Source organism: Haemorhous mexicanus, chromosome Z (assembly GCF_027477595.1).
Source record: "Haemorhous mexicanus isolate bHaeMex1 chromosome Z, bHaeMex1.pri, whole genome shotgun sequence".
In the NCBI taxonomy this organism is placed as follows: Eukaryota; Metazoa; Chordata; class Aves; order Passeriformes; family Fringillidae; genus Haemorhous; species Haemorhous mexicanus.
In genome coordinates this window covers 39,316,575-39,445,406 of record NC_082381.1, presented here as the reverse complement: position 1 = coordinate 39,445,406, position 128,832 = coordinate 39,316,575, and the positions used below count along the sequence as shown (strand labels likewise).

Genomic DNA, 128,832 nt, shown 5'->3' with positions numbered 1-128,832 from the left:
TAGCTGACCCCAAGTGCTTGGAGCTGAAGATGGGCCTAGAGGCTTCCTTGAGTCCCTGCCACCCTAATTCATCTTGGGATCCTTTCATTATTGGATTGGAAAGTTGTACATAGCTCCTCTGCAGGCTATAACTCGCAGGCCATTTCCTTGTTGCACTAGTGAAAGCAAGAGTAATTGTGGGAGTGCTCATCTGGCTGCATTTGAGAGCAGGCGCCACTCCTCACAAGAGAGGGCATTGGAAGTGGCAGCAGAGAGAGCAGAGGAACCGCAGATTCCGAGGGATCCGCTGAAGGAAGAGGTTCCTCTGGCAGTGCCAAAGGTATGCTCACCTTATTCCTAGCACTTGTGGGACAGGGAGCTGCCCCTAGCAAGACCGCCGACAATGCTACTTCTGGCAGCAAGCCAAGACCGAGAGTGTCTTCTTGTTGTTCCTCTTGAAAAATGGTGCCCCCTCTGCTTCCAGGTTTGCCGCCGGCAGCGGACAGCCCACAGGGGTCTGGAGAAGCTGCTCCAGGAGTTCTCTCGCCAAGGGCACACACTGTCCCAGGTGTGCAGAGAGAAGGCGGCGCAGGCACAAGAGAAGGCTGCCCTGGAAGCCCGACTGACAGCCATGGAGCGGGACCTACAAGGCCTTTCAGAGCAGCTGGCAGAGGCCAGGTAAAGGCAGGGAGGAGCACCTGGGTGGGACATTATTGAAGGTCTGGAATGACAAAGGGGGTGAGTGTTAAGTCAGGACTTTCTGCCTCCTGTGTGCGCTGCAGATGTTTCTCAGACAGAGAAGCGAAGAGACATGACAAAAAAGGACACTGTGACCTGAATGTCACTTTTCTCTCAGCTCAAGCTATCAAAGCTCTTTTGGGCGCCCGCATGGGACCCCTTGCACATTCCCGTGCCAAGTGCAAAGCCAGCCATCTTGGCACTGACATGAGTGCTAAGGAAACCGTGCAGATGTTTGCTGAAACTGGGAATTTCCCTCTGGTTTTGGTTTCTCTTTCAGTGCATGTGAACACCAGTCTTTCTTTGCCAGGTAGTTAGACATGGCATTTTCAGAATTGAAGGCTCTTACATGTGAATGGTTTCAGTAGAGTGCTGATGCTTCAGGAGAAAGCTGGAGGGTTCTGCTGAAAATCTTGAGACCCTTCTGAGCTAACTCTTGTGAATTATAGTGCAGGACTTAGAGTTGCTTACAAGCAGCAGCAGAAGAAGAGAAAGGTCTTGTGGCTTCTCAACAGTGTCCGGGAATTCTTGCTGAGCACTGATTCTAGCTCACTTGTCCACCAAACTCTGTAACCTGTCAACGTCCTTTGGCTTGTCCCTTTATAGTGTCAAGATGTTTGGGCACTGCTGGCTTGCTTTGCCAAAAATCAAGGAAGCAAGCATTCTTGTTCATGAAAATCCAGTAATTTAAATGGCAGGATACCTGCCATCCCTCCTCCAAGACAGTTCTTGATCAGCTAAAAACCTAGTTCTGGTTTCTCACTCATGCTGCTAGAAGCCGGAACTTTCATGTATCATTCCCTGCATTCCTATAGTCCAGTTTACTCTGGTAAACAAAGTATCTCTACATAAGCTAGGAAAAGCAGTAAACATTGAAGAGTCAGCCAAGAGAACACTGGGTTCTGTCCCCCTGCAGAGTGACTTGGAAGTGCTGATCAGCTCAGGGCTGTGAGCAGAGGCTGGGCTTTTGCTTGCTGGCAGAGATTTGTGGGCACAGCCACCCATGAGGAATACATCAGGCAACAGCCATTTGAGCTTTGCTGAGATCCAACTCAGCTGGCCTTTCTGTGCTTGGCTAGGTCATGAGGAAAAGCTGGCCAACCACCTGGAGGGGCCTGCTTTGCTATTTTAAGTGGCAGAAACCATCTTGCTGTAGCTGAGTTTCCATGCATGCTGTTTTTCATGCTGAGGTGTAGGGAACTGAAGGCACGTCTAACTGGAAAAACAGCCCCTTGTGGGCCAGGAACAATTTCTCTTCATCTTCACCACTTGTAGGTCAGAGAAGGAGAGCCTGCAAAGTAGCCTGCTGGAGGCTCAGCGGCACGTATCGGAGCTGGAGATCACCAGGAGCCGTCTGGAAGCCCAAGTGCACACAGCCACACGGGCCCAGGAGGTGATACTCGGTGAGAGCCTCGTGCGCCTTGTTTCTGGTGATGGCCCAGCCTAGTGCAGTTGCACCACAGTCAACTCTGTCCTCAGGGCTTCTGAGGATGGAAGGAGATGAGGGCAGGTCCCTTCTTGCCTGGAACTGAAAGTCATTAGAGGCCTCTGCTTGTGTCGTCTCTGACTGTTGCCGTTTGTCGTGTTTCCAGAGGATGTGAAGGGCCTTCATCAGGAACTGCTAGCTATAAGATCTCTCAGCAAGCAGCAATGTGAAGAAATGACTCAACAGCTCCGCTGGGCAGAAGAGCAGTGCAGCATGGCTCTCAGACGCTGGCAATCTGCACAGGAAGAGGAAAAAAGGAAGCTCCAGCAAAAAATGGTAAGCCACAATACGCACCTGAACTTTTCAGGTGCGTACCGTGGGCTGGCTTAGCAGAAGAGCAGCCTGAGCGACATGGCTGCAAGCATGTGCTGTACACAGTGCTGGGCCAGGCAGCAGAGGCCTTCAAGGGTTCCTACTAGAGAGCCTGGGTAGACCATGACAATGGTGTCGGGACAGTACATGCAGCCACGGTTTCAGGTCGGGCCTAAACCAATGTCCCCAGAGAGATGGGTGGTCACCACCCAAAGCATGGCAGCGAATGATCTTCCCTGCAGCTTCGTGCCCTGCAGCAGACGGCTGCTGACCTTGCTGCACTCTGCAGTTCCAACAACTGGGTTCCCTGCTTTCTGTCCTTCCTCGGTGGACAGAGAGTCTCCCCTTTGGGCTTGAAGCATACGCAAGAGGTCCCGTGTTGCTGCATTTCAGCTGGTGGCCTGTCTTGTGACTAGGGCATCAGGGTGCTGGCCTCCTCCTCGTCCTGCCATCCACCCGCAGTTTTTCCTTGATCAAAGGGCCCCTCTGTTCTTAAGTCCCCCCACTTTGAGAACAGAGTCTCTGAGAGAAGGCAGAAGAGGGGCTAGGAACCAGGCAGCCGTCAGAGTGAGGAAGGAAGGCGGAATCTCCTTTTCTTCCACCTGCTGACCCTCCTCCGAAGCTTCTGAAGTTGGAAGTGCGGGAGGGCACAAAGTCACTACTGGGCACTCTCCAGGTGGGGGGCTTGTGGGAGGGATGAAGGTGTCCTTTTTGTCTTTGGGGAGCACGGCTGGGACTTCATCTGGAAGTGCCTCTTTCTCTCTTCAGAAGAGACGTCTGGAACGGCAGCGCTTGGAGGCACAGGCGATGCTGGAGGAACGCGAAAGCTTCCTGGCAGAGGTACAGAGGGGGCAGGAGAAAAGGCTGCTTGAGATGACGCAGGATGTTGCCATCAGGCAATCTGAATAAGAAAAGATACGAACCAGAGCCAATCAAGAGGCAGCACAGAGTGAGAAAAGAGAGTTTGTGTGTTGCTTTGGACTCCTCTGGGCTCCTTATGGGCACTGCTTCTCTGGACACTGTCTGTCTGGGTGCGACTGTCTTTTAGGTGGCTCTTGGTAAACATGAGAATGAGAACAAAATGCTTTTGGAAAACATGCGCACATCAGCCTTGGTTGTCGCACAAGTGGCGTGCGGGACATTAAAAGCCCTCTTCTCTTTGTTTCGGTGCAGCTCCAGGCTCAGAAGGCTGCTGTCTCAGCCAAGGTGCACCAGCTGCAATGGGAGCTAAACCAAAGCCGGCAGCAGCTGGAGCAGCTGAGGCAGCAGCTGAATGAGGAGCAGGTGAATGGGCAGGTGAGCCTGACTAGGCAGGGTGCAGAGGGAAGGGCAGTGATGGGGGCATGAACTGGACATCTCAAGAAAGGGGAGGCGAGGACTCCCCTTTCCTTACTGCAGGCACTGGGAGCACAGAGCTTGGCAGGTTCCAGCGCTGAGCACCAGGAAGAAGAGTTGGGATGGAAGGGTGAAGGCTGGGTGGAGAAGCAGAATGGAAGTGCCTATGAGACTTGGAGAGGAGAAGCCTGAGTGTGATGGCAGGAGCTAGTAAGACTTTTCTTGACAGAATATCAAAGACAAGATGCAGGCAGAGCTGCAGGAAGCTTGGAGGATGATGAAGGCAGTGGAGGAGAGGCACAAAGAAGAAATGGAAAGGATGTGCAAGATCCAGCTGCAGTACAGGCTGGCAGAACAAAGGCAGGTGAGTAAAAGGGCAGTAGGCACTGCAGTCATGCAAACAAGTGGTCTCTGCTCTTCTCACCTTTCCCCTGCAGAGCAGCAGGTGGATGGGGGCAAGGCCTCTGACTGCCATGCTCTGTGGTCTGCACTGCAGCTAGCCAGCACGACCCTTACTGGGCCACTGAATCTCAGCTTTGCTGCCCTGGCCAGCAGGGCTAGTGCTCTGGCCAGTGGGCCAGCAATCCTGTGAATGTATTTCTACTGGCTTCTTAGTGCCCACTTTGTTTTTTGAGGGGTTTGTTCAGGTGAACACGGTGACCCGTGCACATTCTGAACAAGTTGTTCCTTTGCAAGGTGAATGCAGGCCTCAGAACGGGGTGAAATTTTAAGTTGTTCTTTCCCTTTCACCATCTCTACTACGGCTGGCTGTGACAAGCTGTAGTCTCTGACTGCTTGTTTGGGTTTGACTTGAGGTGGAAGAGTTGACAGCTCAGCTTGCAGCCTAACACCAGTGTTGTTCCTGATGGCATGCCTTTGAAATGTGCTCTCTGGGGCACCTCTGCCAGTCACATTTCTGACACAAACAAATTTCTTGTCCCAGATGAACAAGGGCTCTGCCATTGCAGCCGCGGCTGCAGCAGCATCCTATGAAGAAGCCTCCTCTCTGCAGCCTGAGAAGCCGAGCAGGAGCAGCTCGCCCCCCTCCAGCCAGCAGAGCGAGAAGCCGTACATGAAACTGCTGAGTACGTCCTGTGGATTTCTTGTGTGATTGAGCAGTGCAGGATAGTGTGTGTGCCTCAGCATGAGCTGTAGCACACGTTCCTCCTGACTTTGGTGTCGGGGAGACATGTTGGACTCCCAACAGAAGCCATTGTTGTGCTTGGAGGCAGCCAGGGAGCACCTTGGGGCATTGCCCTTGAGGGCAGCTGGCTGTGGGTGGGCTTTGCCTGAGCTTCTCTGGGCAGTAAGGCAAAAGCAGGGCAAAAGGCTGCAACCTAGCCAGTGACTGAGTCAACATGTATGTCCTAGTCTGGCCATATTGGTCAGAATAGTTGACTTCCTAGATTGCCTTTAGACTGCATTTGGAGACAAAATAATTCAGAGAAATTGCTTGGCTCTGGGGCTGTTTTCATATTGGTGGTGTTTTCATGACTGGCATCACTTCTACTCTTCCTTCTACAGTTTGCTTGGATAAAAATTCTACATTTTTTTAGCGTGACCTCCTTGGAAGGAGCACCAGGTGATAGCAAAAATAAGGGAGGAAGGGGGAACATCCCAAATGTTAAAAAATTGTATTCTTAGAAGAATCCCTAGGAATCAGAGAGGAAGGCGTGTTTTCAAAGTGCACCAAAAAAAAAAACCATTATTTTTTTCTTTTTTCCAATCCTACTTGGATATTTTAGTTGTATGCTTCGGGAGATGCATCAAAGAGACACATCTATGTGGCAGGGCCAGATAAAACTGCCCTGCAGGCAATTCCCAGGAGGAAGCCTGCAGCCCCTCTGCTGCATCTTCCTCCGGGACCAGGCTCTTTGTCAGAGCTCAAGCCCAGCCCGTAAATACTCTTGGAATACTAAGCACTGGCCTCAGTCCCTGCACTCTAGGAAGGCACAGCAAGGCCTTAGTGACTCTGCAGTGCAACTGATTTGCTCCTTGCAACTGGTAATAGCTGCCAGTGCAGTGCTGTCAGAGAATAAGTGGTCAGGAATAGAACAGAGCCCAGTTTAGTCAGTGTCTGCCATCAGCTGTTGGGACAAAAGGAGAAGAGATCTACTCCTCCTTGGTTCTGAACTCAATGACACCCATCTTCTGTCTTGAGTGGGGTCAACAGCTTGTAACGGTGCTCAGTCTGGCTCTGGCTTCTTCACAGTGCCTGTCAGTGGCCATTCGTGGGCTTTGCCAAGCTTTTTGTCATACTTGCCCTGCCACTGACAGCTGCTGTGACTGCAGGGGCTGGGGCCTTCCTTAGCTGGGAGGTTCCAGCAGCCGCCCCGTTGCTGCAGCTTTGCCTGGACTCGTGACAGGATCAGCATCTCATTTGTGCAGCCGTCTGTGCCACGGCAGCGCCTGAGGAGTGGCGCTGTCCTTGTTCGCCATCTCGGCTGAGCCCTTTGGGAAGATGGGGCACGTGGGTGGTGTTCAAGGGGCCGAGTGCAGTACTAGTGTCTGCTGCAGCCCAGGCTGAAGACAAGGAGTTGTAGTTCTTCCCTAAAAGGAGAATGGACAAAGCGATCTTCAGAACTTTGCCTGCTCATAAATGAAGAGGGTCCTAATTCTTACAGCCATTGGTCTTGGTCATAGCATGAGCTGCTGTGCTCTGAAAATGTCAAGGCATTCTTTAGACAAACTGCAGGGACGTCGAGAAGGTTCCCTCCTCTCCTGGGTTTCACTTTGCAATCAGTATTCTTTCTGTTCTGCAAAAAGCAGCTGTTGATAAAAATTCATCCCAGCTCCCAGGGTGCATTGAAACTTTGGAAGTAGGAAACCTTTTGTTGAATCTCACAAGAGAGTGTTAACTGCCAAGAAAATGAAGGGTGCTGATTTTTCAGCCCTCCTTCCCCTATGCAGATGACAACCACTTGCCATGGTGCCAGTTCTTTTCTGGTCTCAGTCTCCTCTGATGGTTTCTCCGTGGCCTTAGTCTCCTGTTCAAAGCAATGTGCAGAGTAAGACTCTTTGCAGGCCATGTGTGTTACAGAGCTGCCTGTCTTACTTGGGCTGCTCTTGTTGTTTGTTCTTGTCCCATTCTTGTTAGCCAACCTGACCATAAATTGCTCCGAGCCCCAGAAAGCAGAGCTTAGATTCAGACCTCCTGGAAGTCAGGATCTCTCTTTTGTTTTGAAGTTTGCTTCTTGCATTTTGTTTCTTTCAGGGAGTGTGGTGAGCGTGGCAGATCCAGAAAAGAAATACACTGGATGGAAACTTATTGCCAGAGGGTGAGTTCAGCCACACTTACTCCTCCAGAGCCATGGGTCATGGATGTGGCTGGTGTAATATCAAGAGGGAAGCCAGGCAAAGGCTGGTGGTTTAGGGACACTCCAGGCAGCAGAGAGCTCCTGCCTGGGCTGCCTTTTGCTTCTCAGCACTGAACAGCTTCTCTGTTCTTGCTGCTGTTCTGTTCCTAGGGGTTTTGGAACTGTTTATAAGGCCTTGGACGCTGCCACAGGACGAGCGGTAAGTGCCAACAGCCCTTGCCAAATGTGCAGCTCTTGAGCGCTTTCTCTTGTGATGTGATCTGTGGGCAGAGCTTTGTGTTACCTGTCTTTGCTGCAAAGGCTGCCTAGAGGCAGGCTGCAAAATGCGTTTTGGACGGCCTTTGTCTTGCATTGTGAATGAATGTGAGGAAGGCGCTGGTGTCTTTCCAAGAAGGCCATGCTAGCTTGGTCTTACTGGATAAGTGTGCAGAGATTAGCTGATGGCAACAGCCATCATTCTGGCCCAATTCCTCTTAAGCCCAGGTTCAGACACAGATAGCATTTCCCATTGTTTCACGAGGTACAGTTTGAAAAGACCTAGAAAGGGAAAGATCTTGTCTGGAGTGCAGTTTTGTGTTTCAGTCCTGTGGAACCTGGGTCCCACACACCCACACAAGCGTGCACAGATCAGTGAGAAGAAGCTGATGAAGAGCCTTAAATAATACCACCTTGTTTCGGTCCTTTCTCGCTGACATTCCATTACAGAGATGTTATTTGTACTGAACTGACATGCTGGTGTCTTGCAGAGTCCCACTGCTCATTGGGGCTAAACGTTCAGAGTCCTTAATTCTCATTTCTGGCTCTCAGAAAAAACAACTCCATCTTCCTGGTAGCTCCTTATCCACCTGCAGTGCTGTGCTCAGCAACTGCACTTGGGGAGGGACGTCTACAAGGAATCTGAAAGCCCCAAGACCTGCAGTGCATCCATAGTGGTCCACAGAAAGGATTATTCATTTTTTAACCCACTCAATAACTACATGTCTAAAGCGTCTTCAAGAATGTTCTTCAGAGATGCAAAATCCAAACTGAAGAAGTTAGGATGTGCTAGGACGGTAACTTTCCTTCGAGTTGCCTTGGAGTTCTTTTTCAGACAGCCTTTTCTCTGTAATGTATTTGTGTATTTACGTTGGAGCACAATCAAGAATGGCAGCAGTTTCTGATCAAACACTGATCAAAACCCCTAGAAATGCTAACATATTTTCAGCAGGTTGAGTTTCTTTTCACAGAAGCAAAATCACTTTGGCTTGCAAAACACGTGTAAATGATAACAGTAGTGATAAACAAGGTCTAGTTGAGGAGTCTGCAAGGGCCCAGAGTGCAATTAGCACATGGCAGTTGATGGTTTAGAGTCCCTTTTTACCAAGGTGACAAGGCTTCCTGGCCCCTGAGTGCACGGAGATAGAGGCCCTTGTAATGTCTGTTCCTAACGGCATTCAACGTCATCACAGGTGGCCATAAAGGAAATTGATCTCCAGCACCAGGGCTGTGAGGAAGTATTGAAAGAAATCCTGGTCATGAGGGAAAAGAAGAGCCCCAATATTGTCACCTACCTAGAAAGGTAAGTAGTTCTGGTATTTTTATGGCAATGTCAGTTTCCATCCACGCAAGGCAAAGGTTTAAGAGCTCTTTGCTCAGTGGCAGAAAATTGATCTTGCTATTAACATCAATCCACTCCCGTAGGAGGCATGGAAGGAGATTGTACTTTGTCCTCAAGAATGGTTCCTGGCATCCAAAAGCTTAAAGATTGTTCTCAAGAAACCTGGCTCTCTTACTAAGCCAGTAGCTTGTACGTTCACTTGCTGGATGTTCTTTTGCTCTTTTGGGGCATGATTTCTTTTTCGGAGTGTCCGAGGAGAAGTGCTGAGACAGCATCACGGAAATTAGTTCCCTTGTGCTGTTCCCACTATTTTCCATTGCCTTGCAGGCCAAAAGACTAGGCTAGGAGACACATTATTTGTGGGTTTGAAATGGTTTTTCCTGTTTGCCACTGTCAGTTCTGCAAGGTTTTCCAAAGGGTGTCGGCAGTGCTGCACCTCTGCCTGCCCTGTGCAAGAGCTGCGAAAACTGTGTCTCCTTGCTACTGGAGTTAATGGTGCAATTTGTGGATGAAGATGATGAAGCAGCTGCTGGGATGTGTCCGCTTCCAGATTTGCCTTTGCTATCACAAAACTGCCGTTTTCCCCTGCCTGCCACCTAAGCCATCTCCTTTCCCACCGGTGTGCATTGAGATGGCACAGATTGCAGGCACTGAATAGCCTAGGTGGAGCGTGTCTTCATTTCATTCCTTCTTCATTTACCAGTGACCTGGAAGCAAAACTCAGCTGTAGTCTTTTCTTCCATATGGCAATTTAGCTGTGCACATTCAGCTCCACACTGTTGTTTTCATCTTCCAGCTACCTTGTCAGAGAGGCTGTCTGGCTGGTGTTGGAGTACATGGATGGAGGCTCTTTAGCAAAAGTGGTCAGCAACAAAAGGATGGCTGTAGGACAAATGGCAACGGTCTTTCAGGAGGTAAGGGATCCTGCTTGTGCTTGGGGTGGCTTGGACAGCCTCATCCTTTGAAAGTGCTGCTAAATGAGTGATTCCATGTTCAGAGCTTTCTTGCTGTGCTGCTCTTATGCTTCAGAGAAGAAAGAGCATCTGGACTGAACTGCCTGCCAGTGTCCCTGCCCTTACTATAGTCTGCTCTTTGCCCTTATCTACTTTTGGTAAACTCTCTTTCTCTTTTTCATTTTTTTTTTTTTTCTTTTCTGTGCTTTGCCTCACCTGGGCAAACCATTTCCCTGAACATTTCTGCATTGCCTTCTTTGCCTGTAATCTCAAAGATGCTGGTGTCCGAATTTTAAACCAACAGCAAAGCCAAAGAGAGACTCATCTCTCATGGGTTTCAGCTTCAAAAGAGGGCATGGCACCCACCACGGTGCTTGCTGCTGAAAACTGACAAACGACTTGAAATGACTTTCAAATCTGCTGTTGAGGCAGCCTTACAGCCCTTTTCCTCCAGTCTCCCGCCCGACAGTGATCCCCTTGGTACCCAAGGCAGGGACTTTTCCTCCTTTGGCAAACCACTGCTTGTCCCCTGAATGGGGAGAGCACATCTGCTCTGCAGCAGCGGTCATTCTGACTGGCCTTGTAGGGGACAGTCTCGAGCAACAACTGCTGTTTCCCCCTCAAAGCTAATATGCCTTCCCTTTGAGAGATCCTGTTCTCCCAGGGTTGCAGGAGCAAGCTCTTCCTCTCGCCAACACTCACTGCGTCTTTGAGATCTGTGAATCTTCAGGAGCACTTTCCTTCTGCACGTGATGAAATCAGATCAGGCTAACTTTTGGCCTCCTGTTTCTTTTTTTCTCTCTCAGTGCCTGAAAGGCCTGGCTTTCCTTCATGCCAACCAGGTGATCCACAGAGACATCAAAAGCGACAACATCCTTCTGGGCCAGGATGGCTCTGTCAAGTTGGGTGGGTATTCTTGCTCAAGGCACAGCGGTAGGCTGCTGGGAGTCTAAAGAGCAACAAGTATCAAGAGTAACTTTGGTTTGTGTCTGTCCATTCCAGAGGGAGGGAGGTTACAGTTGAAAACTTTAGTGCAAATGAGGAAAAGCCACCACCCTGAGAATGGTGGTGCCTTTGTTCGATGGAGAGTTCCAAGTTTCCTTGGCTGCAGCCCAGAGGAAAGAGAGCACAGCTGCTTTTCCAGCTAGATTCAGCACTACATTCTGAAACTTTGAGTGAGGATCCCTTTTCCTTGGTTTCCTACTTGAAACTGTGTTTGTTTTTCTCCTCAGCTGATTTTGGCCTCTGTGCTCTGCTCACACCTGAGCAGAGTAAGCGGAGGTCAGTGGTGGGGACAACTTGCTGGATGGCACCCGAGGTGGTGAGAAGAGAGCCATACGGCCCCAAAGTGGACACCTGGTCCCTTGGCATCGTGGGAATAGAAATGGCCAAAGGAGAGCCTCCTTATGTTTGGGAGAGCAGTGACAGGGTAAGGGGCAAATATGCTCTCATACCGGTGCCCTTCTGGTCTGTCTCCATTAGACTAAATCCCATTCCCACAGCTTGGAGGAGTTCCAAGAAGGCCCACTTCTAAAAATGTCCCTGGGACTCACATCAGCTGTCAAGGCAAGATCTGTTGCCCCTTGGAAAAGCTGGGCTTGCACTGGGGCCTTTTTCCTTTTGGGAGAGAAGGCTCATCTCTGGCTGTCTGCTAGGCAAGAAACTGCTTCTGCAGCCTGGAGCTTAAAAGCTGGGGTCTAGGTGAGCCCTGAAGGATATGGAAGAATCACGTAGAGTCTCGTGTTTCCTTTCACTTCAGGCTAAAGAGCTGATAGCCAAGCAAGGTGTACCAGATCTGCACAAGCTCAGGCTACCCCCCTGCTTGTATGACTTTCTGGGCTGCTGCCTGCAGATGGATGCGGACAGGCGAGGCTCTGCCAAGGAACTTCTGCAGGTACGAGGCAAAGCGGCTGCAGGCCAAACAGCTGTTCCTGTCAGGGTTTGCTCCTCGGCCCATCTCCACGCCATCAGATGGGCCCCCCACATAGTAATCTCCCCTCTGGCCGCTTTTCAAATGAGAACCAAGTAGGATCCAAGACTAGTTGAGGTTAGAATGGACTGGTGAAGGTCATTTAGTCCAAAGCCCCTGCCACTGGCAAGGACATCTTCAAGTAGATCAGGCTGCTCAGAGCCCCAGCGCACCTGACCTTGAATGTTGCCAGTGGTGAGCACCTCGCAGCTCTCTGGGCAGCCTGTGCCAGGGTTTCAACACTCTCCTCATAATGAGTTTCTTCCTTGGAGCCTATCTGAATTGACTCTCTTTTAGTTTGAAACCATTCTCCCTTGTTCTCTTGCAATTGGCCCCGCTAAGAGATGTGTCCCCATCTTTCTTCTAAGCCGCTTCAAATATTGTAAAGGTCTCTTCAGGAGACCTTGCCATTTTGCAGGCTAAACAAGCCCAGTTCTCACAGTGGTTCCTCAGAGGAGAGCTCCCACCTTCTGGTCATTGCTGAGGCCCTCATTTGCTCTCAGCTGGTGTATTCAGGTTTCCTTGGTAGCAAAGGAACTGAAGTATTGCAGTGCTGGGGAAGGAGGCCTGCAGTGGGGCTTGAAGAACACAACAAAAGCAGTCCCTGCCAAGCAGTTCTAGATTGATCTGTGAGAAGGTGGGAGCTTTGTGGGAGCTGACTGTGACCATCCGAGGGCACCTGGCTTGGCCCTCCTGCCCCTCTCTTAGAGGTTTCTGCCAGCCCAACGGGGACAGCTGAGCAGGATTTGTGCCAGCCCCATGAGGTGCCTGGCCCGCTCAAGTAGATGAGAACCGCTGCAGCTTTGCTGCCACGTTTTGATGCAGACAAGCAGCTGGGGACCGCGCCACTTCCTCGGCTCTCCCTGCTGTGAAGGCAGATGCCAGCCAGCCCAGGAGGAGGGGGGCATGCCAAGGCAGACACTGCTCTCCTTGCAAGCCAGAGCTGAGTCCATCTGCGCTCTGCTGATGGTGTCTGCGTGCTTGTGGGTGCTAGAAGAGCCCAGCTTGACCCTGTTAGAAGCTCAGTTTGGAAAATAATGGCTCATTTTTCCTTTGTCTCTTAATTTGGTTGCTTTTGTTTCTTTTTCCCTTTGGGCAGCATCCATTTCTCAAGCTAGCGGAGCCTCTCTTCAGCCTCTTCTGAGTGCCTGATTGCTGTCATCCCTGCAGCAAAGCAATGCAGGAAGCAGAGGACATGACAGGGACCACTTCAGCACGTAGAGAATGGAGCCTCTGAGAACAGGCAGAAATCCTGAGGAGAGAGGGCCCAGGAAACAGGCAGACTGAGACACGAGTAGGAAAAGAAGGTGCCATCTCCTTTTCTCCCTTCTGCTGATCCTTCTTCTAAATTTCTGCTTAGGACAGCATTGCTGGAGGGTACAAAGTCACTCCTGATGTGCAGATTTGAGGAAGGCAGGAGTGGCATTGCAAGCCTGAAGAGAATGAGAAGGCCAGAGCTGTGTCTCAGGAGGAGGGAGCTCCCACAGGAAGGCACCTGCAGAGCCAGGCTAGAGCTGTGGGAGAGGGCTGGATGTCAGGCTGCTGAGGAGGTACCTGTGGGTACCTCCTGGGAACATCCTGTGCATTCCTTGTCCCATGGAGCAGTGGACTGCGTGTGTGCTAGTCTGGCCAAATTGATCAGAATGGCTGGCTTCCTGGATTCCCTTTAGACTCCTGCCTTGTCAGCAGTCATTGGAGACAAAATACTTCACAGAAATGGATTGCCTTTGGGGCTGGTTTCATACTGCTCTTGTTTCATGACTGTTTCATGACTACTGCTATTCCTTCTACAGATCACGTGGGCCCACACCAAGCACTCAAGGTGCTTTTCCAAGGAAAAGGAAGGAAACTTGCAGTGATTCAATTGCAGAAGTGGAGGAGATGACCAGGAGCACTTCAGGATTACTTTCTCCATTGCCAGCTCGGAGCCAGACTCAGAAGAAAAATCAAAGAAACCCTCAAGCCACTTGGAAGATTCCCTTCCTGGACCATTACAGGCAGATCTCTGTGGCTCACTGGTGTACCCATGACTGGCAGCAAAAAGGAGGAATGTCCAGTGCCACACCCAGGTTGGGCCATGAGTGGTTGATCCACGAGATGCCTGGACCGGGAGAAAAGCCCTGGGTGGGCTCACCTACAAATTGTGTGCAGACTTGGAGGTAGGTGCCACAGGCAAAGTCCATCAGTTTTGCCCGTCCGTAGCCAGGTGGAGGAGGATGTTGTCTGCTTTGATGTCCCTGTGCAGGACCTCACAGCTGCTGCAGAGCCTCACGGCCTCCAGCACGTGGTGGAACAGCCCCTGCACCTGTCTTCTGACAGCAATGCCCACACAAGAATGAAATCAAAGAGGTCCTGGAATCGCTCTGGGCACTTCATCACCAACAAGGAGTTTTGGCAGAGCTCAAACCAATCCAGGAGCTAGACAACACCATGCAACCCAGTGGCCTCCTTATTCAGCAGTTCGATCTCCAGGAGTATGCAGATGCTGTTGGAACGCGGGACGACCACAATGCCATCAGTGTGGCCGATGCTGTGCCACACGTCTGGAAGCCCTCAGCCAGCCTGGGATGCTCTGTGCCCTCTACTAATCTCACTGTGCTCTCCCTCAAGGCGTCCTGGAGGCTTCCACCCTGCCAGGCCTCGGCTTAGCCCACCCAGCACTGTTGTCATCATATTGCAAAGCTCTCATACTTTCTCAGTGATTTCACATAGGCAGCACTTCACAGCACTGACTCTTTCTTCCTCACAGCCAACAGCTCTAACTCTCTTCACAGCACACCCAACAAATTCTATCTCTCTTCTCAGCACAGCCAACCCACTCTTTTGTAGCACTCTTCTTATTGGATACAGCTGTGGCTTGCTAAGGGCAGGCTTGTTCCTAATCTTTGGTGATGAGTACAGCTGCCATTCCTCAGGTGGGAGACTACCTTCTACACTATCTTTATTTTCTTACATTTTGTCCCTCCACACAGCATGTCCCAGTTTCTGCTGCTGACCCCACTCCCTCACTAGCCCATATCAATGATGAGTGCAATCTCATGACACAATTTTATGGCCACCTGATAGCCAAGGGGAGCAGCGGGCTGAGCTTTCTGCCCACTCTGCCAAGCCCCATCCTCTTCTCCCCTCACCCTCGTCTGCCGCCTGCCAGACCCCCTCTCACTGGGGCGCGCTGTGCCAGGCACGTCCCCTTGTAGACGCTGCCAAAGCCACTGCGCCCCAGCAGAGAACCCGGCCTGTTTCACCCCCGCAGGGCCTCCTCTGCCTTCCCTGCGGGCCGAACGTGGCTGGCGGCGCTCGGCCCGGCTCCTGGAAAGGCCCCGACCGCCCCTCAAATGCCCCGGGCCCGGCACACCTGTCTGAATGGGGCCCCTTATTTCTCCTGAGCACTATCACCAGCTCTCCTAAGGAGAGATAGCGATTTTTGAAAGAAATTGAAATCTATGTCTTTAAAACAAACTTCAAAGAGGCTCAGGAGACCCATTAGACAGTTCTAGGATTGCTTCAGAATGAGATGTTTCACCCTGGCTACAATAAGCAAGCAGTCTTCTGTCTGAAGAGCTCAACGTTTATCTGATTAAAACCTCTGATATGGAAAATTTGAAAACTGACCGTGATCCCTTTATTCCTACGGATGTGGACACTGAAGTTCTACAGAGCCTTCCCAGGTGAAGCCAAGGCAAGCGCCGCTGCTGCTTCTGCTGTGCCAGAGAGCCCGGGCCAGGCAGGGATGGCACCACTCTGCCTGGGCTGTTTCTGCTTCCAGAGCTGGGCAGTGATTTTGAGCAGCTGGTGGGAGAACGAAGGGGACTTTTCCTGTGCCAGCACTTATGGACGTCCTAGGGCCACCTTCAGGGCAGAGTTCCTGCTCCAAAAAGTAAAGCAGAGGGACACAGTTAAAAAATGCCTCCTTTGAAGCCTTCCTCTCTCTTGGAAAGGAGGGAGCCAAGGCCCAGGCCGAGCAGCAGAGCCCGACGCCCCCTCCGTGCCTGCAGTGAGGGGCGGCTGCTGCTCGGCGGCACCAGAGGAGGGGAGCGCCCCTGCGCGGGAAGGGCGGGGCGGGGCAGCCGCCAGGGGGCGCCCGGGGCGGGGCGGGGCCCCTCTGTGAGGGGGGAGAGCCTCGGGCAGCTGCGGAGCCACGGACGGGACTGTCCGGCCGCAAGGCACAGCGCCAGCGCGATGGACAGCGCCAGGGCTGGGCACAGCTTAAGCGCAGGCTGACCGGCAAGGGAATGTTCCCAGCGAGTGCAGCATTTAGGCCTCCTGATGGCCAGTCCTGCACTGAGCTGGCAGGGCACAAAGCCTCCTCAGGCAGCGCTGCCTCCTCTCCAGACTTCCTGCAATGCCTTTGCTGACAGGATGAAGTCAGCCAGGCTTGGGGCAGGCTCAGCTGATGTTGCAAAGAGCTGCTGTCCAAAAAGAAAAGCGAGCAGTTGCGCCCATGAGAGCACCCACAGAGTGAGGGCTGCTCCAAGGGTGCTCCCTTCCTTGCCGAGGACACGGGCACTGCCCCATACAGAGGATGTGTCCCTGTCATATTGACAACACAAACGCTGTTCCAGTGTCATGCAAACACCTATGGGTAGTTTGTTACTCAGATTTTTTTCCCCACTAAGGTGGAGTTCTTCCTTGAGCGAGCCCTAGAGCTTTCTGGTAGATGTTAGCCATGCAGGAAATGGGCAGGAAGGACAGGCATTCCAATTTAGGGAACTCACGGGAATATTACCAAAGCATGATTTCATCCTTAGAGTTTAAGCAAGGGTTGCTTGTTTTAGTCAGAAGCGTTGTTGGCCAAAGTACCCAGCGTGTGCGCTTGATGCCTGCTTTGCGTTACTTTTGGATCCTTTGAGCTGTGGGTTATGGACTGAAAGAGAGGATTGTGCTGCTTTGGGACAGACGAGAACTTTCCGGGCTCTCTTTTGATTTAGCTGGAGAGAAGGTCCGGTTGCCATGCACGAATTCACAGAGCAACCCAGAGCAGCTGCTATTGTGATGCCATCAGAGGGCTGCTACGTCACAGCATTGTCACGAGGAGGTTGCCCTGGTGCAGGCAAGGCCTCAGCGTCCAGAACAGCTCTTGGCGTTCTTGTTGCAGGAGGATCCTGTACAGAGGAGTTCTCTGGCAACAGTCTGTGCCCCGAAAAGGGAGTCTTTTTCTTTTGCCTGCCATTGTACGAGTCGGCAGACTCGTGTAGGCATCCTTTTGTTTCCCCTGCGGTTGTAGGGTCTGCAGACACGTACAGGTGTACTTTTAGTTTTCTTTTTATTTTTTTTGTACGGTCTGCAGACTTGTGCAGGTGTCTTTTGTTTTTTCCCTTCTCTTTGTACAGTCCGCAGATTGCTGCGGGTGTCCTTTTTTCCTCTTTTCCTTGCACAGTCTGGGGACTTGTGCAAGTGGGTTTTTCTTCCATTTTTGTTTTACGTCCCGACGACTGAAGCAGCCCTGCTGGAAGGATGGAGCAAATCCGTAGGGCAGTCAGCAGGGCTTTTTCGGCCGTGTCAGCCCGCAGAATTGTTAACGGTCTGAGACGTAAGTAGAGGTTTGTTCCTTGGGGGCAGCACATTGAAAGAAAAATGCCATAAAGATGCCATAACTTTGGTAAAGCTCCTGCCAACAGTTTCAGCCAAAAAGAGGGTGTCCCTTGCCCAGCAGGGTGTGGACAACTTCCAAAATGCAGACTGGGAGAGTTTTGCAGGCATCCTTCTAAAAACTGTGCAGTTCTCTAAGGGACTTAGGGAAGGCATTGTTTTTCTGCATTCCCTCCTTAAAGAATGTGCCTCTCCAACTGGAACCCGTCCGTGTACCACAAGAGGGATTGGCTTTGCACTGGAGGGCAAACTGCTGAGCAGATTGTGTGGGCTCCTGAACCCCAGAGCTGGGCCTGTGCTGTGTCCAAACAAAGCTGCAAGCACCAAGAGGGGTTTGGCAGAAGCTTTTGTGGGGAATTGTTTACAGCAACCACGGGGGACATGCTGCATGCAATTTCCAAAAAGAAAAAGGAAGTCCAGGCAAGAGCGGAGAAGAAAGCTGCTTTAGTTGTAGGGTGGACAATGAGCTGCAGTGTAGGCACTGACTGCTAAGGAACAATTTGCATCTTCCCAACCCCAAGTTTCTAGTTCCTTAGTAGCAGAGCTGAGCAAAAGGTAGACACAGCCTGGGGTATTGGCCTGCAGTCTTGCTTGCTGTGCTACAGAACTGGTCCTCCTGGTAGAGAGGCTGTGAAAGGAAAAGGCTCTCTCCTTGGGTGGCCTGGTTCTGTGGGATTCCTCAGCACCAGCAATTTTCTAACCTCACCTGGTTTGTTTTCCCTTGGCCCCGGCAGGTCGCCTCAGAGGTGGAAGGAGTCAAGTCCACAGTTCGGTGAGTGGGACCGGCACCCTTGACATTCCTGGTCCCTGAGGATGGTGGAGCAAGCTGTGGCCTTGGCCTGTTGCAGTTGAGTGCCAGGCTGGCAGGCCAAAAGGAAGTCCTCGTCAGTCCATGTCTGCATGAGCACTACCAAAAGGATTCCATCAGTTTCCTCCTTCTCCATTAAGGAGGTTTCAACTAATGAAAGTCAACTTCTGCAGACAGAAGGCTGCATGCTGATAGTAGCCTTCATGAAATATCTCCTTTAGAAGCATATGCAGTCCTGTTGAAACATTAGTCTCATCGGCCCACTTGAAATGAGTTTTAGTGACTGAGGATCCCACTTGTATTGAAATTCACAGCTTCTCACTAGGACCACTGGTGATAGAGCTCAGGAGAAATTAGGGCCTCTATGACAGCTTACTCCCTGTCCCTCACGCTGCTGTCTGCCTGCAGAGCACCACAGCAGCAGCAGCAGCAGCAGAACCTGCTCTGGCTCGCTCTCTTCCTCCAGAGGCTAAAGGGGAAGCCAAGGTCAGCAAATCTCCACATGTTGTCAGTCCAGGGCCTGAGCATCCTGCACCAATCAGTGGCAGCTTTGGTTGCTTCAGTGCAAAGCTTTGGTGCAGTGCAGAGCTGCAAGTTTCTGAGCAGGCAGAACTTGCCCTTTGTGGCTAAAGGTGCTGAGGGCTGGAGTCCTGCCATGACTTAGTGCTTCAGCCCAGCCACTGACACGTGGGAAATGGGGTCTGCACTCTCACAGGCAGGCATCATTTTCCGGCCATTCTGACAGGGACTGTGAACTTGCCTTGGTGTCAAAAAAGCAGTAGCATGATGTGCTTTAGTGCTACTGGTGAGAAAGCGAGCCCTGTTGTGCCCAGTGTCTGTGCAGGCTCCCTGCTGCCAGCAGAGAGAGCGGTCCCAAGGCACAGTTCACAGCCTTGTGGGGAACAGAGGAGCCACCGTTGCTGCAGGGACTTGCCAACACAGAGTTAGTTGGTTACCCACATAAAATCCCCCACACAACAGCTTTGGCCTTCCGAATCTGTTGTGTGTCCGCTTGCTGCTTCTTGCAGCTTTCAGGAGCCAACTGCCCTGCTCCTTATTGCTTCTTTTGCTTTTTTCCTGCCCATTCTTGCAGGCCCCGCTGGGAGAGCCTCTTGCCTCTCAGGACTTCTCGGCCCAGGCGGGAAAGGCAGAGCGGGAGCAGAGCACAGATAGAGTGTGCAGTGCCCAGGAGTTCAGGTGTGTGTTAAGCTATCTTGCTTTCTCTGAGCAGGGGTGGGAATTGCTGGGTTTAGGAGGCCCAGAGTCAAAGAAGAAATTTGGCTCTCTCATCGTTTGACTTACTCAGCATAGATGGGGGAAAACACCTCATGGGTAGGTCTGGCTGCCAACCCAACTTCAGCACAGCTGCCTCCTGAGACTCGCTTCTCAAACCTTGACAAAAAGTATGCTGAAGTGGACCAGAGTAAAAGCAAGGGAGGCTCAGGCTGGCCTTATGGACAGAAAAGCTTTGAACTGCAGAGGCAGCAGAACAAGCACCTCAAAGAGCTTGTGCAGATTCCACCCTTGGAAATTTGGAAGCCCCAGCTGGGTAGAACCTTGAGCAGCCTGTCCAAGCGGCCATAGCTGACCCCAAGTGCTTGGAGCTGAAGATGGGCCTAGAGGCTTCCTTGAGTCCCTGCCACCCTAATTCATCTTGGGATCCTTTGATTATTGGATTGGAAAGTTGTACATAGCTCCTCCGCAGGCTATAACTCGCAGGCTCTTTCCTTGTTGCACTAGTGAAAGCAAGAGTAATTGTGGGAGTGCTCATCTGGCTGCATTTGAGAGCAGGCGCCACTCCTCACAAGAGAGGGCGTTGGAAGTGGCAGCAGAGAGAGCAGAGGAACCGCAGATTCCGAGGGATCCACTGAAGGAAGAGGTTCCTCTGGTAGTGCCAAAGGTATGCACACCTTATTCCCAGGCAGCACTTGTGGGACAGGGAGCCGCCCCTAGCAAGACCACCGCAAATGCTACTTCTGGCAGCAAGCCAAGACCGAGAGTGTCTTCTTGTTGTTCCTCTTGAAAAATGGTGCCCCCTCTGCTTCCAGGTTTGCCGCCGGCAGCGGACAGCCCACAGGGGTCTGGAGAAGCTGCTCCAGGAATTCTCTCACCAAGGGCACACCCTGTCCCAGGTGTGCAGAGAGAAGGCGGCGCAGGCACAAGAGAAGGCTGCCCTGGAAGCCCGACTGACAGCCATGGAGCGGGACCTACAAGGCCTTTCAGAGCAGCTGGCAGAGGCCAGGTAAAGGCAGGGAGGAGCACCTGGGTGGGACATTATTGAAGGTCTGGAATGACAAAGGGGGTGAGTGTTAAGTCAGGGCTTTCTGCCTCCTCTGTGCGCTGCAGATGTTTCTCAGACAGAGAAGCGAAGAGACATGACAAAAAAGGATAATGTGACCTGAATGTCACTTTTCTCTCAGCTCAAGCTATCAAAGCTCTTTTAGGCACCCGCCTGGGACCCCTTGCACATTCCCGTGCCATGTGCAAAGCCAGCCATCTTGGCACTGACATGAGTGCTAAGGAAACCGTGCAGATGTTTGCTGAAACCGGGAACTTCCCTCTGGTTTTGGTTTCTTTTTCGGTGCATGTGAACACCAGTCTTTCTTTGCCAGGTAGTTAGACATGGCATTTTCAGAATTGAAGGCTCTTACATGTGAATGTTGTCAGTAGAGTGCTGATGCTTCAGGAGAAAGCTGGAGGGTTCTGCTGAAAATCTTGAGACCCTTCTGAGCTAACTCTTGTGAATTATAGTGCAGGACTTAGAGTTGCTTACAAGCAGCAGCAGAAGAAGAGAAAGGTCTTGTGGCTTCTCAACAGTGTCCGGGGATTCTTGCTGAGCACTGATTCTAGCTCACTTGTCCACCAAACTCTGTAACCTGTCAACGTCCTTTGGCTTGTCCCTTTATAGTGTCAAGATGTTTGGGCACTGCTGGCTTGCTTTGCCAAAAATCAAGGAAGCAAGCATTCTTGTTCATGAAAATCCAGTAATTTAAATGGCAGGATACCTGCCATCCCTCCTCCAAGACAGTTCTTGATCAGCTAAAAACCTAGTTCTGGTTTCTCACTCATGCTGCTAGAAGCCGGAACTTTCATGTATCATTCCCTGCATTCCTATAGTCCAGTTTTCTCTGGTAAACAAAGTATCTCTACATAAGCTAGGAAAAGCAGTAAACATTGAAGAGTCAGCCAAGAGAACACTGGGTTCTGTCCCCCTGCAGAGTGACTTGGAAGTGCTGATCAGCTCAGGGCTGTGAGCAGAGGCTGGGCTTTTGCTTGCTGGCAGAGATTTGTGGGCACAGCCACCCATGAGGAATACATCAGGCAACAGCCATTTGAGCTTTGCTGAGATCCAACTCAGCTGGCCTTTCTGTGCTTGGCTAGGTCATGAGGAAAAGCTGGCCAACCACCTGGAGGGGCCTGCTTTGCTATTTTAAGTGGCAGAAACCATCTTGCTGTAGCTGAGTTTCCATGCATGCTGTTTTTCATGCTGAGGTGTAGGGAACTGAAGGCACGTCTAACTGGAAAAACAGCCCCTTGTGGGCCAGGAACAATTTCTCTTCATCTTCACCACTTGTAGGTCAGAGAAGGAGAGCCTGCAAAGTAGCCTGCTGGAGGCTCAGCGGCACGTATCGGAGCTGGAGATCACCAGGAGCCGTCTGGAAGCCCAAGTGCGCACAGCCACACGGGCCCAGGAGGTGATACTCGGTGAGAGCCTCGTGCGCTTTGTTTCTGGTGATGGCCCAGCCTAGTGCAGTTGCACCACAGGCAGCTCTGTCCTCAGGGCTTCTGAGGATGGAAGGAGAGATGAGGGCAGGTCCCTTCTTGCCTGGAACTGAAAGTCATTAGAGGCCTCTGCTTGTGTCGTCTCTGACTGTTGCCGTTTGTCGTGTTTGCAGAGGATGTGAAGGGCCTTCATCAGGAACTGCTAGCTATAAGATCTCTCAGCAAGCAGCAATGTGAAGAAATGACTCAACAGCTCCGCTGGGCAGACGAGCAGTGCAGCATGGCTCTCAGACGCTGGCAATCTGCACAGGAAGAGGAAAAAAGGAAGCTCCAGCAAAAAATGGTAAGCCACAATACGCACCTGAACTTTTCAGGTGCGTACCGTGGGCTGGCTTAGCAGAAGAGCAGCCTGAGCGACATGGCTGCAAGCATGTGCTCTACACAGTGCTGGGCCAGGCAGCAGAGGCCTTCAAGGGTTCCTACTAGAGAGCCTGGGTAGACCAAGACGATGGTGTCGGGACAGTACATGCAGCCACGGTTTCAGGTCAGGCCTAAACCAATGTCCCCAGAGAGATGGGTGGTCACCACCCAAAGCATGGCAGCGAATGATCTTCCCCACAGCTTCGTGCCCTGCAGCAGACGGCTGCTGACCTTGCTGCACTCTGCAGTTCACACAACTGGGTTCCCTGCTTTCTGTCCTTCCTCGGTGGACAGAGAGTCTCCCCTTTGGGCTTGAAGCATACGCAAGAGGTCCCGTGTTGCTGCATTTCAGCTGGTGGCCTGTCTTGTGACTAGGGCATCAGGGTGCTGGCCTCCTCCTCGTCCTGCAGTCCACCTGCAGTTTTTCCTTGATCAAAGGGCCCCTCTGTTCTTAAGTCCCCCCACTTTGAGAACAGAGCCTCTGAGAGAAGGCAGAAGAGGGGCTAGGAACCAGGCAGCCGTCAGAGCGGGGAAGGAAGGCGGAATCTCCTTTTCTTCCACCTGCTGACCCTCCTCCAAAGCTTCTGAAGTTGGAAGTGCGGGAGGGCACAAAGTCACTACTGGGCACTCTTCAGGTGGGGGGCTTGTGGGAGGGATGCAGGTGTCCTTTTTGTCTTTGGGGAGCACGGCTGGGACTTCATCTGGAAGTGCCTCTTTCTCTCTTCAGAAGAGACGTCTGGAACGGCAGCGCTTGGAGGCACAGGCGATGCTGGAGGAACGCGAAAGCTTCCTGGCAGAGGTACAGAGGGGGCAGGAGAAAAGGCTGCTTGAGATGACGCAGGATGTTGCCATCAGGCAACCTGAATAAGAAAAGATACGAACCAGAGCCAATCAAGAGGCAGCACAGAGTGAGAAAAGAGAGTTTGTGTGTTGCTTTGGACTCCTCTGGGCTCCTTATGGGCACTGCTTCTCTGGACACTGTCTGTCTGGGTGCGACTGTCTCTTAGGTGGCTCTTGGTAAACATGAGAATGAGAACAAAATGCTTTTGGAAAACATGCGCACATCAGCCTTGGTTGTCGCACAAGTGGCATGCGGGACATTAAAAGCCCTCTTCTCTTTGTTTCGGTGCAGCTCCAGGCTCAGAAGGCTGCTGTCTCAGCCAAGGTGCACCAGCTGCAATGGGAGCTAAACCAAAGCCGGCAGCAGCTGGAGCAGCTGAGGCAGCAGCTGAATGAGGAGCAGGTGAATGGGCAGGTGAGCCTGACTAGGCAGGGTGCAGAGGGAAGGGCAGTGATGGGGGCATGAACTGGACATCTCAAGAAAGGGGAGGCGAGGACTCCCCTTTCCTTACTGCAGGCACTGGGAGCACAGAGCTTGGCAGGTTCCAGCGCTGAGCACCAGGAAGAAGAGTTGGGATGGAAGGGTGAGGGCTGGGTGGAGAAGCAGAATGGAAGTGCCTATGAGACTTGGAGAGGAGAAGCCTGAGTGTGATGGCAGGAGCTAGTAAGACTTTTCTTGACAGAATATCAAAGACAAGATGCAGGCAGAGCTGCAGGAAGCTTGGAGGATGATGAAGGCAGTGGAGGAGAGGCACAAAGAAGAAATGGAAAGGATGTGCAAGATCCAGCTGCAGTACAGGCTGGCAGAACAAAGGCAGGTGAGTAAAAGGGCAGTAGGCACTGCAGTCATGCAAACAAGTGGTCTCTGCTCTTCTCACCTTTCCCCTGCAGAGCAGCAGGTGGATGGGGGCAAGGCCTCTGACTGCCATGCTCTGTGGTCTGCACTGCAGCTAGCCAGCACGACCCTTACTGGGCCACTGAATCTCAGCTTTGCTGCCCTGGCCAGCAGGGCTAGTGCTCTGGCCAGTGGGCCAGCAATCCTGTGAATGTATTTCTCCTGGCTTCTTAGTGCCCACTTTGTTTTTTGAGGGGTTTGTTCAGGTGAACACGGTGACCCGTGCACATTCTGAACAAGTTGTTCCTTTGCAAGGTGAATGCAGGCCTCAGAACGGGGTGAAATTTTAAGTTGTTCTTTCCCTTTCACCATCTCTACTACGGCTGGCTGTGACAAGCTGTAGTCTCTGACTGCTTGTTTGGGTTTGACTTGAGGTGGAAGAGTTGACAGCTCAGCTTGCAGCCTAACACCAGTGTTGTTCCTGATGGCATGCCTTTGAAATGTGCTCTCTGGGGCACCTCTGCCAGTCACATTTCTGACACAAACAAATTTCTTGTCCCAGATGAACAAGGGCTCTGCCATTGCAGCCGCGGCTGCAGCAGCATCCTACGAAGAAGCCTCCTCTCTGCAGCCTGAGAAGCCGAGCAGGAGCAGCTCGCCCCCCTCCAGCCAGCAGAGCGAGAAGCCGTACATGAAACTGCTGAGTACGTCCTGTGGATTTCTTGTGTGATTGAGCAGTGCATGATAGTGTGTGTGCCTCAGCATGAGCTGTAGCACACGTTCCTCCTGACTTGGGTGTCGGGGAGACATGTTGGACTCCCAACAGAAGCCATTGTTGTGCTTGGAGGCAGCCAGGGAGCACCTTGGGGCATTGCCCTTGAGGGCAGCTGGCTGTGGGTGGGCTTTGCCTGAGCTTCTCTGTGCAGTAAAGGCAAAAGCAGGGCAGAAGGCTGCAGCCTAGCCAGTGACTGAGTCAACATGTGTGTGCTAGTCTGGCCATATTGGTCAGAATAGTTGACTTCCTAGATTGCCTTTAGACCGCATTTGGAGACAAAATAATTCAGAGAAATTGCTTGGCTCTGGGGCTGCTTTCATATTGGTGGTGTTTTCATGACTGCCATCACTTCTATTCTTCCTTCTACAGTTTGCTTGGATAAAAATTCTACATTTTTGTTAGCGTGACCTCCTTGGAAGGAGCATCAGGTGATAGCAAAAATAAGGGAGGAAGGGGGAACATCCCAAATGTTAAAAAATTGTATTCTTAGAAGAATCCCTAGGAATCAGAGAGGAAGACATGTTTTCAAAGTGCACCAAACAAAAAAAACCACTATTTTTTTCTTTTTTCCAATCCTACTTGGATATTTTAGTTGTATGCTTCGGGAGATGCATCAAAGAGACACATCTATGTGGCAGGGCCAGATAAAACTGCCCTGCAGGCAATTCCCAGGAGGAAGCCTGCAGCCCCTCTCCTGCATGTTCCTCTGGGACCAGGCTCTTTGTCACAGCTCAAGCCCAGCCCGTAAATACTCTTGGAATACTAAGCACTGGCCTCAGTCCCTGCACTCTAGGAAGGCACAGCAAGGCCTTAGTGACTCTGCAGTGCAACTGATTTGCTCCTTGCAACTGGTAATAGCTGCCAGTGCAGTGCTGTCAGAGAATAAGTGGTCAGGCATAGAACAGAGCCCAGTTTACTCAGTGTCTGCCATCAGCTGTTGGGACAAAAGGAGAAGAGATCCACTCCTCCTTGGCTCTGAACTCAATGACACCCATCTTCTGTCTTGAGTGGGGTCAACAGCTTGTAACGGTGCTCAGTCTGGCTCTGGCTTCTTCACAGTGCCTGTCAGTGGCCCTTCGTGGGCTTTGCCAAGCTTTTTGTCATACTTGCCCTGCCACTGACAGCTGCTGTGACTGCAGGGGCTGGGGCCTTCCTTAGCTGGGAGGTTCCAGCAGCCGCCCCGTTGCTGCAGCTTTGCCTGGACTCGTGACAGGATCAGCATCTCATTTGTGCAGCCGTCTGTGCCACGGCAGCGCCTGAGGAGTGGCGCTGTCCTTGTTCGCCATCTCGGCTGAGCCCTTTGGGAAGATGGGGCACGTGGATGGTGTTCAAGGGGCCGAGTGCAGTACTAGTGTCTGCTGCAGCCCAGGCTGAAGACAAGGACTTGTAGTTCTTCCCTAAAAGGAGAATGGACAAAGCGATCTTCAGAACTTTGCCTGCTCATAAATGAAGAGGGTCCTAATTCTTACAGCCATTGGTCTTGGTCATAGCATGAGCTGCTGTGCTCTGAAAATGTCAAGGCATTCTTTAGGCAAACTGCAGGGACGTCGAGAAGGTTCCCTCCTCTCCTGGGTTTCACTTTGCAGTATTCTTTCTGCTCTGCAAAAAACAGCTGTTGATAAAAATTCATCCCAGCTCCCAGGGTGCATTGAAACTTTGGAAGTAGGAAACCTTTTGTTGAATCTCACAAGAGAGTGTTAACTGCCAAGAAAATGAAGGGTGCTGATTTTTCAGCCCTCCTTCCCCTATGTAGATGACAACCACTTCCCATGGTGCCAGTTCTTTTCTGGTCTCAGTCTCCTCTGATGGTTTCTCCGTGGCCTTAGTCTCCTGTTCAAAGCAATGTGCAGAGTAAGACTCTTTGCAGGCCATGTGTGTTACAGAGCTGCCTGTCTTACTTGGGCTGCTCTTGTTGTTTGTTCTTGTCCCATTCTTGTTAGCCAACCTGACCATAAATTACTCCGAGCCCCAGAAAGCAGAGCTGAGATTCAGACCTCCTGGAAGTCAGGATCTCTGTTTTGTTTTGAAGTTTGCTTCTTGCATTTTGTTTCTTTCAGGGAGTGTGGTGAGCGTGGCAGATCCAGAAAAGAAATACACTGGATGGAAACTTATTGCCAGAGGGTGAGTTCAGCCACACTTACTCCTCCAGAGCCATGGGTCATGGATGTGGCTGGTGTAATATCAAGAGGGAAGCCAGGCAAAGGCTGGTGGTTTAGGGACACTCCAGGCAGCAGAGAGCTCCTGCCTGGGCTGCCTTTTGCTTCTCAGCACTGAACAGCTTCTCTGTTCTTGCCGCTGTTCTGTTCCTAGGGGTTTTGGAACTGTTTATAAGGCCCTGGACGCTGCCACAGGACGAGCGGTAAGTGCCAACAGCCCTTGCCAAATGTGCAGCTCTTGAGCGCTTTCTCTTGTGATGTGATCTGTGGGCAGAGCTTTGTGTTACCTGTCTTTGCTGCAAAGGCTGCCTAGAGGCAGGCTGCAAAATGCGTTTTGGACGGCCTTTGTCTTGCATTGTGAATGAATGTGAGGAAGGCGCTGGTGTCTTTCCAAGAAGGCCATGCTAGCTTGGTCTTACTGGATAAGTGTGCAGAGATTAGCTGATGGCAACAGCCATCACTCTGGCCCAATTCCTCTTTAAGCCCAGGTTCAGACACAGATAGCATTTCCCATTGTTTCACGAGGTACAGTTTGAAAAGACCTAGAAAGGGAGAGATCTTGTCTGGAGTGCAGTTTTGTGTTTCAGTCCTGTGGAACCTGGGTCCCACACACACACACAAGCGTGCACAGATCAGTGAGAAGAAGCTGATGAAGAGCCTTAAATAATACCACCTTGTGTTGGTCCTTTCTCGCTGACATTCCATTACAGAGATGTTATTTGTACTGAACTGACATGCTGGTGTCTTGCAGAGTCCCACTGCTCATTGGGGCTAAACGTTCAGAGTCCTGAATTCTCATTTCTGGCTCTCAGAAAAAACAACTCCATCTTCCTGGTAGCTCCTTATCCACCTGCAGTGCTGTGCTCAGCAACTGCACTTGGGGAGGGACGTCTACAAGGAATCTGAAAGCCCCAAGACCTGCAGTGCATCCATAGTGGTCCACAGAAAGGATTATTCATTTTTTAAACCACTCAATAACTACATGTCTAAAGCGTCTTCAAGAATGTTCTTCAGAGATGCAAAATCCAAACTGAAGAAGTTAGGATGTGCTAGGACGGTAACTTTCCTTCGAGTTGCCTTGGAGTTCTTTTTCAGACAGCCTTTTCTCTGTAATGTATTTGTGTATTTACTTTGGAGCACAATCAAGAATGGCAGCAGTTTCTGATCAAACACTGATCAAAACCCCTAGAAATGCTAACATATTTTCAGCAGGTTGAGTTTCTTTTCACAGAAGCAAAATCACTTTGGCTTGCAAAACACGTGTAAATGATAACAGTAGTGATAAACAAGGTCTAGTTGAGGAGTCTGCAAGGGCCCAGAGTGCAATTAGCACATGGCAGTTGATGGTTTAGAGTCCCTTTTTACCAAGGTGACAAGGCTTCCTGGCCCCTGAGTGCACGGAGATAGAGGCCCTTGTAATGTCTGTTCCTAACGGCATTCAACGTCATCATAGGTGGCCATAAAGGAAATTGATCTCCAGCACCAGGGCTGTGAGGAAGTATTGAAAGAAATCCTGGTCATGAGGGAAAAGAAGAGCCCCAATATTGTCACCTACCTAGAAAGGTAAGTAGTTCTGGTATTTTTATGGCAATGTCAGTTTCCATCCACGCAAGGCAAAGGTTTAAGAGCTCTTTGCTCAGTGGCAGAAAATTGATCTTGCTATTAACATCAATCCACTCCCGTAGGAGGCATGGAAGGAGATTGTACTTTGTCCCCAAGAATGGTTCCTGGCATCCAAAAGCTTAAAGATTGTTCTCAAGAAACCTGGCTCTCTTACTAAGCCAGTAGCTTGTATGTTCACTTGCTGGATGTTCTTTTGCTGTTTTGGGGCATGATTTCTTTTTTGGAGTGTCCGAGGAGAAGTGCTGAGAGAGCATCATGGAAATTAGTTCCCTTGTGCTGTTCCCACTATTTTCCATTGCCTTGCAGGCCAAAAGACTAGGCTAGGAGACACATTATTTGCTGGGTTTGAAATTGTTTTTCCCGTTTGCCACTGTTAGTTCTGCAAGGTTTTCCAAAGGGTGTCGGCAGTGCTGCACCTCTGCCTGCCCTGTGCAAGAGCTGCGAAAACTGTGTCTCCTTGCTACTGGAGTTAATGGTGCAATTTGTGGATGAAGATGATGAAGCAGCTGCTGGAATGTGTCCGCTTCCAGATTTGCCTTTGCTATCACAAAACTGCCGTTTTCCCCTGCCTGCCACCTAAGCCATCTCCTTTCCCACCGGTGTGCATTGAGATGGCACAGATTGCAGGCACTGAATAGCCTAGGTGGAGTGTGTCTTCATTTCATTCCTTCTTCATTTACCAGTGACCTGGAAGCAAAACTCAGCTGTAGTCTTTTCTTCCATATGGCAATTTAGCTGTGCACATTCAGCTCCACACTGTTGTTTTCATCTTCCAGCTACCTTGTCAGAGAGGCTGTCTGGCTGGTGTTGGAGTACATGGATGGAGGCTCTTTAGCAAAAGTGGTCAGCAACAAAAGGATGGCTGTAGGACAAATGGCAACGGTCTTTCAGGAGGTAAGGGATCCTGCTTGTGCTTGGGGTGGCTTGGACAGCCTCATCCTTTGAAAGTGCTGCTAAATGAGTGATTCCATGTTCAGAGCTTTCTTGCTGTGCTGCTCTTATGCTTCAGAGAAGAAAGAGCATCTGGACTGAACTGCCTGCCAGTGTCCCTGCCCTTACTATAGTCTGCTCTTTGCCCTTATCTACTTTTGGTAAACTCTCTTTCTCTTTTTCATTTTTTTTTTTTTTTCTTTTCTGTTCTTTGCCTCACCTGGGCAAACCATTTCCCTGAACATTTCTGCATTGCCTTCTTTGCCTGTAATCTCAAAGATGCTGGTGTCCGAATTTTAAACCAACAGCAAAGCCAAAGAGAGACTCATCTCTCATGGGTTTCAGCTTCAAAAGAGGGCATGGCACCCACCACGGTGCTTGCTGCTGAAAACTGACAAACGACTTGAAATGACTTTCAAATTAGCTGTTGAGGCAGCCTTACAGCCCTTTTCCTCCAGTCTCCCGCCCGACAGTGATCCCCTTGGTACCCAAGGCAGGGACTTTTCCTCCTTTGGCAAACCACTGCTTGTCCCCTGAATGGGGAGAGCGCATCTGCTCTGCAGCAGCGGTCATTCTGACTGGCCTTGTAGGGGACAGTCTCGAGCAACAACTGCTGTTTCCCCCTCAAAGCTAATATGCCTTCCCTTTGAGAGATCCTGTTCTCCCAGGGTTGCAGGAGCAAGCTCTTCCTCTCGCCAACACTCACTGCGTCTTTGAGATCTGTGAATCTTCAGGAGCACTTTCCTTCTGCACGTGATGAAATCAGATCAGGCTAACTTTTGGCCTCCTGTTTCTTTTTTTCTCTCTCAGTGCCTGAAAGGCCTGGCTTTCCTTCATGCCAACCAGGTGATCCACAGAGACATCAAAAGCGACAACATCCTTCTGGGCCAGGATGGCTCTGTCAAGTTGGGTGGGTATTCTTGCTCAGGGCACAGCGGTAGGCTGCTGGGAGTCTAAAGAGCAACAAGTATCAAGAGTAACTTTGGTTTGTGTCTGTCCATTCCAGAGGGAGGGAGGTTACAGTGGAAAAAACTGTAATGTAAATGAGGAAAAAAAATTTAACAACGCCAACACCATTCTCAGGGTGGTGGCTTTGTTAAATGGACCACTTCAAGTTTCCTTGGCTGCAGCCCAGAGGAAAGAGAGCACAGCTGCTTTTCCAGCTAGATTTAGCACTACATTCTGAAACTTTGAGTGAGGATCCCTTTTCCTTGGTTTTCTACTTGAAGCTGTGTTTGTTTTTCTCCTCAGCTGATTTTGGCCTCTGTGCTCTGCTCACACCTGAGCAGAGTAAGCGGAGGTCGGTGGTGGGGACAACTTGCTGGATGGCACCCGAGGTGGTGAGAAGAGAGCCATACGGCCCCAAAGTGGACACCTGGTCCCTTGGCATTGTGGGAGTAGAAATGGCCAAAGGAGAGCCTCCTTATGTTTGGGAGAGCAGTGACAGGGTAAGGGGCAAATATGCTCTCATACCGGTGCCCTTCTGGTCTGTCTCCATTACACTAAATCCCACTCCCACAGCTTGGAGGAGTTCCAAGAAGGCCCACTTCTAAAAATGTCCCTGGGGCTCACATCAGCTGTCAAGGCAAGATCTGTTGCCCCTTGGAAAAGCTGGGCTTGCACTGGGGCCTTTTTCCTTTTGGGAGAGAAGGCTCATCTCTGGCTGTCTGCTAGGCAAGAAACTGCTTCTGCAGCCTGGAGCTTAAAAGCTGGGGTCTAGGTGAGCCCTGAAGGATATGGAAGAATCACGTAGAGTCTCGTGTTTCCTTTCACTTCAGGCTAAAGAGCTGATAGCCAAGCAAGGCGTACCAGATCTGCACAAGCTCAGGCTACCCCCCTGCTTGTATGAATTTCTGGGCTGCTGCCTGCAGATGGATGCGGACAGGCGAGGCTCTGCCAAGGAACTTCTGCAGGTACGAGGCAAAGCGGCTGCAGGCCAAACAGCTGTTCCTGTCAGGGTTTGCTCCTCGGCCCATCTCCACGCCATCAGATGGGCCCCCCACATAGTAATCTCCCCTCTGGCCGCTTTTCAAATGAGAACCAAGTCGGATCCAAGACTAGTTGAGGTTAGAATGGACTGGTGAAGGTCATTTAGTCCAAAGCCCCTGCCACTGGCAAGGACATCTTCAAGTAGATCAGGCTGCTCAGAGCCCCAGTGCACCTGACCTTGAATGTTGCCAGTGGTGGGGCACCTCGCAGCTCTCTGGGCAGCCTGTGCCAGGGTTTCAACACTCTCCTCATAATGAGTTTCTTCCTTGGAGCCTATCTGAATTGACTCTCTTTTAGTTTGAAACCATCCTCCCTTGTTCTCTTGCAATTGGCCCCGCTAAGAGATGTGTCCCCATCTTTCTTCTAAGCCGCTTCAAATATTGTAAAGGTCTCTTCAGGAGACCTTGCCATTTTGCAGGCTAAACAAGCCCAGTTCTCACAGTGGTTCCTCAGAGGAGAGCTCCCACCTTCTGGTCATTGCTGAGGCCCTCATTTGCTCTCAGCTGGTGTATTCAGGTTTCCTTGGTAGCAAAGGAACTGAAGTATTGCAGTGCTGGGGAAGGAGGCCTGCAGTGGGGCTTGAAGAACACAACAAAAGCAGTCCCTGCCAAGCAGTTCTAGATTGATCTATGAGAAGGTGGGAGCTTTGTGGGAGCTGACTGTGACCATCCGAGGGCACCCGGCTTGTCCCTCCTGCCCCTCTCTTAGAGGTTTCTGCCAGCCCAATGGGGACAGCTGAGCAGGATTTGTGCCAGCCCCATGAGGTGCCTGGCCCGCTCAAGTAGATGAGAACCGCTGCAGCTTTGCTGCCACGTTTTGAGACAGACAAGCAGCTGGGGACCGCGCCACTTCCTCGGCTCTCCCTGCTGTGAAGGCAGATGCCAGCCAGCCCAGGAGGAGGAGGGCATGCCAAGGCAGACACTGCTCTCCTTGCAAGCCAGAGCTGAGTCCATCTGCGCTCTGCTGATGGTGTCTGCGTGCTTGTGGGTGCTAGAGGAGCCCAGCTTGACCCTGTTAGAAGCTCAGTTTGGAAAATAATGGCTCATTTTTCCTTTGTCTCTTAATTTGGTTGCTTTTGTTTCTTTTTCCCTTTGGGCAGCATCCATTTCTCAAGCTAGTGGAGCCTCTCTTAAGCCTCTTCTGAGTGCCTGATTGCTGTCATCCCTGCAGCAAAGCAATGCAGGAAGCAGAGGACATGACAGGGACCACTTCAGCACGTAGAGAATGGAGCCTCTGAGAACAGGCAGAAATCCTGAGGAGAGAGGGCCCAGGAAACAGGCAGACTGAGACACGAGTAGGAAAAGAAGGTGCCATCTCCTTTTCTCCCTTCTGCTGATCCTTCTTCTAAATTTCTGCTTAGGACAGCATTGCTGGAGGGCACAAAGTCACTCCTGATGTGCAGGTTTGAGGAAGGCAGGAGTGGCATTGCAAGCCTGAAGAGAATGAGAAGGCCAGAGCTGTGTCTCAGGAGGAGGGAGCTCCCACAGGAAGGCACCTGCAGAGCCAGGCTAGAGCTGTGGGAGAGGGCTGGATGTCAGGCTGCTGAGGAGGTGCCTGAAGCTGCTGGGAACATCCTGTGCATTCCTTGTCCCATCGAGCAGTGGACTGCGTGTGTGCTAGTCTGGCCAAATTTATCAGAATAGTTGGCGTCCTGGATTCCCTTTAGACTCCTGCCTTGTCAGCAGTCATTGGAGACAAAATACTTCACAGAAATGGATTGCCTTTGGGGCTGGTTTCATACTGCTCTTGTTTCATGACTGTTTCATGACTACTGCTATTCCTTCTACAGATCACCTGGGCGCACACCAAGCACTCAAGGTGCTTTTCCAAGGAAAAGGAAGGAAACTTGCAGTGATTCAATTGCAGAAGTGGAGGAGATGACCAGGAGCACTTCAGGATTACTTTCTCCATTGCCAGCTCGGAGCCAGACTCAGAAGAAAAATCAAAGAAACCCTCAAGCCACTTGGAAGATTCCCTTCCTGGACCATTACAGGCAGATCTCTGTGGCTCACTGGTGTACCCTTGACTGGCAGCAAAAAGGAGGAATGTCCAGTGCCACACCCAGGTTGGGCCATGAGTGGTTGATCCACGAGATGCCTGGACCGGGAGCAAAGCCCTGGGTGGGCTCACCTACAAATTGTGTGCAGACTTGGAGGTAGGTGCCACAGGCAAAGTCCATCAGTTTTGCCTGTCCGTAGCCAGGTGGAGGAGGATGTTGTCTGCTTTGATGTCCCTGTGCAGGACCTCACAGCTGCTGCAGAGCCTCACGGCCTCCAGCACGTGGTGGAACAGCCCCTGCACCTGTCTTCTGACAGCAATGCCCGCACAAGAATGAAATCAAAGAGGTCCTGGAATCGCTCTGGGCGCTTCATCACCAACAAGGAGTTTTGGCAGAGCTCAAAACAATCCAGGAGCTGGACAACACCATGCAACCCAGTGGCCACGTTATTCAGCAGTCCAGTCTCCAGGAGTACGCAGATGCTGTTGGAACGCGGGACGACCACAATGCCATCAGTGTGGCCGATGCTGTGCCACACGTCCGGAAGCCCTCAGCCAGCCTGGGATGCTCTGTGCCCTCCAGTAATCTCACTTTGCTCTCCCTCGAGGCGTCCTGGAGGCTTCCACCCTGCCAGGCCTCGGCTTAGCCCACCCAGCACTGTTGTCATCATATTGCAAAGCTCTCATACTTTCTCAGTGATTTCACATAGGCAGCACTTCACAGCACTGACTCTTTCTTCCTCACAGCCAACAGCTCTAACTCTCTTCACAGCACACCCAACAAATTCTATCTCTCTTCTCAGCACAGCCAACCCACTCTTTTGTAGCACTCTTCTTATTGGATACAGCTGTGGCTTGCTAAGGGCAGGCTTGTTCCTAATCTTTGGTGATGAGTACAGCTGCAATTCCTCAGGTGGGAGACTACCTTCTACACTATCTTTATTTTCTTACATTTTCTCCCTCCACACAGCATGTCCCAGTTTCTGCTGCTGACCCCACTCCCTCACCAGCCCACATCAATGATGAGTGCAATCTCATGACACAATTTTATGGCCACCTGATAGCCAAGGGGAGCAGCGGGCTGAGCTTTCTGCCCACTCTGCCGAGCCCCATCCTCTTCTCCCCTCACCCAGGTCTGCAGCCTGCCAGACCCCCTCTCACTGAGGCGCGCTGTGCCAGGCACGTCCCCTTGTAGACGCTGCCAAAGCCACTGCGCCCCAGCAGAGAACCCGGCCTGTTTCACCCCCCCAGGGCCTCCTCTGCCTTCCCTGCGGGCCGAACGTGGCTGGCGGCGCTCGGCCCGGCTCCTGGAAAGGCCCCGACCGCCCCTCAAATGCCCCGGGCCCGGCACACCTGTCTGAATGGGGCACCTTATTTCTCCTGAGCACTATCACCAGCTCTCCTAAGGAGAAATAGCGATTTTTGAAAGAAATTGAAATCTATGTCTTCAAAATAAACTTCAAAGAGGCTCAGGAGACCCATTAGACAGTTCTAGGACTGCTTCAGAATGTTTCACCCTGGCTCCAATAAGCAAGCAGTCTTCTGTCTGAAGATCTCAACTTTTATCTGATTAAAGCCTCTGATATGGAAAATTTGAAAACTGACCATGATCCCTTTATTCCTATGCATGTGGACACTGAAGTTCTACAGAGCCTTCCCAGGTGAAGCCAAGGCAAGCGCCGCTGCTGCTTCTGCTGTGCCAGAGAGCCGGGGCTGGGCAGGGATGGCACCACTCTGCCCAGGCTGTTTCTGCTTCCAGAGCTGGGCAGTGATTTTGAGCAGCTGGTGGGAGAACGAAGGGGACTTTTCCTGTGCCAGCACTTATGGACGTCCTAGGGCCACCTTCAGGGCAGAGTTCCTGCCCCAAAAAGTAAAGCAGAGGGACACAGTTAGAAAATGCCTCCTTTGAAGCCTTCCTCTCTCTTGGAAAGGAGGGAGCCAAGGCCCAGGCCGAGCAGCAGAGCCCGACGCCGCCTCCGTGCCTGCAGTGAGGGGCGGCTGCTGCTCGGCGGCACCAGAGGAGGGGAGCGCCCCTGCGCGGGAAGGGCGGGGCGGGGCAGCCGCCAGGGGGCGCCCGGGGCGGGGCGGGGCCCCTCTGTGAGGGGGGAGAGCCTCGGGCAGCTGCGGAGCCACGGACGGGACTGTCCGGCCGCAAGGCACAGCGCCAGAGCGATGGACAGCGCCAGGGCTGGGCACAGCTTAAGCGCAGGCTGACCGGCAAGGGAATGTTCCCAGCGAGTGCAGCATTTAGGCTTCCTGATGGCCAGTCCTGCACTGAGCTGGCAGGGCACAAAGCCTCCTCAGGCAGCGCTGCCTCCTCTCCAGACTTCCTGCAATGCCTTTGCTGACAGGATGAAGTCAGCCAGGCTTGGGGCAGGCTCAGCTGATGTTGCAAAGAGCTGCTGTCCAAAAGAAAAAACTACAAAAGTCAAACCAGAAAGGAAGTATTAGTTCCCAGGACTAGCTCCTCACAGGCAGAGGCAGCATTCCTCTGGTTCCTAAAAAGATGCAGGAATAGGAGATGAGGGTGCTTTGTGCCCCTTACCTTCATGTCGAGCACCTTGCCATTGCAGGCCAACTTAGCTCAAAATCAGTCACCCCTTTATCCAGAGTCTTCTGCTTGTTGGAATTCTCCCCATGAGAGCAGCCTGGGAATGCCGCTTACTGTCACTGGGCTTTGTTCCTTCTAGGAACCTCCAGAGACTCACTTAGGTTCCTCCTTTCTACAACATGGCCTGGGTTAACTGCCAAGAGGATAAGCAGTGTAAATCGTTCCTCAGCCAATGCCAATGCCTCTAAGAAATGCTGATTGCAGTGGGATTTAGGCCCAAGTGTTGTTCTCAAGAGCACTGCAGTTCAGGGTTTCAGCAGCAAGACCAGAGCAGGCAGCTTGGCAGGCCTCCAGCATCTCAAGCACTCACCTGCCTTGCAAATTCCTCTGCAGCCTGTAGCCATGGGCTGAACTCCTGTTCTTGACCTGTGGCCTTTGCCAGTTACCTCTGGCATTGGCACCTGTTTGCTCCTTCCTGTGGCATGTTGTGGGGAAGTCCAGAAGGAAATGACAGAGGAGAATTGCACAGAACCTGCGCTTTGTGTCCTTTGCCCCGTTTGGTGCTTGCAGCAATCGCCAGCGAACATGGAGTTTTCAGTTCTGTGAGCTGTGCCATCCAGCAAGGAAACACTAAGTTTGCCCAGGAAAAGCAGGATCAATCTACTGAGCTCCTAGAAGCCAGAAATGAGAGTGCAGGAAATGACTGAAAAATTGATTACTTGGCAGTATCCACTGTGGGCAGGATAGAGATTTAAAAGCCACTTCCATGGAGGGATCTGACCTTGCAGGTTTCCCACCAGCTGAAGGGAGTGGGGTTCTGCAAAAACGCCAGGAGTGTCGGCTTCAGTGTCGGACAAAGAACTTTTTCAGGAGAAGGGCTGCCTTGAGAGCTGGAGAGAACGAGCAGTTGCACCCATGCGAGCACCCACAGAGTGAGGGCTGCTCCAAGGGCACTCCTTTCCTTGCCGAGGACACGGTCACTGCCCCATACAGCAGATGTGTCCCTGTCATATTGACAACACAAACGCTGTTCCAGTGACATGAAAACACCTATGGGTAGTTTGTTACTCAGATTTTTTTTCCCCACTAAGGTGGAGTTCTTCCTTGAGCGAGCCCTAGAGCTTTCTGGTAGATGTTAGCCATGCAGGAAATGGGCAGGAAGGACAGGCATTCCAATTTAGGGAACTCACGGGAATATTACCAAAGCATGATTTCATCCTTAGAGTTTAAGCAAGGGTTGCTTGTTTTAGTCAGAAGCGTTGTTGGCCAAAGTACCCAGCGTGTGCGCTTGATGCCTGCTTTGCGTTACTTTTGGATCCTTTGAGCTGTGGGTTATGGACTGAAAGAGAGGACTGTGCTGCTTTGGGACAGAGGAGAACTTTCCGGCCTCTCCTTTGATTTAGCTGGAGAGAAGGTCCGGTTGCCATGCACGAATTTACAGAGCAACCCAGAGCAGCTGCTATTGTGATGCCATCAGAGGGCTGCCACGTCACAGCATTGTCACGAGGAGGTTGCCCTGGTGCAGGCAAGGCCTCAGCGTCCAGAACAGCTCTTGGCGTTCTTGTTGCAGGAGGATCCTGTACAGAGGAGTTCTCTGGCAACAGTCTGTGCCCCGAAAAGGGAGTCTTTTTCTTTTGCCTGCCATTGTACGAGTTGGCAGACTCGTGTAGGCATCCTTTTGTTTCCCCTGCGGTTGTAGGGTCTGCAGACACGTACAGGTGTACTTTTAGTTTTCTTTTTATTTTTTTTGTACGGTCTGCAGACTTGTGCAGGTGTCTTTTGTTTTTTCCCTTCTCTTTGTACAGTCCGCAGATTGCTGCGGGTGTCCTTTTTTCCTCTTTTCCTTGCACAGTCTGGGGACTTGTGCAAGTGGGTTTTTCTTCCATTTTTGTTTTACGTCCCGACGACTGAAGCAGCCCTGCTGGAAGGATGGAGCAAATCCGTAGGGCAGTCAGCAGGGCTTTTTCGGCCGTGTCAGCCCGCAGAATTGTTAACGGTCTGAGACGTAAGTAGAGGTTTGTTCCTTGGGGGCAGCACATTGAAAGAAAAATGCCATAAAGATGCCATAACTTTGGTAAAGCTCCTGCCAACAGTTTCAGCCAAAAAGAGGGTGTCCCTTGCCCAGCAGGGTGTGGACAACTTCCAAAATGCAGACTGGGAGAGTTTTGCAGGCATCCTTCTAAAAACTGTGCAGTTCTCTAAGGGACTTAGGGAAGGCATTGTTTTTCTGCATTCCCTCCTTAAAGAATGTGCCTCTCCAACTGGAACCCGTCCGTGTACCACAAGAGGGATTGGCTTTGCACTGGAGGGCAAACTGCTGAGCAGATTGTGTGGGCTCCTGAACCCCAGAGCTGGGCCTGTGCTGTGTCCAAACAAAGCTGCAAGCACCAAGAGGGGTTTGGCAGAAGCTTTTGTGGGGAATTGTTTACAGCAACCACGGGGGACATGCTGCATGCAATTTCCAAAAAGAAAAAGGAAGTCCAGGCAAGAGCGGAGAAGAAAGCTGCTTTAGTTGTAGGGTGGACAATGAGCTGCAGTGTAGGCACTGACTGCTAAGGAACAATTTGCATCTTCCCGACCCCAAGTTTCTAGTTCCTTAGTAGCAGAGCTGAGCAAAAGGTAGACACAGCCTGGGGTATTGGCCTGCAGTCTTGCTTGCTGTGCTACAGAACTGGTCCTCCTGGTAGAGAGGCTGTGAAAGGAAAAGGCTCTCTCCTTGGGTGGCCTGGTTCTGTGGGATTCCTCAGCACCAGCAATTTTCTAACCTCACCTGGTTTGTTTTCTCTTGGCCCCGGCAGGTCGTCTCAGAGGTGGAAGGAGTCAAGTCCACGGTTCGGTGAGTGGGACCGGCACCCTTGACATTCCTGGTCCCTGAGGATGGTGGAGCAAGCTGTGGCCTTGGCCTGTTGCAGTTGAGAGCCAGGCTGGCAGGCCAAAAGGAAGTCCTCGTCAGTCCATGTCTGCATGAGCACTACCAAAAGGATTCCATCAGTTTCCTCCTTCTCCATTAAGGAGGTTTCAACTAATGAAAGTCAACTTCTGCAGACAGAAGGCTGCATGCTGATAGTAGCCTGCCTGAAATATCTCCTTTAGAAGCATATGCAGTCCTGTTGAAACATTAGTCTCATCGGCCCACTTGAAATGAATTTTAGTGACTGAGGATCCCACTTGTATCGAAATTCACAGCTTCTCTCTAGGACCACTGGTGATAGAGCTCAGGAGAAATTAGGGCCTCTATGACAGCTTACTCCCTGTCCCTCACGCTGCTGTCTGCCTGCAGAGCACCACAGCAGCAGCAGCAGCAGAACCTGCTCTGGCTCGCTCTCTTCCTCCAGAGGCTAAAGGGGAAGCCAAGCTCAGCAAATCTCCACATGTTGTCAGTCCAGGGCCTGAGCATCCTGCACCAATCAGTGGCAGCTTTGGTTGCTTCAGTGCAAAGCTTTGGTGCAGTGCAGAGCTGCAAGTTTCTGAGCAGGCAGAACTTGCCCTTTGTGGCTAAAGGTGCTGAGGGCTGGAGTCCTGCCATGACTTAGTGCTTCAGCCCAGCCACTGACACGTGGGAAATGGGGTCTGCACTCTCACAGGCAGGCATCATTTTCCTGCCATTCTGACAGGGACTGTGAACTTGCCTTGGTGTCAAAAAAGCGGTAGCATGATGTGCTTTAGTGCTACTGGTGAGAAAGTGAGCCCTGTTGTGCCCAGTGTCTGTGCAGGCTCCCTGCTGCCAGCAGAGAGAGCGGTCCCAAGGCACAGTTCACAGCCTTGTGGGGAACAGAGGAGCCACCGTTGCTGCAGGGACTTGCCAACACAGAGTTAGTTGGTTACCCACATAAAATCCCCCACACAACAGCTTCGGCCTTTGAAGCTGTTGTGTGTCTGCTTGCTGCTTCTTGCAGCTTTCAGGAGCCAACTGCCCTGCTCCTTATTGCTTCTTTTGCTTTTTTCCTGCCCATTCTTGCAGGCCCCGCTGGGAGAGCCTCTTGCCTCTCAGGACTTCTCGGCCCAGGCGGGAAAGGCAGAGCGGGAGCAGAGCACAGATAGAGTGTGCAGTGCCCAGGAGTTCAGGTGTGTGTTAAGCTATCTTGCTTTCTCTGAGCAGGGGTGGGCATTGCTGGGTTTAGGAGGCCCAGAGTCAAAGAAGAAATTTGGCTCTCTCATCGTTTGACTTACTCAGCATAGATGGGGGAAAACACCTCATGGGTAGGTCTGGCTGCCAACCCAACTTCAGCACAGCTGCCTCCTGAGACTCGCTTCTCAAACCTTGACAAAAAGTATGCTGAAGTGGACCAGAGTAAAAGCAAGGGAGGCTCAGGCTGGCCTTATGGACAGAAAAGCTTTGAACTGCAGAGGCAGCAGAACAAGCACCTCAAAGAGCTTGTGCAGATTCCACCCTTGGAAATTTGGAAGCCCCAGCTGGGTAGAACCTTGAGCAGCCTGTCCAAGCGGCCATAGCTGACCCCAAGTTCTTGGAGCTGAAGATGGGCCTAGAGGCTTCCTTGAGTCCCTGCCACCCTAATTCATCTTGGGATCCTTTGATTATTGGATTGGAAAGTTGTACATAGCTCCTCCGCAGGCTATAACTCGCAGGCTCTTTCCTTGTTGCACTAGTGAAAGCAAGAGTAATTGTGGGAGTGCTCATCTGGCTGCATTTGAGAGCAGGCGCCACTCCTCACAAGAGAGGGCGTTGGAAGTGGCAGCAGAGAGAGCAGAGGAACCGCAGATTCCGAGGGATCCACTGAAGGAAGAGGTTCCTCTGGTAGTGCCAAAGGTATGCACACCTTATTCCCAGGCAGCACTTGTGGGACAGGGAGCCGCCCCTAGCAAGACCACCGCAAATGCTACTTCTGGCAGCAAGCCAAGACCGAGAGTGTCTTCTTGTTGTTCCTCTTGAAAAATGGTGCCCCCTCTGCTTCCAGGTTTGCCGCCGGCAGCGGACAGCCCACAGGGGTCTGGAGAAGCTGCTCCAGGAATTCTCTCGCCAAGGGCACACCCTGTCCCAGGTGTGCAGAGAGAAGGCGGCGCAGGCACAAGAGAAGGCTGCCCTGGAAGCCCGACTGACAGCCATGGAGCGGGACCTACAAGGCCTTTCAGAGCAGCTGGCAGAGGCCAGGTAAAGGCAGGGAGGAGCACCTGGGTGGGACATTATTGAAGGTCTGGAATGACAAAGGGGGTGAGTGTTAAGTCAGGGCTTTCTGCCTCCTCTGTGCGCTGCAGATGTTTCTCAAACAGAGAAGCGAAGAGACATGACAAAAAAGGATAATGTGACCTGAATGTCACTTTTCTCTCAGCTCAAGCTATCAAAGCTCTTTTAGGCACCCGCCTGGGACCCCTTGCACATTCCCGTGCCATGTGCAAAGCCAGCCATCTTGGCACTGACATGAGTGCTAAGGAAACCGTGCAGATGTTTGCTGAAACCGGGAACTTCCCTCTGGTTTTGGTTTCTTTTTCGGTGCATGTGAACACCAGTCTTTCTTTGCCAGGTAGTTAGACATGGCATTTTCAGAATTGAAGGCTCTTACATGTGAATGTTGTCAGTAGAGTGCTGATGCTTCAGGAGAAAGCTGGAGGGTTCTGCTGAAAATCTTGAGACCCTTCTGAGCTAACTCTTGTGAATTATAGTGCAGGACTTAGAGTTGCTTACAAGCAGCAGCAGAAGAAGAGAAAGGTCTTGTGGCTTCTCAACAGTGTCCGGGGATTCTTGCTGAGCACTGATTCTAGCTCACTTGTCCACCAAACTCTGTAACCTGTCAACGTCCTTTGGCTTGTCCCTTTATAGTGTCAAGATGTTTGGGCACTGCTGGCTTGCTTTGCCAAAAATCAAGGAAGCAAGCATTCTTGTTCATGAAAATCCAGTAATTTAAATGGCAGGATACCTGCCATCCCTCCTCCAAGACAGTTCTTGATCAGCTAAAAACCTAGTTCTGGTTTCTCACTCATGCTGCTAGAAGCCGGAACTTTCATGTATCATTCCCTGCATTCCTATAGTCCAGTTTTCTCTGGTAAACAAAGTATCTCTACATAAGCTAGGAAAAGCAGTAAACATTGAAGAGTCAGCCAAGAGAACACTGGGTTCTGTCCCCCTGCAGAGTGACTTGGAAGTGCTGATCAGCTCAGGGCTGTGAGCAGAGGCTGGGCTTTTGCTTGCTGGCAGAGATTTGTGGGCACAGCCACCCATGAGGAATACATCAGGCAACAGCCATTTGAGCTTTGCTGAGATCCAACTCAGCTGGCCTTTCTGTGCTTGGCTAGGTCATGAGGAAAAGCTGGCCAACCACCTGGAGGGGCCTGCTTTGCTATTTTAAGTGGCAGAAACCATCTTGCTGTAGCTGAGTTTCCATGCATGCTGTTTTTCATGCTGAGGTGTAGGGAACTGAAGGCACGTCTAACTGGAAAAACAGCCCCTTGTGGGCCAGGAACAATTTCTCTTCATCTTCACCACTTGTAGGTCAGAGAAGGAGAGCCTGCAAAGTAGCCTGCTGGAGGCTCAGCGGCACGTATCGGAGCTGGAGATCACCAGGAGCCGTCTGGAAGCCCAAGTGCGCACAGCCACACGGGCCCAGGAGGTGATACTCGGTGAGAGCCTCGTGCGCTTTGTTTCTGGTGATGGCCCAGCCTAGTGCAGTTGCACCACAGGCAACTCTGTCCTCAGGGCTTCTGAGGATGGAAGGAGAGATGAGGGCAGGTCCCTTCTTGCCTGGAACTGAAAGTCATTAGAGGCCTCTGCTTGTGTCGTCTCTGACTGTTGCCGTTTGTCGTGTTTGCAGAGGATGTGAAGGGCCTTCATCAGGAACTGCTAGCTATAAGATCTCTCAGCAAGCAGCAATGTGAAGAAATGACTCAACAGCTCCGCTGGGCAGACGAGCAGTGCAGCATGGCTCTCAGACGCTGGCAATCTGCACAGGAAGAGGAAAAAAGGAAGCTCCAGCAAAAAATGGTAAGCCACAATACGCACCTGAACTTTTCAGGTGCGTACCGTGGGCTGGCTTAGCAGAAGAGCAGCCTGAGCGACATGGCTGCAAGCATGTGCTGTACACAGTGCTGGGCCAGGCAGCAGAGGCCTTCAAGGGTTCCTACTAGAGAGCCTGGGTAGACCAAGACGATGGTGTCGGGACAGTACATGCAGCCACGGTTTCAGGTCGGGCCTAAACCAATGTCCCCAGAGAGATGGGTGGTCACCACCCAAAGCATGGCAGCGAATGATCTTCCCCGCAGCTTCGTGCCCTGCAGCAGACGGCTGCTGACCTTGCTGCACTCTGCAGTTCCAACAACTGGGTTCCCTGCTTTCTGTCCTTCCTCGGTGGACAGAGAGTCTCCCCTTTGGGCTTGAAGCATACGCAAGAGGTCCCTTGTTGCTGCATTTCAGCTGGTGGCCTGTCTTGTGACTAGGGCATCAGGGTGCTGGCCTCCTCCTCGTCCTGCAGTCCACCCGCAGTTTTTCCTTGATCAAAGGGCCCCTCTGTTCTTAAGTCCCCCCACTTTGAGAACAGAGTCTCTGAGAGAAGGCAGAAGAGGGGCTAGGAACCAGGCAGCCGTCAGAGTGAGGAAAGAAGGCGGAATCTCCTTTTCTTCCACCTGCTGACCCTCCTCCGAAGCTTCTGAAGTTGGAAGTGCGGGAGGGCACAAAGTCACTACTGGGCACTCTTCAGGTGGGGGGCTTGTGGAAGGGATGAAGGTGTCCTTTTTGTCTTTGGGGAGCACGGCTGGGACTTCATCTGGAAGTGCCTCTTTCTCTCTTCAGAAGAGACGTCTGAAACGGCAGCGCTTGGAGGCACAGGCGATGCTGGAGAAACGCGAAAGCTTCCTGGCAGAGGTACAGAGGGGGCAGGAGAAAAGGCTGCTTGAGATGACGCAGGATGTTGCCATCAGGCAACCTGAATAAGAAAAGATACGAACCAGAGCCAATCAAGAGGCAGCACAGAGTGAGAAAAGAGAGTTTGTGTGTTGCTTTGGACTCCTCTGGGCTCCTTATGGGCACTGCTTCTCTGGACACTGTCTGTCTGGGTGCGACTGTCTTTTAGGTGGCTCTTGGTAAACATGAGAATGAGAACAAAATGCTTTTGGAAAACATGCGCACATCAGCCTTGGTTATCGCACAAGTGGCGTGCGGGACATTAAAAGCCCTCTTCTCTTTGTTTCGGTGCAGCTCCAGGCTCAGAAGGCTGCTGTCTCAGCCAAGGTGCACCAGCTGCAATGGGAGCTAAACCAAAGCCGGCAGCAGCTGGAGCAGCTGAGGCAGCAGCTGAATGAGGAGCAGGTGAATGGGCAGGTGAGCCTGACTAGGCAGGGTGCAGAGGGAAGGGCAGTGATGGGGGCATGAACTGGACATCTCAAGAAAGGGGAGGCGAGGACTCCCCTTTCCTTACTGCAGGCACTGGGAGCACAGAGCTTGGCAGGTTCCAGCGCTGAGCACCAGGAAGAGGAGTTGGGATGGAAGGGTGAGGGCTGGGTGGAGAAGCAGAATGGAAGTGCCTATGAGACTTGGAGAGGAGAAGCCTGAGTGTGATGGCAGGAGCTAGTAAGACTTTTCTTGACAGAATATCAAGGACAAGATGCAGGCAGAGCTGCAGGAAGCTTGGAGGATGATGAAGGCAGTGGAGGAGAGGCACAAAGAAGAAATGGAAAGGATGTGCAAGATCCAGCTGCAGTACAGGCTGGCAGAACAAAGGCAGGTGAGTAAAAGGGCAGTAGGCACTGCAGTCATGCAAACAAGTGGTCTCTGCTCTTCTCACCTTTCCCCTGCAGAGCAGCAGGTGGATGGGGGCAAGGCCTCTGACTGCCATGCTCTGTGGTCTGCACTGCAGCTAGCCAGCACGACCCTTACTGGGCCACTGAATCTCAGCTTTGCTGCCCTGGCCAGCAGGGCTAGTGCTCTGGCCAGTGGGCCAGCAATCCTGTGAATGTATTTCTCCTGGCTTCTTAGTGCCCACTTTGTTTTTTGAGGGGTTTGTTCAGGTGAACACGGTGACCCATGCACATTCTGAACAAGTTGTTCCTTTGCAAGGTGAATGCAGGCCTCAGAACGGGGTGAAATTTTAAGTTGTTCTTTCCCTTTCACCATCTCTACTACGGCTGGCTGTGACAAGCTGTAGTCTCTGACTGCTTGTTTGGGTTTGACTTGAGGTGGAAGAGTTGACAGCTCAGCTTGCAGCCTAACACCAGTGTTGTTCCTGATGGCATGCCTTTGAAATGTGCTCTCTGGGGCACCTCTGCCAGTCACATTTCTGACACAAACAAATTTCTTGTCCCAGATGAACAAGGGCTCTGCCATTGCAGCCGCGGCTGCAGCAGCATCCTACGAAGAAGCCTCCTCTCTGCAGCCTGAGAAGCCGAGCAGGAGCAGCTCGCCCCCCTCCAGCCAGCAGAGCGAGAAGCCGTACATGAAACTGCTGAGTACGTCCTGTGGATTTCTTGTGTGATTGAGCAGTGCAGGATAGTGTGTGTGCCTCAGCATGAGCTGTAGCACACGTTCCTCCTGACTTTGGTGTCGGGGAGACATGTTGGACTCCCAACAGAAGCCATTGTTGTGCTTGGAGGCAGCCAGGGAGCACCTTGGGGCATTGCCCTTGAGGGCAGCTGGCTGTGGGTGGGCTTTGCCTGAGCTTCTCTGTGCAGTAAAGGCAAAAGCAGGGCAGAAGGCTGCAGCCTAGCCAGTGACTGAGTCAACATGTGTGTGCTAGTCTGGCCATATTGGTCAGAATAGTTGACTTCCTAGATTGCCTTTAGACCGCATTTGGAGACAAAATAATTCAGAGAAATTGCTTGGCTCTGGGGCTGCTTTCATATTGGTGGTGTTTTCATGACTGCCATCACTTCTATTCTTCCTTCTACAGTTTGCTTGGATAAAAATTCTACATTTTTGTTAGCGTGACCTCCTTGGAAGGAGCATCAGGTGATAGCAAAAATAAGGGAGGAAGGGGGAACATCCCAAATGTTAAAAAATTGTATTCTTAGAAGAATCCCTAGGAATCAGAGAGGAAGACATGTTTTCAAAGTGCACCAAACAAAAAAAACCACTATTTTTTTCTTTTTTCCAATCCTACTTGGATATTTTAGTTGTATGCTTCGGGAGATGCATCAAAGAGACACATCTATGTGGCAGGGCCAGATAAAACTGCCCTGCAGGCAATTCCCAGGAGGAAGCCTGCAGCCCCTCTCCTGCATGTTCCTCCGGGACCAGGCTCTTTGTCACAGCTCAAGCCCAGCCCGTAAATACTCTTGGAATACTAAGCACTGGCCTCAGTCCCTGCACTCTAGGAAGGCACAGCAAGGCCTTAGTGACTCTGCAGTGCAACTGATTTGCTCCTTGCAACTGGTAATAGCTGCCAGTGCAGTGCTGTCAGAGAATAAGTGGTCAGGCATAGAACAGAGCCCAGCTTACTCAGTGTCTGCCATCAGCTGTTGGGACAAAAGGAGAAGAGATCCACTCCTCCTTGGCTCTGAACTCAATGACACCCATCTTCTGTCTTGAGTGGGGTCAACAGCTTGTAACGGTGCTCAGTCTGGCTCTGGCTTCTTCACAGTGCCTGTCAGTGGCCCTTCGTGGGCTTTGCCAAGCTTTTTGTCATACTTGCCCTGCCACTGACAGCTGCTGTGACTGCAGGGGCTGGGGCCTTCCTTAGCTGGGAGGTTCCAGCAGCCGCCCCGTTGCTGCAGCTTTGCCTGGACTCGTGACAGGATCAGCATCTCATTTGTGCAGCCGTCTGTGCCACGGCAGCGCCTGAGGAGTGGTGCTGTCCTTGTTCGCCATCTCGGCTGAGCCCTTTGGGAAGATGGGGCACGTGGATGGTGTTCAAGGGGCCGAGTGCAGTACTAGTGTCTGCTGCAGCCCAGGCTGAAGACAAGGAGTTGTAGTTCTTCCCTAAAAGGAGAATGGACAAAGCGATCTTCAGAACTTTGCCTGCTCATAAATGAAGAGGGTCCTAATTCTTACAGCCATTGGTCTTGGTCATAGCATGAGCTGCTGTGCTCTGAAAATGTCAAGGCATTCTTTAGGCAAACTGCAGGGACGTCGAGAAGGTTCCCTCCTCTCCTGGGTTTCACTTTGCAATCAGTATTCTTTCTGCTCTGCAAAAAGCAGCTGTTGATAAAAATTCATCCCAGCTCCCAGGGTGCATTGAAACTTTGGAAGTAGGAAACCTTTTGTTGAATCTCACAAGAGAGTGTTAACTGCCAAGAAAATGAAGGGTGCTGATTTTTCAGCCCTCCTTCCCCTATGTAGATGACAACCACTTCCCATGGTGCCAGTTCTTTTCTGGTCTCAGTCTCCTCTGATGGTTTCTCCGTGGCCTTAGTCTCCTGTTCAAAGCAATGTGCAGAGTAAGACTCTTTGCAGGCCATGTGTGTTACAGAGCTGCCTGTCTTACTTGGGCTGCTCTTGTTGTTTGTTCTTGTTGTTCTTGTTGTTTGTTCTTAGTCTCCTGTTCAAAGCAATGTGCAGAGTAAGACTCTTTGCAGGCCATGTGTGTTACAGAGCTGCCTGTCTTACTTGGGCTGCTCATGTTGTTTGTTCTTGTCCCATTCTTGTTAGCCAACCTGACCATAAATTGCTCCGAGCCCCAGAAAGCAGAGCTGAGATTCAGACCTCCTGGAAGTCAGGATCTCTGTTTTGTTTTGAAGTTTGCTTCTTGCATTTTGTTTCTTTCAGGGAGTGTGGTGAGCGTGGCAGATCCAGAAAAGAAATACACTGGATGGAAACTTATTGCCAGAGGGTGAGTTCAGCCACACTTACTCCTCCAGAGCCATGGGTCATGGATGTGGCTGGTGTAATATCAAGAGGGAAGCCAGGCAAAGGCTGGTGGTTTAGGGACACTCCAGGCAGCAGAGAGCTCCTGCCTGGGCTGCCTTTTGCTTCTCAGCACTGAACAGCTTCTCTGTTCTTGCTGCTGTTCTGTTCCTAGGGGTTTTGGAACTGTTTATAAGGCCCTGGACGCTGCCACAGGACGAGCGGTAAGTGCCAACAGCCCTTGCCAAATGTGCAGCTCTTGAGCGCTTTCTCTTGTGATGTGATCTGTGGGCAGAGCTTTGTGTTACCTGTCTTTGCTGCAAAGGCTGCCTAGAGGCAGGCTGCAAAGTTTTGGATGGCCTTTGTCTTGCATTGTGAATGAATGTGAGGAAGGCGCTGGTGTCTTTCCAAGAAGGCCATGCTAGCTTGGTCTTACTGGATAAGTGTGCAGAGATTAGCTGATGGCAACAGCCATCATTCTGGCCCAATTCCTCTTTAAGCCCAGGTTCAGACACAGATAGCATTTCCCATTGTTTCACGAGGTACAGTTTGAAAAGACCTAGAAAGGGAGAGATCTTGTCTGGAGTGCAGTTTTGTGTTTCAGTCCTGTGGAACCTGGGTCCCACACACACACACAAGCGTGCACAGATCAGTGAGAAGAAGCTGATGAAGAGCCTTAAATAATACCACCTTGTGTTGGTCCTTTCTCGCTGACATTCCATTACAGAGATGTTATTTGTACTGAACTGACATGCTGGTGTCTTGCAGAGTCCCACTGCTCATTGGGGCTAAACGTTCAGAGTCCTTAATTCTCATTTCTGGCTCTCAGAAAAAACAACTCCATCTTCCTGGTAGCTCCTTATCCACCTGCAGTGCTGTGCTCAGCAACTGCACTTGGGGAGGGACGTCTACAAGGAATCTGAAAGCCCCAAGACCTGCAGTGCATCCATAGTGGTCCACAGAAAGGATTATTCATTTTTTAACCCACTCAATAACTACATGTCTAAAGCGTCTTCAAGAATGTTCTTCAGAGATGCAAAATCCAAACTGAAGAAGTTAGGATGTGCTAGGACGGTAACTTTCCTTCGAGTTGCCTTGGAGTTCTTTTTCAGACAGCCTTTTCTCTGTAATGTATTTGTGTATTTACTTTGGAGCACAATCAAGAATGGCAGCAGTTTCTGATCAAACACTGATCAAAACCCCTAGAAATGCTAACATATTTTCAGCAGGTTGAGTTTCTTTTCACAGAAGCAAAATCACTTTGGCTTGCAAAACACGTGTAAATGATAACAGTAGTGATAAACAAGGTCTAGTTGAGGAGTCTGCAAGGGCCCAGAGTGCAATTAGCACATGGCAGTTGATGGTTTAGAGTCCCTTTTTACCAAGGTGACAAGGCTTCCTGGCCCCTGAGTGCACGGAGATAGAGGCCCTTGTAATGTCTGTTCCTAACGGCATTCAACGTCATCATAGGTGGCCATAAAGGAAATTGATCTCCAGCACCAGGGCTGTGAGGAAGTATTGAAAGAAATCCTGGTCATGAGGGAAAAGAAGAGCCCCAATATTGTCACCTACCTAGAAAGGTAAGTAGTTCTGGTATTTTTATGGCAATGTCAGTTTCCATCCACGCAAGGCAAAGGTTTAAGAGCTCTTTGCTCAGTGGCAGAAAATTGATCTTGCTATTAACATCAATCCACTCCCGTAGGAGGCATGGAAGGAGATTGTACTTTGTCCCCAAGAATGGTTCCTGGCATCCAAAAGCTTAAAGATTGTTCTCAAGAAACCTGGCTCTCTTACTAAGCCAGTAGCTTGTATGTTCACTTGCTGGATGTTCTTTTGCTGTTTTGGGGCATGATTTCTTTTTCGGAGTGTCCGAGGAGAAGTGCTGAGAGAGCATCATGGAAATTAGTTCCCTTGTGCTGTTCCCACTATTTTCCATTGCCTTGCAGGCCAAAAGACTAGGCTAGGAGACACATTATTTGCTGGGTTTGAAATTGTTTTTCCTGTTTGCCATTGTCCGTTCTGCAAGGTTTTCCAAAGGGTGTCGGCAGTGCTGCACCTCTGCCTGCCCTGTGCAAGAGCTGCGAAAACTGTGTCTCCTTGCTACTGGAGTTAATGGTGCAATTTGTGGATGAAGATGATGAAGCAGCTGCTGGAATGTGTCCGCTTCCAGATTTGCCTTTGCTATCACAAAACTGCCGTTTTCCCCTGCCTGCCACCTAAGCCATCTCCTTTCCCACCGGTGTGCATTGAGATGGCACAGATTGCAGGCACTGAATAGCCTAGGTGGAGTGTGTCTTCATTTCATTCCTTCTTCATTTACCAGTGACCTGGAAGCAAAACTCAGCTGTAGTCTTTTCTTCCATATGGCAATTTAGCTGTGCACATTCAGCTCCACACTGTTGTTTTCATCTTCCAGCTACCTTGTCAGAGAGGCTGTCTGGCTGGTGTTGGAGTACATGGATGTAGGCTCTTTAGCAAAAGTGGTCAGCAACAAAAGGATGGCTGTAGGACAAATGGCAACGGTCTTTCAGGAGGTAAGGGATCCTGCTTGTGCTTGGGGTGGCTTGGACAGCCTCATCCTTTGAAAGTGCTGCTAAATGAGTGATTCCATGTTCAGAGCTTTCTTGCTGTGCTGCTCTTATGCTTCAGAGAAGAAAGAGCATCTGGACTGAACTGCCTGCCAGTGTCCCTGCCCTTACTATAGTCTGCTCTTTGCCCTTATCTACTTTTGGTAAACTCTCTTTCTCTTTTTCATTTTTTTTTTTTTTCTTTTCTGTTCTTTGCCTCACCTGGGCAAACCATTTCCCTGAACATTTCTGCATTGCCTTCTTTGCCTGTAATCTCAAAGATGCTGGTGTCCGAATTTTAAACCAACAGCAAAGCCAAAGAGAGACTCATCTCTCACGGGTTTCAGCTTCAAAAGAGGGCATGGCACCCACCACGGTGCTTGCTGCTGAAAACTGACAAACGACTTGAAATGACTTTCAAATCTGCTGTCGAGGCAGCCTTACAGCCCTTTTCCTCCAGTCTCCCGCCCGACAGTGATCCCCTTGGTACCCAAGGCAGGGACTTTTCCTCCTTTGGCAAACCACTGCTTGTCCCCTGAATGGGGAGAGCGCATCTGCTCTGCAGCAGCGGTCATTCTGACTGGCCTTGTAGGGGACAGTCTCGAGCAACAACTGCTGTTTCCCCCTCAAAGCTAATATGCCTTCCCTTTGAGAGATCCTGTTCTCCCAGGGTTGCAGGAGCAAGCTCTTCCTCTCGCCAACACTCACTGCATCTTTGAGATCTGTGAATCTTCAGGAGCACTTTCCTTCTGCACGTGATGAAATCAGATCAGGCTAACTTTTGGCCTCCTGTTTCTTTTTTTCTCTCTCAGTGCCTGAAAGGCCTGGCTTTCCTTCATGCCAACCAGGTGATCCACAGAGACATCAAAAGCGACAACATCCTTCTGGGCCAGGATGGCTCTGTCAAGTTGGGTGGGTATTCTTGCTCAGGGCACAGCGGTAGGCTGCTGGGAGTCTAAAGAGCAACAAGTATCAAGAGTAACTTTGGTTTGTGTCTGTCCATTCCAGAGGGAGGGAGGTTACAGTGGAAAAAACTGTAATGTAAATGAGGAAAAAAAATTTAACAACGCCAACACCATTCTCAGGGTGGTGGCTTTGTTAAATGGACCACTTCAAGTTTCCTTGGCTGCAGCCCAGAGGAAAGAGAGCACAGCTGCTTTTCCAGCTAGATTTAGCACTACATTCTGAAACTTTGAGTGAGGATCCCTTTTCCTTGGTTTTCTACTTGAAGCTGTGTTTGTTTTTCTCCTCAGCTGATTTTGGCCTCTGTGCTCTGCTCACACCTGAGCAGAGTAAGCGGAGGTCGGTGGTGGGGACAACTTGCTGGATGGCACCCGAGGTGGTGAGAAGAGAGCCATACGGCCCCAAAGTGGACACCTGGTCCCTTGGCATTGTGGGAGTAGAAATGGCCAAAGGAGAGCCTCCTTATGTTTGGGAGAGCAGTGACAGGGTAAGGGGCAAATATGCTCTCATACCGGTGCCCTTCTGGTCTGTCTCCATTAGACTAAATCCCACTCCCACAGCTTGGAGGAGTTCCAAGAAGGCCCACTTCTAAAAATGTCCCTGGGGCTCACATCAGCTGTCAAGGCAAGATCTGTTGCCCCTTGGAAAAGCTGGGCTTGCACTGGGGCCTTTTTCCTTTTGGGAGAGAAGGCTCATCTCTGGCTGTCTGCTAGGCAAGAAACTGCTGCTGCAGACTGGAGCTTAAAAGCTGGGGTCTAGGTGAGCCCTGAAGGATATGGAAGAATCACGTAGAGTCTCATGTTTCCTTTCACTTCAGGCTAAAGAGCTGATAGCCAAACAAGGCGTACCAGATCTGCACAAGCTCAGGCTACCCCCCTGCTTGTATGAATTTCTGGGCTGCTGCCTGCAGATGGATGCGGACAGGCGAGGCTCTGCCAAGGAACTTCTGCAGGTACGAGGCAAAGCGGCTGCAGGCCAAACAGCTGTTCCTGTCAGGGTTTGCTCCTCGGCCCATCTCCACGCCATCAGATGGGCCCCCCACATAGTAATCTCCCCTCTGGCCGCTTTTCAAATGAGAACCAAGTCGGATCCAAGACTAGTTGAGGTTAGAATGGACTGGTGAAGGTCATTTAGTCCAAAGCCCCTGCCACTGGCAAGGACATCTTCAAGTAGATCAGGCTGCTCAGAGCCCCACTGCACCTGACCTTGAATGTTGCCAGTGGTGGGGCACCTCGCAGCTCTCTGGGCAGCCTGTGCCAGGGTTTCAACACTCTCCTCATAATGAGTTTCTTCCTTGGAGCCTATCTGAATTGACTCTCTTTTAGTTTAAAACCATTCTCCCTTGTTCTCTTGCAATTGGCCCTGCTAAGAGATGTGTCCCCATCTTTCTTCTAAGCCGCTTCAAATAGTGAAAGATCTCCTCGAGAGACCTTGCCATTTTGCAGGCTAAACAAGCCCAGTTCTCACAGTGGTTCCTCAGAGGAGAGCTCCCACCTTCTGGTCATTGCTGAGGCCCTCATTTGCTCTCAGCTGGTGTATTCAGGTTTCCTTGGTAGCAAAGGAACTGAAGTATTGCAGTGCTGGGGAAGGAGGCCTGCAGTGGGGCTTGAAGAACACAACAAAAGCAGTCCCTGCCAAGCAGTTCTAGATTGATCTATGAGAAGGTGGGAGCTTTGTGGGAGCTGACTGTGACCATCCGAGGGCACCCGGCTTGTCCCTCCTGCCCCTCTCTTAGAGGTTTCTGCCAGCCCAACGGGGACAGCTGAGCAGGATTTGTGCCAGCCCCATGAGGTGCCTGGCCCGCTCAAGTAGATGAGAACCGCTGCAGCTTTGCTGCCACGTTTTGAGGCAGACAGGCAGCTGGGGACCGCGCCACTTCCTCGGCTCTCCCTGCTGTGAAGGCAGATGCCAGCCAGCCCAGGAGGAGGGGGGCATGCCAAGACAGACACTGCTCTCCTTGCAAGCCAGAGCTGAGTCCATCTGCGCTCTGCTGCTTGTTTCTGTGTGCTTGTGGGTGCTAGAGGAGCCCAGCTTGACCCTGTTAGAAGCTCAGTTTGGAAAATAATGGCTCATTTTTCCTTTGTCTCTTAATTTGGTTGCTTTTGTTTCTTTTTCCCTTTGGGCAGCATCCATTTCTCAAGCTAGTGGAGCCTCTCTTCAGCCTCTTCTGAGTGCCTGATTGCTGTCATCCCTGCAGCAAAGCAATGCAGGAAGCAGAGGACATGACAGGGACCACTTCAGCACGTAGAGAATGGAGCCTCTGAGAACAGGCAGAAATCCTGAGGAGAGAGGGCCCAGGAAACAGGCAGACTGAGACATGAGTAGGAAAAGAAGGTGCCATCTCCTTTTCTCCCTTCTGCTGATCCTTCTTCTAAATTTCTGCTTAGGACAGCATTGCTGGAGGGCACAAAGTCACTCCTGATGTGCAGATTTGAGGAAGGCAGGAGTGGCATTGCAAGCCTGAAGAGAATGAGAAGGCCAGAGCTGTGTCTCAGGAGGAGGGAGCTCCCACAGGAAGGCACCTGTAGAGCCAGGCTAGAGCTGTGGGAGAGGGCTGGATGTCAGGCTGCTGAGGAGGTACCTGTGGGTACCTCCTGGGAACATCCTGTGCATTCCTTGTCCCATGGAGCAGTGGACTGCGTGTGTGCTAGTCTGGCCAAATTGATCAGAATGGTTGGCTTCCTGGATTCCCTTTAGACTCCTGCCTTGTCAGCAGTCATTGGAGACAAAATACTTCACAGAAATGGATTGCCTTTGGGGCTGGTTTCATACTGCTCTTGTTTCATGACTGTTTTATGACTACTGCTATTCCTTCTACAGATCACCTGGGCGCACACCAAGCACTCAAGGTGCTTTTCCAAGGAAAAGGAAGGAAACTTGCAGTGATTCAATTGCAGAAGTGGAGGAGATGACCAGGAGCACTTCAGGATTACTTTCTCCATTGCCAGCTCGGAGCCAGACTCAGAAGAAAAATCAAAGAAACCCTCAAGCCACTTGGAAGATTCCCTTCCTGGACCATTACAGGCAGATCTCTGTGGCTCACTGGTGTACCCATGACTGGCAGCAAAAAGGAGGAATGTCCAGTGCCACACCCAGGTTGGGCCATGAGTGGTTGATCCACGAGATGCCTGGACCGGGAGCAAAGCCGTGGGTGGGCTCACCTACAAATTGTGTGCAGACTTGGAGGTAGGTGCCACAGGCAAAGTCCATCAGTTTTGCCTGTCCGTAGCCAGATGGAGGAGGATGTTGCCTGCTTTGATGTCCCTGTGCAGGACCTCACAGCTGCTGCAGAGCCTCACGGCCTCCAGCACGTGGTGGAACAGCCCCTGCACCTGTCTTCTGACAGCAATGCCCACACAAGAATGAAATCAAAGAGGTCCTGGAATCGCTCTGGGCGCTTCATCACCAACAAGAAGTTTTGGCAGAGCTCAAACCAATCCAGGAGCTAGACAACACCATGCAACCCAGTGGCCACCTTATTCAGCAGTTCGATCTCCAGGAGTATGCAGATGCTGTTGGAACGTGGGACGACCACAATGCCATCAGTGTGGCCGATGCTGTGCCACACGTCTGGAAGCCCTCAGCCAGCCTGGGATGCTCTGTGCCCTCTACTAATCTCACTTTGCTCTCCCTCAAGGCGTCCTGGAGGCTTCCACCCTGCCAGGCCTCGGCTTAGCCCACCCAGCACTGTTGTCATCATATTGCAAAGCTCTCATACTTTCTCAGTGATTTCACATAGGCAGCACTTCACAGCACTGACTCTTTCTTCCTCACAGCCAACAGCTCTAACTCTCTTCACAGCACACCCAACAAATTCTATCTCTCTTCTCAGCACAGCCAACCCACTCTTTTGTAGCACTCTTCTTATTGGATACAGCTGTGGCTTGCTAAGGGCAGGCTTGTTCCTAATCTTTGGTGATGAGTACAGCTGCAATTCCTCAGGTGGGAGACTACCTTCTACACTATCTTTATTTTCTTACATTTTCTCCCTCCACACAGCATGTCCCAGTTTCTGCTGCTGACCCCACTCCCTCACTAGCCCATATCAATGATGAGTGCAATCTCATGACACAATTTTATGGCCACCTGATAGCCAAGGGGAGCAGCGGGCTGAGCTTTCTGCCCACTCTGCCAAGCCCCATCCTCTTCTCCCCTCACCCTCGTCTGCCGCCTGCCAGACCCCCTCTCACTGGGGCGCGCTGTGCCAGGCACGTCCCCTTGTAGACGCTGCCAAAGCCACTGCGCCCCAGCAGAGAACCCGGCCTGTTTCACCCCCGCAGGGCCTCCTCTGCCTTCCCTGCGGGCCGAACGTGGCTGGCGGCGCTCGGCCCGGCTCCTGGAAAGGCCCCGACCGCCCCTCAAATGCCCCGGGCCCGGCACACCTGTCTGAATGGGGCCCCTTATTTCTCCTGAGCACTATCACCAGCTCTCCTAAGGAGAATAGCGATTTTTGAAAGAAATTGAAATCTATGTCTTTAAAACAAACTTCAAAGAGGCTCAGGAGACCCATTAGACAGTTCTAGGATTGCTTCAGAATGAGATGTTTCACCCTGGCTACAATAAGCAAGCAGTCTTCTGTCTGAAGAGCTCAACTTTTATCTGATTAAAACCTCTGATATGGAAAATTTGAAAACTGACCGTGATCCCTTTATTCCTACGGATGTGGACACTGAAGTTCTACAGAGCCTTCCCAGGTGAAGCCAAGGCAAGCGCCGCTGCTGCTTCTGCTGTGCCAGAGAGCCCGGGCCAGGCAGGGATGGCACTACTCTGCCTGGGCTGTTTCTGCTTCCAGAGCTGGGCAGTGATTTTGAGCAGCTGGTGGGAGAACGAAGGGGACTTTTCCTGTGCCAGCACTTATGGACGTCCTAGGGCCACCTTCAGGGCAGAGTTCCTGCCCCAAAAAGTAAAGCAGAAGGACACAGTTGGAAAATGCCTCCTTTGAAGCCTTCCTCTCTCTTGGAAAGGAGGGAGCCAAGGCCCAGGCCGAGCAGCAGAGCCCGACGCCCCCTCCGTGCCTGCAGTGAGGGGCGGCTGCTGCTCGGCGGCACCAGAGGAGGGGAGCGCCCCTGCGCGGGAAGGGCGGGGCGGGGAAGCCGCCAGGGGGCGCCCGGGGCGGGGCGGGGCCCCTCTGTGAGGGGGGAGAGCCTCGGGCAGCTGCGGAGCCACGGACGGGACTGTCCGGCCGCAAGGCACAGGCCAGCGCGATGGACAGCGCCAGGGCTGGGCACAGCTTAAGCGCAGGCTGACCGGCAAGGGAATGTTCCCAGCGAGTGCAGCATTTAGGCCTCCTGATGGCCAGTCCTGCACTGAGCTGGCAGGGCACAAAGCCTCCTCAGGCAGCGCTGCCTCCTCTCCAGACTTCCTGCAATGCCTTTGCTGACAGGATGAAGTCAGCCAGGCTTGGGGCAGGCTCAGCTGATGTTGCAAAGAGCTGCTGTCCAAAAAGAAAAGCGAGCAGTTGCGCCCATGAGAGCACCCACAGAGTGAGGGCTGCTCCAAGGGCACTCCCTTCCATGCCGAGGACACTGGCACTGCCCCATACAGAGGATGTGTCCCTGTCATATTGACAACACAAACGCTGTTCCAGTGTCATGCAAACACCTATGGGTAGTTTGTTACTCAGATTTTTTTCCCCACTAAGGTGGAGTTCTTCCTTGAGCGAGCCCTAGAGCTTTCTGGTAGATGTTAGCCATGCAGGAAATGGGCAGGAAGGACGGCATTCCAATTTAGGGAACTCACAGGAATATTACCAAAGCATGATTTCATCCTTAGAGTTTAAGCAAGGGTTGCTTGTTTTAGTCAGAAGCGTTGTTGGCCAAAGTACCCAGCGTGTGCGCTTGATGCCTGCTTTGCGTTACTTTTGGATCCTTTGAGCTGTGGGTTATGGACTGAAAGAGAGGATTGTGCTGCTTTGGGACAGACGAGAACTTTCCGGGCTCTCTTTTGATTTAGCTGGAGAGAAGGTCCGGTTGCCATGCACGAATTCACAGAGCAACCCAGAGCAGCTGCTATTGTGATGCATCAGAGGGCTGCCACGTCACAGCATTGTCACGAGGAGGTTGCCCTGGTGCAGGCAAGGCCTCAGCGTCCAGAACAGCTCTTGGCGTTCTTGTTGCAGGAGGATCCTGTACAGAGGAGTTCTCTGGCAACAGTCTGTGCCCCGAAAAGGGAGTCTTTTTCTTTTGCCTGCCATTGTACGAGTTGGTAGACTCGTGTAGGCATCCTTTTGTTTCCCCTGCGGTTGTAGGGTCTGCAGACACGTACAGGTGTACTTTTAGTTTTCTTTTTTTTTTTTTTTGTACGGTCTGCAGACTTGTGCAGGTGTCTTTTGTTTTTTCCCTTCTCTTTGTACAGTCCGCAGATTGCTGCGGGTGTCCTTCTTTCCTCTTTTCCTTGCACAGTCTGGGGACTTGTGCAAGTGGGTTTTCCTTCCATTTTTGTTTTACGTCCCGACGACTGAAGCAGCCCTGTTGGAACGATGGAGCAAATCCGTAGGGCAGTCAGCAGGGCTTTTTCGGCCGTGTCAGCCCGCAGAATTGTTAACGGTCTGAGACGTAAGTAGAGGTTTGTTCCTTGGGGGCAGCACATTGAAAGAAAAATGCCATAAAGATGCCATAACTTTGGTAAAGCTCCTGCCAACAGTTTCAGCCAAAAAGAGGGTGTCCCTTGCCCAGCAGGGTGTGGACAACTTCCAAAATGCAGACTGGGAGAGTTTTGCAGGCATCCTTCTAAAAACTGTGCAGTTCTCTAAGGGACTTAGGGAAGGCATTGTTTTTCTGCATTCCCTCCTTAAAGAATGTGCCTCTCCAACTGGAACCCGTCCGTGTACCACAAGAGGGATTGGCTTTGCACTGGAGGGCAAACTGCTGAGCAGATTGTGTGGGCTCCTGAACCCCAGAGCTGGGCCTGTGCTGTGTCCAAACAAAGCTGCAAGCACCAAGAGGGGTTTGGCAGAAGCTTTTGTGGGGAATTGTTTACAGCAACCACGGGGGACATGCTGCATGCAATTTCCAAAAAGAAAAAGGAAGTCCAGGCAAGAGCGGAGAAGAAAGCTGCTTTAGTTGTAGGGTGGACAATGAGCTGCAGTGTAGGCACTGACTGCTAAGGAACAATTTGCATCTTCCCGACCCCAAGTTTCTAGTTCCTTAGTAGCAGAGCTGAGCAAAAGGTAGACACAGCCTGGGGTATTGGCCTGCAGTCTTGCTTGCTGTGCTACAGAACTGGTCCTCCTGGTAGAGAGGCTGTGAAAGGAAAAGGCTCTCTCCTTGGGTGGCCTGGTTCTGTGGGATTCCTCAGCACCAGCAATTTTCTAACCTCACCTGGTTTGTTTTCCCTTGGCCCCGGCAGGTCGCCTCAGACGTGGAAGGAGTCAAGTCCACAGTTCGGTGAGTGGGACCGGCACCCTTGACATTCCTGGTCCCTGAGGATGGTGGAGCAAGCTGTGGCCTTGGCCTGTTGCAGTTGAGTGCCAGGCTGGCAGGCCAAAAGGAAGTCCTCGTCAGTCCATGTCTGCATGAGCACTACCAAAAGGATTCCATCAGTTTCCTCCTTCTCCATTAAGGAGGTTTCAACTAATGAAAGTCAACTTCTGCAGACAGAAGGCTGCATGCTGATAGTAGCCTGCCTGAAATATCTCCTTTAGAAGCATATGCAGTCCTGTTGAAACATTAGTCTCATCGGCCCACTTGAAATGAGTTTTAGTGACTGAGGATCCCACTTGTATTGAAATTCACAGCTTCTCACTAGGACCACTGGTGATAGAGCTCAGGAGAAATTAGGGCCTCTATGACAGCTTACTCCCTGTCCCTCACGCTGCTGTCTGCCTGCAGAGCACCACAGCAGCAGCAGCAGCAGCAGAACCTGCTCTGGCTCGCTCTCTTCCTCCTGAGGCTAAAGGGGAAGCCAAGCTCAGCAAATCTCCACATGTTGTCAGTCCAGGGCCTGAGCATCCTGCACCAATCAGTGGCAGCTTTGGTTGCTTCAGTGCAAAGCTTTGGTGCAGTGCAGAGCTGCAAGTTTCTGAGCAGGCAGAACTTGCCCTTTGTGGCTAAAGGTGCTGAGGGCTGGAGTCCTGCCATGACTTAGTGCTTCAGCCCAGCCACTGACACGTGGGAAATGGGGTCTGCACTCTCACAGGCAGGCATCATTTTCCTGCCATTCTGACAGGGACTGTGAACTTGCCTTGGTGTCAAAAAAGCAGTAGCATGATGTGCTTTAGTGCTACTGGTGAGAAAGTGAGCCCTGTTGTGCCCAGTGTCTGTGCAGGCTCCCTGCTGCCAGCAGAGAGAGCGGTCCCAAGGCACAGTTCACAGCCTTGTGGGGAACAGAGGAGCCACCGTTGCTGCAGGGACTTGCCAACACAGAGTTAGTTGGTTACCCACATAAAATCCCCCACACAACAGCTTCGGCCTTTGAAGCTGTTGTGTGTCCGCTTGCTGCTTCTTGCAGCTTTCAGGAGCCAACTGCCCTGCTCCTTATTGCTTCTTTTGCTTTTTTCCTGCCCATTCTTGCAGGCCCCGCTGGGAGAGCCTCTTGCCTCTCAGGACTTCTCGGCCCAGGCGGGAAAGGCAGAGCGGGAGCAGAGCACAGATAGAGTGTGCAGTGCCCAGGAGTTCAGGTGTGTGTTAAGCTATCTTGCTTTCTCTGAGCAGGGGTGGGAATTGCTGGGTTTAGGAGGCCCAGAGTCAAAGAAGAAATTTGGCTCTCTCATCGTTTGACTTACTCAGCATAGATGGGGGAAAACACCTCGTGGGTAGGTCTGGCTGCCAACCCAACTTCAGCACAGCTGCCTCCTGAGACTCGCTTCTCAAACCTTGACAAAAAGTATGCTGAAGTGGACCAGAGTAAAAGCAAGGGAGGCTCAGGCTGGCCTTATGGACAGAAAAGCTTTGAACTGCAGAGGCAGCAGAACAAGCACCTCAAAGAGCTTGTGCAGATTCCACCCTTGGAAATTTGGAAGCCCCAGCTGGGTAGAACCTTGAGCAGCCTGTCCAAGCGGCCATAGCTGACCCCAAGTTCTTGGAGCTGAAGATGGGCCTAGAGGCTTCCTTGAGTCCCTGCCACCCTAATTCATCTTGGGATCCTTTGATTATTGGATTGGAAAGTTGTACATAGCTCCTCCGCAGGCTATAACTCGCAGGCTCTTTCCTTGTTGCATTAGTGAAAGCAAGAGTAATTGTGGGAGTGCTCATCTGGCTGCATTTGAGAGCAGGCGCCACTCCTCACAAGAGAGGGCGTTGGAAGTGGCAGCAGAGAGAGCAGAGGAACCGCAGATTCCGAGGGATCCACTGAAGGAAGAGGTTCCTCTGGCAGTGCCAAAGGTATGCACACCTTATTCCCAGGCAGCACTTGTGGGACAGGGAGCCACCCCTAGCAAGACCACCGCAAATGCTACTTCTGGCAGCAAGCCAAGACCGAGAGTGTCTTCTTGTTGTTCCTCTTGAAAAATGGTGCCCCCTCTGCTTCCAGGTTTGCCGCCGGCAGCGGACAGCCCACAGGGGTCTGGAGAAGCTGCTCCAGGAATTCTCTCGCCAAGGGCACACCCTGTCCCAGGTGTGCAGAGAGAAGGCGGCGCAGGCACAAGAGAAGGCTGCCCTGGAAGCCCGACTGACAGCCATGGAGCGGGACCTACAAGGCCTTTCAGAGCAGCTGGCAGAGGCCAGGTAAAGGCAGGGAGGAGCACCTGGGTGGGACATTATTGAAGGTCTGGAATGACAAAGGGGGTGAGTGTTAAGTCAGGACTTTCTGCCTCCTCTGTGCGCTGCAGATGTTTCTCAGACAGAGAAGCGAAGAGACATGACAAAAAAGGATAATGTGACCTGAATGTCACTTTTCTCTCAGCTCAAGCTATCAAAGCTCTTTTAGGCACCCGCCTGGGACCCCTTGCACATTCCCGTGCCATGTGCAAAGCCAGCCATCTTGGCACTGACATGAGTGCTAAGGAAACTGTGCAGATGTTTGCTGAAACCGGGAACTTCCCTCTGGTTTTGGTTTCTTTTTCGGTGCATGTGAACACCAGTCTTTCTTTGCCAGGTAGTTAGACATGGCATTTTCAGAATTGAAGGCTCTTACATGTGAATGTTGTCAGTAGAGTGCTGATGCTTCAGGAGAAAGCTGGAGGGTTCTGCTGAAAATCTTGAGACCCTTCTGAGCTAACTCTTGTGAATTATAGTGCAGGACTTAGAGTTGCTTACAAGCAGCAGCAGAAGAAGAGAAAGGTCTTGTGGCTTCTCAACAGTGTCCGGGGATTCTTGCTGAGCACTGATTCTAGCTCACTTGTCCACCAAACTCTGTAACCTGTCAACGTCCTTTGGCTTGTCCCTTTATAGTGTCAAGATGTTTGGGCACTGCTGGCTTGCTTTGCCAAAAATCAAGGAAGCAAGCATTCTTGTTCATGAAAATCCAGTAATTTAAATGGCAGGATACCTGCCATCCCTCCCCCAAGACAGTTCTTGATCAGCTAAAAACCTAGTTCTGGTTTCTCACTCATGCTGCTAGAAGCCGGAACTTTCATGTATCATTCCCTGCATTCCTATAGTCCAGTTTTCTCTGGTAAACAAAGTATCTCTACATAAGCTAGGAAAAGCAGTAAACATTGAAGAGTCAGCCAAGAGAACACTGGGTTCTGTCCCCCTGCAGAGTGACTTGGAAGTGCTGATCAGCTCAGGGCTGTGAGCAGAGGCTGGGCTTTTGCTTGCTGGCAGAGATTTGTGGGCACAGCCACCCATGAGGAATACATCAGGCAACAGCCATTTGAGCTTTGCTGAGATCCAACTCAGCTGGCCTTTCTGTGCTTGGCTAGGTCATGAGGAAAAGCTGGCCAACCACCTGGAGGGGCCTGCTTTGCTATTTTAAGTGGCAGAAACCATCTTGCTGTAGCTGAGTTTCCATGCATGCTGTTTTTCATGCTGAGGTGTAGGGAACTGAAGGCACGTCTAACTGGAAAAACAGCCCCTTGTGGGCCAGGAACAATTTCTCTTCATCTTCACCACTTGTAGGTCAGAGAAGGAGAGCCTGCAAAGTAGCCTGCTGGAGGCTCAGCGGCACGTATCGGAGCTGGAGATCACCAGGAGCCGTCTGGAAGCCCAAGTGCGCACAGCCACACGGGCCCAGGAGGTGATACTCGGTGAGAGCCTCGTGCGCTTTGTTTCTGGTGATGGCCCAGCCTAGTGCAGTTGCACCACAGGCAGCTCTGTCCTCAGGGCTTCTGAGGATGGAAGGAGATGAGGGCAGGTCCCTTCTTGCCTGGAACTGAAAGTCATTAGAGGCCTCTGCTTGTGTCGTCTCTGACTGTTGCCGTTTGTCGTGTTTGCAGAGGATGTGAAGGGCCTTCATCAGGAACTGCTAGCTATAAGATCTCTCAGCAAGCAGCAATGTGAAGAAATGACTCAACAGCTCCGCTGGGCAGACGAGCAGTGCAGCATGGCTCTCAGACGCTGGCAATCTGCACAGGAAGAGGAAAAAAGGAAGCTCCAGCAAAAAATGGTAAGCCACAATACGCACCTGAACTTTTCAGGTGCGTACCGTGGGCTGGCTTAGCAGAAGAGCAGCCTGAGCGACATGGCTGCAAGCATGTGCTCTACACAGTGCTGGGCCAGGCAGCAGAGGCCTTCAAGGGTTCCTACTAGAGAGCCTGGGTAGACCAAGACGATGGTGTCGGGACAGTACATGCAGCCACGGTTTCAGGTCGGGCCTAAACCAATGTCCCCAGAGAGATGGGTGGTCACCACCCAAAGCATGGCAGCGAATGATCTTCCCCGCAGCTTCGTGCCCTGCAGCAGACGGCTGCTGACCTTGCTGCACTCTGCAGTTCCAACAACTGGGTTCCCTGCTTTCTGTCCTTCCTCGGTGGACAGAGAGTCTCCCCTTTGGGCTTGAAGCATACGCAAGAGGTCCCTTGTTGCTGCATTTCAGCTGGTGGCCTGTCTTGTGACTAGGGCATCAGGGTGCTGGCCTCCTCCTCGTCCTGCAGTCCACCCGCAGTTTTTCCTTGATCAAAGGGCCCCTCTGTTCTTAAGTCCCCCCACTTTGAGAACAGAGTCTCTGAGAGAAGGCAGAAGAGGGGCTAGGAACCAGGCAGCCGTCAGAGTGAGGAAAGAAGGCGGAATCTCCTTTTCTTCCACCTGCTGACCCTCCTCCGAAGCTTCTGAAGTTGGAAGTGCGGGAGGGCACAAAGTCACTACTGGGCACTCTTCAGGTGGGGGGCTTGTGGGAGGGATGAAGGTGTCCTTTTTGTCTTTGGGGAGCACGGCTGGGACTTCATCTGGAAGTGCCTCTTTCTCTCTTCAGAAGAGACGTCTGGAACGGCAGCGCTTGGAGGCACAGGCGATGCTGGAGGAACGCGAAAGCTTCCTGGCAGAGGTACAGAGGGGGCAGGAGAAAAGGCTGCTTGAGATGACGCAGGATGTTGCCATCAGGCAACCTGAATAAGAAAAGATACGAACCAGAGCCAATCAAGAGGCAGCACAGAGTGAGAAAAGAGAGTTTGTGTGTTGCTTTGGACTCCTCTGGGCTCCTTATGGGCACTGCTTCTCTGGACACTGTCTGTCTGGGTGCGACTGTCTCTTAGGTGGCTCTTGGTAAACATGAGAATGAGAACAAAATGCTTTTGGAAAACATGCGCACATCAGCCTTGGTTGTCGCACAAGTGGCATGCGGGACATTAAAAGCCCTCTTCTCTTTGTTTCGGTGCAGCTCCAGGCTCAGAAGGCTGCTGTCTCAGCCAAGGTGCACCAGCTGCAATGGGAGCTAAACCAAAGCCGGCAGCAGCTGGAGCAGCTGAGGCAGCAGCTGAATGAGGAGCAGGTGAATGGGCAGGTGAGCCTGACTAGGCAGGGTGCAGAGGGAAGGGCAGTGATGGGGGCATGAACTGGACATCTCAAGAAAGGGGAGGCGAGGACTCCCCTTTCCTTACTGCAGGCACTGGGAGCACAGAGCTTGGCAGGTTCCAGCGCTGAGCACCAGGAAGAAGAGTTGGGATGGAAGGGTGAGGGCTGGGTGGAGAAGCAGAATGGAAGTGCCTATGAGACTTGGAGAGGAGAAGCCTGAGTGTGATGGCAGGAGCTAGTAAGACTTTTCTTGACAGAATATCAAAGACAAGATGCAGGCAGAGCTGCAGGAAGCTTGGAGGATGATGAAGGCAGTGGAGGAGAGGCACAAAGAAGAAATGGAAAGGATGTGCAAGATCCAGCTGCAGTACAGGCTGGCAGAACAAAGGCAGGTGAGTAAAAGGGCAGTAGGCACTGCAGTCATGCAAACAAGTGGTCTCTGCTCTTCTCACCTTTCCCCTGCAGAGCAGCAGGTGGATGGGGGCAAGGCCTCTGACTGCCATGCTCTGTGGTCTGCACTGCAGCTAGCCAGCACGACCCTTACTGGGCCACTGAATCTCAGCTTTGCTGCCCTGGCCAGCAGGGCTAGTGCTCTGGCCAGTGGGCCAGCAATCCTGTGAATGTATTTCTCCTGGCTTCTTAGTGCCCACTTTGTTTTTTGAGGGGTTTGTTCAGGTGAACACGGTGACCCATGCACATTCTGAACAAGTTGTTCCTTTGCAAGGTGAATGCAGGCCTCAGAACGGGGTGAAATTTTAAGTTGTTCTTTCCCTTTCACCATCTCTACTACGGCTGGCTGTGACAAGCTGTAGTCTCTGACTGCTTGTTTGGGTTTGACTTGAGGTGGAAGAGTTGACAGCTCAGCTTGCAGCCTAACACCAGTGTTGTTCCTGATGGCATGCCTTTGAAATGTGCTCTCTGGGGCACCTCTGCCAGTCACATTTCTGACACAAACAAATTTCTTGTCCCAGATGAACAAGGGCTCTGCCATTGCAGCCGCGGCTGCAGCAGCATCCTACGAAGAAGCCTCCTCTCTGCAGCCTGAGAAGCCGAGCAGGAGCAGCTCGCCCCCCTCCAGCCAGCAGAGCGAGAAGCCGTACATGAAACTGCTGAGTACGTCCTGTGGATTTCTTGTGTGATTGAGCAGTGCAGGATAGTGTGTGTGCCTCAGCATGAGCTGTAGCACACGTTCCTCCTGACTTTGGTGTCGGGGAGACATGTTGGACTCCCAACAGAAGCCATTGTTGTGCTTGGAGGCAGCCAGGGAGCACCTTGGGGCATTGCCCTTGAGGGCAGCTGGCTGTGGGTGGGCTTTGCCTGAGCTTCTCTGTGCAGTAAAGGCAAAAGCAGGGCAGAAGGCTGCAGCCGAGCCAGTGACTGAGTCAACATGTGTGTGCTAGTCTGGCCATATTGGTCAGAATAGTTGACTTCCTAGATTGCCTTTAGACCGCATTTGGAGACAAAATAATTCAGAGAAATTGCTTGGCTGTGGGGCTGCTTTCATATTGGTGGTGTTTTCATGACTGCCATCACTTCTATTCTTCCTTCTACAGTTTGCTTGGATAAAAATTCTACATTTTTGTTAGCGTGACCTCCTTGGAAGGAGCATCAGGTGATAGCAAAAATAAGGGAGGAAGGGGGAACATCCCAAATGTTAAAAAATTGTATTCTTAGAAGAATCCCTAGGAATCAGAGAGGAAGGCGTGTTTTCAAAGTGCACCAAACAAAAAAAAAAAAACACTATTTTTTTCTTTTTTCCAATCCTACTTGGATATTTTAGTTGTATGCTTCGGGAGATGCATCAAAGAGATACATCTATGTGGCAGGGCCAGATAAAACTGCCCTGCAGGCAATTCCCAGGAGGAAGCCTGCAGCCCCTCTCCTGCATGTTCCTCCAGGACCAGGCTCTTTGTCACAGCTCAAGCCCAGCCCGTAAATACTCTTGGAATACTAAGCACTGGCCTCAGTCCCTGCACTCTAGGAAGGCACAGCAAGGCCTTAGTGACTCTGCAGTGCAACTGATTTGCTCCTTGCAACTGGTAATAGCTGCCAGTGCAGTGCTGTCAGAGAATAAGTGGTCAGGCATAGAACAGAGCCCAGTTTACTCAGTGTCTGCCATCAGCTGTTGGGACAAAAGGAGAAGAGATCCACTCCTCCTTGGCTCTGAACTCAATGACACCCATCTTCTGTCTTGAGTGGGGTCAACAGCTTGTAACGGTGCTCAGTCTGGCTCTGGCTTCTTCACAGTGCCTGTCAGTGGCCCTTCGTGGGCTTTGCCAAGCTTTTTGTCATACTTGCCCTGCCACTGACAGCTGCTGTGACTGCAGGGGCTGGGGCCTTCCTTAGCTGGGAGGTTCCAGCAGCCGCCCCGTTGCTGCAGCTTTGCCTGGACTCGTGACAGGATCAGCATCTCATTTGTGCAGCCGTCTGTGCCACGGCAGCGCCTGAGGAGTGGCGCTGTCCTTGTTCGCCATCTCGGCTGAGCCCTTTGGGAAGATGGGGCACGTGGATGGTGTTCAAGGGGCCGAGTGCAGTACTAGTGTCTGCTGCAGCCCAGGCTGAAGACAAGGAGTTGTAGTTCTTCCCTAAAAGGAGAATGGACAAAGTGATCTTCAGAACTTTGCCTGCTCATAAATGAAGAGGGTCCTAATTCTTACAGCCATTGGTCTTGGTCATAGCATGAGCTGCTGTGCTCTGAAAATGTCAAGGCATTCTTTAGGCAAACTGCAGGGACATCGAGAAGGTTCCCTCCTCTCCTGGGTTTCACTTTGCAGTATTCTTTCTGCTCTGCAAAAAACAGCTGTTGATAAAAATTCATCCCAGCTCCCAGGGTGCATTGAAACTTTGGAAGTAGGAAACCTTTTGTTGAATCTCACAAGAGAGTGTTAACTGCCAAGAAAATGAAGGGTGCTGATTTTTCAGCCCTCCTTCCCCTATGTAGATGACAACCACTTCCCATGGTGCCAGTTCTTTTCTGGTCTCAGTCTCCTCTGATGGTTTCTCCGTGGCCTTAGTCTCCTGTTCAAAGCAATGTGCAGAGTAAGACTCTTTGCAGGCCATGTGTGTTACAGAGCTGCCTGTCTTACTTGGGCTGCTCTTGTTGTTTGTTCTTGTCCCATTCTTGTTAGCCAACCTGACCATAAATTACTCCGAGCCCCAGAAAGCAGAGCTGAGATTCAGACCTCCTGGAAGTCAGGATCTCTGTTTTGTTTTGAAGTTTGCTTCTTGCATTTTGTTTCTTTCAGGGAGTGTGGTGAGCGTGGCAGATCCAGAAAAGAAATACACTGGATGGAAACTTATTGCCAGAGGGTGAGTTCAGCCACACTTACTCCTCCAGAGCCATGGGTCATGGATGTGGCTGGTGTAATATCAAGAGGGAAGCCAGGCAAAGGCTGGTGGTTTAGGGACACTCCAGGCAGCAGAGAGCTCCTGCCTGGGCTGCCTTTTGCTTCTCAGCACTGAACAGCTTCTCTGTTCTTGCCGCTGTTCTGTTCCTAGGGGTTTTGGAACTGTTTATAAGGCCTTGGACGCTGCCACAGGACGAGCGGTAAGTGCCAACAGCCCTTGCCAAATGTGCAGCTCTTGAGCGCTTTCTCTTGTGATGTGATCTGTGGGCAGAGCTTTGTGTTACCTGTCTTTGCTGCAAAGGCTGCCTAGAGGCAGGCTGCAAAATGCGTTTTGGAGGGCCTTTGTCTTGCATTGTGAATGAATGTGAGGAAGGCGCTGGTGTCTTTCCAAGAAGGCCATGCTAGCTTGGTCTTACTGGATAAGTGTGCAGAGATTAGCTGATGGCAACAGCCATCATTCTGGCCCAATTCCTCTTTAAGCCCAGGTTCAGACACAGATAGCATTTCCCATTGTTTCACGAGGTACAGTTTGAAAAGACCTAGAAAGGGAGAGATCTTGTCTGGAGTGCAGTTTTGTGTTTCAGTCCTGTGGAACCTGGGTCCCACACACACACACAAGCGTGCACAGATCAGTGAGAAGAAGCTGATGAAGAGCCTTAAATAATACCACCTTGTGTTGGTCCTTTCTCGCTGACATTCCATTACAGAGATGTTATTTGTACTGAACTGACATGCTGGTGTCTTGCAGAGTCCCACTGCTCATTGGGGCTAAACGTTCAGAGTCCTTAATTCTCATTTCTGGCTCTCAGAAAAAACAACTCCATCTTCCTGGTAGCTCCTTATCCACCTGCAGTGCTGTGCTCAGCAACTGCACTTGGGGAGGGACGTCTACAAGGAATCTGAAAGCCCCAAGACCTGCAGTGCATCCATAGCGGTCCACAGAAAGGATTATTCATTTTTTAACCCACTCAATAACTACATGTCTAAAGCGTCTTCAAGAATGTTCTTCAGAGATGCAAAATCCAATCTGAAGAAGTTAGGATGTGCTAGGACGGTAACTTTCCTTCGAGTTGCCTTGGAGTTCTTTTTCAGACAGCCTTTTCTCTGTAATGTATTTGTGTATTTACGTTGGAGCACAATCAAGAATGGCAGCAGTTTCTGATCAAACACTGATCAAAACCCCTAGAAATGCTAACATATTTTCAGCAGGTTGAGTTTCTTTTCACAGAAGCAAAATCACTTTGGCTTGCAAAACACGTGTAAATGATAACAGTAGTGATAAACAAGGTCTAGTTGAGGAGTCTGCAAGGGTCCAGAGTGCAATTAGCACATGGCAGTTGATGGTTTAGAGTCCCTTTTTACCAAGGTGACAAGGCTTCCTGGCCCCTGAGTGCACGGAGATAGAGGCCCTTGTAATGTCTGTTCCTAACGGCATTCAACGTCATCACAGGTGGCCATAAAGGAAATTGATCTCCAGCACCAGGGCTGTGAGGAAGTATTGAAAGAAATCCTGGTCATGAGGGAAAAGAAGAGCCCCAATATTGTCACCTACCTAGAAAGGTAAGTAGTTCTGGTATTTTTATGGCAATGTCAGTTTCCATCCACGCAAGGCAAAGGTTTAAGAGCTCTTTGCTCAGTGGCAGAAAATTGATCTTGCTATTAACATCAATCCACTCCCGTAGGAGGCATGGAAGGAGATTGTACTTTGTCCCCAAGAATGGTTCCTGGCATCCAAAAGCTTAAAGATTGTTCTCAAGAAACCTGGCTCTCTTACTAAGCCAGTAGCTTGTATGTTCACTTGCTGGATGTTCTTTTGCTGTTTTGGGGCATGATTTCTTTTTTGGAGTGTCCGAGGAGAAGTGCTGAGAGAGCATCATGGAAATTAGTTCCCTTGTGCTGTTCCCACTATTTTCCATTGCCTTGCAGGCCAAAAGACTAGGCTAGGAGCCACATTATTTGCTGGGTTTGAAATTGTTTTTCCTGTTTGCCACTGTTAGTTCTGCAAGGTTTTCCAAAGGGTGTCGGCAGTGCTGCACCTCTGCCTGCCCGGTGCAAGAGCTGCGAAAACTGTGTCTCCTTGCTACTGGAGTTAATGGTGCAATTTGTGGATGAAGACGATGAAGCAGCTGCTGGAATGTGTCCGCTTCCAGATTTGCCTTTGCTATCACAAAACTGCCGTTTTCCCCTGCCTGCCACCTAAGCCATCTCCTTTCCCACCGGTGTGCATTTAGATGGCACAGATTGCAGGCACTGAATAGCCTAGGTGGAGTGTGTCTTCATTTCATTCCTTCTTCATTTACCAGTGACCTGGAAGCAAAACTCAGCTGTAGTCTTTTCTTCCATATGGCAATTTAGCTGTGCACATTCAGCTCCACACTGTTGTTTTCATCTTCCAGCTACCTTGTCAGTGAGGCTGTCTGGCTGGTGTTGGAGTACATGGATGGAGGCTCTTTAGCAAAAGTGGTCAGCAACAAAAGGATGGCTGTAGGACAAATGGCAACGGTCTTTCAGGAGGTAAGGGATCCTGCTTGTGCTTGGGGTGGCTTGGACAGCCTCATCCTTTGAAAGTGCTGCTAAATGAGTGATTCCATGTTCAGAGCTTTCTTGCTGTGCTGCTCTTATGCTTCAGAGAAGAAAGAGCATCTGGACTGAACTGCCTGCCAGTGTCCCTGCCCTTACTATAGTCTGCTCTTTGCCCTTATCTACTTTTGGTAAACTCTCTTTCTCTTTTTCATTTTTTTTTTTTTTTCTTTTCTGTGCTTTGCCTCACCTGGGCAAACCATTTCCCTGAACATTTCTGCATTGCCTTCTTTGCCTGTAATCTCAAAGATGCTGGTGTCCGAATTTTAAACCAACAGCAAAGCCAAAGAGAGACTCATCTCTCACGGGTTTCAGCTTCAAAAGAGGGCATGGCACCCACCACGGTGCTTGCTGCTGAAAACTGACAAACGACTTGAAATGACTTTCAAATCTGCTGTCGAGGCAGCCTTACAGCCCTTTTCCTCCAGTCTCCCGCCCGACAGTGATCCCCTTGGTACCCAAGGCAGGGACTTTTCCTCCTTTGGCAAACCACTGTTTGTCCCCTGAATGGGGAGAGCGCATCTGCTCTGCAGCAGCGGTCATTCTGACTGGCCTTGTAGGGGACAGTCTCGAGCAACAACTGCTGTTTCCCCCTCAAAGCTAATATGCCTTCCCTTTGAGAGATCCTGTTCTCCCAGGGTTGCAGGAGCAAGCTCTTCCTCTCGCCAACACTCACTGCGTCTTTGAGATCTGTGAATCTTCAGGAGCACTTTCCTTCTGCACGTGATGAAATCAGATCAGGCTAACTTTTGGCCTCCTGTTTCTTTTTTTCTCTCTCAGTGCCTGAAAGGCCTGGCTTTCCTTCATGCCAACCAGGTGATCCACAGAGACATCAAAAGCGACAACATCCTTCTGGGCCAGGATGGCTCTGTCAAGTTGGGTGGGTATTCTTGCTCAGGGCACAGCGGTAGGCTGCTGGGAGTCTAAAGAGCAACAAGTATCAAGAGTAACTTTGGTTTGTGTCTGTCCATTCCAGAGGGAGGGAGGTTACAGTGGAAAAAACTGTAATGTAAATGAGGAAAAAAAATTTAACAATGCCAACACCATTCTCAGGGTGGTGGCTTTGTTAAATGGACCACTTCAAGTTTCCTTGGCTGCAGCCCAGAGGAAAGAGAGCACAGCTGCTTTTCCAGCTAGATTTAGCACTACATTCTGAAACTTTGAGTGAGGAAATCTTTTCCTTGGTTTCCTACTTGAAGCTGTGTTTGTTTTTCTCCTCAGCTGATTTTGGCCTCTGTGCTCTGCTCACACCTGAGCAGAGTAAGCGGAGGTCGGTGGTGGGGACAACTTGCTGGATGGCACCCGAGGTGGTGAGAAGAGAGCCATACGGCCCCAAAGTGGACACCTGGTCCCTTGGCATTGTGGGAGTAGAAATGGCCAAAGGAGAGCCTCCTTATGTTTGGGAGAGCAGTGACAGGGTAAGGGGCAAATATGCTCTCATACCGGTGCCCTTCTGGTCTGTCTCCATTAGACTAAATCCCACTCCCACAGCTTGGAGGAGTTCCAAGAAGGCCCACTTCTAAAAATGTCCCTGGGGCTCACATCAGCTGTCAAGGCAAGATCTGTTGCCCCTTGGAAAAGCTGGGCTTGCACTGGGGCCTTTTTCCTTTTGGGAGAGAAGGCTCATCTCTGGCTGTCTGCTAGGCAAGAAACTGCTGCTGCAGACTGGAGCTTAAAAGCTGGGGTCTAGGTGAGCCCTGAAGGATATGGAAGAATCACGTAGAGTCTCGTGTTTCCTTTCACTTCAGGCTAAAGAGCTGATAGCCAAGCAAGGCGTACCAGATCTGCACAAGCTCAGGCTACCCCCCTGCTTGTATGAATTTCTGGGCTGCTGCCTGCAGATGGATGCGGACAGGCGAGGCTCTGCCAAGGAACTTCTGCAGGTACGAGGCAAAGCGGCTGCAGGCCAAACAGCTGTTCCTGTCAGGGTTTGCTCCTCGGCCCATCTCCACGCCATCAGATGGGCCCCCCACATAGTAATCTCCCCTCTGGCCGCTTTTCAAATGAGAACCAAGTCGGATCCAAGACTAGTTGAGGTTAGAATGGACTGGTGAAGGTCATTTAGTCCAAAGCCCCTGCCACTGGCAAGGACATCTTCAAGTAGATCAGGCTGCTCAGAGCCCCAGTGCACCTGACCTTGAATGTTGCCAGTGGTGGGGCACCTCGCAGCTCTCTGGGCAGCCTGTGCCAGGGTTTCAACACTCTCCTCATAATGAGTTTCTTCCTTGGAGCCTATCTGAATTGACTCTCTTTTAGTTTGAAACCATCCTCCCTTGTTCTCTTGCAATTGGCCCCGCTAAGAGATGTGTCCCCATCTTTCTTCTAAGCCGCTTCAAATAGTGAAAGATCTCCTCGAGAGACCTTGCCATTTTGCAGGCTAAACAAGCCCAGTTCTCACAGTGGTTCCTCAGAGGAGAGCTCCCACCTTCTGGTCATTGCTGAGGCCCTCATTTGCTCTCAGCTGGTGTATTCAGGTTTCCTTGGTAGCAAAGGAACTGAAGTATTGCAGTGCTGGGGAAGGAGGCCTGCAGTGGGGCTTGAAGAACACAACAAAAGCAGTCCCTGCCAAGCAGTTCTAGATTGATCTATGAGAAGGTGGGAGCTTTGTGGGAGCTGACTGTGACCATCCGAGGGCACCCGGCTTGTCCCTCCTGCCCCTCTCTTAGAGGTTTCTGCCAGCCCAACGGGGACAGCTGAGCAGGATTTGTGCCAGCCCCATGAGGTGCCTGGCCCGCTCAAGTAGATGAGAACCGCTGCAGCTTTGCTGCCACGTTTTGATGCAGACAGGCAGCTGGGGACCGCGCCACTTCCTCGGCTCTCCCTGCTGTGAAGGAAGATGCCAGCCAGCCCAGGAGGAGGGGGGCATGCCAAGACAGACACTGCTCTCCTTGCAAGCCAGAGCTGAGTCCATCTGCGCTCTGCTGCTTGTTTCTGCGTGCTTGTGGGTGCTAGAGGAGCCCAGCTTGACCCTGTTAGCAGCTCAGTTTGGAAAATAATGGCTCATTTTTCCTTTTTCTCTTAATTTGGTTGCTTTTGTTTCTTTTTCCCTTTGGGCAGCATCCATTTCTCAAGCTAGTGGAGCCTCTCTTCAGCCTCTTCTGAGTGCCTGATTGCTGTCATCCCTGCAGCAAAGCAATGCAGGAAGCAGAGGACATGACAGGGACCACTTCAGCACGTAGAGAATGGAGCCTCTGAGAACAGGCAGAAATCCTGAGGAGAGAGGGCCCAGGAAACAGGCAGACTGAGACACGAGTAGGAAAAGAAGGTGCCATCTCCTTTTCTCCCTTCTGCTGATCCTTCTTCTAAATTTCTGCTTAGGACAGCATTGCTGGAGGGCACAAAGTCACTCCTGATGTGCAGATTTGAGGAAGGCAGGAGTGGCATTGCAAGCCTGAAGAGAATGAGAAGGCCAGAGCTGTGTCTCAGGAGGAGGGAGCTCCCACAGGAAGGCACCTGCAGAGCCAGGCTAGAGCTGTGGGAGAGGGCTGGATGTCAGGCTGCTGAGGAGGTGCCTGAAGCTGCTGGGAACATCCTGTGCATTCCTTGTCCCATTGAGCAGTGGACTGCGTGTGTGCTAGTCTGGCCAATTGATCAGAATAGTTGGCGTCCTGGATTCCCTTTAGACTCCTGCCTTGTCAGCAGTCATTGGAGACAAAATACTTCACAGAAATGGATTGCCTTTGGGGCTGGTTTCATACTGCTCTTGTTTCATGACTGTTTCATGACTACTGCTATTCCTTCTACAGATCACCTGGGCCCACACCATGGGAATCTCCACTTGAGGTGCTTTTCCAAGGAAAAGGAAGGAAACTTGCAGTGATTCAATTGCAGAAGTGGAAGAGATGACCAGGAGCACTTCAGGATTACTTTCTCCATTGCCAGCTCGGAGCCAGACTCAGAAGAAAAATCAAAGAAACCCTCAAGCCACTTGGAAGATTCCCTTCCTGGACCATTACAGGCAGATCTCTGTGGCTCTCTGGTGTACCCATGACTGGCAGCAAAAAGGAGGAATGTCCAGTGCCACACCCAGGTTGGGCCATGAGTGGTTGATCCACGAGATGCCTGGACCGGGAGCAAAGCCCTGGGTGGGCTCACCTACAAATTGTGTGCAGACTTGGAGGTAGGTGCCACAGGCAAAGTCCATCAGTTTTGCCTGTCCGTTGCCAGATGGAGGAGGATGTTGCCTGCTTTGATGTCCCTGTGCAGGACCTCACAGCTGCTGCAGAGCCTCACGGCCTCCAGCACGTGGTGGAACAGCCCCTGCACCTGTCTTCTGACAGCAATGCCCACACAAGAATGAAATCAAAGAGGTCCTGGAATCGCTCTGGGCGCTTCATCACCAACAAGAAGTTTTGGCAGAGCTCAAACCAATCCAGGAGCTGGACCACACCATGCAACCCAGTGGCCACCTTATTCAGCAGTTCGATCTCCAGGAGTATGCAGATGCTGTTGGAACGTGGGACGACCACAATGCCATCAGTGTGGCCGATGCTGTGCCACACGTCTGGAAGCCCTCAGCCAGCCTGGGATGCTCTGTGCCCTCTACTAATCTCACTGTGCTCTCCCTCAAGGCGTCCTGGAGGCTTCCACCCTGCCAGGCCTCGGCTTAGCCCACCCAGCACTGTTGTCATCATATTGCAAAGCTCTCATACTTTCTCAGTGATTTCACATAGGCAGCACTTCACAGCACTGACTCTTTCTTCCTCACAGCCAACAGCTCTAACTCTCTTCACAGCACACCCAACAAATTCTATCTCTCTTCTCAGCACAGCCAACCCACTCTTTTGTAGCACTCTTCTTATTGGATACAGCTGTGGCTTGCTAAGGGCAGGCTTGTTCCTAATCTTTGGTGATGAGTACAGCTGCAATTCCTCAGGTGGGAGACTACCTTCTACACTATCTTTATTTTCTTACATTTTGTCCCTCCACACAGCATGTCCCAGTTTCTGCTGCTGACCCCACTCCCTCACCAGCCCACATCAATGATGAGTGCAATCTCATGACACAATTTTATGGCCACCTGATAGCCAAGGGGAGCAGCGGGCTGAGCTTTCTGCCCACTCTGCCAAGCCCCATCCTCTTCTCCCCTCACCCTCGTCTGCCGCCTGCCAGACCCCCTCTCACTGGGGCGCGCTGTGCCAGGCACGTCCCCTTGTAGACGCTGCCAAAGCCACTGCGCCCCAGCAGAGAACCCGGCCTGTTTCACCCCCCCAGGGCCTCCTCTGCCTTCCCTGCGGGCCGAACGTGGCTGGCGGCGCTCGGCCCGGCTCCTGGAAAGGCCCCGACCGCCCCTCAAATGCCCCAGGCCCGGCACACCTGTCTGAATGGGGCCCCTTATTTCTCCTGAGCACTATCACCAGCTCTCCTAAGGAGAGATAGCGGTTTTTGAAAGAAATTGAAATCTATGTCTTTAAAACAAACTTCAAAGAGGCTCAGGAGACCCATTAGACAGTTCTAGGATTGCTTCAGAATGAGATGTTTCACCCTGGCTACAATAAGCAAGCAGTCTTCTGTCTGAAGAGCTCAACGTTTATCTGATTAAAACCTCTGATATGGAAAATTTGAAAACTGACCGTGATCCCTTTATTCCTACGGATGTGGACACTGAAGTTCTACAGAGCCTTCCCAGGTGAAGCCAAGGCAAGCGCCGCTGCTGCTTCTGCTGTGCCAGAGAGCCCGGGCCAGGCAGGGATGGCACTACTCTGCCTGGGCTGTTTCTGCTTCCAGAGCTGGGCAGTGATTTTGAGCAGCTGGTGGGAGAACGAAGGGGACTTTTCCTGTGCCAGCACTTATGGACGTCCTAGGGCCACCTTCAGGGCAGAGTTCCTGCTCCAAAAAGTAAAGCAGAGGGACACAGTTAGAAAATGCCTCCTTTGAAGCCTTCCTCTCTCTTGGAAAGGAGGGAGCCAAGGCCCAGGCCGAGCAGCAGAGCCCGACGCCGCCTCCGTGCCTGCAGTGCGGGGCGGCTGCTGCTCGGCGGCACCAGAGGAGGGGAGCGCCCCTGCGCGGGAAGGGCGGGGCGGGGCAGCCGCCAGGGGGCGCCCGGGGCGGGGCGGGGCCCCTCTGTGAGGGGGGAGAGCCTCGGGCAGCTGCGGAGCCACGGACGGGACTGTCCGGCCGCAAGGCACAGCGCCTGGGCGATGGACAGCGCCAGGGCTGGGCACAGCTTAAGCGCAGGCTGACCGGCAAGGGAATGTTCCCAGCGAGTGCAGCATTTAGGCCTCCTGATGGCCAGTCCTGCACTGAGCTGGCAGGGCACAAAGCCTCCTCAGGCAGCGCTGCCTCCTCTCCAGACTTCCTGCAATGCCTTTGCTGACAGGATGAAGTCAGCCAGGCTTGGGGCAGGCTCAGCTGATGTTGCAAAGAGCTGCTGTCCAAAAAGAAAAGCGAGCAGTTGCGCCCATGAGAGCACCCACAGAGTGAGGGCTGCTCCAAGGGTGCTCCCTTCCATGCCGAGGACACGGGCACTGCCCCATACAGAGGATGTGTCCCTGTCATATTGACAACACAAACGCTGTTCCAGTGTCATGCAAACACCTATGGGTAGTTTGTTACTCAGATGTTTTTCCCCACTAAGGTGGAGTTCTTCCTTGAGCGAGCCCTAGAGCTTTCTGGTAGATGTTAGCCATGCAGGAAATGGGCAGGAAGGACGGCATTCCAATTTAGGGAACTCACAGGAATATTACCAAAGCATGATTTCATCCTTAGAGTTTAAGCAAGGGTTGCTTGTTTTAGTCAGAAGCGTTGTTGGCCAAAGTACCCAGCGTGTGCGCTTGATGCCTGCTTTGCGTTACTTTTGGATCCTTTGAGCTGTGGGTTATGGACTGAAAGAGAGGATTGTGCTGCTTTGGGACAGACGAGAACTTTCCGGGCTCTCTTTTGATTTAGCTGGAGAGAAGGTCCGGTTGCCATGCACGAATTCACAGAGCAACCCAGAGCAGCTGCTATTGTGATGCCATCAGAGGGCTGCCACGTCACAGCATTGTCACGAGGAGGTTGCCCTGGTGCAGGCAAGGCCTCAGCGTCCAGAACAGCTCTTGGCGTTCTTGTTGCAGGAGGATCCTGTACAGAGGAGTTCTCTGGCAACAATCTGTGCCCCGAAAAGGGAGTCTTTTTCTTTTGCCTGCCATTGTACGAGTTGGTAGACTCGTGTAGGCATCCTTTTGTTTCCCCTGCGGTTGTAGGGTCTGCAGACACGTACAGGTGTACTTTTTTTTCTTTTTTTTTTTTTTGTACGGTCTGCAGACTTGTGCAGGTGTCTTTTGTTTTTTCCCTTCTCTTTGTACAGTCCGCAGATTGCTGCGGGTGTCCTTTTTTCCTCTTTTCCTTGCACAGTCTGGGGACTTGTGCAAGTGGGTTTTTCTTCCATTTTTGTTTTACGTCCCGACGACTGAAGCAGCCCTGCTGGAACGATGGAGCAAATCCGTAGGGCAGTCAGCAGGGCTTTTTCGGCCGTGTCAGCCCGCAGAATTGTTAACGGTCTGAGACGTAAGTAGAGGTTTGTTCCTTGGGGGCAGCACATTGAAAGAAAAATGCCATAAAGATGCCATAACTTTGGTAAAGCTCCTGCCAACAGTTTCAGCCAAAAAGAGGGTGTCCCTTGCCCAGCAGGGTGTGGACAACTTCCAAAATGCAGACTGGGAGAGTTTTGCAGGCATCCTTCTAAAAACTGTGCAGTTCTCTAAGGGACTTAGGGAAGGCATTGTTTTTCTGCATTCCCTCCTTAAAGAATGTGCCTCTCCAACTGGAACCCGTCCGTGTACCACAAGAGGGATTGGCTTTGCACTGGAGGGCAAACTGCTGAGCAGATTGTGTGGGCTCCTGAACCCCAGAGCTGGGCCTGTGCTGTGTCCAAACAAAGCTGCAAGCACCAAGAGGGGTTTGGCAGAAGCTTTTGTGGGGAATTGTTTACAGCAACCACGTGGGACATGCTGCATGCAATTTCCAAAAAGAAAAAGGAAGTCCAGGCAAGAGCGGAGAAGAAAGCTGCTTTAGTTGTAGGGTGGACAATGAGCTGCAGTGTAGGCACTGACTGCTAAGGAACAATTTGCATCTTCCCGACCCCAAGTTTCTAGTTCCTTAGTAGCAGAGCTGAGCAAAAGGTAGACACAGCCTGGGGTATTGGCCTGCAGTCTTGCTTGCTGTGCTACAGAACTGGTCCTCCTGGTAGAGAGGCTGTGAAAGGAAAAGGCTCTCTCCTTGGGTGGCCTGGTTCTGTGGGATTCCTCAGCACCAGCAATTTTCTAACCTCACCTGGTTTGTTTTCCCTTGGCCCCGGCAGGTCGCCTCAGAGGTGGAAGGAGTCAAGTCCACGGTTCGGTGAGTGGGACCGGCACCCTTGACATTCCTGGTCCCTGAGGATGGTGGAGCAAGCTGTGGCCTTGGCCTGTTGCAGTTGAGTGCCAGGCTGGCAGGCCAAAAGGAAGTCCTCGTCAGTCCATGTCTGCATGAGCACTACCAAAAGGATTCCATCAGTTTCCTCCTTCTCCATTAAGGAGGTTTCAACTAATGAAAGTCAACTTCTGCAGACAGAAGGCTGCATGCTGATAGTAGCCTTCCTGAAATATCTCCTTTAGAAGCATATGCAGTCCTGTTGAAACATTAGTCTCATCGGCCCACTTGAAATGAGTTTTAGTGACTGAGGATCCCACTTGTATCGAAATTCACAGCTTCTCACTAGGACCACTGGTGATAGAGCTCAGGAGAAATTAGGGCCTCTATGACAGCTTACTCCCTGTCCCTCACGCTGCTGTCTGCCTGCAGAGCACCACAGCAGCAGCAGCAGCAGAACCTGCTCTGGCTCGCTCTCTTCCTCCAGAGGCTAAAGGGGAAGCCAAGGTCAGCAAATCTCCACATGTTGTCAGTCCAGGGCCTGAGCATCCTGCACCAATCAGTGGCAACTTTGGTTGCTTCAGTGCAAAGCTTTGGTGCAGTGCAGAGCTGCAAGTTTCTGAGCAGGCAGAACTTGCCCTTTGTGGCTAAAGGTGCTGAGGGCTGGAGTCCTGCCATGACTTAGTGCTTCAGCCCAGCCACTGACACGTGGGAAATGGGGTCTGCACTCTCACAGGCAGGCATCATTTTCCTGCCATTCTGACAGGGACTGTGAACTTGCCTTGGTGTCAAAAAAGCAGTAGCATGATGTGCTTTAGTGCTACTGGTGAGAAAGTGAGCCCTGTTGTGCCCAGTGTCTGTGCAGGCTCCCTGCTGCCAGCAGAGAGAGCGGTCCCAAGGCACAGTTCACAGCCTTGTGGGGAACAGAGGAGCCACCGTTGCTGCAGGGACTTGCCAACACAGAGTTAGTTGGTTACCCACATAAAATCCCCCACACAACAGCTTCGGCCTTTGAAGCTGTTGTGTGTCCGCTTGCTGCTTCTTGCAGCTTTCAGGAGCCAACTGCCCTGCTCCTTATTGCTTCTTTTGCTTTTTTCCTGCCCATTCTTGCAGGCCCCGCTGGGAGAGCCTCTTGCCTCTCAGGACTTCTCGGCCCAGGCGGGAAAGGCAGAGCGGGAGCAGAGCACAGATAGAGTGTGCAGTGCCCAGGAGTTCAGGTGTGTGTTAAGCTATCTTGCTTTCTCTGAGCAGGGGTGGGAATTGCTGGGTTTAGGAGGCCCAGAGTCAAAGAAGAAATTTGGCTCTCTCATCGTTTGACTTACTCAGCATAGATGGGGGAAAACACCTCGTGGGTAGGTCTGGCTGCCAACCCAACTTCAGCACAGCTGCCTCCTGAGACTCGCTTCTCAAACCTTGACAAAAAGTATGCTGAAGTGGACCAGAGTAAAAGCAAGGGAGGCTCAGGCTGGCCTTATGGACAGAAAAGCTTTGAACTGCAGAGGCAGCAGAACAAGCACCTCAAAGAGCTTGTGCAGATTCCACCCTTGGAAATTTGGAAGCCCCAGTTGGGTAGAACCTTGAGCAGCCTGTCCAAGCGGCCATAGCTGACCCCAAGTTCTTGGAGCTGAAGATGGGCCTAGAGGCTTCCTTGAGTCCCTGCCACCCTAATTCATCTTGGGATCCTTTCATTATTGGATTGGAAAGTTGTACATAGCTCCTCCGCAGGCTATAACTCGCAGGCTCTTTCCTTGTTGCATTAGTGAAAGCAAGAGTAATTGTGGGAGTGCTCATCTGGCTGCATTTGAGAGCAGGCGCCACTCCTCACAAGAGAGGGCGTTGGAAGTGGCAGCAGAGAGAGCAGAGGAACCGCAGATTCCGAGGGATCCACTGAAGGAAGAGGTTCCTCTGGTAGTGCCAAAGGTATGCACACCTTATTCCCAGGCAGCACTTGAGGGACAGGGAGCCGCCCCTAGCAAGACCACCGCAAATGCTACTTCTGGCAGCAAGCCAAGACCGAGAGTGTCTTCTTGTTGTTCCTCTTGAAAAATGGTGCCCCCTCTGCTTCCAGGTTTGCCGCCGGCAGCGGACAGCCCACAGGGGTCTGGAGAAGCTGCTCCAGGAATTCTCTCGCCAAGGGCACACCCTGTCCCAGGTGTGCAGAGAGAAGGCGGCGCAGGCACAAGAGAAGGCTGCCCTGGAAGCCCGACTGACAGCCATGGAGCGGGACCTACAAGGCCTTTCAGAGCAGCTGGCAGAGGCCAGGTAAAGGCAGGGAGGAGCACCTGGGTGGGACATTATTGAAGGTCTGGAATGACAAAGGGGGTGAGTGTTAAGTCAGGGCTTTCTGCCTCCTGTGTGCGCTGCAGATGTTTCTCAGACAGAGAAGCGAAGAGACATGACAAAAAAGGATAATGTGACCTTAATGTCACTTTTCTCTCAGCTCAAGCTATCAAAGCTCTTTTGGGCACCCGCCTGGGACCCCTTGCACATTCCCGTGCCATGTGCAAAGCCAGCCATCTCGGCACTGACATGAGTGCTAAGGAAACCGTGCAGATGTTTGCTGAAACTGGGAATTTCCCTCTGGTTTTGGTTTCTTTTTCGGTGCATGTGAACACCAGTCTTTCTTTGCCAGGTAGTTAGACATGGCATTTTCAGAATTGAAGGCTCTTACATGTGAATGTTGTCAGTAGAGTGCTGATGCTTCAGGAGAAAGCTGGAGGGTTCTGCTGAAAATCTTGAGACCCTTCTGAGCTAACTCTTGTGAATTATAGTGCAGGACTTAGAGTTGCTTACAAGCAGCAGCAGAAGAAGAGAAAGGTCTTGTGGCTTCTCAACAGTGTCCGGGGATTCTTGCTGAGCACTGATTCTAGCTCACTTGTCCACCAAACTCTGTAACCTGTCAACGTCCTTTGGCTTGTCCCTTTATAGTGTCAGGATGTTTGGGCACTGCTGGCTTGCTTTGCCAAAAATCAAGGAAGCAAGCATTCTTGTTCATGAAAATCCAGTAATTTAAATGGCAGGATACCTGCCATCCCTCCTCCAAGACAGTTCTTGATCAGCTAAAAACCTAGTTCTGGTTTCTCACTCATGCTGCTAGAAGCCGGAACTTTCATGTATCATTCCCTGCATTCCTATAGTCCAGTTTTCTCTGGTAAACAAAGTATCTCTACATAAGCTAGGAAAAGCAGTAAACATTGAAGAGTCAGCCAAGAGAACACTGGGTTCTGTCCCCCTGCAGAGTGACTTGGAAGTGCTGATCAGCTCAGGGCTGTGAGCAGAGGCTGGGCTTTTGCTTGCTGGCAGAGATTTGTGGGCACAGCCACCCATGAGGAATACATCAGGCAACAGCCATTTGAGCTTTGCTGAAATCCAACTCAGCTGGCCTTTCTGTGCTTGGCTAGGTCATGAGGAAAAGCTGGCCAACCACCTGGAGGGGCCTGCTTTGCTATTTTAAGTGGCAGAAACCATCTTGCTGTAGCTGAGTTTCCATGCATGCTGTTTTTCATGCTGAGGTGTAGGGAACTGAAGGCACGTCTAACTGGAAAAACAGCCCCTTGTGGGCCAGGAACAATTTCTCTTCATCTTCACCACTTGTAGGTCAGAGAAGGAGAGCCTGCAAAGTAGCCTGCTGGAGGCTCAGCGGCACATATCGGAGCTGGAGATCACCAGGAGCCGTCTGGAAGCCCAAGTGCGCACAGCCACACGGGCCCAGGAGGTGATACTCGGTGAGAGCCTCGTGCGCTTTGTTTCTGGAGATGGCCCAGCCTAGTGCAGTTGCACCACAGGCAGCTCTGTCCTCAGGGCTTCTGAGGATGGAAGGAGAGATGAGGGCAGGTCCCTTCTTGCCTGGAACTGAAAGTCATTAGAGGCCTCTGCTTGTGTCGTCTCTGACTGTTGCCGTTTGTCGTGTTTCCAGAGGATGTGAAGGGCCTTCATCAGGAACTGCTAGCTATAAGATCTCTCAGCAAGCAGCAATGTGAAGAAATGACTCAACAGCTCCGCTGGGCAGCAGAGCAGTACAGCATGGCTCTCAGACGCTGGCAATCTGCACAGGAAGAGGAAAAAAGGAAGCTCCAGCAAAAAATGGTAAGCCACAATACGCACCTGAACTTTTCAGGTGCGTACAGTGGGCTGGCTTAGCAGAAGAGCAGCCTGAGCGACATGGCTGCAAGCATGTGCTGTACACAGTGCTGGGCCAGGCAGCAGAGGCCTTCAAGGGTTCCTACTAGAGAGCCTGGGTAGACCAAGACGATGGTGTCGGGACAGTACATGCAGCCACGGTTTCAGGTCGGGCCTAAACCAATGTCCCCAGAGAGATGGGTGGTCACCACCCAAAGCATGGCAGCGAATGATCTTCCCCGCAGCTTCGTGCCCTGCAGCAGACGGCTGCTGACCTTGCTGCACTCTGCAGTTCACACAACTGGGTTCCCTGCTTTCTGTCCTTCCTCGGTGGACAGAGAGTCTCCCCTTTGGGCTTGAAGCATACGCAAGAGGTCCCTTGTTGCTGCATTTCAGCTTGTGGCCTGTCTTGTGACTAGGGCATCAGGGTGCTGGCCTCCTCCTCGTCCTGCCGTCCACCCGCAGTTTTTCCTTGATCAAAGGGCCCCTCTGTTCTTAAGTCCCCCCACTTTGAGAACAGAGTCTCTGAGAGAAGGCAGAAGAGGGGCTAGGAACCAGGCAGCCGTCAGAGTGAGGAAGGAAGGCGGAATCTCCTTTTCTTCCACCTGCTGACCCTCCTCCGAAGCTTCTGAAGTTGGAAGTGCGGGAGGGCACAAAGTCACTACTGGGCACTCTTCAGGTGGGGGGCTTGTGGGAGGGATGAAGGTGTCCTTTTTGTCTTTGGGGAGCACGGCTGGGACTTCATCTGGAAGTGCCTCTTTCTCTCTTCAGAAGAGACGTCTGGAACGGCAGCGCTTGGAGGCACAGGCGATGCTGGAGGAACGCGAAAGCTTCCTGGCAGAGGTACAGAGGGGGCAGGAAAAAAGGCTGCTTGAGATGACGCAGGATGTTGCCATCAGGCAACCTGAATAAGAAAAGATACAAACCAGAGCCAATCAAGAGGCAGCACAGAGTGAGAAAAGAGAGTTTGTGTGTTGCTTTGGACTCCTCTGGGCTCCTTATGGGCACTGCTTCTCTGGACCCTGTCTGTCTGGGTGAGACTGTCTTTTAGGTGGCTCTTGGTAAACATGAGAATGAGAACAAAATGCTTTTGGAAAATGTGCGCACATCAGCCTTGGTTGTCGCACAAGTGGCGTGCGGGACATTAAAAGCCCTCTTCTCTTTGTTTCGGTGCAGCTCCAGGCTCAGAAGGCTGCTGTCTCAGCCAAGGTGCACCAGCTGCAATGGGAGCTAAACCAAAGCCGGCAGCAGCTGGAGCAGCTGAGGCAGCAGCTGAATGAGGAGCAGGTGAATGGGCAGGTGAGCCTGACTAGGCAGGGTGCAGAGGGAAGGGCAGTGATGGGGGCATGAACTGGACATCTCAAGAAAGGGGAGGCGAGGACTCCCCTTTCCTTACTGCAGGCACTGGGAGCACAGAGCTTGGCAGGTTCCAGTGCTGAGCACCAGGAAGAAGAGTTGGGATGGAAGGGTGAGGGCTGGGTGGAGAAGCAGAATGGAAGTGCCTATGAGACTTGGAGAGGAGAAGCCTGAGTGTGATGGCAGGAGCTAGTAAGACTTTTCTTGACAGAATATCAAAGACAAGATGCAGGCAGAGCTGCAGGAAGCTTGGAGGATGATGAAGGCAGTGGAGGAGAGGCACAAAGAAGAAATGGAAAGGATGTGCAAGATCCAGCTGCAGTACAGGCTGGCAGAACAAAGGCAGGTGAGTAAAAGGGCAGTAGGCACTGCAGTCATGCAAACAAGTGGTCTCTGCTCTTCTCACCTTTCCCCTGCAGAGCAGCAGGTGGATGGGGGCAAGGCCTCTGACTGCCATGCTCTGTGGTCTGCACTGCAGCTAGCCAGCACGACCCTTACTGGGCCACTGAATCTCAGCTTTGCTGCCCTGGCCAGCAGGGCTAGTGCTCTGGCCAATGGGCCAGCAATCCTGTGAATGTATTTCTCCTGGCTTCTTAGTGCCCACTTTGTTTTTTGAGGGGTTTGTTCAGGTGAACACGGTGACCCATGCACATTCTGAACAAGTTGTTCCTTTGCAAGGTGAATGCAGGCCTCAGAACGGGGTGAAATTTTAAGTTGTTCTTTCCCTTTCACCATCTCTACTACGGCTGGCTGTGACAAGCTGTAGTCTCTGACTGCTTGTTTGGGTTTGACTTGAGGTGGAAGAGTTGACAGCTCAGCTTGCAGCCTAACACCAGTGTTGTTCCTGATGGCATGCCTTTGAAATGTGCTCTCTGGGGCACCTCTGCCAGTCACATTTCTGACACAAACAAATTTCTTGTCCCAGATGAACAAGGGCTCTGCTATTGCAGCCGCGGCTGCAGCAGCATCCTACGAAGAAGCCTCCTCTCTGCAGCCTGAGAAGCCGAGCAGGAGCAGCTCGCCCCCCTCCAGCCAGCAGAGCGAGAAGCCGTACATGAAACTGCTGAGTACGTCCTGTGGATTTCTTGTGTGATTGAGCAGTGCAGGATAGTGTGTGTGCCTCAGCATGAGCTGTAGCACACGTTCCTCCTGACTTGGGTGTCGGGGAGACATGTTGGACTCCCAACAGAAGCCATTGTTGTGCTTGGAGGCAGCCAGGGAGCACCTTGGGGCATTGCCCTTGAGGGCAGCTGGCTGTGGGTGGGCTTTGCCTGAGCTTCTCTGTGCAGTAAAGGCAAAAGCAGGGCAGAAGGCTGCAACCTAGCCAGTGACTGAGTCAACATGTGTGTGCTAGTCTGGCCATATTGGTCAGAATAGTTGACTTCCTAGATTGCCTTTAGACCGCATTTGGAGACAAAATAATTCAGAGAAATTGCTTGGCTGTGGGGCTGCTTTCATATTGGTGGTGTTTTCATGACTGCCATCACTTCTATTCTTCCTTCTACAGTTTGCTTGGATAAAAATTCTACATTTTTGTTAGCGTGACCTCCTTGGAAGGAGCATCAGGTGATAGCAAAAATAAGGGAGGAAGGGGGAACATCCCAAATGGTAAAAAATTGTATTCTTAGAAGAATCCCTAGGAATCAGAGAGGAAGGCGTGTTTTCAAAGTGCACCAAACAAAAAAAAAAAACCACTATTTTTTTCTTTTTTCCAATCCTACTTGGATATTTTAGTTGTATGCTTCGGGAGATGCATCAAAGAGACACATCTATGTGGCAGGGCCAGATAAAACTGCCCTGCAGGCAATTCCCAGGAGGAAGCCTGCAGCCCCTCTCCTGCATGTTCCTCCAGGACCAGGCTCTTTGTCACAGCTCAAGCCCAGCCCGTAAATACTCTTGGAATACTAAGCACTGGCCTCAGTCCCTGCACTCTAGGAAGGCACAGCAAGGCCTTAGTGACTCTGCAGTGCAACTGATTTGCTCCTTGCAACTGGTAATAGCTGCCAGTGCAGTGCTGTCAGAGAATAAGTAGTCAGGCATAGAACAGAGCCCAGTTTACTCAGTGTCTGCCATCAGCTGTTGGGACAAAAGGAGAAGAGATCCACTCCTCCTTGGCTCTGAACTCAATGACACCCATCTTCTGTCTTGAGTGGGGTCAACAGCTTGTAACGGTGCTCAGTCTGGCTCTGGCTTCTTCACAGTGCCTGTCAGTGGCCATTCGTGGGCTTTGCCAAGCTTTTTGTCATACTTGCCCTGCCACTGACAGCTGCTGTGACTGCAGGGGCTGGGGCCTTCCTTAGCTGGGAGGTTCCAGCAGCCGCCCCGTTGCTGCAGCTTTGCCTGGACTCGTGACAGGATCAGCATCTCATTTGTGCAGCCGTCTGTGCCACGGCAGCGCCTGAGGAGTGGCGCTGTCCTTGTTCGCCATCTCGGCTGAGCCCTTTGGGAAGATGGGGCACGTGGATGGTGTTCAAGGGGCCGAGTGCAGTACTAGTGTCTGCTGCAGCCCAGGCTGAAGACAAGGAGTTGTAGTTCTTCCCTAAAAGGAGAATGGACAAAGTGATCTTCAGAACTTTGCCTGCTCATAAATGAAGAGGGTCCTAATTCTTACAGCCATTGGTCTTGGTCATAGCATGAGCTGCTGTGCTCTGAAAATGTCAAGGCATTCTTTAGGCAAACTGCAGGGACGTCGAGAAGGTTCCCTCCTCTCCTGGGTTTCACTTTGCAATCAGTATTCTTTCTGCTCTGCAAAAAGCAGCTGTTGATAAAAATTCATCCCAGCTCCCAGGGTGCATTGAAACTTTGGAAGTAGGAAACCTTTTGTTGAATCTCACAAGAGAGTGTTAACTGCCAAGAAAATGAAGGGTGCTGATTTTTCAGCCCTCCTTCCCCTATGTAGATGACAACCACTTCCCATGGTGCCTGTTCTTTTCTGGTCTCAGTCTCCTCTGATGGTTTCTCCGTGGCCTTAGTCTCCTGTTCAAAGCAATGTGCAGAGTAAGACTCTTTGCAGGCCATGTATGTTACAGAGCTGCCTGTCTTACTTGGGCTGCTCTTGTTGTTTGTTCTTGTCCCATTCTTGTTAGCCAACCTGACCATAAATTACTCCGAGCCCCAGAAAGCAGAGCTGAGATTCAGACCTCCTGGAAGTCAGGATCTCTGTTTTGTTTTGAAGTTTGCTTCTTGCATTTTGTTTCTTTCAGGGAGTGTGGTGAGCGTGGCAGATCCAGAAAAGAAATACACTGGATGGAAACTTATTGCCAGAGGGTGAGTTCAGCCACACTTACTCCTCCAGAGCCATGGGTCATGGATGTGGCTGGTGTAATATCAAGAGGGAAGCCAGGCAAAGGCTGGTGGTTTAGGGACACTCCAGGCAGCAGAGAGCTCCTGCCTGGGCTGCCTTTTGCTTCTCAGCACTGAACAGCTTCTCTGTTCTTGCTGCTGTTCTGTTCCTAGGGGTTTTGGAACTGTTTATAAGGCCTTGGACGCTGCCACAGGACGAGCGGTAAGTGCCAACAGCCCTTGCCAAATGTGCAGCTCTTGAGCGCTTTCTCTTGTGATGTGATCTGTGGGCAGAGCTTTGTGTTACCTGTCTTTGCTGCAAAAGCTGCCTAGAGGCAGGCTGCAAAATGCGTTTTGGACGGCCTTTGTCTTGCATTGTGAATGAATGTGAGGAAGGCGCTGGTGTCTTTCCAAGAAGGCCATGCTAGCTTGGTCTTACTGGATAAGTGTGCAGAGATTAGCTGATGGCAACAGCCATCATTCTGGCCCAATTCCTCTTTAAGCCCAGGTTCAGACACAGATAGCATTTCCCATTGTTTCACGAGGTACAGTTTGAAAAGACCTAGAAAGGGAGAGATCTTGTCTGGAGTGCAGTTTTGTGTTTCAGTCCTGTGGAACCTGGGTCCCACACACACACACAAGCGTGCACAGATCAGTGAGAAGAAGCTGATGAAGAGCCTTAAATAATACCACCTTGTGTTGGTCCTTTCTCGCTGACATTCCATTACAGAGATGTTATTTGTACTGAACTGACATGCTGGTGTCTTGCAGAGTCCCACTGCTCATTGGGGCTAAACGTTCAGAGTCCTGAATTCTCATTTCTGGCTCTCAGAAAAAACAACTCCATCTTCCTGGTAGCTCCTTATCCACCTGCAGTGCTGTGCTCAGCAACTGCACTTGGGGAGGGACGTCTACAAGGAATCTGAAAGCCCCAAGACCTGCAGTGCATCCATAGTGGTCCACAGAAAGGATTATTCATTTTTTAACCCACTCAATAATTACATGTCTAAAGCGTCTTCAAGAATGTTCTTCAGAGATGCAAAATCCAAACTGAAGAAGTTAGGATGTGCTAGGACGGTAACTTTCCTTCGAGTTGCCTTGGAGTTCTTTTTCAGACAGCCTTTTCTCTGTAATGTATTTGTGTATTTACGTTGGAGCACAATCAAGAATGGCAGCAGTTTCTGATCAAACACTGATCAAAACCCCTAGAAATGCTAACATATTTTCAGCAGGTTGAGTTTCTTTTCACAGAAGCAAAATCACTTTGGCTTGCAAAACACGTGTAAATGATAACAGTAGTGATAAACAAGGTCTAGTTGAGGAGTCTGCAAGGGCCCAGAGTGCAATTAGCACATGGCAGTTGATGGTTTAGAGTCCCTTTTTACCAAGGTGACAAGGCTTCCTGGCCCCTGAGTGCACGGAGATAGAGGCCCTTGTAATGTCTGTTCCTAACGGCATTCAACGTCATCACAGGTGGCCATAAAAGAAATTGATCTCCAGCACCAGGGCTGTGAGGAAGTATTGAAAGAAATCCTGGTCATGAGGGAAAAGAAGAGCCCCAATATTGTCACCTACCTAGAAAGGTAAGTAGTTCTGGTATTTTTATGGCAATGTCAGTTTCCATCCACGCAAGGCAAAGGTTTAAGAGCTCTTTGCTCAGTGGCAGAAAATTGATCTTGCTATTAACATCAATCCACTCCCGTAGGAGGCATGGAAGGAGATTGTACTTTGTCCCCAAGAATGGTTCCTGGCATCCAAAAGCTTAAAGATTGTTCTCAAGAAACCTGGCTCTCTTACTAAGCCAGTAGCTTGTATGTTCACTTGCTGGATGTTCTTTTGCTCTTTTGGGGCATGATTTCTTTTTTGGAGTGTCCGAGGAGAAGTGCTGAGACAGCATCATGGAAATTAGTTCCCTTGTGCTGTTCCCACTATTTTCCATTGCCTTGCAGGCCAAAAGACTAGGCTAGGAGCCACATTATTTGCTGGGTTTGAAATTGTTTTTCCTGTTTGCCATTGTCCGTTCTGCAAGGTTTTCCAAAGGGTGTCGGCAGTGCTGCACCTCTGCCTGCCCGGTGCAAGAGCTGCGAAAACTGTGTCTCCTTGCTACTGGAGTTAATGGTGCAATTTGTGGATGAAGATGATGAAGCAGCTGCTGGAATGTGTCCGCTTCCAGATTTGCCTTTGCTATCACAAAACTGCCGTTTTCCCCTGCCTGCCACCTAAGCCATCTCCTTTCCCACCAGTATGCATTTAGATGGCACAGATTGCAGGCACTGAATAGCCTAGGTGGAGTGTGTCTTCATTTCATTCCTTCTTCATTTACCAGTGACCTGGAAGCAAAACTCAGCTGTAGTCTTTTCTTCCATATGGCAATTTAGCTGTGCACATTCAGCTCCACACTGTTGTTTTCATCTTCCAGCTACCTTGTCAGAGAGGCTGTCTGGCTGGTGTTGGAGTACATGGATGGAGGCTCTTTAGCAAAAGTGGTCAGCAACAAAAGGATGGCTGTAGGACAAATGGCAACGGTCTTTCAGGAGGTAAGGGATCCTGCTTGTGCTTGGGGTGGCTTGGACAGCCTCATCCTTTGAAAGTGCTGCTAAATGAGTGATTCCATGTTCAGAGCTTTCTTGCTGTGCTGCTCTTATGCTTCAGAGAAGAAAGAGCATCTGGACTGAACTGCCTGCCAGTGTCCCTGCCCTTACTATAGTCTGCTCTTTGCCCTTATCTACTTTTGGTAAACTCTCTTTCTCTTTTTCATTTTTTTTTTTTTCTTTTCTGTGCTTTGCCTCACCTGGGCAAACCATTTCCCTGAACATTTCTGCATTGCCTTCTTTGCCTGTAATCTCAAAGATGCTGGTGTCCGAATTTTAAACCAACAGCAAAGCCAAAGAGAGACTCATCTCTCACGGGTTTCAGCTTCAAAAGAGGGCATGGCACCCACCACGGTGCTTGCTGCTGAAAACTGACAAACGACTTGAAATGACTTTCAAATCTGCTGTTGAGGCAGCCTTACAGCCCTTTTCCTCCAGTCTCCCGCCCGACAGTGATCCCCTTGGTACCCAAGGCAGGGACTTTTCCTCCTTTGGCAAACCACTGCTTGTCCCCTGAATGGGGAGAGCGCATCTGCTCTGCAGCAGCGGTCATTCTGACTGGCCTTGTAGGGGACAGTCTCGAGCAACAACTGCTGTTTCCCCCTCAAAGCTAATATGCCTTCCCTTTGAGAGATCCTGTTCTCCCAGGGTTGCAGGAGCAAGCTCTTCCTCTCGCCAACACTCACTGCGTCTTTGAGATCTGTGAATCTTCAGGAGCACTTTCCTTCTGCACGTGATGAAATCAGATCAGGCTAACTTTTGGCCTCCTGTTTCTTTTTTTCTCTCTCAGTGCCTGAAAGGCCTGGCTTTCCTTCATGCCAACCAGGTGATCCACAGAGACATCAAAAGCGACAACATCCTTCTGGGCCAGGATGGCTCTGTCAAGTTGGGTGGGTATTCTTGCTCAGGGCACAGCGGTAGGCTGCTGGGAGTCTAAAGAGCAACAAGTATCAAGAGTAACTTTGGTTTGTGTCTGTCCATTCCAGAGGGAGGGAGGTTACAGTGGAAAAAACTGTAATGTAAATGAGGAAAAAAAATTTAACAACGCCAACACCATTCTCAGGGTGGTGGCTTTGTTAAATGGACCACTTCAAGTTTCCTTGGCTGCAGCCCAGAGGAAAGAGAGCACAGCTGCTTTTCCAGCTAGATTTAGCACTACATTCTGAAACTTTGAGTGAGGATCCCTTTTCCTTGGTTTCCTACTTGAAACTGTGTTTGTTTTTCTCCTCAGCTGATTTTGGCCTCTGTGCTCTGCTCACACCTGAGCAGAGTAAGCGGAGGTCGGTGGTGGGGACAACTTGCTGGATGGCACCCGAGGTGGTGAGAAGAGAGCCATACGGCCCCAAAGTGGACACCTGGTCCCTTGGCATTGTGGGAGTAGAAATGGCCAAAGGAGAGCCTCCTTATGTTTGGGAGAGCAGTGACAGGGTAAGGGGCAAATATGCTCTCATACCGGTGCCCTTCTGGTCTGTCTCCATTACACTAAATCCCACTCCCACAGCTTGGAGGAGTTCCAAGAAGGCCCACTTCTAAAAATGTCCCTGGGGCTCACATCAGCTGTCAAGGCAAGATCTGTTGCCCCTTGGAAAAGCTGGGCTTGCACTGGGGCCTTTTTCCTTTTGGGAGAGAAGGCTCATCTCTGGCTGTCTGCTAGGCAAGAAACTGCTGCTGCAGCCTGGAGCTTAAAAGCTGGGGTCTAGGTGAGCCCTGAAGGATATGGAAGAATCACGTAGAGTCTCATGTTTCCTTTCACTTCAGGCTAAAGAGCTGATAGCCAAGCAAGGCGTACCAGATCTGCACAAGCTCAGGCTACCCCCCTGCTTGTATGAATTTCTGGGCTGCTGCCTGCAGATGGATGCGGACAGGCGAGGCTCTGCCAAGGAACTTCTGCAGGTACGAGGCAAAGCGGCTGCAGGCCAAACAGCTGTTCCTGTCAGGGTTTGCTCCTCGGCCCATCTCCACGCCATCAGATGGGCCCCCCACATAGTAATCTCCCCTCTGGCCGCTTTTCAAATGAGAACCAAGTCGGATCCAAGACTAGTTGAGGTTAGAATGGACTGGTGAAGGTCATTTAGTCCAAAGCCCCTGCCACTGGCAAGGACATCTTCAAGTAGATCAGGCGGCTCAGAGCCCCAGTGCACCTGACCTTGAATGTTGCCAGTGGTGGGGCACCTCGCAGCTCTCTGGGCAGTCTGTGCCAGGGTTTCAACACTCTCCTCATAATGAGTTTCTTCCTTGGAGCCTATCTGAATTGACTCTCTTTTAGTTTGAAACCATTCTCCCTTGTTCTCTTGCAATTGGCCCCGCTAAGAGATGTGTCCCCATCTTTCTTCTAAGCCGCTTCAAATATTGTAAAGGTCTCTTCAGGAGACCTTGCCATTTTGCAGGCTAAACAAGCCCAGTTCTCACAGTGGTTCCTCAGAGGAGAGCTCCCACCTTCTGGTCATTGCTGAGGCCCTCATTTGCTCTCAGCTGGTGTATTCAGGTTTCCTTGGTAGCAAAGGAACTGAAGTATTGCAGTGCTGGGGAAGGAGGCCTGCAGTGGGGCTTGAAGAACACAACAAAAGCAGTCCCTGCCAAGCAGTTCTAGATTGATCTGTGAGAAGGTGGGAGCTTTGTGGGAGCTGACTGTGACCATCCGAGGGCACCTGGCTTGGCCCTCCTGCCCCTCTCTTAGAGGTTTCTGCCAGCCCAACGGGGACAGCTGAGCAGGATTTGTGCCAGCCCCATGAGGTGCCTGGCCCGCTCAAGTAGATGAGAACCGCTGCAGCTTTGCTGCCACGTTTTGATGCAGACAGGCAGCTGGGGACCACGCCACTTCCTCAGCTCTCCCTGCTGTGAAGGAATATGCCAGCCAGCCCAGGAGGAGGGGGGCATGCCAAGACAGACACTGCTCTCCTTGCAAGCCAGAGCTGAGTCCATCTGTGCTCTGCTGCTTGTTTCTGTGTGCTTGTGGGTGCTAGAGGAGCCCAGCTTGACCCTGTTAGAAGCTCAGTTTGGAAAATAATGGCTCATTTTTCCTTTGTCTCTTAATTTGGTTGCTTTTGTTTCTTTTTCCCTTTGGGCAGCATCCATTTCTCAAGCTAGTGGAGCCTCTCTTCAGCCTCTTCTGAGTGCCTGATTGCTGTCATCCCTGCAGCAAAGCAATGCAGGAAGCAGAGGACATGACAGGGACCACTTCAGCACGTAGAGAATGGAGCCTCTGGGAACAGGCAGAAATCCTGAGGAGAGAGGGCCCAGGAAACAGGCAGACTGAGACACGAGTAGGAAAAGAAGGTGCCATCTCCTTTTCTCCCTTCTGCTGATCCTTCTTCTAAATTTCTGCTTAGGACAGCATTGCTGGAGGGCACAAAGTCACTCCTGATGTGCAGGTTTGAGGAAGGCAGGAGTGGCATTGCAAGCCTGAAGAGAATGAGAAGGCCAGAGCTGTGTCTCAGGAGGAGGGAGCTCCCACAGGAAGGCACCTGCAGAGCCAGGCTAGAGCTGTGGGAGAGGGCTGGATGTCAGGCTGCTGAGGAGGTGCCTGAAGCTGCTGGGAACATCCTGTGCATTCCTTGTCCCATTGAGCAGTGGACTGCGTGTGTGCTAGTCTGGCCAAATTGATCAGAATGGTTGGCTTCCTGGATTCCCTTTAGACTCCTGCCTTGTCAGCAGTCATTGGAGACAAAATACTTCACAGAAATGGATTGCCTTTGGGGCTGGTTTCATACTGCTCTTGTTTCATGACTGTTTCATGACTACTGCTATTCCTTCTACAGATCACCTGGGCCCACACCATGGGAATCTCCACTTGAGGTGCTTTTCCAAGGAAAAGGAAGGAAACTTGCAGTGATTCAATTGCAGAAGTGGAGGAGATGACCAGGAGCACTTCAGGATTACTTTCTCCATTGCCAGCTCGGAGCCAGACTCAGAAGAAAAATCAAAGAAACCCTCAAGCCACTTGGAAGATTCCCTTCCTGGACCATTACAGGCAGATCTCTGTGGCTCACTGGTGTACCCATGACTGGCAGCAAAAAGGAGGAATGTCCAGTGCCACACCCAGGTTGGGCCATGAGTGGTTGATCCACGAGATGCCTGGACCGGGAGCAAAGCCCTGGGTGGGCTCACCTACAAATTGTGTGCAGACTTGGAGGTAGGTGCCACAGGCAAAGTCCATCAGTTTTGCCTGTCCGTAGCCAGGTGGAGGAGGATGTTGTCTGCTTTGATGTCCCTGTGCAGGACCTCACAGCTGCTGCAGAGCCTCACGGCCTCCAGCACGTGGTGGAACAGCCCCTGCACCTGTCTTCTGACAGCAATGCCCACACAAGAATGAAATCAAAGAGGTCCTGGAATCGCTCTGGGCGCTTCATCACCAACAAGGAGTTTTGGCAGAGCTCAAAACAATCCAGGAGCTGGACAACACCATGCAACCCAGTGGCCACCTTATTCAGCAGTTCAGTCTCCAGGAGCACGCAGATGCTGTTGGAACGCGGGACGACCACAATGCCATCAGTGTGGCCGATGCTGTGCCACACGTCTGGAAGCCCTCAGCCAGCCTGGGATGCTCTGTGCCCTCCAGTAATCTCACTTTGCTCTCCCTCGAGGCGTCCTGGAGGCTTCCACCCTGCCAGGCCTCGGCTTAGCCCACCCAGCACTGTTGTTATCATATTGCAAAGCTCTCATACTTTCTCAGTGATTTCACAGAGGCAGCACTTCACAGCACTGACTCTTTCTTCCTCACAGCCAACAGATCTAACTCTCTTCACAGCACACCCAACAAATTCTATCTCTCTTCTCAGCACAGCCAACCCACTCTTTTGTAGCACTCTTCTTATTGGATACAGCTGTGGCTTGCTAAGGGCAGGCTTGTTCCTAATCTTTGGTGATGAGTACAGCTGCAATTCCTCAGGTGGGAGACTACCTTCTACACTATCTTTATTTTCTTACATTTTCTCCCTCCACACAGCATGTCCCAGTTTCTGCTGCTGACCCCACTCCCTCACCAGCCCACATCAATGATGAGTGCAATCTCATGACACAATTTTATGGCCACCTGATAGCCAAGGGGAGCAGCGGGCTGAGCTTTCTGCCCACTCTGCCAAGCCCCATCCTCTTCTCCCCTCACCCAGGTCTGCAGCCTGCCAGACCCCCTCTCACTGGGGTGCGCTGTGCCAGGCACGTCCCCTTGTAGACGCTGCCAAAGCCACTGCGCCCCAGCAGAGAACCCGGCCTGTTTCACCCCCGCAGGGCCTCCTCTGCCTTCCCTGCGGGCCGAACGTGGCTGGCGGCGCTCGGCCCGGCTCCTGGAAAGGCCCCGACCGCCCCTCAAATGCCCCGGGCCCGGCACACCTGTCTGAATGGGGCACCTTATTTCTCCTGAGCTCTATCACCAGCTCTCCTAAGGAGAAATAGCGATTTTTGAAAGAAATTGAAATCTATGTCTTCAAAATAAACTTCAAAGAGGCTCAGGAGACCCATTAGACAGTTCTAGGACTGCTTCAGAATGTTTCACCCTGGCTCCAATAAGCAAGCAGTCTTCTGTCTGAAGATCTCAACTTTTATCTGATTAAAGCCTCTGATATGGAAAATTTGAAAACTGACCATGATCCCTTTATTCCTATGCATGTGGACACTGAAGTTCTACAGAGCCTTCCCAGGTGAAGCCAAGGCAAGCGCCGCTGCTGCTTCTGCTGTGCCAGAGAGCCGGGGCTGGGCAGGGATGGCACCACTCTGCCCAGGCTGTTTCTGCTTCCAGAGCTGGGCAGTGATTTTGAGCAGCTGGTGGGAGAACGAAGGGGACTTTTCCAGTGCCAGCACTTATGGACGTCCTAGGGCCACCTTCAGGGCAGAGTTCCTGCCCCAAAAAGTAAAGCAGAGGGACACAGTTAGAAAATGCCTCCTTTGAAGCCTTCCTCTCTCTTGGAAAGGAGGGAGCCAAGGCCCAGGCCGAGCAGCAGAGCCCGACGCCCCCTCCGTGCCTGCAGTGAGGGGCGGCTGCTGCTCGGCGGCACCAGAGGAGGGGAGCGCCCCTGCGCGGGAAGGGCGGGGCGGGGCAGCCGCCAGGGGGCGCCCGGGGCGGGGCGGGCCCCTCTGTGAGGGGGGAGAGCCTCGGGCAGCTGCGGAGCCACGGACGGGACTGTCCGGCCGCAAGGCACAGCGCCAGCGCGATGGACAGCGCCAGGGCTGGGCACAGCTTAAGCGCAGGCTGACCGGCAAGGGAATGTTCCCAGCGAGTGCAGCATTTAGGCCTCCTGATGGCCAGTCCTGCACTGAGCTGGCAGGGCACAAAGCCTCCTCAGGCAGCGCTGCCTCCTCTCCAGACTTCCTGCAATGCCTTTGCTGACAGGATGCAGTCAGCCAGGCTTGGGGCAGGCTCAGCTGATGTTGCAAACAGCTGCTGTCCAAAAAGAAAAGCGAGCAGTTGCGCCCATGAGAGCACCCACAGAGTGAGGGCTGCTCCAAGGGTGCTCCCTTCCATGCCGAGGACACGGGCACTGCCCCATACAGAGGATGTGTCCCTGTCATATTGACAACACAAACGCTGTTCCAGTGTCATGCAAACACCTATGGGTAGTTTGTTACTCAGATGTTTTTCCCCACTAAGGTGGAGTTCTTCCTTGAGCGAGCCCTAGAGCTTTCTGGTAGATGTTAGCCATGCAGGAAATGGGCAGGAAGGACGGCATTCCAATTTAGGGAACTCACAGGAATATTACCAAAGCATGATTTCATCCTTAGAGTTTAAGCAAGGGTTGCTTGTTTTAGTCAGAAGCGTTGTTGGCCAAAGTACCCAGCGTGTGCGCTTGATGCCTGCTTTGCGTTACTTTTGGATCCTTTGAGCTGTGGGTTATGGACTGAAAGAGAGGATTGTGCTGCTTTGGGACAGACGAGAACTTTCCGGGCTCTCTTTTGATTTAGCTGGAGAGAAGGTCCGGTTGCCATGCACGAATTCACAGAGCAACCCAGAGCAGCTGCTATTGTGATGCCATCAGAGGGCTGCCACGTCACAGCATTGTCACGAGGAGGTTGCCCTGGTGCAGGCCAGGCCTCAGCGTCCAGAACAGCTCTTGGCGTTCTTGTTGCAGGAGGATCCTGTACAGAGGAGTTCTCTGGCAACAGTCTGTGCCCCGAAAAGGGAGTCTTTTTCTTTTGCCTGCCATTGTACGAGTTGGTAGACTCGTATAGGCATCCTTTTGTTTCCCCTGCGGTTGTAGGGTCTGCAGACACGTACAGGTGTACTTTTAGTTTTCTTTTTTTTTTTTTTGTACGGTCTGCAGACTTGTGCAGGTGTCTTTTGTTTTTTCCCTTCTCTTTGTACAGTCCGCAGATTGCTGCGGGTGTCCTTTTTTCCTCTTTTCCTTGCACAGTCTGGGGACTTGTGCAAGTGGGTTTTTCTTCCATTTTTGTTTTACGTCCCGACGACTGAAGCAGCCCTGCTGGAACGATGGAGCAAATCCGTAGGGCAGTCAGCAGGGCTTTTTCGGCCGTGTCAGCCCGCAGAATTGTTAACGGTCTGAGACGTAAGTAGAGGTTTGTTCCTTGGGGGCAGCACATTGAAAGAAAAATGCCATAAAGATGCCATAACTTTGGTAAAGCTCCTGCCAACAGTTTCAGCCAAAAAGAGGGTGTCCCTTGCCCAGCAGGGTGTGGACAACTTCCAAAATGCAGACTGGGAGAGTTTTGCAGGCATCCTTCTAAAAACTGTGCAGTTCTCTAAGGGACTTAGGGAAGGCATTGTTTTTCTGCATTCCCTCCTTAAAGAATGTGCCTCTCCAACTGGAACCCGTCCGTGTACCACAAGAGGGATTGGCTTTGCACTGGAGGGCAAACTGCTGAGCAGATTGTGTGGGCTCCTGAACCCCAGAGCTGGGCCTGTGCTGTGTCCAAACAAAGCTGCAAGCAGCAAGAGGGGTTTGGCAGAAGCTTTTGTGGGGAATTGTTTACAGCAACCACGGGGGACATGCTGCATGCAATTTCCAAAAAGAAAAAGGAAGTCCAGGCAAGAGCGGAGAAGAAAGCTGCTTTAGTTGTAGGGTGGACAATGAGCTGCAGTGTAGGCACTGACTGCTAAGGAACAATTTGCATCTTCCCGACCCCAAGTTTCTAGTTCCTTAGTAGCAGAGCTGAGCAAAAGGTAGACACAGCCTGGGGTATTGGCCTGCAGTCTTGCTTGCTGTGCTACAGAACTGGTCCTCCTGGTAGAGAGGCTGTGAAAGGAAAAGGCTCTCTCCTTGGGTGGCCTGGTTCTGTGGGATTCCTCAGCACCAGCAATTTTCTAACCTCACCTGGTTTGTTTTCCCTTGGCCCCGGCAGGTCGCCTCAGACGTGGAAGGAGTCAAGTCCACAGTTCGGTGAGTGGGACCGGCACCCTTGACATTCCTGGTCCCTGAGGATGGTGGAGCAAGCTGTGGCCTTGGCCTGTTGCAGTTGAGTGCCAGGCTGGCAGGCCAAAAGGAAGTCCTCGTCAGTCCATGTCTGCATGAGCACTACCAAAAGGATTCCATCAGTTTCCTCCTTCTCCATTAAGGAGGTTTCAACTAATGAAAGTCAACTTCTGCAGACAGAAGGCTGCATGCTGATAGTAGCCTTCATGAAATATCTCCTTTAGAAGCATATGCAGTCCTGTTGAAACATTAGTCTCATCGGCCCACTTGAAATGAGTTTTAGTGACTGAGGATCCCACTTGTATTGAAATTCACAGCTTCTCACTAGGACCACTGGTGATAGAGCTCAGGAGAAATTAGGGCCTCTATGACAGCTTACTCCCTGTCCCTCACGCTGCTGTCTGCGTGCAGAGCACCACAGCAGCAGCAGCAGCAGAACCTGCTCTGGCTCGCTCTCTTCCTCCAGAGGCTAAAGGGGAAGCCAAGGTCAGCAAATCTCCACATGTTGTCAGTCCAGGGCCTGAGCATCCTGCACCAATCAGTGGCAGCTTTGGTTGCTTCAGTGCAAAGCTTTGGTGCAGTGCAGAGCTGCAAGTTTCTGAGCAGGCAGAACTTGCCCTTTGTGGCTAAAGGTGCTGAGGGCTGGAGTCCTGCCATGACTTAGTGCTTCAGCCCAGCCACTGACACGTGGGAAATGGGGTCTGCACTCTCACAGGCAGGCATCATTTTCCTGCCATTCTGACAGGGACTGTGAACTTGCCTTGGTGTCAAAAAAGCAGTAGCATGATGTGCTTTAGTGCTACTGGTGAGAAAGTGAGCCCTGTTGTGCCCAGTGTCTGTGCAGGCTCCCTGCTGCCAGCAGAGAGAGCGGTCCCAAGGCACAGTTCACAGCCTTGTGGGGAACAGAGGAGCCACCGTTGCTGCAGGGACTTGCCAACACAGAGTTAGTTGGTTACCCACATAAAATCCCCCACACAACAGCTTCGGCCTTTGAAGCTGTTGTGTGTCTGCTTGCTGCTTCTTGCAGCTTTCAGGAGCCAACTGCCCTGCTCCTTATTGCTTCTTTTGCTTTTTTCCTGCCCATTCTTGCAGGCCCCGCTGGGAGAGCCTCTTGCCTCTCAGGACTTCTCGGCCCAGGCGGGAAAGGCAGAGCGGGAGCAGAGCACAGATAGAGTGTGCAGTGCCCAGGAGTTCAGGTGTGTGTTAAGCTATCTTGCTTTCTCTGAGCAGGGGTGGGCATTGCTGGGTTTAGGAGGCCCAGAGTCAAAGAAGAAATTTGGCTCTCTCATCGTTTGACTTACTCAGCATAGATGGGGGAAAACACCTCATGGGTAGGTCTGGCTGCCAACCCAACTTCAGCACAGCTGCCTCCTGAGACTCGCTTCTCAAACCTTGACAAAAAGTATGCTGAAGTGGACCAGAGTAAAAGCAAGGGAGGCTCAGGCTGGCCTTATGGACAGAAAAGCTTTGAACTGCAGAGGCAGCAGAACAAGCACCTCAAAGAGCTTGTGCAGATTCCACCCTTGGAAATTTGGAAGCCCCAGCTGGGTAGAACCTTGAGCAGCCTGTCCAAGCGGCCATAGCTGACCCCAAGTTCTTGGAGCTGAAGATGGGCCTAGAGGCTTCCTTGAGTCCCTGCCACCCTAATTCATCTTGGGATCCTTTGATTATTGGATTGGAAAGTTGTACATAGCTCCTCCGCAGGCTATAACTCGCAGGCTCTTTCCTTGTTGCATTAGTGAAAGCAAGAGTAATTGCGGGAGTGCTCATCTGGCTGCATTTGAGAGCAGGCGCCACTCCTCACAAGAGAGGGCGTTGGAAGTGGCAGCAGAGAGAGCAGAGGAACCGCAGATTCCGAGGGATCCACTGAAGGAAGAGGTTCCTCTGGCAGTGCCAAAGGTATGCACACCTTATTCCCAGGCAGCACTTGAGGGACAGGGAGCCGCCCCTAGCAAGACCACCGCAAATGCTACTTCTGGCAGCAAGCCAAGACCGAGAGTGTCTTCTTGTTGTTCCTCTTGAAAAATGGTGCCCCCTCTGCTTCCAGGTTTGCCGCCGGCAGCGGACAGCCCACAGGGGTCTGGAGAAGCTGCTCCAGGAATTCTCTCGCCAAGGGCACACCCTGTCCCAGGTGTGCAGAGAGAAGGCGGCGCAGGCACAAGAGAAGGCTGCCCTGGAAGCCCGACTGACAGCCATGGAGCGGGACCTACAAGGCCTTTCAGAGCAGCTGGCAGAGGCCAGGTAAAGGCAGGGAGGAGCACCTGGGTGGGACATTATTGAAGGTCTGGAATGACAAAGGGGGTGAGTGTTAAGTCAGGGCTTTCTGCCTCCTGTGTGCGCTGCAGATGTTTCTCAGACAGAGAAGCGAAGAGACATGACAAAAAAGGAAAATGTGACCTGAATGTCACTTTTCTCTCAGCTCAAGCTATCAAAGCTCTTTTAGGCACCCGCCTGGGACCCCTTGCACATTCCCGTGCCAAGTGCAAAGCCAGCCATCTTGGCACTGACATGAGTGCTAAGGAAACCGTGCAGATGTTTCCTGAAACCGGGAACTTCCCTCTGGTTTTGGTTTCTTTTTCGGTGCATCTGAACACCAGTCTTTCTTTGCCAGGTAGTTAGACATGGCATTTTCAGAATTGAAGGCTCTTACATGTGAATGTTGTCAGTAGAGTGCTGATGCTTCAGGAGAAAGCTGGAGGGTTCTGCTGAAAATCTTGAGACCCTTCTGAGCTAACTCTTGTGAATTATAGTGCAGGACTTAGAGTTGCTTACAAGCAGCAGCAGAAGAAGAGAAAGGTCTTGTGGCTTCTCAACAGTGTCCGGGGATTCTTGCTGAGCACTGATTCTAGCTCACTTGTCCACCAAACTCTGTAACCTGTCAACGTCCTTTGGCTTGTCCCTTTATAGTGTCAAGATGTTTGGGCACTGCTGGCTTGCTTTGCCAAAAATCAAGGAAGCAAGCATTCTTGTTCATGAAAATCCAGTAATTTAAATGGCAGGATACCTGCCATCCCTCCCCCAAGACAGTTCTTGATCAGCTAAAAACCTAGTTCTGGTTTCTCACTCATGCTGCTAGAAGCCGGAACTTTCATGTATCATTCCCTGCATTCCTATAGTCCAGTTTTCTCTGGTAAACAAAGTATCTCTACATAAGCTAGGAAAAGCAGTAAACATTGAAGAGTCAGCCAAGAGAACACTGGGTTCTGTCCCCCTGCAGAGTGACTTGGAAGTGCTGATCAGCTCAGGGCTGTGAGCAGAGGCTGGGCTTTTGCTTGCTGGCAGAGATTTGTGGGCACAGCCACCCATGAGGAATACATCAGGCAACAGCCATTTGAGCTTTGCTGAGATCCAACTCAGCTGGCCTTTCTGTGCTTGGCTAGGTCATGAGGAAAAGCTGGCCAACCACCTGGAGGGGCCTGCTTTGCTATTTTAAGTGGCAGAAACCATCTTGCTGTAGCTGAGTTTCCATGCATGCTGTTTTTCATGCTGAGGTGTAGGGAACTGAAGGCACGTCTAACTGGAAAAACAGCCCCTTGTGGGCCAGGAACAATTTCTCTTCATCTTCACCACTTGTAGGTCAGAGAAGGAGAGCCTGCAAAGTAGCCTGCTGGAGGCTCAGCGGCACATATCGGAGCTGGAGATCACCAGGAGCCGTCTGGAAGCCCAAGTGCACACAGCCACACGGGCCCAGGAGGTGATACTCGGTGAGAGCCTCGTGCGCTTTGTTTCTGGTGATGGCCCAGCCTAGTGCAGTTGCACCACAGGCAACTCTGTCCTCAGGGCTTCTGAGGATGGAAGGAGAGATGAGGGCAGGTCCCTTCTTGCCTGGAACTGAAAGTCATTAGAGGCCTCTGCTTGTGTCGTCTCTGACTGTTGCCGTTTGTCGTGTTTGCAGAGGATGTGAAGGGCCTTCATCAGGAACTGCTAGCTATAAGATCTCTCAGCAAGCAGCAATGTGAAGAAATGGCTCAACAGCTCCGCTGGGCAGACGAGCAGTGCAGCATGGCTCTCAGACGCTGGCAATCTGCACAGGAAGAGGAAAAAAGGAAGCTCCAGCAAAAAATGGTAAGCCACAATACGCACCTGAACTTTTCAGGTGCGTACAGTGGACTGGCTTAGCAGAAGAGCAGCCTGAGCGACATGGCTGCAAGCATGTGCTGTACACAGTGCTGGGCCAGGCAGCAGAGGCCTTCAAGGTTCCTACTAGAGAGCCTGGGTAGACCAAGACGATGGTGTCGGGACAGTACATGCAGCCACGGTTTCAGGTCGGGCCTAAACCAATGTCCCCAGAGAGATGGGTGGTCACCACCCAAAGCATGGCAGCGAATGATCTTCCCCGCAGCTTCGTGCCCTGCAGCAGACGGCTGCTGACCTTGCTGCACTCTGCAGTTCACACAACTGGGTTCCCTGCTTTCTGTCCTTCCTCGGTGGACAGAGAGTCTCCCCTTTGGGCTTGAAGCATACGCAAGAGGTCCCTTGTTGCTGCATTTCAGCTGGTGGCCTGTCTTGTGACTAGGGCATCAGGGTGCTGGCCTCCTCCTCGTCCTGCCGTCCACCCGCAGTTTTTCCTTGATCAAAGGGCCCCTCTGTTCTTAAGTCTCCCCACTTTGAGAACAGAGTCTCTGAGAGAAGGCAGAAGAGGGGCTAGGAACCAGGCAGCCGTCAGAGTGAGGAAGGAAGGCGGAATCTCCTTTTCTTCCACCTGCTGACCCTCCTCCGAAGCTTCTGAAGTTGGAAGTGCGGGAGGGCACAAAGTCACTACTGGGCACTCTTCAGGTGGGGGGCTTGTGGGAGGGATGAAGGTGTCCTTTTTGTCTTTGGGGAGCACGGCTGGGACTTCATCTGGAAGTGCCTCTTTCTCTCTTCAGAAGAGACGTCTGGAACGGCAGCGCTTGGAGGCACAGGCGATGCTGGAGAAACGCGAAAGCTTCCTGGCAGAGGTACAGAGGGGGCAGGAGAAAAGGCTGCTTGAGATGACGCAGGATGTTGCCATCAGGCAACCTGAATAAGAAAAGATACGAACCAGAGCCAATCAAGAGGCAGCACAGAGTGAGAAAAGAGAGTTTGTGTGTTGCTTTGGACTCCTCTGGGCTCCTTATGGGCACTGCTTCTCTGGACACTGTCTGTCTGGGTGCGACTGTCTCTTAGGTGGCTCTTGGTAAACATGAGAATGAGAACAAAATGCTTTTGGAAAACATGCGCACATCAGCCTTGGTTGTCGCACAAGTGGCGTGCGGGACATTAAAAGCCCTCTTCTCTTTGTTTCGGTGCAGCTCCAGGCTCAGAAGGCTGCTGTCTCAGCCAAGGTGCACCAGCTGCAATGGGAGCTAAACCAAAGCCGGCAGCAGCTGGAGCAGCTGAGGCAGCAGCTGAATGAGGAGCAGGTGAATGGGCAGGTGAGCCTGACTAGGCAGGGTGCAGAGGGAAGGGCAGTGATGGGGGCATGAACTGGACATCTCAAGAAAGGGGAGGCGAGGACTCCCCTTTCCTTACTGCAGGCACTGGGAGCACAGAGCTTGGCAGGTTCCAGCGCTGAGCACCAGGAAGAAGAGTTGGGATGGAAGGGTGAGGGCTGGGTGGAGAAGCAGAATGGAAGTGCCTATGAGACTTGGAGAGGAGAAGCCTGAGTGTGATGGCAGGAGCTAGTAAGACTTTTCTTGACAGAATATCAAAGACAAGATGCAGGCAGAGCTGCAGGAAGCTTGGAGGATGATGAAGGCAGTGGAGGAGAGGCACAAAGAAGAAATGGAAAGGATGTGCAAGATCCAGCTGCAGTACAGGCTGGCAGAACAAAGGCAGGTGAGTAAAAGGGCAGTAGGCACTGCAGTCATGCAAACAAGTGGTCTCTGCTCTTCTCACCTTTCCCCTGCAGAGCAGCAGGTGGATGGGGGCAAGGCCTCTGACTGCCATGCTCTGTGGTCTGCACTGCAGCTAGCCAGCACGACCCTTACTGGGCCACTGAATCTCAGCTTTGCTGCCCTGGCCAGCAGGGCTAGTGCTCTGGCCAATGGGCCAGCAATCCTGTGAATGTATTTCTCCTGGCTTCTTAGTGCCCACTTTGTTTTTTGAGGGGTTTGTTCAGGTGAACACGGTGACCCATGCACATTCTGAACAAGTTGTTCCTTTGCAAGGTGAATGCAGGCCTCAGAACGGGGTGAAATTTTAAGTTGTTCTTTCCCTTTCACCATCTCTACTACGGCTGGCTGTGACAAGCTGTAGTCTCTGACTGCTTGTTTGGGTTTGACTTGAGGTGGAAGAGTTGACAGCTCAGCTTGCAGCCTAACACCAGTGTTGTTCCTGATGGCATGCCTTTGAAATGTGCTCTCTGGGGCACCTCTGCCAGTCACATTTCTGACACAAACAAATTTCTTGTCCCAGATGAACAAGGGCTCTGCCATTGCAGCCGCGGCTGCAGCAGCATCCTACGAAGAAGCCTCCTCTCTGCAGCCTGAGAAGCCGAGCAGGAGCAGCTCGCCCCCCTCCAGCCAGCAGAGCGAGAAGCCGTACATGAAACTGCTGAGTACGTCCTGTGGATTTCTTGTGTGATTGAGCAGTGCAGGATAGTGTGTGTGCCTCAGCATGAGCTGTAGCACACGTTCCTCCTGACTTTGGTGTCGGGGAGACATGTTAGACTCCCAACAGAAGCCATTGTTGTACTTGGAGGCAGCCAGGGAGCACCTTGGGGCATTGCCCTTGAGGGCAGCTGGCTGTGGGTGGGCTTTGCCTGAGCTTCTCTGTGCAGTAAAGGCAAAAGCAGGGCAGAAGGCTGCAGCCTAGCCAGTGACTGAGTCAACATGTGTGTGCTAGTCTGGCCATATTGGTCAGAATAGTTGACTTCCTAGATTGCCTTTAGACCGCATTTGGAGACAAAATAATTCAGAGAAATTGCTTGGCTGTGGGGCTGCTTTCATATTGGTGGTGTTTTCATGACTGCCATCACTTCTATTCTTCCTTCTACAGTTTGCTTGGATAAAAATTCTACATTTTTGTTAGCGTGACCTCCTTGGAAGGAGCATCAGGTGATAGCAAAAATAAGGGAGGAAGGGGGAACATCCCAAATGTTAAAAAATTGTATTCTTAGAAGAATCCCTAGGAATCAGAGAGGAAGACGTGTTTTCAAAGTGCACCAAACAAAAACAACCACTATTTTTTTCTTTTTTCCAATTCTACTTGGATATTTTAGTTGTATCCTTCGGGAGATGCATCAAAGAGACACATCTATGTGGCAGGGCCAGATAAAACTGCCCTGCAGGCAATTCCCAGGAGGAAGCCTGCAGCCCCTCTCCTGCATGTTCCTCCAGGACCAGGCTCTTTGTCACAGCTCAAGCCCAGCCCGTAAATACTCTTGGAATACTAAGCACTGGCCTCAGTCCCTGCACTCTAGGAAGGCACAGCAAGGCCTTAGTGACTCTGCAGTGCAACTGATTTGCTCCTTGCAACTGGTAATAGCTGCCAGTGCAGTGCTGTCAGAGAATAAGTGGTCAGGCATAGAACAGAGCCCAGTTTACTCAGTGTCTGCCATCAGCTGTTGGGACAAAAGGAGAAGAGATCCACTCCTCCTTGGCTCTGAACTCAATGACACCCATCTTCTGTCTTGAGTGGGGTCAACAGCTTGTAACGGTGCTCAGTCTGGCTCTGGCTTCTTCACAGTGCCTGTCAGTGGCCATTCGTGGGCTTTGCCAAGCTTTTTGTCATACTTGCCCTGCCACTGACAGCTGCTGTGACTGCAGGGGCTGGGGCCTTCCTTAGCTGGGAGGTTCCAGCAGCCGCCCCGTTGCTGCAGCTTTGCCTGGACTCGTGACAGGATCAGCATCTCATTTGTGCAGCCGTCTGTGCCACGGCAGCGCCTGAGGAGTGGCGCTGTCCTTGTTCGCCATCTCGGCTGAGCCCTTTGGGAAGATGGGGCACGTGGATGGTGTTCAAGGGGCCGAGTGCAGTACTAGTGTCTGCTGCAGCCCAGGCTGAAGACAAGGAGTTGTAGTTCTTCCCTAAAAGGAGAATGGACAAAGCGATCTTCAGAACTTTGCCTGCTCATAAATGAAGAGGGTCCTAATTCTTACAGCCATTGGTCTTGGTCATAGCATGAGCTGCTGTGCTCTGAAAATGTCAAGGCATTCTTTAGGCAAACTGCAGGGACGTCGAGAAGGTTCCCTCCTCTCCTGGGTTTCACTTTGCAATCAGTATTCTTTCTGCTCTGCAAAAAGCAGCTGTTGATAAAAATTCATCCCAGCTCCCAGGGTGCATTGAAACTTTGGAAGTAGGAAACCTTTTGTTGAATCTCACAAGAGAGTGTTAACTGCCAAGAAAATGAAGGGTGCTGATTTTTCAGCCCTCCTTCCCCTATGTAGATGACAACCACTTCCCATGGTGCCAGTTCTTTTCTGGTCTCAGTCTCCTCTGATGGTTTCTCCGTGGCCTTAGTCTCCTGTTCAAAGCAATGTGCAGAGTAAGACTCTTTGCAGGCCATGTGTGTTACAGAGCTGCCTGTCTTACTTGGGCTGCTCTTGTTGTTTGTTCTTGTCCCATTCTTGTTAGCCAACCTGACCATAAATTACTCCGAGCCCCAGAAAGCAGAGCTGAGATTCAGACCTCCTGGAAGTCAGGATCTCTGTTTGGTTTTGAAGTTTGCTTCTTGCATTTTGTTTCTTTCAGGGAGTGTGGTGAGCGTGGCAGATCCAGAAAAGAAATACACTGGATGGAAACTTATTGCCAGAGGGTGAGTTCAGCCACACTTACTCCTCCAGAGCCATGGGTCATGGATGTGGCTGGTGTAATATCAAGAGGGAAGCCAGGCAAAGGCTGGTGGTTTAGGGACACTCCAGGCAGCAGAGAGCTCCTGCCTGGGCTGCCTTTTGCTTCTCAGCACTGAACAGCTTCTCTGTTCTTGCTGCTGTTCTGTTCTTAGGGGTTTTGGAACTGTTTATAAGGCCCTGGACGCTGCCACAGGACGAGTGGTAAGTGCCAACAGCCCTTGCCAAATGTGCAGCTCTTGAGTGCTTTCTCTTGTGATGTGATCTGTGGGCAGAGCTTTGTGTTACCTGTCTTTGCTGCAAAGGCTGCCTAGAGGCAGGCTGCAAAATGCGTTTTGGACGGCCTTTGTCTTGCATTGTGAATGAATGTGAGGAAGGCGCTGGTGTCTTTCCAAGAAGGCCATGCTAGCTTGGTCTTACTGGATAAGTGTGCAGAGATTAGCTGATGGCAACAGCCATCACTCTGGCCCTATTCCTCTTTAAGCCCAGGTTCAGACACAGATAGCATTTCCCATTGTTTCACGAGGTACAGTTTGAAAAGACCTAGAAAGGGAGAGATCTTGTCTGGAGTGCAGTTTTGTGTTTCAGTCCTGTGGAACCTGGGTCCCACACACACACACAAGCGTGCACAGATCAGTGAGAAGAAGCTGATGAAGAGCCTTAAATAATACCACCTTGTGTTGGTCCTTTCTCGCTGACATTCCATTACAGAGATGTTATTTGTACTGAACTGACATGCTGGTGTCTTGCAGAGTCCCACTGCTCATTGGGGCTAAACGTTCAGAGTCCTTAATTCTCATTTCTGGCTCTCAGAAAAAACAACTCCATCTTCCTGGTAGCTCCTTATCCACCTGCAGTGCTGTGCTCAGCAACTGCACTTGGGGAGGGACGTCTACAAGGAATCTGAAAGCCCCAAGACCTGCAGTGCATCCATAGTGGTCCACAGAAAGGATTATTCATTTTTTAACCCACTCAATAACTACATGTCTAAAGCGTCTTCAAGAATGTTCTTCAGAGATGCAAAATCCAAACTGAAGAAGTTAGGATGTGCTAGGACGGTAACTTTCCTTCGAGTTGCCTTGGAGTTCTTTTTCAGACAGCCTTTTCTCTGTAATGTATTTGTGTATTTACGTTGGAGCACAATCAAGAATGGCAGCAGTTTCTGATCAAACACTGATCAAAACCCCTAGAAATGCTAACATATTTTCAGCAGGTTGAGTTTCTTTTCACAGAAGCAAAATCACTTTGGCTTGCAAAACACGTGTAAATGATAACAGTAGTGATAAACAAGGTCTAGTTGAGGAGTCTGCAAGGGCCCAGAGTGCAATTAGCACATGGCAGTTGATGGTTTAGAGTCCCTTTTTACCAAGGTGACAAGGCTTCCTGGCCCCTGAGTGCACGGAGATAGAGGCCCTTGTAATGTCTGTTCCTAACGGCATTCAACGTCATCACAGGTGGCCATAAAGGAAATTGATCTCCAGCACCAGGGCTGTGAGGAAGTATTGAAAGAAATCCTGGTCATGAGGGAAAAGAAGAGCCCCAATATTGTCACCTACCTAGAAAGGTAAGTAGTTCTGGTATTTTTATGGCAATGTCAGTTTCCATCCACGCAAGGCAAAGGTTTAAGAGCTCTTTGCTCAGTGGCAGAAAATTGATCTTGCTATTAACATCAATCCACTCCCGTAGGAGGCATGGAAGGAGATTGTACTTTGTCCCCAAGAATGGTTCCTGGCATCCAAAAGCTTAAAGATTGTTCTCAAGAAACCTGGCTCTCTTACTAAGCCAGTAGCTTGTATGTTCACTTGCTGGATGTTCTTTTGCTCTTTTGGGGCATGATTTCTTTTTTGGAGTGTCCGAGGAGAAGTGCTGAGAGAGCATCATGGAAATTAGTTCCCTTGTGCTGTTCCCACTATTTTCCATTGCCTTTCAGGCCAAAAGACTAGGCTAGGAGACACATTATTTGCTGGGTTTGAAATTGTTTTTCCTGTTTGCCATTGTCCGTTCTGCAAGGTTTTCCAAAGGGTGTCGGCAGTGCTGCACCTCTGCCTGCCCGGTGCAAGAGCTGCGAAAACTGTGTCTCCTTGCTACTGGAGTTAATGGTGCAATTTGTGGATGAAGATGATGAAGCAGCTGCTGGAATGTGTCCGCTTCCAGATTTGCCTTTGCTATCACAAAACTGCCGTTTTCCCCTGCCTGCCACCTAAGCCATCTCCTTTCCCACCGGTGTGCATTGAGATGGCACAGATTGCAGGCACTGAATAGCCTAGGTGGAGTGTGTCTTCATTTCATTCCTTCTTCATTTACCAGTGACCTGGAAGCAAAACTCAGCTGTAGTCTTTTCTTCCATATGGCAATTTAGCTGTGCACATTCAGCTCCACACTGTTGTTTTCATCTTCCAGCTACCTTGTCAGAGAGGCTGTCTGGCTGGTGTTGGAGTACATGGATGGAGGCTCTTTAGCAAAAGTGGTCAGCAACAAAAGGATGGCTGTAGGACAAATGGCAACGGTCTTTCAGGAGGTAAGGGATCCTGCTTGTGCTTGGGGTGGCTTGGACAGCCTCATCCTTTGAAAGTGCTGCTAAATGAGTGATTCCATGTTCAGAGCTTTCTTGCTGTGCTGCTCTTATGCTTCAGAGAAGAAAGAGCATCTGGACTGAACTGCCTGCCAGTGTCCCTGCCCTTACTATAGTCTGCTCTTTGCCCTTATCTACTTTTGGTAAACTCTCTTTCTCTTTTTCATTTTTTTTTTTTTTCTTTTCTGTGCTTTGCCTCACCTGGGCAAACCATTTCCCTGAACATTTCTGCATTGCCTTCTTTGCCTGTAATCTCAAAGATGCTGGTGTCCGAATTTTAAACCAACAGCAAAGCCAAAGAGAGACTCATCTCTCACGGGTTTCAGCTTCAAAAGAGGGCATGGCACCCACCACGGTGCTTGCTGCTGAAAACTGACAAACGACTTGAAATGACTTTCAAATCTGCTGTTGAGGCAGCCTTACAGCCCTTTTCCTCCAGTCTCCCGCCCGACAGTGATCCCCTTGGTACCCAAGGCAGGGACTTTTCCTCCTTTGGCAAACCACTGCTTGTCCCCTGAATGGGGAGAGCGCATCTGCTCTGCAGCAGCGGTCATTCTGACTGGCCTTGTAGGGGACAGTCTCGAGCAACAACTGCTGTTTCCCCCTCAAAGCTAATATGCCTTCCCTTTGAGAGATCCTGTTCTCCCAGGGTTGCAGGAGCAAGCTCTTCCTCTCGCCAACACTCACTGCGTCTTTGAGATCTGTGAATCTTCAGGAGCACTTTCCTTCTGCACGTGATGAAATCAGATCAGGCTAACTTTTGGCCTCCTGTTTCTTTTTTTCTCTCTCAGTGCCTGAAAGGCCTGGCTTTCCTTCATGCCAACCAGGTGATCCACAAAGACATCAAAAGCGACAACATCCTTCTGGGCCAGGATGGCTCTGTCAAGTTGGGTGGGTATTCTTGCTCAGGGCACAGCGGTAGGCTGCTGGGAGTCTAAAGAGTAACAAGTATCAAGAGTAACTTTGGTTTGTGTCTGTCCATTCCAGAGGGAGGGAGGTTACAGTGGAAAAAACTGTAATGTAAATGAGGAAAAAAAATTTAACAATGCCACCACCATTCTCAGGGTGGTGGCATTGTTAAATGGACCACTTCAAGTTTCCTTGGCTGCAGCCCAGAGGAAAGAGAGCACAGCTGCTTTTCCAGCTAGATGTAGCACTACATTCTGAAACTTTGAGTGAGGATCCCTTTTCCTTGGTTTTCTACTTGAAGCTGTGTTTGTTTTTCTCCTCAGCTGATTTTGGCCTCTGTGCTCTGCTCACACCTGAGCAGAGTAAGCAGAGGTCGGTGGTGGGGACAACTTGCTGGATGGCACCCGAGGTGGTGAGAAGAGAGCCATACGGCCCCAAAGTGGACACCTGGTCCCTTGGCATTGTGGGAGTAGAAATGGCCAAAGGAGAGCCTCCTTATGTTTGGGAGAGCAGTGACAGGGTAAGGGGCAAATATGGTCTCATACCGGTGCCCTTCTGGTCTGTCTCCATTAGACTAAATCCCACTCCCACAGCTTGGAGGAGTTCCAAGAAGGCCCACTTCTAAAAATGTCCCTGGGGCTCACATCAGCTGTCAAGGCAAGATCTGTTGCCCCTTGGAAAAGCTGGGCTTGCACTGGGGCCTTTTTCCTTTTGGGAGAGAAGACTCATCTCTGGCTGTCTGCTAGGCAAGAAACTGCTGCTGCAGACTGGAGCTTAAAAGCGGGGGTCTAGGTGAGCCCTGAAGGATATGGAAGAATCACGTAGAGTCTCATGTTTCCTTTCACTTCAGGCTAAAGAGCTGATAGCCAAACAAGGCGTACCAGATCTGCACAAGCTCAGGCTACCCCCCTGCTTGTATGAATTTCTGGGCTGCTGCCTGCAGAAGGATGCGGACAGGCGAGGCTCTGCCAAGGAACTTCTGCAGGTACGAGGCAAAGCGGCTGCAGGCCAAACAGCTGTTCCTGTCAGGGTTTGCTCCTCGGCCCATCTCCACGCCATCAGATGGGCCCCCCACATAGTAATCTCCCCTCTGGCCGCTTTTCAAATGAGAACCAAGTCGGATCCAAGACTAGTTGAGGTTAGAATGGACTGGTGAAGGTCATTTAGTCCAAAGCCCCTGCCACTGGCAAGGACATCTTCAAGTAGATCAGGCTGCTCAGAGCCCCAGTGCACCTGACCTTGAATGTTGCCAGTGGTGGGGCACCTCGCAGCTCTCTGGGCAGCCTGTGCCAGGGTTTCAACACTCTCCTCATAATGAGTTTCTTCCTTGGAGCCTATCTGAATTGACTCTCTTTTAGTTTGAAACCATTCTCCCTTGTTCTCTTGCAATTGGCCCTGCTAAGAGATGTGTCCCCATCTTTCTTCTAAGCCGCTTCAAAGAGTGAAAGGTCTGTTCAGGAGACCTTGCCATTTTGCAGGCTAAACAAGCCCAGTTCTCACAGTGGTTCCTCAGAGGAGAGCTCCCACCTTCTGGTCATTGCTGAGGCCCTCATTTGCTCTCAGCTGGTGTATTCAGGTTTCCTTGGTAGCAAAGGAACTGAAGTATTGCAGTGCTGGGGAAGGAGGCCTGCAGTGGGGCTTGAAGAACACAACAAAAGCAGTCCCTGCCAAGCAGTTCTAGATTGATCTATGAGAAGGTGGGAGCTTTGTGGGAGCTGACTGTGACCATCCGAGGGCACCCGGCTTGTCCCTCCTGCCCCTCTCTTAGAGGTTTCTGCCAGCCCAACGGGGACGGCTGAGCAGGATTTGTGCCAGCCCCATGAGGTGCCTGGCCCGCTCAAGTAGATGAGAACCGCTGCAGCTTTGCTGCCACGTTTTGAGGCAGACAGGCAGCTGGGGACCGCGCCACTTCCTCGGCTCTCCCTGCTGTGAAGGAAGATGCCAGCCAGCCCAGGAGGAGGGGGGCATGCCAAGACAGACACTGCTCTCCTTGCAAGCCAGAGCTGAGTCCATCTGCGCTCTGCTGCTTGTTTCTGTGTGCTTGTGGGTGCTAGAGGAGCCCAGCTTGACCCTGTTAGAAGCTCAGTTTGGAAAATAATGGCTCATTTTTCCTTTGTCTCTTAATTTGGTTGCTTTTGTTTCTTTTTCCCTTTGGGCAGCATCCATTTCTCAAGCTAGTGGAGCCTCTCTTCAGCCTCTTCTGAGTGCCTGATTGCTGTCATCCCTGCAGCAAAGCAATGCAGGAAGCAGAGGACATGACAGGGAACCACTTCAGCACGTAGAGAATGGAGCCTCTGAGAACAGGCAGAAATCCTGAGGAGAGAGGGCCCAGGAAACAGGCAGACTGAGACACGAGTAGGAAAAGAAGGTGCCATCTCCTTTTCTCCCTTCTGCTGATCCTTCTTCTAAATTTCTGCTTAGGACAGCATTGCTGGAGGGAACAAAGTCACTCCTGATGTGCAGATTTGAGGAAGGCAGGAGTGGCATTGCAAGCCTGAAGAGAATGAGAAGGCCAGAGCTGTGTCTCAGGAGGAGGGAGCTCCCACAGGAAGGCACCTGCAGAGCCAGGCTAGAGCTGTGGGAGAGGGCTGGATGTCAGGCTGCTGAGGAGGTGCCTGAAGCTGCTGGGAACATCCTGTGCATTCCTTGTCCCATCGAGCAGTGGACTGCGTGTGTGCTAGTCTGGCCAAATTGATCAGAATGGTTGGCTTCCTGGATTCCCTTTAGACTCCTGCCTTGTCAGCAGTCATTGGAGACAAAATACTTCACAGAAATGGATTGCCTTTGGGGCTGGTTTCATACTGCTCTTGTTTCATGACTGTTTCATGACTACTGCTATTCCTTCTACAGATCACATGGGCCCACACCATGGGAATCTCCACTTGAGGTGCTTTTCCAAGGAAAAGGAAGGAAACTTGCAGTGATTCAATTGCAGAAGTGGAAGAGATGACCAGGAGCACTTCAGGATTACTTTCTCCATTGCCAGCTCGGAGCCAGACTCAGAAGAAAAATCAAAGAAACCCTCAAGCCACTTGGAAGATTCCCTTCCTGGACCATTACAGGCAGATCTCTGTGGCTCACTGGTGTACCCATGACTGGCAGCAAAAAGGAGGAATGTCCAGTGCCACACCCAGGTTGGGCCATGAGTGGTTGATCCACGAGATGCCTGGACCGGGAGCAAAGCCCTGGGTGGGCTCACCTACAAATTGTGTGCAGACTTGGAGGTAGGTGCCACAGAAAAAGTCCATCAGTTTTGCCTGTCCAGAACCAGGTGGAGGAGGATGTTGCCTGCTTTGATGTCCCTGTGCAGGACCTCACAGCTGCTGCAGAGCCTCACGGCCTCCAGCACGTGGTGGAACAGCCCCTGCACCTGTCTTCTGACAGCAATGCCCACACAAGAATGAAATCAAAGAGGTCCTGGAATCGCTCTGGGCGCTTCATCACCAACAAGAAGTTTTGGCAGAGCTCAAACCAATCCAGGAGCTAGACAACACCATGCAACCCAGTGGCCACCTTATTCAGCAGTTCGATCTCCAGGAGTATGCAGATGCTGTTGGAACGTGGGACGACCACAATGCCATCAGTGTGGCCGATGCTGTGCCACACGTCTGGAAGCCCTCAGCCAGCCTGGGATGCTCTGTGCCCTCTACTAATCTCACTGTGCTCTCCCTCAAGGCGTCCTGGAGGCTTCCACCCTGCCAGGCCTCGGCTTAGCCCACCCAGCACTGTTGTCATCATATTGCAAAGCTCTCATACTTTCTCAGTGATTTCACATAGGCAGCACTTCACAGCACTGACTCTTTCTTCCTCACAGCCAACAGCTCTAACTCTCTTCACAGCATACCCAACAAATTCTATCTCTCTTCTCAGCACAGCCAACCCACTCTTTTGTAGCACTCTTCTTATTGGATACAGCTGTGGCTTGCTAAGGGCAGGCTTGTTCCTAATCTTTGGTGATGAGTACAGCTGCAATTCCTCAGGTGGGAGACTACCTTCTACACTATCTTTATTTTCTTACATTTTGTCCCTCCACACAGCATGTCCCAGTTTCTGCTGCTGACCCCACTCCCTCACTAGCCCACATCAATGATGAGTGCAATCTCATGACACAATTTTATGGCCACCTGATAGCCAAGGGGAGCAGCGGGCTGAGCTTTCTGCCCACTCTGCCAAGCCCCATCCTCTTCTCCCCTCACCCTCGTCTGCAGCCTGCCAGACCCCCTCTCACTGGGGCGCGCTGTGCCAGGCACGTCCCCTTGCAGACGCTGCCAAAGCCACTGCGCCCCAGCAGAGAACCCGGCCTGTTTCACCCCCGCAGGGCCTCCTCTGCCTTCCCTGCGGGCCGAACGTGGCTGGCGGCGCTCGGCCCGGCTCCTGGAAAGGCCCCGACCGCCCCTCAAATGCCCCGGGCCCGGCACACCTGTCTGAATGGGGCCCCTTATTTCTCCTGAGCTCTATCACCAGCTCTCCTAAGGAGAAATAGCGATTTTTGAAAGAAATTGAAATCTATGTCTTTAAAACAAACTTCAAAGAGGCTCAGGAGACCCATTAGACAGTTCTAGGATTGCTTCAGAATGAGATGTTTCACCCTGGCTCCAATAAGCAAGCAGTCTTCTGTCTGAAGAGCTCAACGTTTATCTGATTAAAACCTCTGATATGGAAAATTTGAAAACTGACCGTGATCCCTTTATTCCTACGTATGTGGACACTGAAGTTCTACAGAGCCTTCCCAGGTGAAGCCAAGGCAAGCGCCGCTGCTGCTTCTGCTGTGCCAGAGAGCCCGGGCCAGGCAGGGATGGCACTACTCTGCCTGGGCTGTTTCTGCTTCCAGAGCTGGGCAGTGATTTTGAGCAGCTGGTGGGAGAACGAAGGGGACTTTTCCTGTGCCAGCACTTATGGACGTCCTAGGGCCACCTTCAGGGCAGAGTTCCTGCCCCAAAAAGTAAAGCAGAGGGACACAGTTAGAAAATGCCTCCTTTGAAGCCTTCCTCTCTCTTGGAAAGGAGGGAGCCAAGGCCCAGGCCGAGCAGCAGAGCCCGACGCCCCCTCCGTGCCTGCAGTGAGGGGCGGCTGCTGCTCGGCGGCACCAGAGGAGGGGAGCGCCCCTGCGCAGGAAGGGCGGGGCGGGGCAGCCGCCAGGGGGCGCCCGGGGCGGGGCGGGGCCCCTCTGTGAGGGGGGAGAGCCTCGGGCAGCTGCGGAGCCACGGACGGGACTGTCCGGCCGCAAGGCACAGCGCCTGGGCGATGGACAGCGCCAGGGCTGGGCACAGCTTAAGCGCAGGCTGACCGGCAAGGGAATGTTCCCAGCGAGTGCAGCATTTAGGCCTCCTGATGGCCAGTCCTGCACTGAGCTGGCAGGGCACAAAGCCTCCTCAGGCAGCGCTGCCTCCTCTCCAGACTTCCTGCAATGCCTTTGCTGACAGGATGAAGTCAGCCAGGCTTGGGGCAGGCTCAGCTGATGTTGCAAAGAGCTGCTGTCCAAAAAGAAAAGCGAGCAGTTGCGCCCATGAGAGCACCCACAGAGTGAGGGCTGCTCCAAGGGTGCTCCCTTCCATGCCGAGGACACGGGCACTGCCCCATACAGAGGATGTGTCCCTGTCATATTGACAACACAAACGCTGTTCCAGTGTCATGCAAACACCTATGGGTAGTTTGTTACTCAGATTTTTTTCCCCACTAAGGTGGAGTTCTTCCTTGAGCGAGCCCTAGAGCTTTCTGGTAGATGTTAGCCATGCAGGAAATGGGCAGGAAGGACGGCATTCCAATTTAGGGAACTCACAGGAATATTACCAAAGCATGATTTCATCCTTAGAGTTTAAGCAAGGGTTGCTTGTTTTAGTCAGAAGCGTTGTTGGCCAAAGTACCCAGCGTGTGCGCTTGATGCCTGCTTTGCGTTACTTTTGGATCCTTTGAGCTGTGGGTTATGGACTGAAAGAGAGGATTGTGCTGCTTTGGGACAGACGAGAACTTTCCGGGCTCTCTTTTGATTTAGCTGGAGAGAAGGTCCGGTTGCCATGCACGAATTCACAGAGCAACCCAGAGCAGCTGCTATTGTGATGCCATCAGAGGGCTGCCACGTCACAGCATTGTCACGAGGAGGTTGCCCTGGTGCAGGCAAGGCCTCAGCGTCCAGAACAGCTCTTGGCGTTCTTGTTGCAGGAGGATCCTGTACAGAGGAGTTCTCTGGCAACAGTCTGTGCCCCGAAAAGGGAGTCTTTTTCTTTTGCCTGCCATTGTACGAGTTGGTAGACTCGTGTAGGCATCCTTTTGTTTCCCCTGCGGTTGTAGGGTCTGCAGACACGTACAGGTGTACTTTTAGTTTTCTTTTTTTTTTTTTTGTACGGTCTGCAGACTTGTGCAGGTGTCTTTTGTTTTTTCCCTTCTCTTTGTACAGTCCGCAGATTGCTGCGGGTGTCCTTTTTTCCTCTTTTCCTTGCACAGTCTGGGGACTTGTGCAAGTGGGTTTTTCTTCCATTTTTGTTTTACGTCCCGACGACTGAAGCAGCCCTGCTGGAACGATGGAGCAAATCCGTAGGGCAGTCAGCAGGGCTTTTTCGGCCGTGTCAGCCCGCAGAATTGTTAACGGTCTGAGACGTAAGTAGAGGTTTGTTCCTTGGGGGCAGCACATTGAAAGAAAAATGCCATAAAGATGCCATAACTTTGGTAAAGCTCCTGCCAACAGTTTCAGCCAAAAAGAGGGTGTCCCTTGCCCAGCAGGGTGTGGACAACTTCCAAAATGCAGACTGGGAGAGTTTTGCAGGCATCCTTCTAAAAACTGTGCAGTTCTCTAAGGGACTTAGGGAAGGCATTGTTTTTCTGCATTCCCTCCTTAAAGAATGTGCCTCTCCAACTGGAACCCGTCCGTGTACCACAAGAGGGATTGGCTTTGCACTGGAGGGCAAACTGCTGAGCAGATTGTGTGGGCTCCTGAACCCCAGAGCTGGGCCTGTGCTGTGTCCAAACAAAGCTGCAAGCACCAAGAGGGGTTTGGCAGAAGCTTTTGTGGGGAATTGTTTACAGCAACCACGGGGGACATGCTGCATGCAATTTCCAAAAAGAAAAAGGAAGTCCAGGCAAGAGCGGAGAAGAAAGCTGCTTTAGTTGTAGGGTGGACAATGAGCTGCAGTGTAGGCACTGACTGCTAAGGAACAATTTGCATCTTCCCGACCCCAAGTTTCTAGTTCCTTAGTAGCAGAGCTGAGCAAAAGGTAGACACAGCCTGGGGTATTGGCCTGCAGTCTTGCTTGCTGTGCTACAGAACTGGTCCTCCTGGTAGAGAGGCTGTGAAAGGAAAAGGCTCTCTCCTTGGGTGGCCTGGTTCTGTGGGATTCCTCAGCACCAGCAATTTTCTAACCTCACCTGGTTTGTTTTCCCTTGGCCCCGGCAGGTCGCCTCAGAGGTGGAAGGAGTCAAGTCCACAGTTCGGTGAGTGGGACCGGCACCCTTGACATTCCTGGTCCCTGAGGATGGTGGAGCAAGCTGTGGCCTTGGCCTGTTGCAGTTGAGTGCCAGGCTGGCAGGCCAAAAGGAAGTCCTCGTCAGTCCATGTCTGCATGAGCACTACCAAAAGGATTCCATCAGTTTCCTCCTTCTCCATTAAGGAGGTTTCAACTAATGAAAGTCAACTTCTGCAGACAGAAGGCTGCATGCTGATAGTAGCCTGCCTGAAATATCTCCTTTAGAAGCATATGCAGTCCTGTTGAAACATTAGTCTCATCGGCCCACTTGAAATGAGTTTTAGTGACTGAGGATCCCACTTGTATCGAAATTCACAGCTTCTCACTAGGACCACTGGTGATAGAGCTCAGGAGAAATTAGGGCCTCTATGACAGCTTACTCCCTGTCCCTCACGCTGCTGTCTGCGTGCAGAGCACCACAGCAGCAGCAGCAGCAGCAGAACCTGCTCTGGCTCGCTCTCTTCCTCCAGAGGCTAAAGGGGAAGCCAAGGTCAGCAAATCTCCACATGTTGTCAGTCCAGGGCCTGAGCATCCTGCACCAATCAGTGGCAGCTTTGGTTGCTTCAGTGCAAAGCTATGGTGCAGTGCAGAGCTGCAAGTTTCTGAGCAGGCAGAACTTGCCCTTTGTGGCTAAAGGTGCTGAGGGCTGGAGTCCTGCCATGACTTAGTGCTTCAGCCCAGCCACTGACACGTGGGAAATGGGGTCTGCACTCTCACAGGCAGGCATCATTTTCCTGCCATTCTGACAGGGACTGTGAACTTGCCTTGGTGTCAAAAAAGCGGTAGCATGATGTGCTTTAGTGCTACTGGTGAGAAAGTGAGCCCTGTTGTGCCCAGTGTCTGTGCAGGCTCCCTGCTGCCAGCAGAGAGAGCGGTCCCAAGGCACAGTTCACAGCCTTGTGAGGAACAGAGGAGCCACCGTTGCTGCAGGGACTTGCCAACACAGAGTTAGTTGGTTACCCACATAAAATCCCCCACACAACAGCTTCGGCCTTTGAAGCTGTTGTGTGTCTGCTTGCTGCTTCTTGCAGCTTTCAGGAGCCAACTGCCCTGCTCCTTATTGCTTCTTTTGCTTTTTTCCTGCCCATTCTTGCAGGCCCCGCTGGGAGAGCCTCTTGCCTCTCAGGACTTCTCGGCCCAGGCGGGAAAGGCAGAGCGGGAGCAGAGCACAGATAGAGTGTGCAGTGCCCAGGAGTTCAGGTGTGTGTTAAGCTATCTTGCTTTCTCTGAGCAGGGGTGGGCATTGCTGGGTTTAGGAGGCCCAGAGTCAAAGAAGAAATTTGGCTCTCTCATCGTTTGACTTACTCAGCATAGATGGGGGAAAACACCTCGTGGGTAGGTCTGGCTGCCAACCCAACTTCAGCACAGCTGCCTCCTGAGACTCGCTTCTCAAACCTTGACAAAAAGTATGCTGAAGTGGACCAGAGTAAAAGCAAGGGAGGCTCAGGCTGGCCTTATGGACAGAAAAGCTTTGAACTGCAGAGGCAGCAGAACAAGCACCTCAAAGAGCTTGTGCAGATTCCACCCTTGGAAATTTGGAAGCCCCAGCTGGGTAGAACCTTGAGCAGCCTGTCCAAGCGGCCATAGCTGACCCCAAGTTCTTGGAGCTGAAGATGGGCCTAGAGGCTTCCTTGAGTCCCTGCCACCCTAATTCATCTTGGGATCCTTTCATTATTGGATTGGAAAGTTGTACATAGCTCCTCCGCAGGCTATAACTCGCAGGCTCTTTCCTTGTTGCATTAGTGAAAGCAAGAGTAATTGTGGGAGTGCTCATCTGGCTGCATTTGAGAGCAGGCGCCACTCCTCACAAGAGAGGGCGTTGGAAGTGGCAGCAGAGAGAGCAGAGGAACCGCAGATTCCGAGGGATCCACTGAAGGAAGAGGTTCCTCTGGTAGTGCCAAAGGTATGCACACCTTATTCCCAGGCAGCACTTGTGGGACAGGGAGCCGCCCCTAGCAAGACCACCGCAAATGCTACTTCTGGCAGCAAGCCGAGAGTGTCTTCTTGTTGTTCCTCTTGAAAAATGGTGCCCCCTCTGCTTCCAGGTTTGCCGCCGGCAGCGGACAGCCCACAGGGGTCTGGAGAAGCTGCTCCAGGAATTCTCTCGCCAAGGGCACACACTGTCCCAGGTGTGCAGAGAGAAGGCGGCGCAGGCACAAGAGAAGGCTGCCCTGGAAGCCCGACTGACAGCCATGGAGCGGGACCTACAAGGCCTTTCAGAGCAGCTGGCAGAGGCCAGGTAAAGGCAGGGAGGAGCACCTGGGTGGGACATTATTGAAGGTCTGGAATGACAAAGGGGGTGAGTGTTAAGTCAGGGCTTTCTGCCTCCTGTGTGCGCTGCAGATGTTTCTCAGACAGAGAAGCGAAGAGACATGACAAAAAAGGATAATGTGACCTTAATGTCACTTTTCTCTCAGCTCAAGCTATCAAAGCTCTTTTGGGCACCCGCCTGGGACCCCTTGCACATTCCCGTGCCAAGTGCAAAGCCAGCCATCTTGGCACTGACATGAGTGCTAAGGAAACCGTGCAGATGTTTGCTGAAACCGGGAACTTCCCTCTGGTTTTGGTTTCTCTTTCGGTGCATGTGAGCACCAGTCTTTCTTTGCCAGGTAGTTAGACATGGCATTTTCAGAATTGAAGGCTCTTACATGTGAATGTTGTCAGTAGAGTGCTGATGCTTCAGGAGAAAGCTGGAGGGTTCTGCTGAAAATCTTGAGACCCTTCTGAGCTAACTCTTGTGAATTATAGTGCAGGACTTAGAGTTGCTTTCAAGCAGCAGCAGAAGAAGAGAAAGGTCTTGTGGCTTCTCAACAGTGTCCGGGGATTCTTGCTGAGCACTGATTCTAGCTCACTTGTCCACCAAACTCTGTAACCTGTCAACGTCCTTTGGCTTGTCCCTTTATAGTGTCAAGATGTTTGGGCACTGCTGGCTTGCTTTGCCAAAAATCAAGGAAGCAAGCATTCTTGTTCATGAAAATCCAGTAATTTAAATGGCAGGATACCTGCCATCCCTCCTCCAAGACAGTTCTTGATCAGCTAAAAACCTAGTTCTGGTTTCTCACTCATGCTGCTAGAAGCCGGAACTTTCATGTATCATTCCCTGCATTCCTATAGTCCAGTTTTCTCTGGTAAACAAAGTATCTCTACATAAGCTAGGAAAAGCAGTAAACATTGAAGAGTCAGCCAAGAGAACACTGGGTTCTGTCCCCCTGCAGAGTGACTTGGAAGTGCTGATCAGCTCAGGGCTGTGAGCAGAGGCTGGGCTTTTGCTTGCTGGCAGAGATTTGTGGGCACAGCCACCCATGAGGAATACATCAGGCAACAGCCATTTGAGCTTTGCTGAGATCCAACTCAGCTGGCCTTTCTGTGCTTGGCTAGGTCATGAGGAAAAGCTGGCCAACCACCTGGAGGGGCCTGCTTTGCTATTTTAAGTGGCAGAAACCATCTTGCTGTAGCTGAGTTTCCATGCATGCTGTTTTTCATGCTGAGGTGTAGGGAACTGAAGGCACGTCTAACTGGAAAAACAGCCCCTTGTGGGCCAGGAACAATTTCTCTTCATCTTCACCACTTGTAGGTCAGAGAAGGAGAGCCTGCAAAGTAGCCTGCTGGAGGCTCAGCGGCACGTATCGGAGCTGGAGATCACCAGGAGCCGTCTGGAAGCCCAAGTGCGCACAGCCACACGGGCCCAGGAGGTGATACTCGGTGAGAGCCTCGTGCGCTTTGTTTCTGGAGATGGCCCAGCCTAGTGCAGTTGCACCACAGGCAACTCTGTCCTCAGGGCTTCTGAGGATGGAAGGAGAGATGAGGGCAGGTCCCTTCTTGCCTGGAACTGAAAGTCATTAGAGGCCTCTGCTTGTGTCGTCTCTGACTGTTGCCGTTTGTCGTGTTTGCAGAGGATGTGAAGGGCCTTCATCAGGAACTGCTAGCTATAAGATCTCTCAGCAAGCAGCAATGTGAAGAAATGACTCAACAGCTCCGCTGGGCAGACGAGCAGTGCAGCATGGCTCTCAGACGCTGGCAATCTGCACAGGAAGAGGAAAAAAGGAAGCTCTAGCAAAAAATGGTAAGCCACAATACGCACCTGAACTTTTCAGGTGCGTACAGTGGGCTGGCTTAGCAGAAGAGCAGCCTGAGCGACATGGCTGCAAGCATGTGCTGTACACAGTGCTGGGCCAGGCAGCAGAGGCCTTCAAGGGTTCCTACTAGAGAGCCTGGGTAGACCAAGACGATGGTGTCGGGACAGTACATGCAGCCACGGTTTCAGGTCGGGCCTAAACCAATGTCCCCAGAGAGATGGGTGGTCACCACCCAAAGCATGGCAGCGAATGATCTTCCCTGCAGCTTCGTGCCCTGCAGCAGACGGCTGCTGACCTTGCTGCACTCTGCAGTTCCAACAACTGGGTTCCCTGCTTTCTGTCCTTCCTCGGTGGACAGAGAGTCTCCCCTTTGGGCTTGAAGCATACGCAAGAGGTCCCGTGTTGCTGCATTTCAGCTGGTGGCCTGTCTTGTGACTAGGGCATCAGGGTGCTGGCCTCCTCCTCGTCCTGCAGTCCACCTGCAGTTTTTCCTTGATCAAAGGGCCCCTCTGTTCTTAAGTCCCCCCACTTTGAGAACAGAGCCTCTGAGAGAAGGCAGAAGAGGGGCTAGGAACCAGGCAGCCGTCAGAGTGAGGAAGGAAGGCGGAATCTCCTTTTCTTCCACCTGCTGACCCTCCTCCGAAGCTTCTGAAGTTGGAAGTGCGGGAGGGCACAAAGTCACTACTGGGCACTCTTCAGGTGGGGGGCTTGTGGGAGGGATGAAGGTGTCCTTTTTGTCTTTGGGGAGCACGGCTGGGACTTCATCTGGAAGTGCCTCTTTCTCTCTTCAGAAGAGACGTCTGGAACGGCAGCGCTTGGAGGCACAGGCGATGCTGGAGGAACGCGAAAGCTTCCTGGCAGAGGTACAGAGGGGGCAGGAGAAAAGGCTGCTTGAGATGACGCAGGATGTTGCCATCAGGCAATCTGAATAAGAAAAGATACGAACCAGAGCCAATCAAGAGGCAGCACAGAGTGAGAAAAGAGAGTTTGTGTGTTGCTTTGGACTCCTCTGGGCTCCTTATGGGCACTGCTTCTCTGGACACTGTCTGTCTGGGTGCGACTGTCTTTTAGGTGGCTCTTGGTAAACATGAGAATGAGAACAAAATGCTTTTGGAAAACATGCGCACATCAGCCTTGGTTGTCGCACAAGTGGCGTGCGGGACATTAAAAGCCCTCTTCTCTTTGTTTCGGTGCAGCTCCAGGCTCAGAAGGCTGCTGTCTCAGCCAAGGTGCACCAGCTGCAATGGGAGCTAAACCAAAGCCGGCAGCAGCTGGAGCAGCTGAGGCAGCAGCTGAATGAGGAGCAGGTGAATGGGCAGGTGAGCCTGACTAGGCAGGGTGCAGAGGGAAGGGCAGTGATGGGGGCATGAACTGGACATCTCAAGAAAGGGGAGGCGAGGACTCCCCTTTCCTTACTGCAGGCACTGGGAGCACAGAGCTTGGCAGGTTCCAGCGCTGAGCACCAGGAAGAAGAGTTGGGATGGAAGGGTGAGGGCTGGGTGGAGAAGCAGAATGGAAGTGCCTATGAGACTTGGAGAGGAGAAGCCTGAGTGTGATGGCAGGAGCTAGTAAGACTTTTCTTGACAGAATATCAAAGACAAGATGCAGGCAGAGCTGCAGGAAGCTTGGAGGATGATGAAGGCAGTGGAGGAGAGGCACAAAGAAGAAATGGAAAGGATGTGCAAGATCCAGCTGCAGTACAGGCTGGCAGAACAAAGGCAGGTGAGTAAAAGGGCAGTAGGCACTGCAGTCATGCAAACAAGTGGTCTCTGCTCTTCTCACCTTTCCCCTGCAGAGCAGCAGGTGGATGGGGGCAAGGCCTCTGACTGCCATGCTCTGTGGTCTGCACTGCAGCTAGCCAGCACGACCCTTACTGGGCCACTGAATCTCAGCTTTGCTGCCCTGGCCAGCAGGGCTAGTGCTCTGGCCAGTGGGCCAGCAATCCTGTGAATGTATTTCTCCTGGCTTCTTAGTGCCCACTTTGTTTTTTGAGGGGTTTGTTCAGGTGAACACGGTGACCCGTGCACATTCTGAACAAGTTGTTCCTTTGCAAGGTGAATGCAGGCCTCAGAACGGGGTGAAATTTTAAGTTGTTCTTTCCCTTTCACCATCTCTACTACGGCTGGCTGTGACAAGCTGTAGTCTCTGACTGTTTGTTTGGGTTTGACTTGAGGTGGAAGAGTTGACAGCTCAGCTTGCAGCCTAACACCAGTGTTGTTCCTGATGGCATGCCTTTGAAATGTGCTCTCTGGGGCACCTCTGCCAGTCACATTTCTGACACAAACAAATTTCTTGTCCCAGATGAACGAGGGCTCTGCCATTGCAGCCGCGGCTGCAGCAGCATCCTACGAAGAAGCCTCCTCTCTGCAGCCTGAGAAGCCGAGCAGGAGCAGCTCGCCCCCCTCCAGCCAGCAGAGCGAGAAGCCGTACATGAAACTGCTGAGTACGTCCTGTGGATTTCTTGTGTGATTGAGCAGTGCAGGATAGTGTGTGTGCCTCAGCATGAGCTGTAGCACACGTTCCTCCTGACTTTGGTGTCGGGGAGACATGTTGGACTCCCAACAGAAGCCATTGTTGTGCTTGGAGGCAGCCAGGGAGCACCTTGGGGCATTGCCCTTGAGGGCAGCTGGCTGTGGGTGGGCTTTGCCTGAGCTTCTCTGTGCAGTAAAGGCAAAAGCAGGGCAGAAGGCTGCAGCCTAGCCAGTGACTGAGTCAACATGTGTGTGCTAGTCTGGCCATATTGGTCAGAATAGTTGACTTCCTAGATTGCCTTTAGACCGCATTTGGAGACAAAATAATTCAGAGAAATTGCTTGGCTGTGGGGCTGCTTTCATATTGGTGGTGTTTTCATGACTGCCATCACTTCTTCCTTCTACAGTTTGCTTGGATAAAAATTCTACATTTTTGTTAGCGTGACCTCCTTGGAAGGAGCATCAGGTGATAGCAAAAATAAGGGAGGAAGGGGGAACATCCCAAATGTTAAAAAATTGTATTCTTAGAAGAATCCCTAGGAATCAGAGAGGAAGGCGTGTTTTCAAAGTGCACCAAACAAAAAAAAAAAACACTATTTTTTTCTTTTTTCCAATCCTACTTGGATATTTTAGTTGTATGCTTCGGGAGATGCATCAAAGAGACACATCTATGTGGCAGGGCCAGATAAAACTGCCCTGCAGGCAATTCCCAGGAGGAAGCCTGCAGCCCCTCTGCTGCATGTTCCTCTGGGACCAGGCTCTTTGTCACAGCTCAAGCCCAGCCCGTAAATACTCTTGGAATACTAAGCACTGGCCTCAATCCCTGCACTCTAGGAAGGCACAGCAAGGCCTTAGTGACTCTGCAGTGCAACTGATTTGCTCCTTGCAACTGGTAATAGCTGCCAGTGCAGTGCTGTCAGAGAATAAGTGGTCAGGCATAGAACAGAGCCCAGTTTACTCAGTGTCTGCCATCAGCTGTTGGGACAAAAGGAGAAGAGATCCACTCCTCCTTGGCTCTGAACTCAATGACACCCATCTTCTGTCTTGAGTGGGGTCAACAGCTTGTAACGGTGCTCAGTCTGGCTCTGGCTTCTTCACAGTGCCTGTCAGTGGCCCTTCGTGGGCTTTGCCAAGCTTTTTGTCATACTTGCCCTGCCACTGACAGCTGCTGTGACTGCAGGGGCTGGGGCCTTCCTTAGCTGGGAGGTTCCAGCAGCCGCCCCGTTGCTGCAGCTTTGCCTGGACTCGTGACAGGATCAGCATCTCATTTGTGCAGCCGTCTGTGCCACGGCAGCGCCTGAGGAGTGGCGCTGTCCTTGTTCGCCATCTCGGCTGAGCCCTTTGGGAAGATGGGGCACGTGGGTGGTGTTCAAGGGGCCGAGTGCAGTACTAGTGTCTGCTGCAGCCCAGGCTGAAGACAAGGAGTTGTAGTTCTTCCCTAAAAGGAGAATGGACAAAGTGATCTTCAGAACTTTGCCTGCTCATAAATGAAGAGGGTCCTAATTCTTACAGCCATTGGTCTTGGTCATAGCATGAGCTGCTGTGCTCTGAAAATGTCAAGGCATTCTTTAGGCAAACTGCAGGGACGTCGAGAAGGTTCCCTCCTCTCCTGGGTTTCACTTTGCAATCAGTATTCTTTCTGCTCTGCAAAAAGCAGCTGTTGATAAAAATTCATCCCAGCTCCCAGGGTGCATTGAAACTTTGGAAGTAGGAAACCTTTTGTTGAATTTCACAAGAGAGTGTTAACTGCCAAGAAAATGAAGGGTGCTGATTTTTCAGCCCTCCTTCCCCTATGTAGATGACAACCACTTCCCATGGTGCCTGTTCTTTTCTGGTCTCAGTCTCCTCTGATGGTTTCTCCGTGGCCTTAGTCTCCTGTTCAAAGCAATGTGCAGAGTAAGACTCTTTGCAGGCCATGTGTGTTACAGAGCTGCCTGTCTTACTTGGGCTGCTCTTGTTGTTTGTTCTTGTTGTTCTTGTTGTTTGTTCTTAGTCTCCTGTTCAAAGCAATGTGCAGAGTAAGACTCTTTGCAGGCCATGTGTGTTACAGAGCTGCCTGTCTTACTTGGGCTGCTCATGTTGTTTGTTCTTGTCCCATTCTTGTTAGCCAACCTGACCATAAATTACTCCGAGCCCCAGAAAGCAGAGCTGAGATTCAGACCTCCTGGAAGTCAGGATCTCTGTTTTGTTTTGAAGTTTGCTTCTTGCATTTTGTTTCTTTCAGGGAGTGTGGTGAGCGTGGCAGATCCAGAAAAGAAATACACTGGATGGAAACTTATTGCCAGAGGGTGAGTTCAGCCACACTTACTCCTCCAGAGCCATGGGTCATGGATGTGGCTGGTGTAATATCAAGAGGGAAGCCAGGCAAAGGCTGGTGGTTTAGGGACACTCCAGGCAGCAGAGACCTCCTGCCTGGGCTGCCTTTTGCTTCTCAGCACTGAACAGCTTCTCTGTTCTTGCTGCTGTTCTGTTCCTAGGGGTTTTGGAACTGTTTATAAGGCCCTGGACGCTGCCACAGGACGAGCGGTAAGTGCCAACAGCCCTTGCCAAATGTGCAGCTCTTGAGCGCTTTCTCTTGTGATGTGATCTGTGGGCAGAGCTTTGTGTTACCTGTCTTTGCTGCAAAGGCTGCCTAGAGGCAGGCTGCAAAATGCGTTTTGGACGGCCTTTGTCTTGCATTGTGAATGAATGTGAGGAAGGCGCTGGTGTCTTTCCAAGAAGGCCATGCTAGCTTGGTCTTACTGGATAAGTGTGCAGAGATTAGCTGATGGCAACAGCCATCATTCTGGCCCAATTCCTCTTAAGCCCAGGTTCAGACACAGATAGCATTTCCCATTGTTTCACGAGGTACAGTTTGAAAAGACCTAGAAAGGGAGAGATCTTGTCTGGAGTGCAGTTTTGTGTTTCAGTCCTGTGGAACCTGGGTCCCACACACACACACAAGCGTGCACAGATCAGTGAGAAGAAGCTGATGAAGAGCCTTAAATAATACCACCTTGTGTTGGTCCTTTCTCGCTGACATTCCATTACAGAGATGTTATTTGTACTGAACTGACATGCTGGTGTCTTGCAGAGTCCCACTGCTCATTGGGGCTAAACGTTCAGAGTCCTTAATTCTCATTTCTGGCTCTCAGAAAAAACAACTCCATCTTCCTGGTAGCTCCTTATCCACCTGCAGTGCTGTGCTCAGCAACTGCACTTGGGGAGGGACGTCTACAAGGAATCTGAAAGCCCCAAGACCTGCAGTGCATCCATAGCGGTCCACAGAAAGGATTATTCATTTTTTAACCCACTCAATAACTACATGTCTAAAGCGTCTTCAAGAATGTTCTTCAGAGATGCAAAATCCAAACTGAAGAAGTTAGGATGTGCTAGGACGGTAACTTTCCTTCGAGTTGCCTTGGAGTTCTTTTTCAGACAGCCTTTTCTCTGTAATGTATTTGTGTATTTACTTTGGAGCACAATCAAGAATGGCAGCAGTTTCTGATCAAACACTGATCAAAACCCCTAGAAATGCTAACATATTTTCAGCAGGTTGAGTTTCTTTTCACAGAAGCAAAATCACTTTGGCTTGCAAAACACGTGTAAATGATAACAGTAGTGATAAACAAGGTCTAGTTGAGGAGTCTGCAAGGGCCCAGAGTGCAATTAGCACATGGCAGTTGATGGTTTAGAGTCCCTTTTTACCAAGGTGACAAGGCTTCCTGGCCCCTGAGTGCACGGAGATAGAGGCCCTTGTAATGTCTGTTCCTAACGGCATTCAACGTCATCACAGGTGGCCATAAAGGAAATTGATCTCCAGCACCAGGGCTGTGAGGAAGTATTGAAAGAAATCCTGGTCATGAGGGAAAAGAAGAGCCCCAATATTGTCACCTACCTAGAAAGGTAAGTAGTTCTGGTATTTTTATGGCAATGTCAGTTTCCATCCACGCAAGGCAAAGGTTTAAGAGCTCTTTGCTCAGTGGCAGAAAATTGATCTTGCTATTAACATCAATCCACTCCCGTAGGAGGCATGGAAGGAGATTGTACTTTGTCCCCAAGAATGGTTCCTGGCATCCAAAAGCTTAAAGATTGTTCTCAAGAAACCTGGCTCTCTTACTAAGCCAGTAGCTTGTATGTTCACTTGCTGGATGTTCTTTTGCTCTTTTGGGGCATGATTTCTTTTTCGGAGTGTCCGAGGAGAAGTGCTGAGAGAGCATCATGGAAATTAGTTCCCTTGTGCTGTTCCCACTATTTTCCATTGCCTTGCAGGCCAAAAGACTAGGCTAGGAGACACATTATTTGCTGGGTTTGAAATTGTTTTTCCTGTTTGCCATTGTCCGTTCTGCAAGGTTTTCCAAAGGGTGTCGGCAGTGCTGCACCTCTGCCTGCCCTGTGCAAGAGCTGCGAAAACTGTGTCTCCTTGCTACTGGAGTTAATGGTGCAATTTGTGGATGAAGATGATGAAGCAGCTGCTGGAATGTGTCCGCTTCCAGATTTGCCTTTGCTATCACAAAACTGCCGTTTTCCCCTGCCTGCCACCTAAGCCATCTCCTTTCCCACCGGTGTGCATTGAGATGGCACAGATTGCAGGCACTGAATAGCCTAGGTGGAGTGTGTCTTCATTTCATTCCTTCTTCATTTACCAGT

At 51.4% G+C, this 128,832-nt stretch overlaps 1 protein-coding gene across 1 annotated transcript; it reads left to right on the top strand.

Annotated features, from left to right (window-relative positions):
• Positions 1-39,575: 39,575 nt before the first annotated feature.
• On the top strand, positions 39,576-113,913 carry LOC132322485 (centrosome-associated protein CEP250-like). The gene is made up of 58 exons (XM_059836975.1): positions 39,576-39,605; positions 39,885-39,988; positions 40,583-40,691; positions 40,840-41,033; positions 42,369-42,496; positions 42,688-42,857; positions 43,662-43,733; positions 44,067-44,189; positions 44,458-44,592; positions 49,116-49,225; positions 50,062-50,179; positions 51,504-51,662; positions 51,993-52,127; positions 54,522-54,743; positions 58,523-58,560; positions 59,005-59,149; positions 59,689-59,792; positions 60,387-60,495; positions 60,644-60,837; positions 62,173-62,300; positions 62,490-62,659; positions 63,464-63,535; positions 63,869-63,991; positions 64,260-64,394; positions 68,800-68,909; positions 69,746-69,863; positions 71,189-71,347; positions 71,678-71,812; positions 74,210-74,431; positions 78,211-78,248; positions 78,693-78,767; positions 80,072-80,180; positions 80,329-80,522; positions 81,858-81,985; positions 82,177-82,346; positions 83,151-83,222; positions 83,556-83,678; positions 83,947-84,081; positions 88,491-88,600; positions 89,437-89,554; positions 90,878-91,036; positions 91,367-91,501; positions 93,901-94,122; positions 97,898-97,935; positions 98,380-98,454; positions 99,759-99,867; positions 100,016-100,209; positions 101,545-101,672; positions 101,864-102,033; positions 102,837-102,908; positions 103,242-103,364; positions 103,633-103,767; positions 108,173-108,282; positions 109,119-109,236; positions 110,082-110,171; positions 110,561-110,719; positions 111,050-111,184; positions 113,584-113,913. The coding sequence occupies exons 1-58, from the start codon at positions 39,576-39,578 to the stop codon at positions 113,911-113,913; spliced, it is 7,545 nt and encodes a 2,514-aa protein (XP_059692958.1).
• Positions 113,914-128,832: the final 14,919 nt, after the last annotated feature.

Excerpts from the sequence above, each read along its gene's own strand:
- LOC132322485 (XM_059836975.1), top strand. The coding sequence starts at position 39,576 with ATGATGTGCTTTAGTGCTACTGGTGAGAAA. Across the intron at positions 49,226-50,061 it reads ATTGTCACCTACCTAGAAAG|CTACCTTGTCAGAGAGGCTG; the intron begins GTAAGTAGTTCT and ends TTCATCTTCCAG. Across the intron at positions 83,223-83,555 it reads GCGAAAGCTTCCTGGCAGAG|CTCCAGGCTCAGAAGGCTGC; the intron begins GTACAGAGGGGG and ends GTTTCGGTGCAG.